Here is a 122,144-nt window from a genome sequence, read left to right as displayed (position 1 = left end):
CAATTAAATATGCAAATATTTTGTTGAAAAATTTTATTCTTTTAGTCTATGATTTGAAATAATTCATAGTTACTATAGGATAAGTATGGAGAATAATAACAAAAAAATTTAAAACACATTGTTACGAAATTTCCGGGTTCGTTTGGATAGTGGGAGTTATATGGTGTGGAGAACGCTCAATCAGCAGTAGAAAAAGGAACAACGGCGTTTATTTAGACGAAGACACACAGGACAGCACAAAAACGACATATACAGCATAGAAGACGATTATCTTCAGCCGAGTCGTGCAGCATACAACAAGACTCTTCTGCAGACAGTAGCGCACAGCTTAGTTCAGCACTAGCTTGACTCCGTCGCTGCTCTGCTAATTCCCTGGAAGATCAGTTCTTCACCGTCCATTCCGACTACTCTTCTGGCAGCTGCGGCTGTCTCCTTTTATAGGTCTCAGGAGGCGAGGCTAGAAGCCTCTCAACCAATCAGGAACGTTCTAGGCGTATTTCGGTTCCTACTGGACGGATCGGGAAAATTCTCGATGTTTCGGGTATAATCTATTTTGGCGCCAAAGTCGCCAAATGGTCGCCAAGTTTGTCGCTGAGCTCTGGAACCTCCGACGCGACACCGGACTCCGTCCAATACAGATGACTGTGAAACATTCTTTTCGATGGTGGAACCAACTATGCTGGGAAGCAGCATTACAGATTCGTAACAATATGAAATAAATATCGGTTTTGAGACCCGAACTAAAGACTCGCACAAATCATAGAACCAGCCCTGCCGATCTAGCCACGAAGCTGCGTAGCCCTACAGAGCATTCGGGAACTAAGATTCATAATATGACTATGAATTCAAGTTTTAAACACGGTGCGAATCTGGTCTAAAAGCAAAATGTTAAGAATAGGAATGAATTCTGCACATATGCATAATCTTGACACTTAAAATTTCAATTTATTATAGAAATATTTAGAAGAAAAATTTTATTTTTAAATTATATCATTTCTAATAGAATTAGTATGCAGAACTAACTAGTAACTATAAAATTAGTATGCAGAACTAACTAGTAACTATAAAATTAGTATGCAGAATAATACTCAAAATAAATAAATTAAAAAGAAGAAAAATATATACAACCGTTTTTCGGTTTCGAGACTCGAACTGAAAACAAACAAAAATCAGTGAAACATTCCGATTATCCATCCACAAAACCACACTTTCCATCTGCTGTGGAAGGTTCTAAGATTTTTAATATGACCATCCAGTTTCAAACACGGCGGAAAGCAATTCTAGGTTATCGTGGCTTTTCCGTTTCTTTCCAGCTAATTAAATGCTGTGTGTGTTTGATTCTGAACATTTAACCTTAATTCCCCGCTTCTAATGAAGAAATTCTAAGTCTTATATAACATAGGATTTCTGGCTAGGCGCCAATTCAATACATGTGGTGACCTTTGACACCTTTTCAAGGGCAACCGAAGATATCACTTTCTCTTGATACTTAGTACGCGTTATTTCATGATGGCGCATTATTTTTACAGAGGAAATAATTAAACCGAAAGTGGAATTGGATCATGAAATAAGAGAATATTTTAGAATGAAGTTATGATGGGCTAAATCAAGATAAAATCTTGGGAATTAATTTGGATCAAATAAAGAGTTTAAAATATCATTATATATATATATATATGCAGTGGGTAAAAAAAGTTTCTGTCCGTAGCTATGACTGTTAATAAAAGTTTTATTTTTGGCACAAAATATTTTGTTATGAAAATGAAAAGTTTAAAATTGGTTTAACACAATGTCATTTATTATTTAGGAATATTATAAAGGAAAAACTATGAAGAAAATTAAATACTTAAATTGAAAGAATAAAAAAATGCCACTAGTAAGGAACAAAAAAGTTTCCGTACGGTATTTATATAGTACATGAAAAACCTTTTTCATGTTGACCAATTTGCATTTAATGATCGGTAGGCCTTCCTTTGGCCTTTATCACTTCTCTCAAATGTTGTGGCAAAACTCCCCCATCAGTTTTTTTTTTTTTTTTTTTTTTTTTTTTTTTTTTTGTTTCTGGAGAAATACGACTCCAAATGTCTTGAATGACCCTTTTGAGTTCAACCTTGTTCTTTGTGTCATATTTTTTTAGTTCACGGCCGATTTCTTCCAATAAATGTCCTATAAGGATCAAATCGGGCGACTGGGGAGGGCTAGGAAGCTGTTTTTTAACATTATAGAGATATTACTCTTGACAAATCTTGGAGGTGTTCTTACGATCGTTGTCCTGTTGAAAGGCAAAGTCCATTTCAAGGGACAGTTTATCTGCATTGGTTAAAATGTTTTATTTCACAATGTCAAGATGTATGTACCTATCCATATTTCCATTTATAAAACATAAATATCCGACACCAGCAACACTTATATACCCCCATACGATATTCCAACATCACCGTTTTCACAGTTCCCATATGCTGCTTTGATTCCCTCCAGATTATAACTCGACCATCTGACCCACGGATATTAAATTTTGATTCATCACTAAAAAGGACCGATTCCCAAAAAGATAGAGGCTTGCTTATATGCTTCTTTGTAAACTCGAGACGCTTTTTCTGTAGTAAAGACTTATAACAGGCTTCTTACGGGCCCCACATCTATATAACCTTTTTTTAAAATGACATTTCTTACAATTTAAGATGCGAATTTAATGTTGTAGTTAACCGTTAAATCAGTTGCAAGTTGAGGTGCACTAATCCGAGGGATTATCTTGCACCTTATACATGATATTTCTTTTATGCAAGCAATTTAACTTCGGAATTCTTCAGGATCAATCTCTATCCTCAAATATTTACACATCACGGTATCTTTCAATAACATACTGCACTGTAAACTTTGGTTTGTAAGTCATTTCACTGATTTTTTTTCATAAATAATCTATTTTTTCGCAACCGAATCATTAACTCTCGAATGAAATTCTGAATTTCCATTTTAAGACGATCAGCGAAACATTGAAATTAAACAACTGTTGTTATGACGTATTCTTCACTCTGACAAACCATCAAACTTCGAATATATACTGTGGATTAGTTAGTTGTCAGGAGGAATTTGCATATTGAGTACGAAAACTTTTTTTGCATGATACTTCGTCATTTATCTTAATAATTGCAAACGGACTTGTTAAGTTTTGTAAAAAAGAGAAATTTATTATGAAATTCCCTTCTAAAGACTCATATTAACAATAAATAAGTAGTTTATAAAGATAAAAAGCAAAGATTAGAAATTATGCTAGTTCATTTTTATTTTAGTCTTCAGTACGAAAACTTTTTTTATCCACTGTGTGCGTGTGTGTGTGTGTGTGAAACCAAATTACTAAAAATACCATGAACCATACCAAATACCATAGCAAAAAGAATAAATATAGAATCAAAAAGGAAGAAATTAAGAATCCGGCCTGAAGACTTTCTCAAGGTTCACCCTCAAGCAGGGATTCAAACAAGGGATTTTTCTGTGAGGGGTCTGACTTTTGTCCAGCAATATTGGGCCCTCGTGACCCGAAAACCCCCTAAAATTGAGGCCTTAGAGATAAACCATTTTCCACAGAAATAAAGCAATAAATGGCAACCTCCAATTTAAGCGAAAATTACAATAATATAATATAAACTAAAAAAGAACATATATAATACAATGCCATCATTTTAATAATATTAATATCTACTTTCTGGAAGAAAATATTATTGACTTCAACAAAAGATTAGACTTAGAAAATATTTATATTTGTAACTGAAAATCTTTGTTTCCTTATGGACTTAATAGTAAGTTAAATGGGGAGGGGCTTTAAATAGTGTAAAAAATTATAAAATTTTCTAGATAAGGAAAATATATAGAGAGGTAAAGGTAGAAGGATCAATTATCATATTATATTTCAGGAATTTCAGAACTATTGTAATCTGGATCATAATAGTGAAAACATACACAAAATTAGGAAATATTTTTTGGGTCTTAATAAAATTAAAATTAAATTAAATGTTTAATGAATAATAGATTTGGAGATCTAAAGTTTAAAAATTCTTTCACTAAATTTATAATTCTTGATCGAATTAAATTTAAGCTTAATATTGGAAAAAACGATTTATTATTTGATAATAAAAATAATTTAAAGAATTCTGTGTAGTAAGATTTTCGGATATTAACTTCGAATACCTAAAATTTGCATAACAGTGAAGTATTTTTTTCCTTTAAAGAATAAATCAATGGTTTCAATAGCGTTGTTATACATCAACTTTAAGGAAACGAATTTGTAATTATAATTACTATAGCAAAAATTTAGATAAAGTAAATAAAACAGATTGTAACTGCAACAAAGGAATCTATAAATATTAAATAGATGCTGATAAAGGCCATATTATAACAGGGAATATAAAAATTATTGATTCCAGCTCTTTAAGAGATTTAATGGAAAGGAGAACCAAATTTAGATTGAGAGAAAAAAATAAACAATAAAAAAAATCTTAATTTCTATTGGACAAGATTTGGATACTTTAATTTCTAAATTATCTAGAAAATGCCATTGGTCTGTGGAAGGTTTCGGAGAATGGAAAGTGAGAATTTTAGAGGAAATGGAGACAAAACTGAATGCAGATATTAGCAGAGCTAAAGAACGAGGGATTTAGTTTAGCAAAAAATGTTAAAAAAATAAAAAAAATTTAAAAGAGAAATTTGGTATTACAGTAATAGATAAATCAGCAAATAATTTCTGTTTAATTTGCAAATATTATTATAGAGAACTATTAATTAATGAATATCTCTAATGCAACTTACATTTTAAAGAATACCAGGAAAAAGGAATTAGATAAAAGAATGCTAGCTTTCGCGAAAAAAACTAAAATTAAGACTTGCTTTTTAAACTATCCTTATTTGTTCCCAACAGTAAAATTTCATAAAAAGACCCATTAAAATTCAGATTCGTGACTTGTAGCACCGGCAGTTATAATGACTATACGGGAAAACATTTCTTTAAATACTTGAAAATTATCCTGAATAAAATGAAAGATGAAGATAACTTTGTAATTAATAGTAACAAAGATGTTTTCGATTTTCTAAAAGATGACAACATTAATACACTTAATACTTATGATTTTGAAAATTTATACACTATTCTGCTCCATGAAAAATGAATAAATGGCTGTACTTTTATATATGACGAATATTTAAATGAAGATATTATTACAAAAAATAACTGGCTAGAATTATGTAAATTTAATATTACCGAAAATTACGTTTTTAATATCATTAATTTTTATAAACAAGTAAAGGGCATTCCAATGGGAACAGCTTTCTCAAGTGCTATAGCCAAAATTTTCCTACATTACTATGAGAAAAAAAAACAATTAAACACAATTTAATAAACGGTTGGAGATATATTGATGACTTGCTTTTGTTGAACTTAAATAATACTAATATTGCTACTAATTGTTATCCAAAAGATTTGGTTCTAACTGAAACAAATAAAAATCAACTTGAAACTACCTTTCTGGATTTAAAAATCGAAATTTCAAAGGGTAAAACATTAGTTGGTATCTACGATAAAAAGAATGAATTCAACTTTAAAATAATAAGCTTAGTAATTACCATTCTAATCTAAACTCTAAAATTTTTAAAAATTTAATTTTCTCACAATTAACAGGATTAAAAGAGTTTGTAATAACAAAATTTCTTATATTGAAGTAACATATACTCTCATTATAAACTTAACTACTAATGAATTTCCCAGAAACTATTGCTATATAGAAGTTTTAATGAGAGAAGGCTTGGCTTCTTTCTAATCTTTTAGCACAATTTAATAATAGGCTTTCTGTTACATGTTAACTAACTCAATAGATGGCGCTGAGACCCTCCAATTATTTACTGCATTGAATGAAGAAGTGTTTTTACGCAGGCGCCACGGAAGCAAGAACAAAACGTGATGTGAACGTTTTTTTTTTTTTTTTTTTTTTTTTTTTTTTTTAGAAGTTTTACTTGCTATTGGTATGTTCTTACCTTTTCGTTTCAATAATTGGTTGTGACTGTTCTTTTATAGTTTATATTATGCTATATTGTAATTTTCGCTTAAATTGGAGGTCGTAATTTATTGTTTTATTTCTGTAAAAAATGGTTTATCTCTAAGGCCTCAATTTCAGAGGATTTTTGGGTCACGAGGGGTCAATATTGTTAGACAAAAGTCAAATCCCTCACAGAAAAAATCCCTCGTTTGAATCCCTGCCTGAGGGTGACCCTTGAGAAAGTCATCAGGCTGGATTCTTAATTTCTTTTTTGATTCTATTTTTATTCTTTTTGCTAATATTCATTTGGTATTTTTACTAATTTGGTTAAGTTCATCTGTGTTCTAGTAGTAGCAGCATTAGCACTCTCTAAATACAATTGTATTTTTTTTAGTTTGATTCAAAAATTGTTTTTTAATTTGTTTTCAGAAATAGATTTTAATTTAATTTAAATTTTATAATGCTTATGTTTTTGATTTTCTTATATATATATATCCATGCTTTTATAAACAACTTCTGAAACGATGGAGAATCGCACCACCTTTCTTTCTCGTGGTCTTTGATTTAACGGAAAAAGCCGCGGGGAAAGCAAAATTCATTATCAAATTTCTGAAGCAAAAGGAGATTTAAGAATCAGCAAATTTCTGATTCTTAAATTAGCTTTTTCTCTTTTGAATGAGTTGAGCGTCTCTTTTCGATGCCTTCCTTCGTGTTGCTTTCAGAATAGTTTTGAACCATCGTCTTCTTTGTGTCCGTCTTCTCTTCAACACAATCGGATTCGAGAAAAAATGGGGATAATACGGCGGAATGGCAAAGTACAACTGAATTGAAGTGAACTGTATATAAAATGGCTTGAATACCCTTGAATTCGGCTGTCTGAGTACGTGGTTAGTGTCTCTTGCGCTGCTTCCGTTTGCTTTAAGTGGCGCTTTATTTGAAAACTGCTCACCATCGATGCTTAAGGCAACAGTAGGTAAGCTTTGTTGCTTTTTGGAGTTCGCATAAATAAAATGCTGAACTATGAGAAGTTATTCTGTTTCTTATCTATTGGAAATTAGAAGAATTGTTCTACTGAACTATCAATTCTCAATAATTTTCATTTTTTTTTTCCGAAAATGTTTTATTACTGTTTACACTTTAAATCGAAATATTCTCAGAAAATAGAATATTTGACACAACTTCTGCAGTTAACGAGCAGACCACTGTTATATAAATGACATTGTGAACTACTGAATGAATAACTGAACCAACTAGAAATGTGACTTCTTTTTATCAGGTTATTGGAAACTGTTTGCTATAAACGACAGTAGTTGTATTATATAGCAAAAATTTTTGTTGAATCGGTCTGGCTTTTCAATTTTTCTAGAAAAGATTTCATTCAAAGGAAAATGCTGCCAAAGATAAAGAAGGGTTCGCGATACAGTTTATAAATATTACTACATAAATTAAATATTTTTATATATAATAGAAACATTTAGGAATTTCTTCGTACTGGAAATGGTACATCTGAAAAAAAGCAAAACTTGTATGAATTCTTAGTTTTATAAAACCGGATCATTTATCGAACGAGGCCCTCTGCCTAAACCTCGAAAGCGTCTCTGATTTGACTGCGCGAATTATTTGTCAACCGATTCATGGGGAGGAAAGTGCAGCTTCTGTGGGTCAAAAGACTGGAGCACCAGGAGGTAGAAGACTGTCTCAGCTCCTTCGCCTGCAGATTTTAGCTGGGCAGAGTGGAATGGCCTTCACGCCTTGGGTGACCCTACCAGGAGCAAGCTCCCGACGTACTTCACCCATTCCATGCTGAGCGCGCATACTTGGAACCATTCTCAGGCGAAATTCCTAAATAAGAATTGGATGGTTCCCCCTACTCATGATTGGTATAGAGCCAATAAGCCGGGACAGTCCTTAATTCTTCCTTGCGATAGAAAAACACACACTTGCCTGTCGCGCCTTGCTAGTGGCCACCTTAAATGTCTTTTCTTTTCTCAGGATGAAAAATTGAACCCTCTTTGCCCGAAATGCTGCCACCATCGGGCCTCTGCTGAACATATTCTAGACTGTTTAGGACTTCATTGGGGAAAAATTTATTCTTCTCCCGTCCTCGTTTATGACTTTCTTCTTGTCAACGGATTTTTGGATTTTGTCTGACTAAGTCAGACCATGGAGATTAGCAACAACAATAAAACCGGAGAAATCTTATGGAAAGCAAATAAAATAAATATAATCAAACTAGTTGTGTAGAACTATTATTGAAACTGTAACAATTCCCTAATTTTTCCAAATGCCCGTCTTCTATTTTAAGAAATTATCTTCATGACTTATATTACCAACTGAATCGAAAATGTGCATAATTCAGTATTCATGCATCAGTTAGTCATTTGATCGAAGTTTCATTAGTTTTAATGTTTGGTTTAATTTTTTAATGAATAATTCTTACTCATTGCGATGTTAAATACCTTTATAATGTCTTAGATATTCGGTAGTTTGACTTCTATTCTAAACTTTACATTGCTGACTCATTTGAACGCCTTTTCCTACGCCGCTCCCTCAATTTAAATGCAAAATGGGACATCCGGAATTTATCTACATTTAGCATTTAATTTCAAATAGACCGTTTTATCTTTTTAAACTAAACTGGTGTATGCTTTCCGCACGATAGCTGTAGTAATGATAATTAGCTCATGTAACAAGGATTTGATATTTATCAACATTCAAATTAATTTACTTGTGACAACCAAGAGTCAACAGATGGTAGGAAATATTTTAGTAGCCAGTTTATCTTAATTTTTTGCATCTCTACTAATAATAAAGGTATGTGTGTTGACATTCTACAGGCCGCATCGTTTAACCTACAGCAGCCTAATTTGGAGGGTGGAATGTGCAGTTCGGAGCTATTTTTTGGAATCTTAATTAGAATATTTATTAAAAATTAAACTGAATTTAGGAATTTCTCTGCGATAACTTTTTAAAATACTGTCCCCTCCCAAAAAAGTATACACTGTTTTAGAATTTATAAAATTTTCTTCTAAAGATACTAATTTAATTGTCAGGACATTTTTCCAAATTGTGGTAGTTTATTTTCGTATATTAAATAAAAAAAATTTTAAACTGCATAGTTGCCCACATTTGAAATCTCTTCATTGTTTCATCCATTGTCGAAAGCTTAAGGAAGATTGCTGTTTAAATCTGAATAGTTAGCAAGAACAAATACAATATAAATGAGCTACAGTACAGCGAAAGCTAAAAATTAGATATTCGTGTAGTTTCATCTTGACTATTGGGATGGTACGTGTGCACAATGAACAAAGGTTTCTTAAGGTTATGAAAATAACACGGCTTTGTATTAATGTGTCTAATGATGAAATATAAAAAATACACACTTCTATTGCACAGTTAGAATGTTTGTTTAATTCACTTTAAGGAACTTCTCTTAAGTTCCTGTAAATAATAAAGTAAAGATTATTAAAAAAAACTGTGAAATAGTTACACTGAATGTTTTCAGTTTTATATAAATCTACTATTTCGTCTTGAAGTCGCTTGTGTAAGATTTTGGTATTTTTAAATTGGATTAATACTTTTCGAAAAATTTTGTTAAAATGGAAACTGCAAAGATTTTAGCTATGAAATTAAGTTTTCGGTCGAATGCTTTACAACTGACATTTCCAAAATTTCAAGTGTTCTTTGGCATTAGATTGTGCAAACCAAGAAGAATGGAATTTTTGGGAAATAGTTCGAATTCTATCTATTGCCCGATTGATTTCGGTCCTTAGTATTCAATTAAAGTGAATTCCATATTTAATATTTCCGCTCAATTTCGGCAAAAACGAATTATTTGCAAGTTTTTTTCGAATCCTTTGTTGATCTGAAAAATTTTCTTTACAAATACTTCCAGTAAATTTGCACCCCAAATTGTTCGATTTTAATATCTAGTGTAATTTATTCCATGGATTGTTATATTTAACTTGCGAGATGAAATTCAAATTTCTGCACGGTGGTACATCATGCAGTTTCTAAATTTAATATTAAAGACGATTATTTTATCGCCCAAATTTTACTTAACTTAACGTATTCACATATTTTAAAACGTATCTTGCTTTGCGCAGCTGTATTTTTTAATAGAATTAAATTAAATGTTAAGATTTTTATTATTGGGATTTTGTTGAATTTATTTCATGTCGTTTTTATTTATATTGGAATCTTTAATGCTTCTATTACTTAAAAGATCATATTTAGAGTGTCTTAAATTAAATCATTTTTAATCGAATTATTAAAATTTCTTTTATGTGTTACTATATTTAAATTTCTTTTGACATGAGCCTTCTATCGGAAGGCCTGCTCTAGACTTGAATCCATCTGACCCGCCTTCGTCGAATCGCATCGAATGAAACAGTTTCTGTCAGATGCGACAATTCTTCCATCATTTAATTTAGAGAGAATGGCAGTATAAAAACTTAAGAGGAAGTCGTACATTGGAATTCATGCCCATTTTATGTTCTATTAACAGTGGGAACCACAGTGTATTTTACTAACAAAAAAAATCCCGATTCAGGTTATAATTTTTGAACGTAAATAGTTTAAGTGATTAAAACATTTTTACTATATATCACCTATAAAATTAGATTTGGAAAAGTCTCGTTGAATTTCGAATTTCTATTTCGAAGTAGCATGGTGTTTTAAGCTTGAATCGTCTTCAAGTCCTATTCCGATGGTCAATGCATTCTGAGTAGCGCTCTTGCGATCATTTGATTTGCGGAAAAAAAGGTCACTTTAAATCTTTGTTGTAAATGAGAAAGCTTTATTTTGGAAATGGCATGCTAAAGCTATCATTTAATACATTGAAATTTGCAACCAGATTCTCGATTTTTATTATAACATTTAAACTTTATTATTTTAGAAGTTAAATTTGTAAGAAATTTTAAAGACCCGAAATAAAATCGGTATTACTGAAAGCTTCATTTTGGAATTCATAAAAAAAAAAGAAAGAAAAAAAAAAAAGAAAAGAAAAAAAAAAGCTTTGTCGTATATTCCGGAATAGTTTAGTAAAATTGTCTGTTTATTTCTTGAATTGAATTTTGGAATGTACTTCATTTGTATTTAAAACTCCGCAATTTTGAAACGTAAATCTTTCTCGATGAATGCCGAAATGGAGAGCTTCCCGTTCAAATGTTAAAATGCACTGCTTTTCAGGTAGACATTTGCAATGCGATTGTAAGGAAATTCAAGAATAAAATTATTATTGTAAATGCAATTCATTAACGGGGGTTTGGTTGGAGTGCAGTCTAATTTCTCTTAACGAGAACAATTCGCTTCCGAATCGTATATAAATGCAAAACATGGTTAAGCGAAAACAACTTCTCTTGTGTATCCATATACAATAGGACAATGTTTCCCATTTCAAAAGAGAACTAATGTAATTTATTTCTAAATTTCGTAAATATTGACCACCATTTCTCTTCCAGCTCATTATTTTGTGAAGATTTAGACTAGGATGTGGAAGGGACACCTGCTACTGTGTGCCACTCTCCTTATGTGGTAAACATATCGTCGCTCGAATATCATTCATTCAATTTTAGATTGAAACTCCACTGCTGGTAACAAATTGATTTGAGACGATCTTGACCGCGTGCTATTTTTTGAATGGCGGAGGACTATTTTTGGATTTCCCGTTCGATCGTATTGGACTAACCAGGTATGTCTATATAATTGTGGCATATTTTCCCGCTTGGAGGTTTTATCGTTTATTCGGAGATTATGAATTTTCCTATTTCTTCACAGTGCTGGATGTTCAAATTTTAATACCTTCCAAGAATTTACGAATCGTTGAAAACATTTTTAAAGATGACGGAAGATAATTTAGAATAGAGTACAATCTAATTTTCTCTCTGAAATCTAAACTTATAAATAAAGCTCAATGTGTGTGTGTGTGTGTGTGTGTGTGTGTTGGCGCTCTACAGGCCAGGTCATTTGACATACATCTACATTGGTACATGTATACCTTAGAGGTCGGGAATGTGCACCTGGGGTCCCTTTTTTTTAATTAGAATTTTAATTATTGATTAAAAACTAACTTTCCCGCCAAAAAAATCCTCCATTTTTCCCCCACCGCCAAATGAATAAGGCTTCAGTTTTTTCTCTCTCAACAGTAATGAGGCTAGTGTCAAAATTTTTCGGTCGATTATTTCAAACGATTCTGTTTATTTTCTTAATATTTTATGCATTTAAAATTAAACATTGTTAATTAATCCATGTTTCAGATTCATTTTGAAGTACTTTTGAATTAAAATAACACAGAATAAAGGAAATTAAAAATGTCTAATCTGCATAGCGTTACCCCAACTGGCGAAGAGAAATTCACGCATGCGCATTGTGTTCTGATTGTTGACATGACAACCATTATCAACGGATGATTTAAATTATTTTTAGGTTAGTTGCATGCTTTTGCAAGTAAATTGTATTTATGTTAGTTATATATTTTTTGTATATGCTTATAGTTTTAACTACATCGTTTTTTAAGTAGTTTTTTTAAACCTGTTTTCGACCGATTATTTTAAACGATTCATTTTATTTTCTTGGTGTTTGATACATTTAAAATTAAACATTGTTAATTAATCGATCTGTTCATGATGAATCTGAGAAAATTTTGTTGACAAATTCTTGAGATATTACATAAATTAAGAAAGATATTATTCAGTGCCCATAAAGTTTAAACGCTCAGTGACTCTGTTATCAGTAATCATATTATTAAAAAAAATGCTTTGTTTCAATAAAAAAATATTATTATATTAATTGCAGATTAATCATTTACACTTTAATTTAAAACATAAATTCTACGAGAGGTAACAGAAAATTAGAGAGATGCATATTACGTTATGACTGAAGGCCTTTATAATATTATGAGTGAATTATATGACTATCAAAATTTGAAGTTTTAAAATATTTTGATGAAGAATCTATTAAAGTTGGATTTGCGTAAAATATTTAATGGTACGACCGGAGTTTAACCCCCTGCTTGGCACAATTTTTAAAAATAGCCAACAATGGTCTTGCGAAATGTTCAAAAGCAAAGGAGCAGATGTTCAATTATAGTGCATAATAAAGATTGCCAGCTTTGGCGCGTTATCGCAACTTGGCGAAGAAGGGGGTTAAACTCCGGTTCAACCTATTTAATTATTAAAATTTAAATGAATATTAAGATTGGCGAACCGGCTGGTCGCCAAAGGCGGCTAGTGATTAATAAATTGCAAAACGAGTAACCTGCAAAAAGTCCAATCCTTTGGAGCCTCTTAAACGAAAACTGAATATTTTTCCGATACAATATCTATTAAAATCGCTAAGGTGAATTTTGAAAAATGGAGCTATAATCCCATCCCATTTCGTGACTATTAGTTCAGAGATCAGTCCATCCTCTTCATTTTTATTCCAATTTCGTGCAGAGCCTTTCGTTCCCGGGAGAGTTTAATTTCGGGTATTTCTAATCGAATACTTCATCGGACTTGTTCACGATTCCTGGAATTTCTTCCGAATGCAGCTTTTTTCTTCTATCGGTCAATATAAAGGAGTAATCGAATTTCGCCGATTACATCCCGTTATCGCTACTCATGAGTGGAAGCTAGCATATGGCACATCTCGAATTGCGTAGTGCAAGTTAAATTCTTAAAGCTGGGAAGCTTCTTGTCAAAGTAAATTTAGTTACTCAAGAGACTAGCCTCAGTGTCATTTTAAAATAAACTGTTAGTCATGAATAATTGTTAGTTTCCTCTGTCTGGAATTCCTAATCTTATTTTTTGCATTATTGGTTGGGGAATTAAGAGTGGGAACGTTTAAGAGAAACGAAGAACGTTAAGAACGTTTTAGAGAAATCAAGGTTAAAACATGTGTGATGAGAACGAAGCTTTTTTCTAAAGGGTAAGAAAACGTAAAAGTGAATTGAAAATTTTTAACTTTGAGTGAGTTTTTGGGTATACCGAATTTTTCAAATTCCTAAAAAGTGAAAAATTGACTTTAAGTGCAGGCAGAATGTAGAAAATTATAGAATTTCTAATTTTACTGGCAGTTTTATAGGATGTTAAATGGATCACTTTGTAAATAAGTGCTCTTAATTCTATGATCCTGGAATCATAGTAGATTGAAATGACCCATCGTTACCTTAAACATTCTCTTGCTGCTTTAAATAATTCTGTTTAGGTTTTCTTTCATCAAAACTAAACATAAAACTTCGCGTTGCTTTTTATTAGTCTTGCTTCCTATTTATTTTGACGTCCTTCGTGTAGGTTTTCAATAATGGAATAAATCCTAAATTGTATTAACGCATTTGGTATTTATGCATTTTGTTTCTACCCTTCACTTGGCTATTTATTTAGTGAAGAGGATTGATTAATCCATAACGTTTATCACGCTCCGACTCCACGTAAGGGTTTCGAAGCAATCGCTCTCCATTTTATATCAAATATATCTTTATTCCACAACTAACATCGCGCACCTTGCCGTTGGGAGCAACCCCCTGCAAGTATTCCTCCGGGCTCTCTGAGAGGTGGAAATAACGAGTCGTGCTGCGCCTCAAGGCCATTTTATGAGGAACGGAGATGAAACGCACGTCACACTTTGGCGCGATTTTAAAACGATCGCCACATTAGTATTATCCACTTTCAATCTTGATATTTTTTTATTCACTCGGGTCGTGAACATAAAACATAAATACTACATAAAATAAACTAACATTTCATTCGAGGAGTATTTAAACTGTTTCTTGCTTACATAAATGTTACATTTCAAAAAAGTTTTAGCTGAAATTTACAAAAATACATTTAGTCTTGTATCCATCTAAGTATCAAAATTTAGAATATTGTGTGATCACAAGTCTGAAACGATTTAGAAATTGCCAGGGAAAAAAATGAGAGAAATGGCGACGTGCCTTGCGTCAGATTTTTGCAACCATCAGGGGTGCATTTTTGAATTTGAAACTCGTATCGTACTTGTATTATTTGATACAAATAGCACTTCAACAAAAATTTGATATATTCGTAACGTGTTTTGAAGTTAAGCGATTGTTCAGAAACATGAATCAAAATTGCAAGATATCAGGTTTGTACAATTTTGCCCCGAACTTTGAGGAAATTTAAATTCTTAAATTGCCAGAAGCAGAATAGAATATAATTTTGTAATATTTGTAAGAAATTTAGAAAATTATTGCTTTTGAGCAAATCTCAAGTCCTGTTTTATTTTACTGTAACTCCACTTTCCTATCGCTATATAAAATGAACATAAAAATCGCTGGGTTCAGTATCTTCTACATTCCGTTTTTGTGTCGATTCTAATGCAGTCAGTTTAGAACTGCAATTTTAGTCACTGCAGGGCAATGATGGTACTGACATACATTTATTCTCAAGTTGAAATGCATCATGTGAACGAAAAAAATGCCTAGAAATGTGCAGTGCGAAAGACGTCGTGTCTGTGCATGATGTACGGAATAACCTTAATACGCTTTGCTGTGGATGTGAAGCCAATCTGAGTAATTGGGCAGTGAAGGGCATGGTGGAAAGGGTCGATCGCCGTGGGTTTATGGCAGTCTTCATGGATAGCTCGTTTCTATTTTCGGGCATTGTGCATAATGGCGAGTATTGGCAGTATGCAGCTTTGACGAGGTAATGTGTGTTCGAGTGGGATAATGGTGGGCTCGGGATGCTGTCAACGGCGTAGGTGAGGTGACAGTCCTGGCTTTGGGGTGGCGCTGTAGGCGTGGTTAATGTATGTGCGAAAGTGGCCATTTTCGGGGTGGTGTTGTAGGCATGGGTAGTGTGTGTGTGCGTGCGGAAGTGGCGGTTTTCCAGGTGGCGTTATAGGTGTGGGTAATGTGTGTGGGTGAGAGAAAGCAGTTTTCGTGGGTAGTGTGTGTGTGCAAATGTGAGGGTGTGGAAATGCAAAATGTAAAAAAACAAATCTATGTGCTGCACAAAGATTTGCAACTTTTTAATCATTCGGAGCGGTTTAATTTCACCTCGCGAACAATATTTAGATAGAAAATAGGACAATGGGCAGCTTAGAAATGTTGAAGTAAAAAATAAAGAATATTCACCTAATTTAGAAGTGAACTGGGTTTAACATTTAAGAAAGGCTTGGTTGGTAATTTAAAAATTATTGTTTGTATTTTCTCTAATTCGATAGTTGTTTTTTTGTAATGGATACATCATTAAATATCTATGAAGATTTCCCACCTGTCTTGAAATAATTTTAAATCAGGAGACTGAAAATAAGTTAAGATAAATCGACTGAATTATTCAAATTTGTTTCGCGATATTATTTCGGATCTCATTTTAGGAATCTTCTGCTCATGTCAGCAAATGCATTTCACAGTTGTAACCAGTATTTAAAGCAAGTTCTGCGTGGTGTAGAAATTTTAATGCGTACTTTCTGACGATCAGAGATTCAAACCAGTATTCCGTTAAATCTGAGATTTGACTGATAAGGCCTTGAGAACCGAAATATTTTGTATTTTGTAGATAGACAGGCCGTCAACCACCAGTAGTACTGCTTTTTCAGTTCCATGTACATGCCTTCTTCTACTCTAGTGATGCTAGATTCTAGGAGGATATTCCCTTAAGATGACAGCGAAGAATATAAATTCAAGGGCACAGTAAGTTCGTAATCTGACGAGACGGCAAGGCACTTGGAAACCATTCGTTCATCTAGAAAATGAGTTTCTGACGACTGAAAAGAGACGCAAAACATAATTATCTGGAAATGCTTATGGGAAGTTGTTGAAAGGGCTGTATATATTTCAATAAGAACTACTGAAAACTGAAATGCCTGTCATACTGCGAGATCTCTCTCTCATATATATAGGCAACGAAAGAACTGAAAAAAATGAGAAACTCAGTCGGACTGTGACGGCCATCTGCATGTCGTCTTTGCTAGGGAAATAATGGATGACCAGGAAACGTTTCAGGTCGCATGTTCCAGAATCTATGATTGGGTCGAAAAAAAAAGCGTTCAGGTAATTCTGTTTGGTCTCTGTATTTCTTACGGTAGACTTATTTTCTGCAAGAACAAACAATAATAAGACCAATAGCTCTCGGTGGGATCTTATTAATGATTAAAATAATTTATTAATAAGAGAATAAAAATTATATAAACTGCTATTAAATCGAAAAATGTTAGTTTTAAAAATTTCATTTGTCATAATAATAAACGCGTTTCTTGAAAAGGTCATCTAGTTCGTTTCTTTTCCAAACATGCAAATGGGATATTCCATGAAATTAGTTGCAAAACTATTTTTCTTGAATTAAATTTTGTATATTTTATTACTATGCATATTGTGGATGCTTTTTATAAAGCACTCTAATGGTTGACGAACAAGCCTTATCGTTATAAGTATAATCAATAATTGTGCTGAACGGAGAATTAATAGATTATATGTGCCATCTGCTGTTTTTTTAAATACGTATAAAGCTTTCGGGGGGTGGGGGGGATTGGAACCGTCTTTTTGGAAGGATGAAATCATTTGGATGAATTGTTTTACAAAAACATTTCAAAGGATGCGAATATTTTCATTTTGAAAGGTAAAATAATTGACGTGAGGTTTAAAAATCTCCTAATTAAAAGGCAGTTAATTCAATTCCATCAATGAAACCCTGAACTCTTCCCAATTTTTGAATTACCGATGTAGATTGGAAGCAAAAGTAATGTATACTATTCATGAATTTCATAGTGTTCTTGATGAATGGTCTTATAATTGAAGTGCTTAATCCTTTCAGATGTCTTGATCGAAGTGATTATGGCGCACTAAAAATTGGATGTTTTCAACAATGAAATTCGAATCCTTCGCAATGAAATGATGGCCAGAGATACAAAGGATTTAATTCATAGTTCGTGAACCTTAAATAACTAGCTGAAAAATGCATTATCATGTTCAAAAATTATGAAAACTTAAACAATCTTCATAGTGGATTGAAAGCGGAAGAAATGTTTCTCTGCTTATTCCACACAAATTACGTAACTTCACATGTATATTCTGTTATGAAACATGGCGATTGCTTATATTTTCAAATGAAAAGAAAGAACAAGTGAGTTTGGATGATTTTTTGGAATAATAGCAAACATTCTGATAATATCAATTTAAACTTTGTTCATACCAATAAGTTTTTTTGACGGATTTCTCCATGCTCACTCAAGTGAGATCATATAAATCAAACAAGGCAAAATCATCTGCAATTTATACTAAGATAACATACTATGCAAAGAATACGCTTGGTGCTATTTATTTCAACAATGGACAACGCTACTTCTTATCTGAGGTTTGAATTCTTTCAGCTTCAGATGCATCTTCATACAGGATATCTGGATGGGCAAAAAAGAATGATACTGAAGGAGGCGATATCGGTAAGTTGTGCGAATTATGATAATCTTTACATCGAAATGAAGATTGAATGTAATCAGTTTTATTATCAAATGGTAATTATTACACTAAAAATGTAGTCTCGTATTGTTAGGTATTCATAAGTCAACTTGCGACCTATTTCGGAATAAAAGCATGCAGTCCACCATCGGTAGCAATACACTTCTTTCTCAGTACCGTACACGTGCTACTAATGCGAGGAGGATATTCCCTTAAAATGGCAACGGAGCATTAAAAATTTAAGGCATGGCAAGTTCCTGAATTATAACTATCATGGTGACAGGCCACTCGGGAACCATTTTATTTGAATCCTTCAGAAAGTAACTCAAAGATGGTAATGATACATAAGCCATAGTTTTCTGGAATCATTTATTGAAATGAGATGCAGCAAATTCAATTGCCTCTCAGCGTAAAAGCTGATTTGACGTACGTGTCATACCGCGAAATCGATTTCTGTTAACATGACAGATAAGCGAAAGATGTTTCCGAGTAATTGTGTGTGTATTTATACATAATATAAATTTTCATTAATCGCAGTAGCTAGTATACACTTGTATCAATGTCACCCAACTCGTGCTCTTTTCAAGTATTTATACGACTGTACAGAAGATATCATTTACAATCTTACGCAAGGAATTGTGAAAGTTTTTCGAGAAAACCTTCGGGTCTTGTTGCACTGCTCACGAACGAGTTCGTTTTGAGAGAGCTTAAATGGTTCTACGAGTGTTTAAGAAGCCTGGCAAAATAACCTCCCGTATTCCGAATTTCTATTACTGTACGGCTGTTTTGAACATTCATTATTTGCTGACCGCTGTAGAGAATAAATAATGCTTTACTCTGGGAAGATATCGGAATAATAAAATAATGCTTGGTTAATTTTAAAATTGTATTTAAATCGTTATATTTTTATTTTCAAAAGACAAACTGTTAGTAAACTTGAATCAACATGTTAAATAGATTTTTTCGCATCTATTAATAGCGAAAATGCAAGAATTTTTTCTCTTCAGGTTTTTGAATTTTGATGTAGATTTAATGAGCAAAGCTGCCATTTATGGCATTGCTGGTCATTTCAACTGTAATCTATGGTGATTCAAATATTTAATCTTTTCAAGTTTCGACAGAAGCGAACACTTAATAGATCGGAACATCTGGAAAGCTCATCAAGCGCATATTGGAATTCGGAAAGTTTTAAATTAAGGACGGAAATCCACCACATGCAGCGAGTTTCTACAATTATAAATATTAGTCCATGCCCAAAATGTATATATTGTCCAAAAAATGATACATGCTTAAAAAGTGTGAATAGGGGAAATGTTTGCATTCTACATTGTTTGAGGACATCGGTACTTGCTTGAAATGCTTTATTCTATTTTAAGAATAAGATCGGATGTTTAGAGAAATCTTTTGACGAAGATCGTTTTTCAAACTTGGCTAAGTTTGGAGGGCACGGAATATCTATCATTCAAAACAAGTGTTTGGCATATCCATATTTCATCTTAAAATTGTTTGGAAATATCCATTAAAATTGTTATACCAATTCAACAACCGAAAAGTATTGGTGAACGTCCGTTTCTTCCAAACGCAATGCTGGTTTTGTATCCCTTTAGAAATATCTTTAAAACAATCGAGATCAGTGAAACATTTCTTACTCGGATAACTTAAAATTTGCTTAAATGTTTAATCTTGCTGGTAATCTGAGCCCAATTTCCACCAAGACAAAGTTTGTTCCGCATTTTTCTATCCAAGATGGATAAAATTTACTTTTAAGGTTTCATTTGAAACTATAATCTCGTATTAAAGCCCAACAAGTTTACGAGCAAAATTTTCATTCACCCAAAAATGTAGAAGGAAAGATGGAGGGAAAAAAGTTATAGCACTTCATTGTGATTATGAAGGGAGTTATCAAATAATTCAATACATAAGCGCATAACTCTAAAGATGAACGGATGGCGCATTTCATTGAAAACCTGACATTCGCCTTTGAAATATCGGTCTTAAATAAACAAAGGCATCTGTTTTGTGATTGATTTCTGCTATGTGATCTCAAGATCTCTGAATTTTCAATAAGGTCAACTCTAAAAAAATAAAATTTGACTTCATATAAGTGTAATATGGATTTGTATGTTTGGCGAACACATATACGGATAGTCACTCTTGCCAAGAAAAGAGCCTCTATAATGTATGGAAGAAAAGGCAAAAAATGGCATCGTCAACAGGCATCTTTTTTTCTTTTCCTTTTATCAAAGATTGTTTGAAATAATTTATTTCCAGTAAATATTACTCAACCCTAAATCGTGTTTGCGCACACAAATCAACGTTCTGTTTCTAAAGGATGTTTTATGCTTTCATTTTAAATAAGATAACTATTGGGATTGTTATTCATCTAAAATCATGCGATTGAAATAGATTTTTTAACTTGCACTTTGCGACCATTTCAGCAGTGAATAGCATTCATTCTTAAATGGAAATTAAAATATTAAATATATGTTCGTTGCATCCATTTGCAGTTGTTTATTAAACCAATTGATTCTTATTAAATTCATTTAAAGTAATAAAGTTAGTCATTGTAGGATTAATAGTAAATTTAAAAATACTAAATCTTGAATCCTAAATATCTCATGACTGGCTTTTTTTAATTTCTGAAATGTGTCCATTCGGATTAAGGATACTTCGATTGGCTGGCCGGGCGAGCCAATCAAAATATCCTTTGATTCTTTGAAACCATTTGATCATAGTGCCTGATCACCACGATGATCAGTACGCTTTTAGAGAAAACATAACGCTCTCAAATGATTAGTATACATTTAAATTCTTAAAAACTTACTTGAATATAAAATTTGTTGAAAAAAGTGAATGGATGTTATGCAATTTTTTTTTAAAATAGGAGAAAGTTAGGGTTTCTGAATGATCAGCTTTTAAGAATTAAATTTTCTAAAAATATTTTCCCTTTTTAAATTATTTTTCAAAAAATGTTTTCACTTATTTTAATTTGCACGAAGCATAGAAAATGCATTAGATTTTTTTCCTACAAATTCTGTCGTCATGGCATTTATGTAACTGCGTTGTCTCGTTAGTTGCATATCAAGAAGGAATGCTTGTATTGAATTTTCTGTTCCAAGGGCATGTTAAGGGAATCCTTTAATTTTAAAATCATTTGAAGCATTCTTAAGCTTATTACTTAATATAGAAATTGAATTGAATGCATGTACTGTATTTTTTTTTAATTCAATAAGTTTATATTCTACTTTTTATGTTGTAATAATACTGTAAATGATCTGTCTGTAAATCAAACTTGCAAATAAAGTTTATGTATTTCAAAAATTCAATTTTGTATTTAATTGCCAAATGTTCTTATTTTGTTTGGAAGCTTGTCAAACAGTCAATTTTATGGAAGCTTGCCATTTCCTATAAACTACTGCTAACAAATTAGCTAACTGCCAACCACATTCGAATCGTTTGAAAAATATGAATGGATTCAAATTAAAAGTGGAAGAAGAGGTAAGTCATTTCTTTCCATCCCTCTGTTAAAATCATTTTATTGGTTTCAACTTAAATATAAATAGCTAGAATTCATTCTCTGATTCAATGATAGAGTACAGATGTAGAAACGGGTCATGCTCTAGAAATATAGCAAACTGGGAATTCTGAGGTTCTTTTTAACAGAAATTTTGATGTCTTTCATTCCGATTCATCTTCATTCGAATTTAAAACTAAAAATGAACTATTTGCGTGTTCCTTCTTAATTTTAAGTGGATAAATGTTTGAGGTTCTTCATTTGGGAAAAATGACTTGATTAGAAACTTTGAACGAGTGGGAAGTGAATGATACAATTTACTTTGAGATTTATTGTAGTATTAACACTGTAATTTGAAATGAACAAATTCTACATTATGATGTTTCTTTTGAAGCTCGTAAATCTTCCCGGGCTAGCTGCCAGGAGGAAGCGCAGAAAGACTAGGTTTTTCTGACAAAGTGTGACAGGCAGTCATTGGATGCGCAATCTTTTTTTTACAGGGATTTTTAATTGTTTTTAATTTTCGTACTGATCTGTCAAAATCTATACTTTTTTAGTTCAAGGCCATGATATATTTTCGAAACGCTGCATGTACCTACTCTTGAAAGTATATCTGTAAAAACACATCAAGAGACAGATAGACATAAGTCTATGAACGTGTTTTTCGAAATGACAGCTATGAAGTTGCAGGAAAACGCATCTTTTCTTAACAAAATGCAAAATAAATGCCATCTTCTGACAAGTAATGCTACTTGAGAATGAGCACTTATCTGTAATCGTGCCAAAATTTGATATTTTGCTGCAAAAAATTTTTAATATTAAAAAGTTGTATGCACGCAATAATTCCTTGTCTTCACAGTACATCCAAAAATTTATACCCAGGCCATATATCTCCTCCTTGCCTCTACTGTACATCACAATTGTTGAATCAAAATTTTCTGGAGGAAGTATTTTGCCCTTGGAATTATGTAATTTTTCATCAAATAATTGACATCTTCGGGTAAATTTTATTAATTTATTAAATATATGCATAATAAAGTTTTATTTGAAAAGTAAATAGTGAATTTTTAAAATCAGACCCAAAAATCTGTAAAACAAGATTGTAGATAGGTGCGTGCTTCTTATTTGAAAAGACAGAAAAGATGGATCTTTCTCTTTAAAATATGACTTTCTGAGATTCTCGTCAATAAAGAATTGTCTACTTATAAAATCGATTTTATTAATTAAATTGTGACAGTAAAATGAAGTTCTCATTTGAGACAGATCTCAACACAACTTTTGATGTTACGAGTGAACATTATGACTTTGAATTGTAGGCGAACATCTTCTGCAACTCTTCGTTGGTGGTGGACTCTGCCTGTTGTTTGAGTTCATCGGATCCTGCGGTCACACCCCAATTGTCCGGCTTCGAAAAGGCAGCACTGTGCGGGCGACCCGTGGACGGTTGCAGATCTTCCCAGTATGACCTACGGGCTCTGCAAAAAGAAAAAAAAAAAAAAAAAAAAGATTCCTTCTGTTAGTAACAAGTGTTATCGAAGATGTAGAGCTTGGTCAGAAAGCAATGTGCAATCTACTTTGTTTCGGTTATGATAAGCATTAAAAAATTTAAATTTCGCGGTAGTTCAGTTGCATTCTCGTACAATCTCCAATAAAATGTTCAACAGAAAATTGTAATAGTATTCAAATGGAATGAGACATTCGCTTGAATCCCAGTGCTAACATGCTTTCTTCTCGATCTGAGTGGGTCTAATGGAATCTTGTGTAAATCTCGAATTTTCAACTTGAGAGGCTACAATAAGGAGTGAAGGCTGTATAGAGTAAAAGTTGGATTGATTTCGAATTGACTGTTACAAATAAGGATGGTTCAAAAGAGGAGAGACCATTGATAGTCGTGGTATGGGAGCACTTGCCACTGGCTTGGGAGCCTCACTTTTTTAAAACAAGATAAATCGCATGTCGGATCCAGACATTTATTTTCATTTGAATTTTTAGTAGTCCTATGAGCTTTCATAATCAATGCTATTGGGACCTTCGAAGTAGGAAAGATGCTAAATATCAAGAAGAAAACATTGGTTCGATCGACGTCCTTATTCTTTTTTTTATTCTGTACTTTCAAAATAAACGTAGGTTTTTGCTCTTTTTAGACTTTTATTTAGCTGTTAGTATTTGAGTTTGGTATGTTCCAGATGAAATTCTTAAAAAGACTAGCAAGATTAACAAGTTCTTTTAATCTTTAATGCATTATATTTTCTGTTTCCATGTATTTCATATAAGGCTTGTTGGAAATTTTATACGTAAAGCAAGAAGCCTTTTTTTAGTTGATACTGCGAAAACTAATTTCACGTTATGCAACCAGACATTGATAAGAAGCTAACATGGCTTTAATACTAAGATTCTGACAATCGGAAGAGACTCACTCGATGACGTAGCTAGTAAGCGGTAAACATTTGAACCAAGAAAAGTAGATTCTAAGAAAGCAATCGGAGTGAAGTCAAGGTTGATCCGGACGGAAATGATACGAGTCGACGCTGTCTGAAATGAAAGTACACTGTCAATAAAAGACGGGTGATGCGGCGTAAGTGAAAAGTTTGCAGCAGTCAACAATGGCCGACATCATCCGAAAAGAAAAATAGGCTGTCAATCAATACAATTGAAAGGATTCTGATAAGGCCTGCACGGAAAGTATAACCATAAGCAGTATTCCGAGCCAGTAGAAAGTGCACTGAAAAATCCAAATGGCCGGACCGCAACGACAGAATAAGCGAGAACTGGGGTTGAGGCACCAGCCATGGTACATCCCCAGCAGGAGAGCACACCCAGTCATAGATGGGGGATAGCTAACGCCATTTCTGTACCCATTAAACGACCAGAACCAACCACTGTTACGGAAGCTTCCATCCTTATTGTCTGAAGTGCCTCCATGGGGGGGGGGGCTGCATGGAAAGTATGCTGTGGATTACTAATGAGTGAAGGTATTCAAAAATAAATGATGTATTTGATATGTTTGTCGTATTAAAGTAAAAACCAATGACATATTGTCAATTTCATCATCAAGAATTTTGAAAGGTTCGCCTTACCTGGCTCTGACCCAAGGTTTGGTATGCATTTTAAGGCCTTCTCCCCAGGGATCATGTTTCTGGGAGGAGAGGGGCTGCTTCCCCCTCTCCTTCGCTAACTCCTCGGAGACGGCCCGGATGTGGTAGGATTCGAAGCCGCAGCACCCTCCGATGTACCGGACGCCGAGCTCGTACGCCTCTCGGGCATATCGCTGCATGTCCCAGCGGGTGCACACTCGAGGCTCCAGTGCTGAAAAGGTAATCACATGCTGTGAGTCATGCCAGATGAGACGTCCCTTTAGTTCCCACGGAGAATGACTACATCGTATGATGCAAGGTATATTTAGTCTCTTTACAATTTCAAAATAGATGAAGCGCTGTCCCTTTAACTGTTTCGTGTATAACACGATAATGGCTAGTTGTGTTGATTTTTCACAATGCAGCATTTTGAGACATATGCCTTGCATCCTATCGGACAGCTTAGGATGGAAAAGGAAGTTTCACAGAGGGAACCACAAACTTTGCAAATGAGCCGGAACAACAGAAGAGACAATAGTTATAGTAAATGATGGCGAATGAATATAACGATGGAAATGCGAGTTTCGATTTCAGGGAGTTTTAAACGTTTAGATTCTGAGAGGTAGAATTTTTTGAAGGTTACAGCACTTTCTTTTTACGTATTTTAACAAATAGTTTAGGATAAAATCGAGAGAACACACTCGTTGCTTTCAGTGACGTAACAAGAGTGAATGGCATTGAGACGTAATGTGGGCCGTCGTCATCAGTGGTTTAACTGTAGTGAATGGAAACTACATTTCCGTCCCCTTATGATATTTCTATTAAAATGAAGACATAAACACATTGCCTTGTAAAAATGACGCCGCCTACGATTAATCCTTGGGATATCTGTCTCCTTTATTGCCGCTCACTACGTTGCTAATTGACTTATCATGCATTCTTCGAAAAGAGAGATAACTTAGGATAACATACCCGTTGTTTTCAATAGCGTAACGAGAGCAAGTACATCCGAGACATAGCGTGACTTTTCGCTGCCAATCTTCATCAATGGTTCGGCTGGATTAAACTCGAACTACATTTCCACCCTCTTATATTTCTATTAAGATAATGTCGTAAACCCATTCTTTAGTACTCGTAGCATTCTTGGGATATCTATGCCTCCTTTGCCCTAATCACTACGAAATTAATTTGGCTTATCACACAGGACACATTGTTTTGTATCCATGGCGACTTCGAAGAATAATCTATGCCTCCTTAGCTCTGATCATTTCGCCATTAATTTGGTTTGTTGCACAGGAGACATTTGTTTTGTACCCATCACGCTTCCTTAGTGTAATTCTTTGGGATACCTGTGCCTGTTTTGCCTCCGATCACTATGCAACTGATTGACTTGTCGTTCGGCACATAATACTAAAAAAGTTCTTACCAAATGGAAACTCGGGCAAATCGATGAATCCTTGCTTCCCGTTGTCCGGGCAGTGAAATCCCAGGGGTTGAGTCATGAGGTAAGGCTTGAGTCCAGCGGTTTCCAGCGACTTTTTCATGGCGGCGATGGCTTTCAGCATTCCGAAGGGATCGAAATGACAGTTAAGCCCCACCACGTGAGCACCTGGAAAAAAAATGCCCAGTCAAGAATTTTACACAAACCTATTTAACTTTATTTGTTTTGTGTTTGAGATCACAATGCGTCACTGTAATATTTTCAGAACTTGATAATCAGCTAGCTAATCGACTTATTTCAATTTCGATTCCGTAAAAGTGGCGCTGCCTATCAATGAATTTCAGGGAGGAAGAAGACAGAAATATATCAAAATATTTATTTCATTTCAAGTGAGACTCAATGGCAGACAATAATTAAAGCAAAAGAAATTTTACTTTTTATTACACTAATGAAATGATTACTATTAACGTCATCTCACCCCACCCCCCGATTCCTATAAGCTGAAAGGTCATCTTGCCTCGGATGGGCCTGTGATGGAAAAAGATGCAACAAAAATGCTGAAAATGGAAATGTTTTAAGTTTTCATTAACTCCATTAATAGATTCCTTTCAGTCGCTCTTTCTTCAGCAATAAACGTGGCCCAATATCTTGATTGCAAAATGGCTCTAATGTTTAAAATTTCAGTTTGAAATGGGACATCTAGTTCTTTTAATGTACGACTGCTTATAAAATTAATGTGTAAACGCGTCTGGTGCACCTTAAACACGCCGGGGCTAAACATCCACCCGATGTTGTCGTATGGAAGTTTAGAGATTGGGGGTGCCAGTTCAAGTGTTGTTTTAAAAATGGGACGCTAATATAACTAAAGATCAAAATCAACTTTTTGCTTTGATAGGAATCTTCTAAGAATGAAATGAAGGCAAAGAAATTTGATACTCAAAACATTATTAAATAGGTATAAGATAACACAGTGTAATTCAAAACAATTGAATCGATTCTAGTGCTTATAACAATCTAAGCAATAATAGGAAGTCTAAGCTCGAGCACAATGAAGAAGGAAGCCTCACATTTTGCTTGAGAGTATAATAATTGTCCTATATCACTTCCCTCGGTTACACTGACAATATCCATTTCACTATTGGAAGCAATAGAAGAGTAAGTTTGGCAAATCCCCTTGAAACGAACATGCAGGGAGATTTGGTTTCACATTTAAATTTATCTTCCTCAAGACCGCACGCAGCTACCTGTGAGGCGTTTGTCAATAACATTTGGCGATTGTTTATTTCTTGGAAAAAATTATTTTTGATGTATTGGCAGTTTAGTTCGGCTTCTTTTCTGACAATTATTACATATTTTTAATTCATTTGCCTTTTGGGATATACGCTCATTACTTTATCTGTGATTTCCAAATAATATTTCCTTGAGTTTTTGGGAGTATTTTTTGAACGAATTGGGGGTTTTTTAAAGAAAGATGGAAATAAAAGGTGCGAACATGACATGTGACGGAGATATTTCGTGGTGATTGATTTCCCTCTTTGTTTGTTTAGAGAGGTCAAAACTCCGGTTGCATGGTAGCAGAATGCTGTTAAATTCTCTTTCGAAACATCAGCTTGTTTTTTTATATATATATTATGCATTCGAATTTTCTTCTCCAATGCAAAATGTAGAAGCATTTCGGAAATGCTGAAATGGCTCGACTTTGGTTGGCATGGTTTGGATTCTATCAAGAAATCCATTTTTCTATTGCATCGTATTAAACAATGTTGGATTTTGATTCTAATTACAATGAGTGTCTTTTATTATCTTCTATGCAATGATATTTTCACTTTTTCCGTACACGAAGTGCAAAAATCGTATTTTGACGAATCTCTACGTTATAAACCGCTCTGAATTCGATAAGCACATTTTTGGCATCATGTTTGTCTGTCTGTGACAAAGGTAACTCAAAAATGCTTTCAGCTAGACACATCAAATTTAATATAGGGTCTTTACAACAAATTTGTAAATTTTTTTAAAACTTTGAATAAAATTCATTCAGTACCAGTTTGTCTGATCGGCTATACGAATATAAGCTACATTATATTTACAAAACGTAAGCAGTTAGATAGGTAAAACTCGATTCAGATTTATCATCTATAATGTAGATATTGTTACGAATCTGTAATGATCCTTCCGAGCATAGTTGGTTCTACCATCGGAAAGAATGCGTCGGAGGGTCCCGAAGCTTGGCGACCATTTGGCGATGGCGACGAATTTGGCGACTTTGGCGTCAAAATAGATTATACCCGAAACATCAAGAATTTTCCCGAACCGTCCGGTAGGAACGGAGATACGCCTCGAACGTTCCTGATTGGTTGATAGGCGTCTAGCCCCGCCTCCTGAGATCTATAAAAGGAAGCGGCCGCAGCTGCTAGTGCAGAGTAGTTGGAATCGACAGAAAGAACTGGCCTTTCAGAGGTTAGCGGAGCAGCGACGGAGTCAAGTGAGTGCTGAATTAAGTTGTGCGTTACGGTCTGCATTAGTCTGTTGTGTGCTGTTGTCTGCACGTCTCGGCTGAAGATAATTGTATGCTGTATATAGTTGTCGTCTTTGTGTTGTCCTGTGTATCTTCGTGTAAATAAACGTCGTTGTTTCGTTTTCTACTGCCGCCTGCTGATTGAGTGTTCCCCACACCATATAACTCCCACTATCCAAGCGAACCCCGGAAATTCCGTAACAATATCTATCAATTTTTAAGCCAAATCCAACAAAGGGTTGACCAACTATCAGTCTGTATTGCGATCATTAAACGCGATAAAAAAAATTCAATGACTTTAATATATCAAATTTGATATGGGTTATTGCGAATACAAATTTTAGTTTCAGTCGTTTGGGAAAAACCCCGTCTAAAACACAATTTCAATTTTAGATACTTTACCTTGTGCTAGGAATTAATCGACCAAAAGCTCACCAAGGATTACACTATATATTCGTTAATAATTCTAAATTCACGCTAAAGGTTAATATTTCGCCAATATCATGCAAGCTGTTTTCTTGGATAATGCTGTGATGCGTTATGTGAAAATTTTTGGGGACTCCCTATGGCTTCAGTTAGTGTCGATTTCACACCCTTCTGTTTCCTTAGCGGGATCCAACCAACTTCGTTGGCACATTGGCATTTGTATTTGCAACTTCTGCATCGTGGCAAAGAGCGTAGTAAGAGGAAAGACGAATTACGCTAGCCTGATGTCGAAACAGAGAGTGGAGTCATAGAGGAAAAGTAACGCTGGTAATGTCGAGAGAAAACACAAGAATGCTTTGGCGTGGAACATACAAGGGGTGTTCAAATGAAAAGGTACGTAACGACACTGTGGGTATAAATGAAGACGTAAGTATACACCATAGGCCTGAACACAACGATCTCATTGAATAACGAGCTGAAGGATTCCTTGTTTCCAGAATTCATGTGACCGTAACGAAATCCAGTCCTTCACGGCGTCCTTGAGTTCGCCATCCGAGTTGAAGCGCTTCCCTTTCAGATGTTTTTTCAGGGAACCAAACTCATGAAAATTGCAGGGTGACATGTTTGGACTGTAGGGCGGATGGTCGAGCTGCTCCCACTTGAACCTGGCCAGTTCCGCGTGTGTGACCCTGGAGACTGTGAACGCGCGTTATCATGGATCAGAACCACACCCTTCGTGAGTAGCCCCAATCGTTTGTTCTTGATGCATCTGCGTAGTGTCTCATAGTACACATCGGAGTTAATGGTTCTGAAAAAAACATATGAAAGGAAAGATCTTCAACTCGGACGCCGAATTCAAAGACGCTGGAAAAGACTGGGTCTCGTCACGGCCACAGAATTTCTGGGAACAATGAATGCTTCGGCTCGTTAATCAATTTGATCATTGTGCTCAGGCCTATGGTGTATACTTTGTGTAAAGTCTCCATTTATACCCACAGTGTCGTTACGTACCTTTTCGTTTGAACACTCCTTGTATGTTTGGCACAAAGCGGACTCCAACTTTATTATTTTTTTGACAGACACATATCAGCTTTCTTCCCTCCTTTCGTCATTTGCAAGGTGGGGGGGGCATTAATAATCGACACACTCGTTTTGAATCAGCATATCTTTTAAAAAGAAATGGAAAAGGAGGTCACTTTTCAGATTATTGAATTCCAATAAAGTTAATTGAAACAGGTTTTAAAAACATAAATCATTATACCATTATTTTAAAAAGCAGATTTTTTTCATTATTTTTTTCATTTTTAATTTATAATTCATTATTTTAAATACTATGGAAATTTTGCAATCATTTTTTCCTTTTTAAATTTACAACTAGATGGCGTTATGTGCATGGAGTAAACTTATTTCAATTAATCGTCTAAATGATGACTAAATTCTTAAGATATTTCAGTACCGTTCTGTCAACGACAAGATATAACTATGCAGCTTTTCAGAGTTATAGCTTATCAAGATGTAACCAAAAATTGGTCACAAAATTTCACCATCACGAACATGAAACATATCAGGTTGAATTAAGGTGTAGGAAAAGTAATAAAAACCTATACGTAAAGAAGAGATTATGTCTTTATTAAAATAATAATTAAAAAAATGATTTAAAAAATCGAACTTTAAGGGGCCTCGCGGAAGAATTCTAGAAATTTAACTTTTAAAGAACTCAATTTTAGCTTCTCAAGCACTTCTCGCAAGATCCAGAAGAATGGATTGGAAGCTGTACCTGCTTTAGCCATTCTGACAGCGCATTCTCCCACGCTGACGTTGTGCAGGTCTCCCTCCGTGCCGATGCACATGGTGGCAGCGATGGGGAGGCTGGTCTCTCGGCACACCTCGATCGCCCACTCCATCTCCTCAATGTGCTCGAAGTACTGTTGAGGAAGAAAACATACCCTTCTTTAAATGCACCGAAAAAACAAAACAAAACAAGGCATATAAAAAATCTTTTTCTTTAAAAAAAAATGCACGCCTGGGGCCATGGCGGCTTGGTGGTAAGGTTTTGGCTTCGGAACCGGAGAGTTTCAGGTTCGAGACCCGATCCCATCGAAGAATCGTCGTGTAAGTGGCGGGTGTGGCGTGGAAGCTTGGAGAGGGGGTGTCTCAAGTGTTGTCCTCGTCATCTCATCTCGGTTCAAAATTACTTGGCCCGTCCTAAAATAGCCTAATATTGTTTTAAAAATGGGACGTTAATATAAGTAAACCAAACTGAAAGACAGAGACGGCGGGAAGGAAGGGGACAATTTTTCTACGGTCGGCAACCGCAAACTCACCCCCCCCTCCCACGTCGGCGATTGACTGAGAGATTCGTCGGCACTTCAGAATGGTTGTGGAAAGCTACACATTCTGGAATATGATAATTTAAAAACCGCCTTAAAGTTAATATGTTGTAAACAGTCGAAATATCCAAGAAATGGTTAAAACGGTTTGACTACATTTGACAAAATAATCGATGCGGACCATTTTTTATTGGCAGACTATGTATTATAACTATGTAATCGGGAAACGTATTTTTTTAAATTTCCTTTTTCATTTTTTTTTCTATTACTATTCGCGGCAAAATTTACACTGCTCAAAACAATTAAAGGATAATGCAAGTCTTGTATTTAAAAAAATGGTATAAGCAATATTTTTTTTTGTATAAAATGGAAGAAGAGAATCACAAATGCAAATTTTTCTTATTTTCAAACTTTGCAGTATGCAAATTTTGAATTTGATGTGAAAGACGACGCTTTAGCGATAGCGAATTTGATTTGGCTTTCACCTTAATGTACGACAAATCGGAAAAGAATGATCGACATTCAGTAAGCATGCTATTTCGGTGAGTGCGATGCTTCAACGAAGTCATTTAACGAATTCAGAAGCCTGGAGAGTTATTGGCCGGTTAGAGGGGGGCCAAACATAAGCCAAAGTAGCAAACGCCATTGGAGTTTCACAAAGTGTGATTTCCATGATCTGGAACCGGTTTTTGGAGACTGGACATGCAGACCGAAGCTCAAGGCAAGAGCGTAGACGTGCAACAATGCCCAATGCAGACCGTTATTTAACGCTAACGGCTCGGAGATACCGGAATATGAATGCCACTCTTCTTCAACAACACCTTCGCTCTGCTACTGATACCACAGTTTCGACACTAACTGTCCGAAACCTCCTTCACGCTGTAGATCTGTATGCTCGCCGACCAATGGTGTGTGTCACATGAACAGGAAGGCACCGTCGCGCCAGCAGGGAGTGGGCAAAGGAATGGCTGGAACTGGGAACGGAGCATGTGAAGAGGAGGAGAAATGAATGGCGCACTTATTCTTTTCTCTGTTCATCCTGATAATAAGTGTATTTTCATCTGTGGCACTAGAAACAATCCCGCGTTAATACACGAAAATGTAAGATTTGGCAGAGGGGGAGTAATGAGGAATGATATCCATGGATGGGAGCACCGATCTTCTATCACTTGAAATGGAGCTCTGACCGGTCGCCGATGTAGGCATGAGATCCTGAGACCTATTGTAGTCCCTTACACTGCAGCAGTTGGACATGACTTCATGTTAATTTACGACAATGGAGGGCCACATGGTGCTAACTTGGTAAATGGTTTCCTTTCAGAGGAAGGAATCATACGAATGGATTGGCCAGCGTGTTCTCCGGACATGAACCCAATCGAGCATGTTTGGGACATTCTAGGCAGACGAATTGCTGGACGCCTACTACCCCTACAGACTATCCAAGAACTGGAAAGAGCTCTTCTGTAGGAGTGTAACCCAACCCTTCATTAATAGCCTCATTGACTCGACGCCTCAGAGGTGTTCAATGCTACTGGCCGTCCGAGAAAACCACAATCCCTACTAAAAACGATTTTCTTTTAAGGAAACGCCTTTTTTTAATTAGTTTTTCTCATGTGCACAAATTGTGTGTGTGTTTTCTTTTTTATTCAAATGTTCTATAAAACGCATTTTTTCTGCCAAAAAAATGTCATTTTTGTCTCACATTGCCTACTACGTCTGTCGATAATGTATCAATCATTCAAACAATTCTCCAGGTGCAAGATCAACCCACAACCTTAATATCTTTTAAATGTTTTGAGCAGTGAATATAATTTCATGTGCTCCTAAATTTTTAATAGACTTTAGACAAAGATGTCTTAATAAAATGATTAAAATAGTTATTCATAGTATATTCACATGCAATACATTAAGCCCTTGATATACAATTTAGATTTAATTTCCTAATTAGATGGCACATCTTATTTGGATCAGATATTATTTTAATCCCTCAAATAATATTAAAAAAATGGAGGCGTTTTCAATTGATTTTTGCATTTTAAACTACTTTCACTTAATTGCAGATTAAAAATTTCGTCATTCGATGCGCGATTCAGACTCAGCGTTGTTCAGAAAAAGTGCAGCTGAAGGGATGAAACTCATTTTTTAGAATGCAAACTTGCGAGAGCTTCGAGGGAACCCGGACCTAAAATTGAAGATAGAGGAGTTCTTATTCTAGATCTAATTGTTTTTTAACAAAATATATAGATTTTTTTTAACATTTTAAATATATATTAAAAAATAAATACATGGGGAAAATGAATGTTTAAGTAGTCCATTTTTCACATCTTACATAAAATAGTATGTTTGTACACATATTGATAAAATATTTTCTCATGAAATAGCAACATCATTGCATCTTTTTCGTATTCTATATTTTCCGAAATGTAGTAAATTTTTGTTATGCCCGCTCACTTATTCGTCTCAGTTTCGAAATACATCTGAATTCCTACTCTTTTTTACAATTCTTATAAAAATCATTTTAGGTAGGAGACTACGCTAAAAAAATCGATTTTTGGCGAAAACATCTAATATTTTTTTTATTTATCATGTTGGATTTCTAAAATAATTCTTTTATAAAATTTTCTGAATAGAATTTTGACATTCATTTTATATAACTTCCATGATGAGAGCATGCGTTTGCTTAGTTAACATTCTGGCACAATCTGTATTTCTATCTGTACACTGCAATCTAGAATGAAATGTAAATATTTTTTTCCAAAATGAATGCAAGTAAATTTCAAGAGCCAAATAAGAAAATAGACTCAAATGTTGATAACCCTTTAATGGTAAAAAAAAAAAAAAAAAAAAAAAAAAAACTGAACATTTTTTTCCCCAAATATTATTTCCCCAAAATTAAGTTTTAATAATGCAAGAAAGGGTCAGTATCTGAATAAAAAAAGAGCTAAATAATATTTAATTTCTTTTAATTAAATTTAAAAAAACTAATTATTATGAATTATTTTGAATCAAATGAGTGAAATCGTGCTTGTTCCCCCGTCTTGCCATCCCCTACCCCTGTCGGCAAACCTCTGCCGCCATCTCTGAACTCAGAATACCGGAAGGCACGAGTTTTGGTTTTCCGGAAATTTTGCCTTACGTGATGGAAGGAAAAAGAAAGGGTGCCGATACTCTTTTCATTTTCGAGAAATAGGCAACAATGAGTGTCATGGCTCACTCACTGTCCTTCGAAAATGGCAACAAAGAGATGCACTTGACATCATGCGAATGTGCCAAGGAACAGACACGTCGAGAAAACACCACTCACCTCACAGATGAGGAAGTCCACTTTGTTGTTCACGAAGACTTGTACCTGCTTCCGGAACTCATCCTGCACGCTTTTCTTGCCCTTGCCGCTCAGGTAGGAAGGTGTCTGGGAGATGCCGCCTGCCACCAGGGCGTCCCCTTCGTTCGCCACTTCCCGAGCGATCCGGCAGGCCGCCTCATTGATGTCGCTACCCTGAAAGAGAGCAGCATCAAATTTTATTTCAACTCTCCATTTTTATTTTCATCGTCTTAAGACATTATAACTGTTGCACATGTTATTGAACGACTGAAAAGCTGTAAAAACTTATAACTTTATGAAAAAAAAGTCGGCAGTCTTGAGTCACGTTACTATGCATTCCCAGCTCGGTTGTAGTGTTTCCTGAAAACCATTGCTACAGGATGCTACTATGAAGCGATCTTTCCTATTCTTTTTCGTATCAATCAGAAAAAAATGAATCCCAAGCTTCATACCGCCTCTAGATCTGCAAATCATTTCTTAAATTACGTTTAGGATAGAGCATCTCTCTTCGTTTTGAGTGACACCGAGAAATGCAAGAAGTCTAGACTCACCGTGTACTTGATTCCCGCTTCGTTGCCCCTGTTGATGAGCTTGTCGTCACTGGCGTAGAAAGTGAAAGCTTGCATCACATCGGATCCGGCACGCAGAAACTCACGGTGCAGGTTCCGCACTAAAAAACACATAAAAAAAAAGATCAAATAGTTATTTAGTTCTTTGTCAGGAATAGAAATTTTGAAAATTACGGTTTAGATTTTTTTTTAAGAATGAAATTGTGAAAACTGGAATTTTTTTTCTTTTTCTCCTTCTAAATGTTGATACTATAATGATTTTGTGTTAGCAAACTGTTAAACTGCTTGTTGTAAAAATCATTCAAAAGATTACAAAGAGTTAATAAATTTTGGATATAGTTACTTTTTGGAAAAGAGAATTCTCCAAGAAAAGTTTTTCTCAACTTTAAGATCGTTTTTTTTTTAAAATTTAAAATGAAATGGCTATTCGAGAATATGTTTATTTCATTTATTTGTATTGAAAATAGTTTTTATAAACAAGATTGCATATAGAAGAAAAATAAAATCAGTGTGACGAAATTAAATATGATAGCAGAAGGCAGGAAAGAGAAAATGTAGCTTTATAATGGTAGTGTCTGTAGAAACGGCATTTTGATTCTGTGAGAAACACGGAGAGGTCAAAGGTACAGTGAAGCTGGAGTTTGAGTGATTAGAAAATTATTATCACGGCGTTGTTCAATAAGAAACTATGATTTTAATTGAAACCCAGAAAAATTTACACTCGCATACATATATGAAGTATAATTTTAGCAGATATATGGCCGAAAAGATACATTCTTTTGAAATAAATGTCACTTTATTTTCCAAGGACAAGCATAATTTGTGCACAGGGACCAAAGATGAAACGCGCTTTTTCCCTTTAATGATTTTGCTAAGAAATTCGGATAGGGCATTGACTTAGGAAAAGGTAGGTATCTTTAAAATTATATTGAAAGCAGTGGGGAATTTTATCCCTTCACAAGCAGCCAGAGAACAAAAGCGTCGGCAATTTTTCAATGCGTGTGTTAGAAATAATTAAACAAAAACAAAAGGAAAAAAAAAAGGTACGATTTGGATCAGAAATTAAGAGAAAATTCTAGAATATGAGCTGATTTAGAATTAAAAAACCAAAAAATTAATTAGGATTTAACTTAAATTAAGAAATAACATTGCATATATATATGTGTGTGTGTGAAATAATTTTTAAAGTAACATGAAAAATAGTTTCAAGCTGTATTTTAACACATTAAACAGTGTGGAATTACATATTTTATTTCATACACCCTTGAATACTCCCATATTCCCATTCATACTCCCAGATTTTCCTTTCTAATGATTTTGCTTATTTGCTCATTCTTATTTCAGTATACTTTTTTTTTCTGTGTGTTTAACTATTCCATTCAATTTTTAGAGCCTTTCGGTTCGCATGTAACAGAATTAATATTATTTACCTTGTAACATAAACATTATACCTGATATTGTCAATTCATACGATCTTCGATTGCCTTTCGCTATGTGCAATCCACACCTTACACTCTGTAACTACAATGTAAAAAGTCTTGCCGGGCTCTATGGGCTGCGTTGACCAGGTGGTAACGTGGGATGATGCACATTAAACGAGTCGGAGCTAAATCACCTCCCGCCATGTGTGGTGCGGAAGTTTGGAGAGGGAGTTGGCAGCTCAAGTAAACGCCATTTAAAATGAGGAGATCCATTCCAAAACGGCCCTAGTATTTCTTTGAAAATGGGACGTTAATATAACTAACCAAATCTAACATGTCGGCTATGTCATTCAAAGTGTTTCAATAAATAACCGACAGGCTTCGATCTAGGAAATGGACAGGACCGGATTCAGGCGTTTGCAGTGAAATAGGGAAATGGTGCTAGAATTTCATCAAGGGTGCTCCAATTCCCCTAGAAGACATAGTTACCGTTCTTTTTATGCACTTCCATCGACTTCTTTTTTGTCCTGACTTTAGGGAAGCATTGTGGCCAAAGTCGCTCATTTGTAATAACTTTTGATCTAAGCGAAGAAATGGCTCCCAACTTTTTCACTATGCTACGAAACATAAAATTTCTCACATAATGATAGTGAGCGCGAAATGTTAGGCCTAAATGACCCATACTCTCATGCCAACTACGTATTTTGGTTGTGTACAAATAGAATCTTGTTTAAAGAGCGTAACTCGTTCCTAAATCTTATGCGCAATGCGATACACTCGCAAAACGAAGCATTTTTTTCCCCCCACCAGACAATACAATTCATTCCAAAAAAAAAAAAAAAATTGCCCAGACAAATTTGTAATCATCGTTTATATTGTTAGTAATGCATGCTTTTTACTTTCGTACACGCGGTATAGAGTAAGTATAATAATCGTCAAAAAATCTGAACTCATGATTTTGAGAAATCTTTCCAAGTTTTTTTAGACTTTCCTGAGCTCGAAAAACACATTTGTGGAAAATGTCCATCTGTCTATCTGGGACAAAGATAAAGAAAACTTTGAGCTAAATGGTTGAAATTTGGTATACGGTCTTTACACCAAATTTGCAGATTTTTATCAAATTTTGAGGCGAATATGTTCAGAGGAAGTCCATCTGTTCGAATGTAAGTTAACACAATGATTACAAAACGCAGAGAGATAAAATTCAGTACACAAATGAAACTTTTGTAGCGCAGACACACGTCAAATGTTGAGCCAAATCCAACTGCGGGTTGACTTGTATGTCGCTCTGTACTTTCAGAAATATATAAATGCGATAATTCAAGAACCCAGTGACTTAAATATACCAAATTTGGTACGGGATTTTGGGGACTACAACCGCCATTTTGTTGCATTTTTTTTACACTCGCTTGATAGAAGTGTGTCTAAAAGACAAATACGATTTTCAGATACTTGTAACCACGTGTCGGGGATTCATCGCCAAATAAGGATGACGCGATAGGCTCAGTAAAAGTGCTAAATTCAGGCCAAAAGTTAAAATTTCGCAACTATTGTACGCCAATGCCATATAAAACGTTCTCTGCCGTGACAAATCTATTCGAGAGGGCGCGAGAAAAGTTTTGGGGAGACCATTCCAGCTGGTTTACTTTCTCGTATGCGTAGTGTGGAGAAGAATGCCATATAAAGTAGGATTGGCAAAAAAAAAAAAAAAAAAAGTCGAATTCGACATTTTGACTCATTTAGACGTAAAAAATGTCCTTCTGTCTGTAACAAAGATAACTGAAAAAGACTTTGAACTAAACATATGAAATTCGGTATACAACTTTTATACCAAATTTGTAGATATCTGTCAAATTTTAAACAAAATCCACTCAGAGGAGGTTTGTCTGTCCGGCTTTTCGAATATAATGTAACGTGATGAAGTGAACTGAATAGATAAAATTTGATTGATTTGAGAATCAACATCTATAGTATAAACACCTATCAAATGTTGAGCTAAATCCAACAAGGGGTTGACCATCTGTTGATGCGTACTTTCAGAAATATGTATACAGAATAACTCAGAAAGGGAATGACTTGAATATATAAAATTGGTATGTGAAAGTGTGCCATTTTTTTATAACCGAAAAAAAAAAAGGCATATTTTTATCCGAATTTATGTTTTCAACCTATTCGGACATCTTAAGCGAAGCTCACTGTCATTCCAAACAAGTGCGTACCTTCTAAACACACGCGCTCATTCTCTGATGGGATGCAAACAAGGATGTATGCAGGGATGCTTCTCAGCGCTGTTAGGTCCACCGTAAGAAAGACAGTTTGATGGACAGCTCTGTTGGATGCTGAATGGATGTCGGATGAGTGACCTCCTGGCTTGACGACAAAATGGAAGATTCTAGAAAGAATCTCCAGGAATTTCGACAATAGGATCCATGCAGCCGAATGGTGCAACGGAGGCGAATGATGCCGCATTTTCTGTGACCAGCTTCGAAAGCTATCAAAAGCTGGCAGACCAAGCCGGAATCAGTCGTATCAGTTCGCGATCAAAATGTCAGTCCAGCAAAACCCAAGCGTTGAATCTAGCTCTCACGCGGTTAGCGAACGGAGGATTGAGAGTGCGCCAAGTCTTGGAATCAGGCATTGAAGCAGCATGGCGAGTGTAGTGGTGCCGCTAAAGCGAGGAGAAGCAGAAGTTTAGAGGGATCATCGTGAGGTCTCTCTTCCTGCTCATTTCTGTCGAATCGCTTTGTTTACTGTCGATTCATGACTCGTGCGCTGCTGTTCATTCTTCCTTGTGCACATCTCAGCTGTCTGCATATTCGCATTCATAAATGTCTGTTTTTTACTATCGACTATTTCATCAGCCACTACTGCGAACCCGTTGAGAGTCGTTTGATTTTGCGGAGAAATTTCCGATATAATTGGGTGTCGGAAGTGGGACAGAGGAATTTTTTCGGACAGTTTTCTATTGCAATACACTACCAAGAAGAAAGGGACGCATCATAACGTTTAAGTGTATAGCGCGTAAAACACACAAGAAAACATCTGGATTTTATTTTTATTTACACACTCACCTGCTTCCGGATGTTCGACGGCAGCTTCGGGCGTCCAAGGACCCGCCTTCACATACCCTCTCTTCTCGAGGGAGAAGACGAACCCGCCGTCACCCACGACGATCCCTTCCTTCAATCGAGTCAGCAGACCGCGCTTGCTCTGAAACAAACAAAGGAAGCACTAGTAAGTATTCCACGAAACGAAACTGAACGAGTTGATATCGATCTTTTTTTTTTTATCTGACGAGATTAATGAGTACATGGTTCGATTAGGATGATGGAGATGAATGCCGGTAAAAGGACTATTCGTTACTAAAAAAAAAAAAAAAAATCCCTTATAACATACAGTACCCAGCGGGAGTAGTGTTCTCATACCTTTCTTACATACTCTCTAATAAAGTTGTTCTTCCAGAGATCACCGTGCGTGGCATGGGTGCTCAATGGTTACGGAGTATAAACCTTTGATGTGAATTTAGCAGTTTTTTAAATCTATCGTGTGATACTTGGAGAGTTATTTTTAGCGATTAGCATGATGCTATTCTAAAATAAAATTTGGGTTTTAGATGCGTTTTTCTAAAACGGCTGAAACCAAAATAGGATACAGAACCACAATGGCACTCATAAAAACTCTAAACATTTTTCTTTTTTTATATTTAAATCATTGCATTTTTGTTATCGCGTTGACATGTTTCTAAAAGAGCAAACCGATGGTCTTTCAAACATTGGTTGGATTTGACTCACAATCTCAAAATACAGATGTTCAATTCATGTACCGAATTTTATGCATCTAGCTTTCTTCGTTTTATAGTTATCGTGTTCATTTATATTCGAGCAGTTGGACATGCAGGTTTCCTCTGAATAGATTTCGTCCAAAATGTAATAGAAATCTACAGATTAGGTATTAAGACCGTATGCCAAATTTTATCCGTCCAGCCCAAAGCGTTTTTTGAATTGTCTTTGTCACAGACAGACATTTCCTAAAAATATGTTTTTCGGAATGCAGGAGGCCTGAAATGAGAAGATTCGTTAAAATCTCGAGTTCGGTGATTTGTATGCGATGGAGGAAAAATGCAAACAAGGAAAATTATAATCAGCAATTATAGCCAAAATTCGACAAAAATTTGCACGATTATAAAACTCGTCACTCTAAATAATTGATTGGATTTTTTTAAGTTTTGAAACGATGTAAAATTTATTTTTATGCAATAATATTTTTGGGGAGACACCGCGGTAAATATCAAAATTGTGCTTAAAGTTTAATTAAATTAAAAAAAAAAACGTTCCGAAGCTTACATCTCTACACCCCAAACTATATATTTAGGGGCGATGGATCAAACGGTCTGGTCTGTAGAGCGACAAAACACACATGTATATTCATCATCATCATTATTATTAGTATAGATTATCTGCCTTTATCCAACACCTGGCTCTCTGGTTGTGCGCCAGTCTACTGGCTACGATTTCAGTTTAATCGTGGTATTGTTAAGCATCAAATTATATATTATAATTTTACACTATAACTTATTTCAATAGCGTTACACCTGTTTTGTGTTCGTGCGCATGAATGGCGTCACTTCACTTTCCTCCTCCCGTAAATTCACGCAGAGAATATTTCTTTCGCGGCTTTCATTAACAGAAGAAAGATGTTTCAATATTTGATGAAACAATAAAAATGATGTGAATTTCATCACAACGATAAAATCTACTATTGACAATTATGAAAAAAAAAATAGTTTTTAAAAAATTATTGAAATTTAGGAAAAAATTGCATCGTTTACTGAGTATAATTTAAAAAAAATTAAATTTTAAAATGATATAATAATATGTTTTGTGAAATTATATTTCCGGGCAATGCGACAAGAAAATCTTTCTTAATTTTTAATTAATCAAGGCTCTGATAAAGATTTGTTAAGAAACTTTCTTAAGTGCCTCTTCCAGCCTTCAAAGTATATCAGTGCTAATTTCGTAGCTGTGAGTCAAACAGTTTTTCCGTTAGAGCGCCTACGCACACGCGCATATTCTCCCTTTTCACTGTAAGTAGAGATGACTCTAAACGTTATGGATTTTTTCTATCCAATTTATTGGCCTTTATTATTATTAATCGAATGGAAACAAAATTTTACTAAATAAATCTATCAATGGATGATTAAATTACGAAAATATTTAAGTTGTACTTTATCACCCGAAATACACAATTTTGCAATTTTTTGAAACTCCAACCAATAAGATGGCGATGGAAAATTCGATTATGAAATTTCACATTCATATATAAATAAACATGAAATAAAAGTGAAAAAAAGTTTTATGCAGTGCGTACTATGTAACATTTTGAGGAACCACCGAATCTCGTATATCTATAAAATGCTAACGTACAGAAATCGCTCTTATAACTCATTGTCAAACGGTGACAGTCAGATAGGCCGCAACGATCTGGTCTCGGCTTAGGAACCGGAGGCTTTCAGGTTCGAAACCCCACTAAAGAACTGTCGTTAGGTTGGTCTGGTTCACGTTAAATTCGCCGGGCCAAACGTCTTCCCATTGGTATGGCATGGAAGTTTAGCGAGGGGGTGCCAGCTCAGGTGTCGTCACACCGCTGTTCAAAATGACGAAGTGCGTGCCAAAATAGCCTTAGTGTTTCTTTAAAACAGGAAGTTAAAATAACTAACTGAACTGAACCTAGTAACAGTCAAATGTACGCAAACCATCATGCGAATTTCACATTGACATTAAATTATAATGCTTCGATTAGCTAATGAAGGGAGAAATATTATTAGAAATGTTTCGGAGATGATCTGTTCTAAATGCTATTAAAATATTAGCGCTTTGGATACCAAAAAGCGCATCCAGTCAGAGGAAAGAAGGTATGATAGAAATCGGCTTCAATCAGAATGTTGCATTGAGCTCAAAAATAAACTTGACAATCATCAGATGAATCATTTTTATGACTTGCCTACGGTAATGAATGTCCATATCTCTAAAACAATCGTCTCACAAAAGTAGTCTTTGTTTTATCTTAAAGAAAAAAACAAACGCATTTTCAATGATATCCCTTTAATTTCCCTACAAATGTTCCTCTTAATTTTAATATCTGCAGTCTGTCGCAATGAGCCGTGATCGGCTAATCCAACTTCATCCATCGATAGCTTGTTTTTACCGAGCACTAACTTTATAGATTTTTACTTCATAATATAATCTACAAGTAGTATATAACAGGTTAAGATGATATTTAAAAATATATATATGTTCTATATTAACCATTTAACAGCCTAAAATGTCAATAATCTAGGCGAATAAATAGTCCTCGAAGGCGGCTATTTTTATACATGTTCCTTGATCAGCATTTTTTTTTTGTATAGACCCTTGACTTCAAGGCAACTTATAAATTAGTTTTTCCGAACACAAGCGACAAATGGACATGCCTTCCGTTTCCTTTATTTCGGTCTTTATCTCTCGCCCGACAGCTGTGAAGAATTTATTCGACATCTAATCTCGAAATTTCGCAATCTTTTTATTTCGAAAGCGATAACGCACTCTTCCATCCCTGGAACAAAACCGGAATTTCGTTTTTCCAGAAGACGAACGCTGAATATTGAATCCTACAGATCCATATCAAACAAGACGATGCTCACATGTTTTTAAGAGGTAAGATTATTAAACATCTTTATTGCAGAATTCTATAATAGAATGTGAAAAGGCTATGTAGCGAGTTCGGTTTAATCGGAGCGATGAAAATTCGATTAAATATTTAAAACGACTAAATTCAAATTTTTCTATCCGAAAAATTGGAATTAAGAAAATATATGATTAAAAGAAATGACAGCTGCAAGAGAAAGCGATGTTTCAAATGACAAGTGACAGTAAAGATTTATTTTAATATTTAACAATTTTAAAAAATATTTGATATTTTCGAAAAACAGCATCGTTAGTATAAAATCATTTCAAGGAAGAATACATATATATATATACACACACAGAGAGAGAGAATAAAACTATTTATGGCGCCGAGTGATGTCTGCGTAATTCCAAAATCCCAAATGGGGATCGTGGCAGATGATGTGTTAATGAATGTACGGTACGTAATTAAATAATGATAATTATAATTTAAAATTCATAAATTTTATAGTTATAACTTTAATAAATAACTAAATTGTATAAAAAACAAAATATAATTTTACAAATGCTATTTAAAAAAAAACTTTAAAATAAAAGCATTTTACTTTGACACATTCGAAGATTTTAAAGAAAAATCTCAATCTTTCTAAATTTATTCTTCAGTGACCTTTTGGATTGCCTCCTCTCAAGTATGTGGTGTGCTGCGAGAAATTTGGTCCCCCCTTCACTGAAAACAGGATTTTATTGTTGTTTAGCGAAGGCAAGGGAAAATAAGTGGGGTCAAGGACATTCCCTGTCATCAGCCCTCAAAAGTCAAATGGAATGAAAGCTGGGGTGGGGGGCCTCTTCGTACATGGAAGGAGAAAACCGATCGTTTCAGCAAAGCAAATGAGACCGAAAGAAAAACAGAATCGACGAACAGCAACCTGTAAAAGAGGGTCCTCGATTGTTTCCGTTACGTCTCTCCGTCTATAATCACAGTTCATTTAAATTTTATTGATCATACAGGCTCGGATATGAACAGCAGGCTTCGTCTCCTGTTTTTTTATTTATTTATTATTATTGATTTTTTATTGAAACTCCGCATCGGCAGTGTTTAAGTGACAACTGTTAATGAAAACTGAAATAAAATCAACATTTAATTACGGGACACTTACCGAAGGTTTTAATGCCTCGCGCATACATTTTTTTTTTGTATCTGAAATTAATTTTATACAAAACATATTATAAATAATCAAATATAACATCTGCCAGTATTGTAAATTTTTAAAAAAACTGCAAAAAAAAAAAAAAGTCTCACGAATAAATGTACATATTACATATGTTCCAAAATATTAATGAGTGCGTTTCATTTTAATATGTTCAAAAATCCAGAAAATATCGCGAAAAGAAAGAAAGAAAAAATCCCCGAGCTTCATCATTCGATGCTCACTGCCTACTGCAATCCTGTCGTGGTGGTATTCTTAATATCTGTAGCCTGACTGCATCTCTAAAATCGGGCCGCACATAAGTGTAGATCAGAAACTGTTTTTAAATAATGGAGTCAATAACCAATCTTATTTACTGCAAACCCACAGAACATAATGAGACAGAGAAAAAATAATGACGAATGATAGTTGTCTGCATTAACAATAAATAGAAGTTATAAAAATAGATTGCAACGCAGAAAATGCTATACTAGATGCTGAGTCATTTCAATTCTTCCGCCGACTGCAAATAACTCTGAAATCAATCTTTTTCATCTTTTAATAGGAGTCAAATTTCTCCTCGGAATTTTCTTTTCTGTTCCTGCAGGAAGAATGAATAACATGTTTATTTCTTCTTCATCAAGAAATGACTCTCAGAAATAAATAAATATGTTGAAATTTAGACAGAGAAAACACCGCTAACTTATTTTTGATAGCATGATGACACCGATTTGCAGAGGGTGAGCGGAGTTTTTGAACTGGAAGTTCTTACCTCCGGACATTATACCGTTAAAAACAGAAATATCAAACAGGTGTAGTTACACGATAAATGGGTCTTCGCATTAATGTTCTGGTATATTAATTGAAACTGATAGCGATGAGCGAATAATCGTTATCGGTTAAATCGAAACAGCGCGAGAAGTGGCCGAAAATTTTGTTTTAAGGGAAAGAATAATATACAGAATCTGTCGAAGTTTATCCATCCGGAAGCAATATCAAGTAATAATGTGAATTGTGCAAGCTTTCTCTTAGAGGGCCGTTTTCTTTCTCAAACGAGGAATTCAGAATGCAAAACGGAGGCGCCCTTAGAGATAATTTGCTCTCGTTCGAGACAGAACCGAGCCGAAAACAGTCCATTGGCCGGGCTAAGAGAGGAAGAGTTAAAATGAATAGTTTTTTTATGAAATTAACTTTTTCTGAAAACAAATATGGATGCTGATGGCAATTAAACTCTGGCATCTCTTTTAATGAAACACTACGGTTGACAAAATATTTGCTTCCCCCCCCACAGTAACGCTCTGTTAAGTCTGCGAGCCTATTGCTTAAACCACTAATTAATTTTTTAAATGAATATATATATATATATTAATTTTTTAAATGAATATATATATATATATTAATTTTTTAAATGAATATATATATATATATATATATATATAACGATTCTAACATTTTCTAATTTTTTCTTCTATTTTCCAATATTTTTTCAAATGATATCAAATTAAATATTAATATTGAAAAAAAAATTCTTTCTTTTTTAATATCCCTACTAATTTATTTTTAAATTTAGGTCATAATTTTTTATGGTTAATTTTATTTATTTCTATTTGATTATTTTTTTTCAATCATACAGATAAAAGATTAAGAATAAATTAAGCTAATGAAAAATTATTTCTACAAAGAAGGAATACATTTTCTTTTCTTAAAATAATTTTTCGAATTCGTTTATAAATACATATAAAAAAAATTCTACGATTATAAATTTTCCATTCATAACTATTCGGAAATAAATTTTTTTTCAATCAATGTTTAATAATAATTTTAAAAAAAAGAAAGAAAGAATATTTTGTAATCGTTATTTTTGTGAAAACTGCAAATGATGCATATTCAAAAGGATTTATAATGAGAGCTGTAAAAGGTCTCAAACGAATCGAATTGGCAGAAAATTAGTTAGCAATTCGTGAATTTATTATCTTATATGATGAACAATTAAAATCCATATAAATAAAAGCGATGTTTAAGAAAATTAGTATTCTAAAAAACTCAAATTACGAAATATTTTTTTTTCAAATTTTTCTAGCTTATAACTAGGTATAAATTTAACATGTTTGATAAAGAAATTATAATTAGATATAAACTTAATAAATAAATAAACCTTAAATCACAATTAATTAAATATCCGTTTCGTTATTCAATAAAATGTATTTCATTTTTCATTCGTTTTGTATATTTTTCAAAGACGTTGTTTCCTGCTTAGAAAACGTCATTTAACCTTTAGTTAACTTTTGAGTCAAAAATGTATAAATATTTTGAATTGCTCTATGTATTTCGTTTCGACTCGCAATATTGAATCAGATTCTGTGTCAAAGATTATTTACAGCTTTTTAGAAATAAATAGTTTTCAATGGTTTTTCGTTTTAAGAAAACGAAAATCGTTTTGTAGTTTATTTTTTCGAAAAACTGTGAGATTTAAAAATCTTTTGCGATCAATCACACTCCCATTTGAATAAAACAATAGTGCTGCAGAAAGTAAGACTATTTCAAAGTTATATTTTATATAACAGTATTCTTTCCTTACAAGTTTATAGGCACGAAAGTAATTTTATGAAGAGCAATGCCGGTATTTTAGCAAATTCAAAAACTAGAATAAAATATTTGATGTATTTCTTCATTCAATTTATAAGTTTAATGCATAGAGAAAAAAAAATATTTCTAAGTTTTAAGTGGGGAATACAGAAAACACACTCACTTGAGTAGTCATTTTTGTAGAGTTCTTTTCCGCTGGAATAACAACCTGTGGAATGCTTTCTGTAGCTTCTCGCCCCTCTTATTTACGATCAGTCGGAGGGGCATTTTATACTGTTTTGGTTTCGTCTTCCGAGAGGTCACGTGGGGCTGTGCTGTCTTTTAAGTGAGAGGGAAGGGAGGATAAGGCGCTCTATTTCTCACAAACACCATCCGGAATTTCAATAACGGTTTTTTACTCTCTCTCTCTCTTTTTAAGTACTTTTCATCATAGAAACAAGAAAGATTAAAAGAAACTATCTAAACGAGCATTGCATGTAATTTATACATTTTTAAAAAAACCAGACACCCCTGGTGCAGAAATCAACTGTCCCATGGGAGAACTTTCATCGCCCCCTCCCTTCTCCTGGGACGTGTCACGTGAGCGGTTCAAGGTCTCCGCTGTTTGTTTGTCAACTTGGAAGGGGAGGCGGAGTCTTCCGTTTATCCGTCGGAATTCAGTCTGAAAGAAAGAAAAGTGGCTTTTCCCCCTTTGGCCTGAAGCTGTTCAGATAACTCAGAAAGATTTTGCAATCGGGTAAGTTTTCATCTATTTTTTCCCCTCCGCCAACTGGCAACAGCGAAATATTGAAACATATCATTTATTCGCCAAAGCCTTATTTCTCTAACAACATAAAGCAGTGAATTTAATTTCTTCAGAAGTTTGCTTATTATGGAGCGGCATTCTGAAGACTTTTTTTTATAGTGCAACTCGTTATCGAAACAACTTCGTGGGGAGGACGAGATCACTTGAAGGAGCAAAATCCTTCTGAATTTAGATTCGGAATGGACTTTGATTGCTTGTGTTAAGCTGTGATGTTTTATTATAGCACATAAATATACGAAATGCAAACAAAGTTGTTTGTGCACTGATTTAAATATTATAAAATACGGTTTTTTTCCCCCTGAGAAATGAATTCTTTTTTGTCAATTATCCGGATCAGGTATGATTCCAATGAATGAAAGTATTCTTTTATACTGTCTGCTTTCAACAATGTGACTTGGGATGGAAACAACGCCATACGCTTTATTAATAAGATACCAACGTATTATAACAGAGGTTGCTATTATATTATAAATAGCCGCATTTGCTGAAAGCTACATGGGTTAAATGTAAGTGGGATCCATTCTGCAGGTCTGTCAGCCTGTCTGAATGTACGTAAGCAGGATAATTACAAAAAGATGAAAGGGGGATGGACAAAATAAAATACATGCATTTAACAAGGTTTAAACATGGTCTTCATTCTTTTCTTATTTCCTGACTCCATTCCACTTTTTTTTATTTAATTATTTATACACGCGCTCTATAAAACTACTTAAGCTTTTTCTCACTCTCCGAGTGAAGGGATAAAAATCCTTAATGTTTACAACATTCTTTTAAAGATGCTAAATTGCCTACCCCTTGCCTAAATCGACACATGCCAAAGGAAAAACTCATTGTAAAATAATTGAGGGTCTCTTCTGATCTCGTATCGCAATGTAGACTGACGTATCTCATCGGTTCTCCCTTGAGCATAATATGCCTCCCGTGATGAAAGAAACAGAGTTTAAAATTTCAGAAGTTTCTTTTGTTCGGCGACGCAGCAGCTAAAATATGTTTACACACACACACATATATATACAAGTCTTATGGAGTTCCGAATTATGAATACTTGGTCATATTTCTCGAGTTTGGATTCTGATGACAACACCTTCTCTTCGTTGATATTTTGTATGCAAGGAATCAAATTAAAACTAAATGCAAATGTATAGAGTTGAAAGAAGGCTTTCGGGGAAAAAATCAACTTTTATAATCATATTTCATAACTTCTTTTGTTAATTCATCTTTAAGATTCCTATACGAGAAAAAAAATATTGACATTTACTGTTATGTAAAACATAATAACCCATTAAACGCCGTATACGTGCGTTTGCGTTCTCCTCAGGGATGAACGTGTCGGCCGCGGTGGCCTGGTGGTAAGGTCTCGGTTTCGGAACCGGGGAGTTTCAGGTTCGAGACCCGATTCCACTGAAGAACCGTTATGTAAGCGGGTCTGGTACACGTTAAATCCGGCGGGGTCAAACGTCTTCCCGCTGGTGTGGTGTGGAGGTTTGGAGAGGGGCTTCCAGCTCAGATGTCGTCCTCTTCATCTGATAGCGGTTCAAATTTATGTCCCAAAATAGCACTAGTGTTGCTTTAAAACAGGACGTTAATAAAAAAATTAAACTGAGGGCCGAATGCCGCAACCTTTGCGTCGGCTTTTTTGAACGACATTATTTCTATAAGATAGCTTTCTTTACCATGTTTTTATTTTTAAAAATGATGCTCCTACATTATTATTTCTCTCCGAGGTCAGTTTGGGGCTGGGCAAATATAAACAGAAACACAAAGGCAAACACGTGCTCATTTGGAGGTGGCGGTTTTTATTTATACTCTCTTTTGGAACATGTTATTCTGGCAAATGTTTTATTTCTGTCAGTTTCATTGATGCAGTCATGGCTGCAAGATCGTTTTTCTACTGGAGGGGGGCAGATATGTAAGTTTATGAATGATGGATTTATGGATTTTCCAGATAAAAGTAAAAAATATTACATTATTTATGATAAAATGGATGATTAAAAACTTAGAAAATGCATGCTTGGTTCGTGGTGAGATCAAAAACGAGACGCCGCCTCTGAGTATAAATATTGTGTAATGTCGGTCTCAACACCATCTGCGTTTTGAGAATTTTCACGCGGTTTTCATTTATTGATTATTACAATTTTTATGAAGCTTCGTAAAATATAAAATGTAAATATTTATTTTTACCTTGTGTTTTTATATTTTGCATGAACAATCTGGTTTTAATTTAAGTGCTATCGATCATAATAACGATTAATAGAGAAAAAAAAATATTTTTTTATTTTTAAGTATCTTTAATCATTTTTTAAATCATGATAGAAAATATGATATCTATTGTCACATATTTAAAAATTGCTTCGTTTCTCAGCACAGGAATGAACATTTTTACATTACAGGAATGAACATTATGAACATTTTTACAAATTATAATGCGCGTTAGTGTTCCAGCCTGTAGGAACGGTCGCCATTTGATTGATCCTGCCTAGTATGAGCATTCCTTTCGGTGCACATCGAATGATCCCGAAAGAGATAATTCTATAAAACTACGAACTCAAAGCAAAAAATTCGGCGTGCGTTCTTAACCTTAAAATCGCGTCAATGCATTTGCTTATCGTGGTATTATTTTTCATAAGATTTCTTAATACAAAACTGTTTTGCTTTTTCATCTAGCCAGACAAAATCAAAAGATTATCCGTAACCTTGGAAGATAATGCGAGATTGTTTCGGCAACACCGTGTATCGCTGGAGTGGCGATTGAGAGAATATTCGATTTCGAAAGCAGGAACAGCAGTTCGAACTATTTTCGATGTTCATACAGTGAAACCTTGCTTAATAGGCGTTCCCGAAGCTGACTCGTAAAGAGATGCCATTTTCCCCATGAGAATTCATGTAAGAGAAGACAACGAGTTCCCTTCCGGAAATAAAAAATACTCGAACAATCGATAACTGAAAAAAAAAAAAAAACGATTTGCACCTATAAAAGTTGGTATACATTTTTGAGGCCCGAGTCGTTCAAATTTTTAATTGGTTGAAACGCGCGCCCGATTTTCTTCATTGTGCATCGCATCATTGTGCCTGCTGCATGCGGAATCCGGAGGGAAGGAGTATTCATGTTTGAGGACCGTCTTGCTTCTCTGCGGGAACAGATGCCGGCAAAGCAGAGAAATATAAATCGAGAATTTGAAAGAAAAATTTAAATTATCTTATGCATGAGAAAGTCGAACAGAGAATATGAAATCTGAGTCTTAATTTAATATTTATTACAGTTCAGACTCAATCTCAAAAGTAAATTCTATAAAAATGATTTTCATGATTCTTTATTAAAAAATTTGGCTTTTTGCCAAATCAACGAAGAAGTAAAATTTCACCCACAGATCAGTTTATTGCCGTGGATCCGCAAAGCTATCCAAGGCAATAATGAATTAGAAATGAATAAAAAAAAAATGTATGATCTTCCTTCTCTTAAATTTAAAAAGTGCCACGAAATTAGAATATTGTGCGCAAGAAGGCTCTTTCAGTTCTTAAAATTTTCGGGAAAAATTATTACTTAAAAAAAAATGTTAAAAAGATTCAGTTAGATTACGACGAAGATGCAAAGTTGTTCCGCTCAAATGTTTATTCTCTTCAACGGTGTACATATTTAATAAATAATAATCATCAATAATATTACTATAAACAAATACCTATAGAAAATAATCTAAAACAACACAAAACATTTCATTTTTTTTAAAGCCACATTCATTTTTGAAATTTAGGTTTACGAGGTGCATTGAATCCCTTTTTCTACAAATCACATGGCTTTAAGTGCGATTGATTCAAAAGCCTATATTTTTCCTTTTATAAGTATAGACAGGCATGTTCCAATTCAGCAAGTCACTTAATAGGTTGATTAAATCTTAAAAATGTAAGGCTCTCATGAGAGGCTAAGTGACACACAGGTGCAAGGTACTATTGGTAGAAGAGCCGCGGGACTTCTAAAGTAGCAGGAGTTGAAAGTCTGTCAAAATGTGAAGCCACTACTGAGGAAAATCTAATCCAAAAGTGTCATTCGTGTTTCAGATGCGTTTTTTACAGTGATGGATGCAAAATTTTGCACAGAACTCCCATCGCAGTCACAAAATCGCTCACCACGTTTAATACACTTTGATGTATTCAAGTCGTTGCGTTTTTTCAGCTGTCACGTTTACGTGCCTCTGAAAGTGCGGGCTACAGACGGTCAGTCCCATCTGGGTACTGCTCAGCATTGGATGTCTACTTTATCGATGTGAACCGAATTTCATTCTTCCAGCTCTCTTCGTGTTCATTCGAATCGCCAAACAGACGTCCTCTGAAAAGATTTCGTTCAAAATTGAATAGAAATCTGCAAATAGAGTGTAAAAACGATATATCAGGTTCCATCCGCCTCGTTCAAAGCGTTTTTGTCACCGACCCATAGACGGACAGTCATTTTCCAAACTGTGTTTCTCGAACTCCGGAGGTCTCAATCCTGGAGATTCGTCAGCATCTCGAGTTTGACAATTGTTGCGCCTCGTGTACGAGAAGGTAAAAAAGAATGAAACAAATTGTAAACCAGAAATAATATTTCCACATTTCATTTTTTTAGAGCCGTTGATTTCTGGGGCAGTGCTGCTGTCAAACAGGACAACAGATTTTTTGTTGGTGGTAAAAACCATTTTTTTTATCATTTAAGTTAAAATTTCGAAAAATAATAGTTTTGTAATAAAAGCGAATCACTTAAAAACATTAGCATTTTTTTATCTCTATTGATAAGGCTTCCGCAACTCGCCCCGAGTACTTTACATCAACTGCATCCAATAAAATGTGAGCACAGCGATAACGATCTATGGGTGATAAAACTATGCACTGAATTTCATTGATCTAAGGCATGTTTTGAAATAAACGTGCTCACTTGTACTAGTAGAGACAAGAATCAATCCTTTAACAGATTTGATTGAATATCTGGGAGGCTAAAGCAATCGGCATGTCTCACTCGAGCACTTTTCCGGATAGCGAGTGTGTTTCGTGCTCAGTAATATATAAACGGAAATGGAATGTTCCTTCCAAGCACTTTTCTTTAATCAAAAGAAACTAAAATCCGCACACATACACACACATATTCGAATATATTCTGTTATTTCCCGATCCAATTCCCACGTTATATTTAATTATTTATTACAAAAAAAAAAAAAACGCTCTAAAAAACGGATTGACTATTCATTTCCTTCAGCACCGAGGAGATGGATAAAAATCCGTCATGCTTACGACATTCTTTTAATGATACCTAAATTCCCCTCTCTTAAATCATCTACTCATGGCTAAGAAATTCACCAAACACTCCATTTAGTCTGAGGAAAGATGTAAAAAAAAAAAAAAAAAAAAAAAACGTCAAACAGGCTGAACCGTAACTATGCGTCATCATTGTTTATGGAAATGGATTCCGAATCTCATAAAAATGGATCTTCCATTCGTTTAAATTAGTTTTCAATTACATTTCTATACAATTTGTTCTTCATTTTTCATATATAAAAAAGAATTTAACACACAATAGTAATAATGTAATAGGATGAAAATGAAATTCATCCATCAAAAGAATCAACCGCATGCTTTTACCAATGTTAAAATTAATATTTAAAGGAATAGCGCTTTTGTGGATATTAGCTACGAAATCGAATTTTCCCTTCCATTTTTATTTCATAGTATCTATAATAAATGACAAGTAGGTCGCCAAAAGCGGCTAGTTTGACAGAAATCTTCAATTTTGATTGCGATTACGTACTAAATTTATTTATTTGAATGAATGTATTCTTGAATGGCTGCTTTCGCGTACACTCGAATACACAGACGAGTGGACACATTGACGGTTGGAGCCAAATCTAATGAACATCTAAAAGTTAAGGATAAAATTCGGGATTAAATTTCATCCACCTAGCTTTTTCCGTTTTTTTTTTTTTTTTTAAGATAATGTTTTTTTTAGCAAATAAACAGATTGTGCGGATTAAAGGGGATCCTTTGAATGGATTTAGATCGAATTTGCACATTCAATACAAATACCCTGTCCAAGCTTCATCCATCTGGCGCAATGCGCTTTCAATTTAGCCTGTTGTTCATAGAGAGATGTCATTTGCCCCTCCCCCCTCCAATCTCTCTTCAGGGAGATGTGAAAAATGCAGATTCATCGGAATCGGAAGTGTTAATTTTCAGGGATGCCATTCTTAATCCGAATAAAGTATTAATGAGGCATTTATTTATCTTCTATGATTCATTCTATCTTTAATATCATCCTGCTTTTAACTGTCTTGCTTCTTTATCACAATTTGGTCTCTTTTGGCGCAAGTTTCAGGTGTCATCCTCGTCATCTGACCGCGGTTCAAAAGGACGAGGTCAGTCCCAAAATAGCCCTTGCTGTGGCTTTAAAACGGGAATATAACTAAACTAAATCTGGCTCAAGTTTCTTCAAACGATATTGGTACGAAAGTGAGAGTGCGCGCTGAATAAACATCAAACAGTGACGTCATTCAGGCTCAAACATTAACAAAGTTTGCAAATGAGCCGAATCGGACTGACGAAAACAAACGGTGACTTCTACGGCACTCGTCAGCAGGCAATTGTCACAGAAAAATAAAAATAAGTTCTCGCTTCATTCTGAAATTGAGTCGCACTTATTTAAAGACTACCTGTGAATATAGCTACATTATATTTATGTCCGATTCGTATTACATTTCATTTCCATTCTCTCGTTAAACTTAAAGCAAACCATAAAAGAAAATATTTATTTATGTCTGGGAAATAAATAAGATAATCGCAACTGCTTTTTCTTTTTTATGTACTCATCCCATTTTTCGCACAAAGATAAAGATAATGAAATAACTTTTGAATAGGTATGCTTTATTCGTAAATGTGCAACCTATAAAAGGTTATCTCATTGTTTGTCGACATATTTAGTTTTTCATTCATATAATAATAGAAATGTCGCTATGAATATCTAAAGTGCTGAACGGACTTCCAATTATTTTCGCAGATACTGTGAAGACGTTTTTAGATAAGCTCCGCAAATTAGTAAATATTTTATTTTTTATTTATTGAAAACTACTTCCTTATATAAAAAAGATCATTTTATCTTTAGTGATGCCATTCCTGTTAAATAATAATAGAATAAATATTTTAAACCGTTTTATTTATGGGTGGATGAATTGCCACTCCTAGTATTGAATTAAATTTTATATTAATTTTTAAAAATTATTGGTTACAAGAAAAATATTACATTTGCCAAATTGTAAAAATTATTTGACAATCTGTCATTTTGCTAGTTTAAAACTACGGAATTCAGTATGAATATAAATATAGCGAGGCATCCCTTTCAAGGTATTGATGCAAATCAAATAAGAGACGTATGGTCGAGATATTTATAAAAAAAAATTTATGGCAGATGTTTTGTTACTCATACGAACTCATTGAAAAATAATAATTGTTAATACTTATAAGATAATACTAACACATTAATATATATTGTTGAAAGCAATAATCGGATATTTATCATAAAATGGATATATCTTGAGGGTTAATCGTCCATTTCTTCTTTATCTGATTCACGTGATTGAAAGGCTTTTGAATCGTCTTCTCGCCAGCTGACTGTCCACTGGGAATCGAAGCAAGGTAGTTGAATATTTTTCCAGAAGTGTTTTAACAAACAAAATAAGCTCGAAGTTTTTTCAGTATAGTTCATTTTATCTTTAATGGAATACAGAGTATTAAATAGGGGTGGTAAGGGCTCGGTTTCGGAACTGGAGACCCGACTCCACCGAACAAGCGGGCCTAGGGCACTCTGAATCATTCAGGGACAAACATCTCAATAGTGTGATTACACATTTGTGGAAAGATAGGCACATGCTTTAGATAATTTTCCAAAAATGTTTAGGGCCGCGGTGGCCTGCTGGTAAGGTCTTGGCTTGGAGCCGGAGGTTTCATGTTCGATATCCGATTTTACCGAAGAACCGTCGTGCATGCTAAATCCGTTGGAGCTAAACGTCCTTCCGCTGGCGTGGTGTGGAATCTTAGAGAGGGGAAGGTATTAATAGTTAATTAAATCACTCTAATAAAAAGGATTTCGGGTCAAAGCAAGTTTTAATTACGAAGGAACAGCCGCAATGTTGTTGTTTTTTTTCCCTCCTTCATTTACAGATCACCTGGAATTAAATAACACAAAAGTAGCTATTCAAATGATCTTGTTTTTTAACAATCTAGAAAATTTGGAATTCGACTTTCGTGTTTGTACGGATGTTTATTTAATTGCACATGTTCTTGATTTTAAAGAATAAATTTTTGAATCTATTTTGTATTCAGTTCTTGGTGCGCTAAAAAATTCATATAGTGTACACTTGAGTGTTTTCCATACTAAAACATTATTTTAATATTTTCAATTTTTTTAATAACCATGTACTATTATTAATTACTCTATTAATATTATTAATTTTTGATTCTCAGACAGTGATGTATCCTGATAACGAGTTTGAGGGTAAAATATTGGAAAATACTAAAGTATCTTTATTAATAAATTATAAATGAGTATATATAAAACGTTAGCACACATGATACAGAAATTACATATTGTCAAATGGCAATAAATCACTTCATGAATATTTCGACAGCCATTTCATTGTTACAGCTGCACTTAAGTTCAAAGCTTCGTTAATTATGAAGCTGAAAAGTATTATTTGAAATGCTTTGGATAAAAATCTCCTAAAACTCCAATCATTTCGAGGAAAGAAGATTTAAAAGAAATATAGAAATAAGCATTAAACAAACTTTAATTGAACACGAAAATAGGATTTTCTTAGACAGGTAATCAGTATGACTTACTTATTGAAATCAAAAATCGTAACTTTCAAAACTATTATCTAAAAAAAATGGTTTGGTGACATCTTCAGGTAAAATGAAATAATCTTTTTATTGATATCAGTTTCATTTCTGTACTTTTTGTTGATTTATCATCGATTCTTAAAAATAATATACAATTTGTAATAATTTATAATGTTATGAAATTCAAATTCATCATCAAAACAATGAATTGCATGCTTTTGCCAATATTTAATTCAAAATAATGCCTTCTTTTGACATTCATTCCCAAATAGGATTTTCACTTTTGTTTTTATTTTGTAGCATATACATTTCTCAATTCGCGTGCATACAGCTGGTTTTGATTTATTCAGTGAAATTCAAGTTGTTCGGTTTTATCAAATAACAAGGTGAGATTTAAAAAAGTATAATTCCGCATCGATGTGTAACGTCCAAAAAGTTAATAATCTAGACAAATAAGCTAGTTAAAAAGACGGGTAGTTAAAAGTATACCAGAATACCATTTTCTAAATTAAAAAAGTCTACTTTATAGTACTGTAATAAAAGTGTGTTTTAAAAAATATGTGTTCATTAAATTCATTAATAATTCTAGCCACCACGGTTGTCTATTCTAATCGTGATCTAAAGACAAATTCAGGAGCGATATCTACTGAGTTCATATTCGCTTTGGAATTTCTCTCATGGGCCGAATTTTAAGGATAGGTAAAATATATACAAAGAAGCGTTATTTTATGCAGCAGTTTTGGGTTGGGAGTGAAAAGTTTTGGCGGAAAAAACAAAAATGCCGAGAAAATAAAAAAGGGAGCTCTTTACTTACAATAAATACACACCAACATCTGTACAGATCTGGTAGCGTTTGCGAACTTATTCCTCATCCGAATCAGTTGCATTTTTCCGCCCTACCTGGTTTCACTGATTCCGCCGACACTTTTCATTACCAACCTTATGGAGCAGTACAAAAAAAAAAATGCTTCTTTATACATATGTCATCTGTTCTTCAAGTTTGGTTTTTAAATGCAGGGGCATCCTGTATATTTTTTAGCCATGGCTATATATTTCTAGTTAGGTGAATGCTTTCAAAAGGGAAAAGAATTATATTTTGCGTTATATCAATCAATACATGTAAAGACGAAAAAATGAAATTTTTATATCATCACTGAGTTTTAACAATAATGCTATATAATTTTTTTCTTGACACTCTATTATTTTAATAAAAAAAAAAATTCCAATCTTTAATGATTAAGATTGTAAGAATTATGAAATTTTATGAACCCATAAAAAAACTCATATAATAAAAGATTCGTGATGATCGTTTCTTAAAAGAAATACCGTTTCCGATAATGATTAGAAACGAGTCGAGAGACTCATTTTTCCTTGGGTTGACGGACGTGGAATGCGTACTAATGAAGGACGATGTTCAAAACTGTTTATGGGAGGGTTTGAAAAAACAATAGTCAATGGTATTCCGTTCGCTTAGATCTTTGGGGCAGAGAAACGAAGAACAATGCACTATGGGATATTTTCCTCCCTTTCAGGAAAGGTTGGGTCGAATGATAAGTAAGTTGAATGCTTTGTTTCTGAGTCAATCCTTATGACAATTTTAAAACATAATAATCAGATGAAAAATCTTTACCCACTTTATGGAGCACCCTCGTTACAAACATATTTAATTACTTTTCAGGTGTTTGTGATATTATTTTCTGATCGTGATGTTTATTCTACGGGCAGCAAAATTTAGAAGATTCTTTTCACTTGAAAAGTCACAAGTACTGGGATCCAGGCACGCCAAAAAAATATGGTAAATTCTTTTATATATTTTTATCTTGTCTCATCAACATTTTTTGCACGCTTTTATTTAACTACATTTGTTTCATGGTTCTAAATATAGGAATTTCGTTCCCTCACTTGTCCCCAGTAGCAAACCATGATCCACTCAATGACAAGGATTGGAATCTACCTTGTTCTACTCTGATTGAAGTCCCTATGTTTGTGAAAAAGAATCACTTTGCGGCATTTGCTACGCACGTCATCGAGAATCGATCATTAGCGATAGATCTCTCCACTTGAACCTTCAGCAGAACTGTTATTGCTGCGGATATTTTATGAATTCCAAGTCTTTGAAAAGCAAGTTGAACAGAGCTCTGGTGACTGCAATAAAGCACTATGAGTGTTTTAAATGAGCGAAGAAGCTCTATCTGCCGTGCTCAGAACCGACTTATTAAATAGGCAAAATAGGTAATTGCTTAAAAACCCTTCAACTTCGGGGGACCAACTGAGGATTTTGTGATATTTTCAGAATAATTTAATTTCGTGCTTTTATTTCATTTACAGGAGTCGTGCACTTAAAACATCTTTCAACATTTGAATGACGTATCTTTACTCTATTGAAAACTTTTAGATCCCGTGTACATATTTTTGTCAAGAGTTTCATTTATATTTACAAATGAAAAAATAAAATTTTCAAACATAAACATAAACGTGGATGCTTGATTTTTAAATCCGAGATTTGAGGTATTTTCATATTTGTCTTAAGTTTGTTAGCGATTTATTTCATCTACAGATGAAATATTTATTTGATTACCGGAAATCCTAAAGAAATGGATTTATTAAATGGCTCTTAAAAAGGTAATTTTGGTAGTTGTTAAATTCTCTTGTTTATTTATGTTATTAATTAGCTGAAGTGTGCGGCTGAAATGATCCAGTTACTCCTTAAAACCATTAGAATTGTCTAGGGCTGTAATAGTAAAGCTGAAATTTTTCTTTTAGAATAGAATTTCGCCTCTTTCGATTTCTTTTTGCAATACATTATTTTTATATTATAGATTGCGAATGAATGTCGCAGAGAGTTCGTTCCTGACTTGCAAATATCCTCGATATATTCAGCCGTGTGTTCGAGGGAAAATTTGATCATTTCAAAATAAGAGCATTTTTTTTATGTTGCAGCGTCAAAAATTTAGCTCAAATATTTATTCCTTTTTTCGTTACCTCTATCCACCAAATATTCTTACCAACAGCTAATATGACTTTTGCGCATGAGTCCCAATGCGCAGGACAAAAAATAATGTTAATATATCGATCGAAAAATTTTACCGATTATTTCTTTTTATATAATCAATACTTAAGAGTCATTTCAAAAATTCTCTTAGTCAATGATTACATTAGAAGTCGATTTTTTCCCCGAAAATACGGGAACTTTTTTGTTTCATACTCTTAATCACTGAACATTTTTCTTTATAAAACCTTTTGAATTTGTTTGTAAGTCCTCTTTTTTGGGAAGTGACACTGAATTTTATACTTGCATTTGTATACATTTTACTGCTATTTTGCATTTTCAATAGCTATTTTCTCACATTCTTCTTTGGTTCAATTTTCTTAGGAAAAGCCTCAGACATTTAAATTTATTTCATTTTTTTTATTCCGATTTGATGCGGTACTTTTACACTGTGTTCTGTAGTTCCTGAACTGGAGAATGAACAATCTATTCATTTAGAAATATTCTAAAGCTATTGTAATGCTTCGAAATGCGGGAAAATTGGTAATTTTGTACTATATGTCAGTCGAAACTCAAACTCGTTTTAGCCAAAAAAAAAGAAAAAAAAAAGAGACATTTTTCAATTTAATATATTCAATTTTCCATTTAATAGGCATATTTTAGTCTCATGCATGTTCTTTAATGCAAAAATTTAAAAATATATGCTATTTTTGTGAGTTTTTCAGAAAAATTCATCTCGAATGTAATCACAAACCTTCATTTAAAGAAAGTAAAAATATTTTCCGCATTTGCTTTTTTAGAAAAATTTACTCTTAAACTTTATAGTAGCTTAATTAGGTTGTATCCCTTTTTATGGCATTTTTAAGCGTCTATAACTATCTTATTTAAGCGTTTTTGTTCAGGTTAATAGAATTTCATTTCGACATGAAAATCCAATGTCTCAACATCTCCTCACTCCTTTTCTGGCATCCTGGAGGCTTGTTTTCCTAGTCGAGCAAACAATTTAAAGCAATAAAGTTATTGTTATGCATCCTCTTACGTCAGAGCCCAATTCGATTGGACCAGACTTGAAGATTGTGCATTTATACGTTTCCTTTGAACTAACTCTCCAACGGAAACACTAAGATGCAAAAGTAACATTATTTCTTGAACAAATTCACATAGTCGGAAAGAACTTCGCTAAAAGGGAAAAAAGCGCCGAACTGAACGTGACATTTGTTCTTATGTTTAAAGTGTTGGAGAGGAAGGGGGGGCATCGCGATATTTTTAAATAAAAGCACCGTATCAGTTATCAGAGAACTGACAGTGAACATCATGTCCTTGCTCTAACTTACGAGCACAGTTTTCACTCTTTCAAGTTCAACCACGTGAATTGTGATAGAGACTTCGAGAAAGAAATCATTAATCTTCCGGTTCATAGTAAACACGCGCGTCGTTATGGGAACGCGCCGCTGTGTCAGGGCTTCTTTCGGAGATTTTTGCATTCGCGAATCGTTAGCAGCACACAAACAATGTTAATTAGTTACAGAGAAAAAATGATTAATACATTGAAAACGAAAGTCACGTATCGTTTCCGATTGTTTTACTAAATAATTTTAAGCATTATCTTTAATAATATTATATTGGTGTGCCTCACCGTTTGATCTAGAGAAGAGGGTGGCAAAATTCGCTTTCGTGAAGAGCTATTTTTAGAAACATATGTATCAAAAAACATTTCTCTACAAAATCCAATTTTTACATGCTTGCTTTGTGTGAAGTTTCAGTTGAATACGATGGCCTAGTGAAAATTCGCCACTTTGTCCATTTTTCATAAAATGTAATGCATATTGTCTTCAAAGCGAGAAAAAAAAAAGTCGGATATTTTCTGAATTGCACAAACTCAAAAATGCGTCGTTCGCGCTCTCGGCTCAAAAGGTCTATTTTCTATACTCTCTGCGATTTAAAAACATCAAATATGGGATTTTGAACACAGTGTCTCCTTTCAACAAACTTCCATTAAACGAAATTTTCCGTGTAATCCTCCCGAATTTTGATAATGAACGTCACTTGTATTGCTCTTTAATCTCAAAAGAGAAATTTTCAAAAGGGTTCGATGTTTTCTATGTGAAGAAGTTTTCCAACTAAGTGGTATTTTTATTTATTTATTTTGTAATTTTTTACAGCGTTGCACGATTTCTCATTTATTGAAGTTCCAACAGAATAATAAAAAAAATCGGTTGCCATAAAAATAAAAGAATTGCAACTCGTTTTCTCAAAACTTTCTCGCATACTTTTTAATAAAGTTGTTCTCTGCCACAAAAAAATATAGACCTTCAGGAATTCGGAGAACGGCGTGCAATAGTTACGATTTATTATTAATCTTTGGCATGAATGTAGCATTTTTACTGAATGTGTCGCGAGATCCTTGGCGAGTTTTTTCGCGATAAATCTTTGCATGTCGTTAATGGCATCCGAAAATCAAATGTGTGTTCCAGACGCGGTTTCCAAACTGTAGTTTTAACAGAATAATACAAAATCATATGCGAAATTTTGTATATTTAAATCATTGCGTTTTTGAGCTTATATGTTTCTGACCGACAGACAGTCAACCCCTTTTTGGATTTGTCTCAAAATTTGTTAGCTGTCTACACTACAGATGTATCGAATTTTGTTCATCTAGCTTTCTTTATTTTGTAGTGATCGAACACCCGCTTCTGAACGGATTTTGCTCAAAATTTGATAGAAATCTACAAGTTTGGTGTAACGACCCCACATCGAATTTCAACTGTCTAACTCAAAACTTTTTTCAGTTATCTTTGTCACAAACAGATAGATGATTTTTTCGAACACTGAGAGTTCTAAAATGCGGAGATTCATTAAAATCTCGACTTCCAGTTTTTTTCTCAATTACAAAATTCGAACTATATCTGGACTTCCTATACAAGAAAAAGAAAGTATATATATATATATATATATATATATATATATATATATAATATAAACTGAAAAAAGACGAGCTCTGTTCAAAAAGGATGTTGACTTTTTTTTCATTTTCGTCACATTGATAAAAACAACGTGCACCCTGAATATCCTGCCTTACAAAGTGCTATGAAATATGACACAAAACTGAGTGCTGAAGCTGATAATAAAGAGAGCATTATCATAAAAAGAAATGCTAAGAGCATTTGCTTTAGTACGAAGGGGGAAATGTTACTGATGATAAACTTCAATAAGTTCTAGACATTTTTATGGAAACCGGTAGTCATTATAATATATATTTTTACAAAACAGGGCAAAAGTTTTAATACTTTTAAGGTATGTGTTGAAATCTATAAAATAGATAGGCTTTAATGTTCGTCATTTTTTTTTTTTCATTTCTGTATCTTAATTTGCAAATTTCTATTAAATAAATGTTTTCTTTATGACGAAGTTGTTATATGAAACGATAAGACCTCATTAAAAATTCGTCCATATTGAAAAATTCATATTTTACAATCAGGAGTTGTTCGGTTTTATATCACGGCGCATATGACTCCGATATATCTTTTTAGCTCAATGTTTGTGGTACGTCGAACTTTAAGGAAGGCGTACAAGTTAGGATTTAGATTTCACTGCAGCCCGTAGTTTCAGATAAAACACTCTTTCTTATTGTCTGCGTAGTTAATAAAGATCAAATGTTCAAAATTTTGAACTAACTCGCATTTTAAAATACGTTTTCTGAAGAAGAGATGCTGTTTAAGCCGGGAATTTATTGAGACATGCTCTCACTCTTTAAAGTAGAAATTCGGAGCCCAGAACGAGAAATGCAAATGAGAGTAAGAATAGAACCCTTGCCCTTAAAAAAATCTAAAGAAAATGAAATATCGATAAGAATGGACATTTTTAAAGAACGGATTCCATTCTCTAGTTAGCTTATGAAGAAACGCAAAAGAACAAATAATTATAATGAATAGGAACCCGAACAGAATACAAAACTTGCTTAACAACCACCTCTCGTAATGAATGATTCGAATCATTAGCGGAACAAAATGTAAAAAAAGGGACTCTCTTAGCGGGGGATGTTTCGCAGAATCGAAGGCGGGGAGACACTGTGATGTCACATGCTGGGTCGGCTTTTTTGAAGAATGCCCTTATGTCTACATGGGGAATTTTGGTGGCTATGCTATTTTCGTGTTTTTTGGTGGGTTGTGTTTCGTGGTTGTTTTGGCTTCGTGAAATTTTGGTGTTAAATGCTACTCCGAGAAATTGCTGTGGAGTCGAAATTGCGTTTTCGGCCAAAATGATGGGATTTAGAGATGAATAGTAAAGACATCGATGAGTTGATGGAATGACGCAGCCAGAACTACCAAATAGCTGCATTCTCTGTCATAGCAAAAAGATGCAGAAGAGATTTCTTTAGCAGAGAGAGTAAAATAGACGTATCAGGGCAACTGAAATAAGGGACATGCTAAAAGCTAGAGCAATTATTACAAGATGCGTCGAGGAGCATCCCCCTGATAAGGCAGCAACCACGCACACTACAAATTCATTTAACGATAATGCTGCGTCTCATTTGCGTTAAATTTTGCAGCGTAGTCAAAAATAAATGACTTTAAACAATTTTCTTGAAAAAAAAAGTATGCGTTATAAATGATAAATGATATGATTAAAAATTATAAATTTGAGTACTTTTTTCGGACGGGTCTGATTGACATGGATTTTTATGGAATAAGTTGTTTCAGTTTCGTATTCGGGAAAGAGAGAAACGAGATTATTAAAAATCTCTTACTGTAGGAACATTTTCAGGAATGTTACGAGGTGGAATTCACTCTCCCGGTATTGCGTCAATTCGATCTCATTTCGCATAAAAACAGAATTTATCGTTTTGCAAATAGGAGCGGTTATGCAAACGGAATGTTATCTCTTCAAGTGGGCATTGAGGAAGAATTTCGAGATAATGTCAAAAAAGCAATGACCTACAGAAATTCGATCATTTCTTTTATAATTCCTCCTGTTTTTCGGAAAGATAATATTAGTCTCGACTGATGAACTCGAACGCGTGGTCTCTTATCGCGTGTCGATGCGCGTGAGAATTATTTAGCGAAACGCTGCGGCTTTGTTGAAAAGTTACGGATTTTTTTTTTAAAAAAATCTTTTCATGCTTTCTTTTTTTTCTTTTTTCTTTCTTAGGATTATCGCATTTCTTACGTCAAAGCTTGAATTTCAGATTCATTGCGATTAAAAATGTTAAAAACAGGAATGAAAATAATTTGGAATCTTTTAGACTTGTTTCCGAAATATAAGATTTTTAGAATAAAAATCAAAAACTAATAATATAATTTTTTAATTTTGTTTATTTATTTAAAAATAATTATAAGAATAATGTTAATTTAAAGAATTTGTATTCCATGAATATCACTGTATATCCTCCATAAAATTTACGATTTGAAATCAAAACGGACGGATTGAAAGTAGACTTTTTAAGAATAAATAAAATCATTGTTGACTCTAAGAATCAATCCATTCCCAAAATGAATGAACAAAATTTCAAATCGTAATAAAATTTTATTGACACTGATATAATTTTTTTAATTTAATAAATTAAATTAAATTTCTACTTATCATAATGACTGAATTCTAAGAATAAAACACACACACACACACACAAAAAGAAGGACAGAATCTCTAAGAATGAATTTATATTTTTTATTGATTTTTTAAAAATATATCTTTTGAATAAAGTTGTAAAAAATACAAAAATTGAAAACAGGATTCTTAGAATATATGTTACATTGAATTCCAAAAAATAAAATAGAAGAAGTAATCGAAATATCATCGGCTCCAGAAAATATAGAGGAACATTTCCAGATAGTGTCGGGCAACCTGAAGGGGAAGGTCAACTATGTTTGTGCCCCCTCTCATTTGATAAGAGGGAAGAAAGAGGGCTGGAAAGAATGAAGAGATGAGATCTTCACAATGAAGTGCCACCTGCATGCGTTAACCAGCTCCCTAAATCTTTCTCGATCCCTCTCTCATAAAGGCGTTATTCCAGAGAACGACTCACACGGCACTGGCGTACAATAGGTACGAAATACAGAGCTTCGCTGGGAATTTAGCATTCTTACTACATGATTCTTGGTGACTATTCCCTGGCACGCGGTTAAGAGTAGCTGAAAATCGAATTTATGTTTTAGACGCATTTTTACCCAACCGACTGGAGAAAAAAAATGACAACACTTGTAGTCATAAAATTAAATATAAAATATTTAAATCGTTGTGTTTTTGAGTCATTGCGTTTACATGATTCTGAATGTACAGAGAGACAGAATTTCAACTCCTTGCTGGACTTGCCTTTAAACTGGGTGGGTGTCTGCACTATAGATATTGAACCGAATTTTATCCATCTAGCCTTCTTTCTTTTGTACTTATCGTGGATGGACAGACTTCCTCCGAACGGATTTTGCTCAAAATTTCATGGAAATCTACAAGTTTGGCTCTATAGACAGCATACTAAATTTTATTACCGAATTTTATCCATGTGACTTTCCTTGCTTTGCACTTGTGGTGTAAACTTACAATCGAACAGTCTGAAAGACAGATTTCCTGTTTGCTCAAAATTGGGTAGAAATCTCGTATTTCATCTAAAGACCGTATACCAAATGTCATCAGTCTAGCTCAAGACGTTTTTGACTTATCTGTATCAGAAATAGACATAATGCTAAAAATGTGCTTCTCAAACGCATGGAGGTTTGAATCTTGGAGATTCATCAAAATTTCGAGTTTGAATTTTTTGACGGTTACAGTATTTTCTCAATATTTCGTATAAGAGGAATTAAAAATGCTAAATGAAGTGGTTGAAAATCACGCTTCAACTTTTAACTTCCGAGCAATTGCAGTTATTGAAAATCTTTCACTGTAGGAGTTGTTCGTTATGATAAGGTGGCAGTCGCCTATGTTAAGTTATATCTCTATCTTCATTTTTTACTGTTGTAAGGAAAATGACGAACTAGTACTCTAAAAAATGATGAGTTATCTGCGAACTCGGACAAAATATTTTCTATAATATATCCTTCGCCAGTTCAATTGAATCAAAAGCACTATCCTATTCTCAAGATAACGTTGGTAAAGCATTTTATGGATATATATATATATATATATATTGATTAGAAAAATAATTCTTATGAGGAATTCATCAAAACAGTGTTCTAAAAAAGAAATTATGTGGAAAAAAAAATTCTGTGTTTTCGGAAGGAAAAAATAACACGTGTTTCGCTATGATGAACTCAAGATTTCCCCCCCCCCTTCAATTTTTTTTTTTCGTGCGAGATACAATTGGAGAATCAATGAAAGATGCTGCAATGAGACGGATTTTAAAAATGCTTTTGCCCTTTGGAAAATCTAGAACGATTTTGGTATTTGCGTTATCGCAACTGTCTCAGTTTTTGCGTCATCAGTGCGTGAATATGAGAGTTCACTGTAATTGAGAAATACTCAGGGAATCGAATGACTGAGATTAAAAAACAACAACTTGGAAAATAATAATGATAAAAAATATTTTTTTTTTTTATATTTTCGTTCGTCGATGTGAAAATAAAAAATCTTTTCTTTTAATAAAAAGAAATCGTCGTGATGACAGAATTGCTCTCTGCTAACTTTCCTCTTCTTTACAATATTTTAGATATAAAAGAAATCATCTTGAGATTTTGAGCAATCAGAAAACAATCCGTTTCGCATGTTTCTTCAATCCCAGGAATACGTTTTTGAAAATATCTTCTTCCGTAATCTTGGAAGCCTGACTGAGTAGTTCTCTTGAGTGTGCACTTCTATTCAACCTGAACAATTGTGAAACCTTAATGGCAAAACCTCTAAGAAATACTTTAGCAATTCAGTTTGGGTCAAACAAATCTATGAGGTGGGCACACAACGAGCTGGAAAGATAGACTTTGGTACGGTGAACATAAATCAAAATTCTGGATTTCTATTCAATTTTTGAAGAAATCCATCAGCAGAAAGTCCGTCCACGTGCGTACACTTAGCTAAACTTAAAAATGCAACAACCTAAAGGAATGAAATTTAGCTTTATATTTCATATTCAAAATCGGAAATGCGTAGGAGTCTTTGACTAAATCCGTGAACAAGTTGGCCGTATGTCGGTCTGTTCGCATGCATGTGAACTTGGGTCCGGAACCAGGGGGCACCAATTCGATACCCAGTTCTACCGAAGAATCGCCGTAGAGGGTCTGGTGCACATTAAATTCATCGAGGCCAAAACATCCCCCTGTTTGTGTGCTGTGGAAGTTTGGAGAGGATGGTATAAGCTCAGATGCATATAACTAAACTGAACTATCGAGAACTGAAGCTGTCAATTATTTAATTAACATAATATGCTGACTGTAAAACGGTAACAAGCTTTGAACCCACTGAACAGAGGAAATGAATCCAAAATGCTTGCGATCTTTACTTCATTGCACTACCAGATGCTTGTATTTTGTCACCCTAAGCACATTATGATGCCCTCTTGTAATAAGATGGTCCATTTGGTATAACATATCAGCACAGTTTTACAAGGTTAATGGTTTATTTTAGATTATCAGCCTTTTCATTTCTCCTCCAGCCCAACCGGCCGAGTAAACCAACACTAGTGGCTGTTTCAAACGAGGGATTTAGAATGTAAAGGATGTTCCTTGCTTTACATCCTGCACACACCGTTTCAAATAGAAATCGGCCCACCCAATACAGAATTTGCACGGCGGTTTTGTAGGAAACGATCAATCGTTTTATTTATTAATTTTGAGAATACATGTTTGATTTAATTTATCTGTTATGACTCCATAATGTCTGGCATCCACATTTATACACACTATTAATAAAGCATATGTTCGGTTTTATTATTATTTTATTAATTAAGTAAATGAAACGTACAGGAACTTGATTCACTTTACTCGATGAGGAGTGAAAATTATCCTAACATTTTGCCATTCATAGAATTTGTATTTTTTATCTACTCATTTATTTGGCTTTTGGGAAAGTACATTTTTTTAATCAGCCTACCTGTGATTCTTCTCGTCCAGCGCGTGCCTTCTTATAAAAAATATAAAAAGAAAAGCTGTTGTTTGAAATACTATGTCCCAATGCTTTTTGATGGAGTGATACATTTCCTTTGACAAGAAAAATATTCCGAAGATAAAAGTAATTTTATTTTGAAAGCGCCTTTATTTGGCAAGTCTGGACCCCGCTAGAAATGATGACTCATTATTCACCCATCAAGTTATGGCCATGGGGATTCATACCTTCACTGTTACTTAGCAAAATATTGAATGTGTGTCGTTTCCTCCACACAGTCCACATCGAAATCCGCGTGTGTGCGTGTTTTAGTTTCTTTCTTGAGAATCATATAAACCGTTGTTTAAACTGAGATATTTGACTAATCAGTGTCTACTTTGACGAAATCTGATGAATTTCTAAAGATCCCAACCTGTGTTCTAGAAATGACTGGTTATATCAAGTGTATGCATTTCAAATGAAATGACAGAAGAACTCTACATAATGGATCTCCAATACTCCAGATAATTTTGAGGGAGGAGGGGGGAGAGAGAGAAATCCACAAACAAAACATCTTCCAGAATAGAAACGACGAAAAAGCTGACTTTGATTGAGCTACATATATCTAGTCCTTATCGAGATTTGATATATGATCGAATGACTCAAATTTTTTTATCTGTCTTAAAATTTAAATCTTATCCTCATTTTTGCCAGTTGAGTTTTGGGCCTAAAGCTGCCTGAATGCATTATACAGCAAAATATAGATGCTCCAAAATTTGGGAGAAAGAGATGCCACGATCTTTGAGGGTTTGTCGCGATATGTTCGGAGGATTCCCAGACAGGGTAATGAATATTTGGTGATATATCATCTAAGCGTGACAGAATGCCTGTTATGGAAGTCCGTAGAGTAGCTCGATCATCCGGATTGGGATCAAATGACTGCACTTCTGCTATGTTTCCAGAAAGACAGCACCGGATGAAGGAATTTATTATTGACTTGTGAATGCTAAATGCATTATCAATTCTTTTTTATTATTATTTTCGAATCGAGTTTAAACTTTGAAAACGAATGCTGTTTTCCTTCCAGCTCATCTGCTCCCGAAAGGGCCGAGACCCTCATTATCGGTGGCGGGGCCGTAGGGACGAGCATCGCCTACCACCTGGCTCGCCTTGGAATGAGAGATGTCCTTTTGCTCGAGAAGTCTGAACTGACAGCCGGATCCACTTGGCATGCAGTAAGCATAAATATTTTCTTCGCGTCACGTGCAGGTGGCGTGTGTATGAGTAACGAGAAACTGCAGTACCATTGCATATTTCAATGTACAAACTAAATTGCAATTTGATTTTGCAGATTGTATTTCATTTCATCAGTAATGTAACAGAATTATTTTTCTATTTGTTGGAGAAATAATATCCCTCACTTCGTTTCGTGGAGGAAATATATATATTTTCAAGGTTTGTCATTTCACTCAGTTCTGATTTTGATCTACTACGCATGCGCAGTAACAAGGCAAAAGTTACTTTTGCGACACTTCCTAAAAAGAAGAAGAGATGAATACAATAGATTTCCAGATATATTATTGTAGAAGTGAGATTTTCTGCGGTCCTGAAATTAGAAACAATGATAATGAATAAATGAATGATAAATAAGAAAATAATTTAAAAAGTCGTTCAATAAAAAAATATGTTTGATGAGTTGAATAATTATTTTCATGCATTCACTTTACTTCGTAGTATTTTATTTTTCAGCTGTATTTGCGCAAACAAAATCAGCCTGCAGCCGATTGAACCAATGAGTCCCACACTTAAGGGATGCCCTCCCCCCCCCCTCCAGAAACGCTAAGTTTTTGACACTCAGATCAGTTCAATGGCATTGCAAAAAGTGGATGAAGGAAGACAAATGGCCCAAGGCATTTTCAGAGGGTGCAAAATGGAGTTAAAGAGTTTTAACTCAATTTTTTAATATTATTTTATATTTCTCAATTTTTTCTTAAATATACTTTATAGCATATATAATATACGAAAAAAAAAATATTGAGATCCTTAGTAAATTCCACCTAGAGTGTTTGATGAATCTTCACATTTTAGATTTTTCTCAGTTAGGAAAGAAAAAAAAAATGTATAATTTTTGTGGAATGAAGTCGGTGCGACACAATACATCAAGCACAACCGATAATATATTGATATGTTGTCATAGCATCGAATCTGCAGGTATCGATGAATTTTTGTTAGGAAATCTGTTACTGTGTGCATGCTAAATCAAAAATGTAAATAGTTTAGTACAGAGAAAGATTCAGTTTAGCATAAGATTCTGATTAATAATGTCTATTTTGTAGGCAGCCTGTTGCCTGTGGGTTCAAAACTAAAATGGATGGATTCAATTTACCATGGAAATTAAAACAATAAAGTTTGTTTTATAGGAAATCTCTTGCCTGTAGGCGTAACAGATAAAAAAAATAGTAAGGTGGTTGGTTTTGTGTGCTTTACTGGCGCAAGAACCGTATTTGGCTATACTGCGCCAATTAAATGGTAAAAGTATAAAAGATATTAAAAACACACATTTGTTAAATTAGCTCAGATGTGTAGAGATAAAATTGTATAAGTATGATGTAAAAAATGTAAATAATAGTTAGAAAGACTCCCTTTAGAACATGATTTGTACTATTTTGTAGATTTGTTCAATTTAATACTTGGTTTCATAATGAATGATTTGTATCATATTTTGAATCAAAGAATCGATTGTCTGTCAGTCTGCATGTTCACATGTAAGTGCAAACTATTATTGAAAAATTTAACATCAATAGGTAAAATTTGTAGTGGTTTTTTTATGTCTAAAATTCTGAATAAAATTTTGATTTCTATTTGATGAAAATAACTTTTTACACAGTTATTTTCACTATACTACGAAATATTACTTCACCTAGAGCAAATATACCAGAAAGTAGAACGTTCCTATTGGTTTCTTTCCCACTGCCCATTTTTAGATTCGTTAGGTCAAATTAAATTGTTTGCAGAATATAACTTTTCCTCCTCAAGCTGACCGTGCGTGTGAATTCTTATGAACAGGAAGGAAGGAAAATTTTTATGACATGGTTAAAAGTTTTAATTTCGAATTCAAATTGAATATTAAACTTCTTTTGACAGTGAATGAGTCAGAGGCCATTTTCTTTTTCAGGCCGGATTGGCAGCCCTGTATCATCCGGGCATCAACATGAAGAAACTGCATTACTACAGCATCAATCTGTTCTCTCAACTAGAAACGGAAACAGGACAGGTACGGATTCCCATGTTTACTTACATGTATTTATTTACCTTCAACACGCGTAGATGCCTTTGGTGACTAGCTGATGCGTCGTATAGCGTGGTTATATTTAATATAAGTAAAATCCTTTAAGCATAATCTCATACCCCCGATTCCGTCAAAGCGTCAGACATTAAAGCGCCGTTATTTCAATTGTTTGACATATGCTGTGTTCATTCTGTGCATGAATAGAATATCCACACCTTTAAAAGCGTCAATCGCGTACATCTATCATCTAACTTTCGCGATATTTTAACTTAATTGTGTGTGTTTCGCCACGAAAAATACACAGATAGTAACCCACTGGCTGCGAAATTCTTTAATATCCTTATTTAGATGCAATGTTTGCAAATAAGTTCAAATATTTTTCAAAGAAAATGAACTGATACTATATGTTACACGATAATAATATAATATAATAAAAATCTGTAAGCGCGGGATGCAACAGAAAATGGACTCATTGCAAAACGTGAAAATGGCGGGGTTTTCAGCTGGAGAGTTAAAGATCCTTCTTCTTTAACTTTCAACAATGTAAGAAAATCATGCGATTAAATATTTGGTGAAACATTAAACAGGGTTTGAATATCATGCAGCAATATATTCTGTTTTTGCAAATTCAGGAGCAAATCTGGAAACTGTTAATATTCAGGAACAATTTGCACATCTATTAAATGGGTATCATTAAAAAGTCAATTTTTAGCAATTGAACGGTGTAAAATTTATTTTATGCAATAAAAAGATCAGAAGAAAGTAAATTCGGCTTCATTTTTAATGAATTAAAAGATAAATAACTCATTACATTTTAAAATAAATCCCTCTGAATGGCACTCTCCAAGATATATATGTAGCAAATGTGTCTGCCGTAGATCAAATGGCCTGGCCTCTCGAGTGCTAAAGCATAATTATTTTTATTGTTAGTAGAAATAGAGATGTGCCTTTTCTAATCGTAGCCTCATAAATGATTTCGAAACCACTTGAAATAGGTATATATTTCCCTAATGATGTAAAGAATAATGTACATAAAATGTATCTATGAAACATTGAATATACTAATGAAAAAAATTGCAAAATCTAAAACTTTATATTTTCCTCCGATTATAGTATTCATGTTTAGTAAAATATACTTGTCATGCTGCAATTCAAGTAAAAAACGTTCCAGTTTCCTGCGATTAAAATTGACCGAGTTATGAAGTTTGGATTATCTATATATTAGAAGATTTTTGACCATTTCAATGCCCGTCTAGAACAACGTCAGTCAGTCAATGTATAGCGTTCCCTGGAAACTACCATTTATGAGTCTTTAAATACAGAAATGAAGAGCTTCATCATTCGGCAGGCTTTGGTTGCAAAACAGAGGAACTCTTTATTTTATTTATTTAATTTTTTTTTTGCTTAAAATTTTAATGCATATTGTTTACTAAATGTGATAAATAATACCGAGAAATTTGACAAGAAATTTTATTTCCGGAGTTTTTTCTAAGATATGTTTATTGATGGAAAATAACAAAAATATATAATTTCTTTTATCATTGGAAGCCTTTTTCAAACTGAAATTGACTGTCTGCTTCTAACGAATTTCACATTAGCTCTTGGCCCGCTGTACAGAGTGTACACCTCTTGTACCCTCCAACAATAAAGGAAAATTAGCGCATGCTCGTGCGTGTATGTGTGAAGACAGACCGTTTGATCTAAGGCTAACAAATTTGGCATTGGAGGGTTAGAACGTGCACCTCGTAGTGTCTTTCCTTGATATAATCCGAGAGTATTTTGGCACATAATTAAACACTATTTTAAAATTTTAAAAAAAAATCTGTATTTTTACAATTACAATTCATTTATTTTACATAATTTTACATAATTTGCAACAATGCTTTCAATTGTTATAATGAAATATAAACAGTCTTAATGAAATATAAACAGTCTTTATGGTTTCATCAAATATTTAATTACGAAATTTTCTTACATCACTGAAAACTAACGAAGAAGGATTCAGTTTATTGTTTGGGCAGTTTATTATGCAGAATGAAAAATTGAATTTGCGATATCATGAACATTTAATTTAGTTTAGTTATATTAACGTCCCGTTTTAAAGCAACATTTGACTTATTTTGTGACGGACATAGTAATTTTAAGTTTCGATTGGACGACACTTTAACTGATACCCCCCTCTCCAAACTTCCACACCTTGCCAGTGGGAGGACGTTTGGCCCCGACGGATTTAACGTGCACCAGACACACTTCTTCTGTGGATCGGGTTCTTCCATGGAATCGGGTCTCGAACCTGAAATCCTCCAATTCGGACGCCGTGACTTTACTACCAGGTAATCGCGGTCCTAATATCGTGAAACTGAACGTTCGTTAAGGTTATTGAGTAATCAAGTAGCTACGTTTTCAGTGGGTTTGTGGTGTGGTGGGATATAACTCTTTTAGAATGGTCCACGTACTCAAATAAAGAACAGTTTAATAAAATATCGCTGTCTGATTTCTATCACAATTCGATACTTTACCCAAGCACCGTCCCTCCCACTCTTCTTAGAGGGCATAGAATGATTGCTTTTCAAATTTATCAGCTGAATTTAAATTATTCAAAGATGCTGAAATTCGCGATTAAAAAATGTATCTAAATTCCCCAAACATTCTGTGAATTTCTTCATTGCATTACTAAGGTAGCACATTCCGGAACAACTGGTGTTATCTGCTTAAATGATTTTTTTAAATGCCAAATAATTTATAAATATTTTATTGACGAAGCTAAGAGCATCGATTCATGCATGAGATGTTAAAATGAAATGCAACCAATATTTCTAGAGAACGACGGCTTTATATCAAAATGAAAGTTTGCTAACTATACCTGAATTTCAAATTCAACTAATAAGAATACTTAGTATATACCAAATGAAAATGTAATCTTGAAATTATACTTTGATACGAAGCAATTTTTTTATCTCTGATGTGAAATCATACGTTTCATAACAGAGATTTCTAATATGGTGAGGTGTGACCAAAGCTCTCTACTGTTTTCAGTCTATCTACACTACTTGTTTGTTTGGCGGGGGGGATTTTCTCGAATGTCAAGAAAAGAATATTAGCTGATTCTTTGATAATAGCTTATTTTTGATACTCCAAACTTGCTGTAGCTAGATAAAGTGCCTCACGTGAAAATTTATATATGTTTCTCCAGTCTTAACAATCAAAAAACTGCAGTCATGAAATCAAACATACTTTTTTCTGTAATTCATTTTTTTTTTTTTTTTTTTTTTTTTTTTTTTAGTATTGAGTGCATTTTTCTAACTAAACATTTTGCCCAATCACCTTTGTTTTTTAAGTTATTTTTGTAACTTCGACAGGGACTCTGAAACCTGTCTCAATAAATTTAACATAATCACTTTACTGTAGATACTCGTTACATCCCTGGCTATACGATATGGCATTTTGAATTCAAACGGGTAAATAGACTTTAGGGATCATTGTCGAAATCATCTCATAATCAGTTAGGGAAAAAAAGAATGAAATGGAATTTAAAAAATAATGTTGATATAATTTCTATGCTGAAACTTTTCATCGTCCACCTTAGGATTCCATTTCAATAGACTGATAAGATAATAGGGCAGTGTTGCAAATAAAGATAAAAGTTTTTAAAAAAAAATTATAAAAAGATCGATAAAATAATTTTGCTCGTGGCTCTTCAAAAAAAAAAAAAAAAAAAAAAAAAAGATATTAAAAGTTAAAGGGGAAAAAAGAGAGCATTAGAACTTCTAATCCGAAATATAGCAGAGTGATAATATTTTTGGTTTGAATCGTCTACCTTTATTTTAATTTTAAAATTTGCTTTTAATTATATGGCGGAAATAAGTGCATACGAGAATCTTTACTTAATTAAATCACAACCTGTATAAATATAAATGTAGTAATAAGTAAAATACGCTTAAAAATGTCTTTAGAAATGTAAAATGAGATTTAAAAAGTACTGTACAGAAATAAAATGACGATCCCTCTTGTATTTTAAAATAGTGAAGAAAGGAATTTTGTGCTATAATACGATTCGATGAGGTAAAATGTTCCGATGATCCGACGAGGGAAATGTAATGGAGATAAAATGTTTACATTTCGCTGATAAGAATCTAATTAAAAATTAGAAAACGCGTCTGTCAGGGAACATCTTTTGAGTTCTTTGGAACACCTATTGTCAAACAAGTCACCATGTGCCACTGATAATAAGTCTTAAGGTCTGCTGTAAACAGTCTTCTGAACGATTTTTGCATCGGCAAGACTACATTTCCCGAATAATGACAATCCAGCTTATAAACATTGTTATATTTTAAAAAAGACATTTATTATGCTTGTTTGAATTCATTTTCTGTCATTTTAAAAGGTGATCTAAAAATTGTGCTCTCCGATTAAAATCAACCGATGTCAAATGGTATAATTTTTTTATGTTAATTAATCGGAAAAGGACACGAAAAAGTGACTTAAATCAGATGAAATGAGCAATAGGGTCATTGAAAGAATGATGCATTATGCAAAAAGAAGAACGATGAACGCCATTTATTAGAAACACGTATTAGGTGTAAATCTAATTCCTGGCCCTTTCTTATTTACGCGACTGATGAATCGAGCAAATGAAACTGAAGAAAACATGAAATATAAATTATTCATTATCTAGTAAAAAGAATATTAAGCAATTACCTTTTAACAGCGACAGCTTAACGAACGCTTTATTTACTGCACATCTTTCGAATCTGGTTCCTCAAACCGCTCGGCAATAATGACATATTGAGTGATCTGAAGAGGTACTGAGTACAGAAAATCAATTGAGTGGAATTTGGGGTTTAAGACATTTTTGCACTTTAACCGGCGAAATGTAAATTTAGCGAACCACAGTAGGATTTCACATTAGCCATTTCGTATTAGCCATGTTAATTTAATGTTGTGCCTGAGAATGATCAGTTTTCATAATCATGAATGAAATATTTCGTTTTAAGGCCATATTTGAGGTATTTCGGAAATACTCTATTTATCCTTCAGGTTTTGAATCTCACCGACTTGTCAGGGCAGAAAAATGGATCATGGAGTCCGGTAGTATGCACTCGTATGTGACATTTATGGAAAAAGGGATGCTGAATTAAGTATTATGATTCCTGATAATTAAATTAATTGATAAAACGTTGTTTGAATTCAGCATTATGATTCCTGTTAACAACTTTTATAGAAAGAGAAATTCAGTTTAGTTATGTTAACCTTTTCGTATACAATGACGAGTCTGATTCTCGCGTCGAATTACTGCATTTTTAATTTTAAACCTGTAACTCAATGAAAGTATTAAATAAATTAAAATGCGAAAATCACTTAATAATGCTATAGTAACTCAAATGCATTTATATTATTATAGGAATTAAAATAACAGTAAATGTACCAAACAGGATGTGGCATCTAATGAGGAAGTTAAATAAATTCGTAGATCAAAGGGTTAATGTTAAATTTTGAAAAAAAAAAAAAAAAAAAAAAACGTGAGGGCTATTTTGAGACGGGTTTCACATTTTTGAGTCGCTGTGAGGTGAAGTGGCTGAGCTCGCATTCCTCTTTTCAGGTCTCTGAGGCACACAAAGATGTTCTACACTAGATGCTGAATTAACTATCAGCCCATACATACGACAGATCTTTGATGGGTTTGGGTCTCGAATCTGAAATCACCAGGTGACAGCTCTGTCTGTAGAAAGAAAAGATATTGAAGTTCACTGTGATTAATTCGGCACTCTTTTACTTGCAGTCTTTGAGTTTTCACAGACCGGGGAGCATCCGGATGGCGACGACAGAAGAACGGATGCTAGAATTCAAGTACCAGATGCAAAGGCAGGGCTGGCAACAGGCACCTCAAAAAATCATCGGTCCCGAAAAGATTTCGGAACTGTTCCCTTTGCTGAACATGGATGGGGTAAGCATACTTATTAGTGGAAACTCATCTAAAAATATAAATTACAGTGGAACCTCGCTGAACGAGATCAATTCGTTCCCGAATCTCAGATGTAATGCGATTCGCTATTTTCCCCATAGGAATTCATGTAAAATGGAATAATGTTGGAAAAAAATTCAAACAAATTTATAATAATGTAATTTATTATTTATAATGCACACTTTTTTTTACAAAAAACATTGTCTTTGGCTACGCTTCAAAATTTGACAAAAATGACTTTCTTCAAAGAATTTTTAGCGTACATGTCTACTACAAAACAATGTTTAGCAACGTATAATGGCATAATTTCCCATTTTTTCATCATCTCCCTTGTTTTATTGGAAAGTTGTTTTTCTGTAGCATCTGTCATCATTGCTTCTTCTCTTGACCGAATCACAGTCGCAGTTTTTTATTGTGACACAAAATATTGCTACGTTAGTTCTGGATGCCTTCTTCCACCAGCATATAGATGTCTTTGCCATCCATCTCTAGCCTCATAAACTTGGCTAGAAACAAAATCCCGCCGTTTGAGGCTTACAAGTATTTGCTGAAATCCCATTCGACAACGTTATCTGGCAGAAACTTCTTCCATGCTCTTCAAACAAGCGCTCAACACAGACTGATGCAGGTCATTCTAGTATCTTACCTTAATGTGTCTTCTCCTCACTCGCACTGTCGATAGGCGGGTCTTTTTTTACATTTTGTTTCGCTGGTTATGCAAGCAGTTTGTTAACCGAGTTTTCACTGTAATAAAGATTATAAATATTTTATTTACAAGTGAAAACCATTTTTACTTATTATTACTTTTTGGTACGGAAGACCACAAAGAGGAGATGGCTAAAAAATAGATTTAGACAAGCCACGCTTCCAATAAGTGCTATGAAGTTTTTATCACATTATAGTGGAGTATCACAAATCATTATTTTTCTTCAGATTATAGGTGGTTTGTATAATCCTTACGATGGACACATCGATCCCTACTCGTTGACCATGGCGTACGCAAGTGGTGCCAGGAAGTACGGTGCCACTATCCGCCTGGGGAGCCCAGTGGAAGGTTTAAAGCTCCGGAATGATGGGGCTTGGGATGTGGTGACGTCCCAAGGCACAATCGTAGCCAAGAGAGTCGTCAACGCTTCAGGTGCGTCCGTTTTCGCATTTGACATTTTCTTATTTATCCGTATAGAGAAAATACTGTAACGGTGAAAAAAATTCGAACTTGAAATTCTGGCGAATCGCCAAATTTTAGATCAACAAAAAATTTTGGCAGAAAAATTTGGGATGTGTTTGCGAACGCGATTACGCAAAACACGCTTTGGGTTAAAGAAAAAAAAAAAAAAAATGGTGTGTGGACTCGGGAGGAAATATGCGGATTTGTATAAAATTTTGAATGAAAGCTGTTCAGTGAAGAAGTCTGTTTGACTGTTCGATTACAAGTGAAGCCACTTACTCCAAAATAAAAAGAGCTAGGTAGATGAAATTTGGTACACATGTTTAGCATCTAAAATATAGATTCTTATCAGATTGAGAGCCCAACTTGTCAAAAGGTTAACTATGCGGGCCTATTCTTTCACAGGCATGCAAACACAATAACTAATAGATGGAATAATTTAAATCAATGAAATTCCTTATCATAGGTTGATTCTCTGTCTACACTTGTTATCCTCTTGTAGTTCCGTGCCAAATTTTGGTTTTATTCGGTTGTAAAAAAGCGTTCAAATTGCATATTCACCTGACAAATTGAGTGGAAACGCCAGATTCACACTAAAGATCTGTATTTCGTAATTATTGCCCGCTAGAGCGTTTTATCTAGAGTGCGTGTCCTTTTAAGTAAATAAATAAGCTTTTCAATTTTGATCATTTCTCAATTGTACATATTCAGGTTTTTGGGCTGAGGAGGTCGGGCGATTGTCGAATACAGAACTTCCTCTGGTACCTGTAGAGCATCAATACATGATCTCGAAGCCTCTGAAGGAAGTCCAGGGACTGAAGGTAAGCTTTTAGAAAAAATGTACGTAAATGTAACATTCTAGAACATTAAAGTTGTGTAACTGTTCGGCGCTTCTTTGAAGTGATGTCACCTTCACACTCATTTATCGTTTGGTTTCTGACTTTTCATTCATTAAAAGCTTCAGATAAAGCTACTAATTTATCGTTTGGCTTCTGGTTTTCAAATGAAACGATAAATTATAGCTAAATGATCAATTCATTATCTGACGCCACAAAGAATCGCGAAAATATCATGCGGTCATTTTGAACTTTTTTATGTTCTCTTGTAATACGCAATTAATTATGTTCATTACCTAACGATTTTTTGTGTGCATTACAACAGCTCTTTTACGACTTCAGCCGCACTCCTACGAACTGCAGGTGTTTCTCAAAGAATTTGTAAATATTAGAATACAGTATTAAAATAGAGCTGCATTCACTGGGTTTTACCACACATGCAGTAGCTTCCAGAATATTTCAGTGACAGCGACAGTTTCTCAAAGAATTTGTAAATGCGCTGTAAATATTAGAATACAGTATTAAAATAGAGATGCATTCACTGGGTTTTACCACACATGCAGTAGCTTCCAGAATATTTCAGTGACAGCGACAGTTTCTCAAATAATTTGTAAATGCGCTGTAAATATTAGAATACAGTATTAAAATAGAGCTGCATTCACTGCGTTTTACCACACATGCAGTAGCTTCCAGAATATTCCAGTGACAGCGACAGTTTCTCAAAGAATTTGTAAATGCGCTGTAAATATTAGAATACAGTATTAAAATAGAGCTGCATTCACTGGGTTTTACCACACATGCAGTAGCTTCCAGAATATTTCAGTGACAGCGACAGTTTCTCAAAGAATTTGTAAATGCGCTGTAAATATTAGAATACAGTATTAAAATAGAGCTGCATTCACTGGGTTTTACCACACATGCAGTAGCTTCCAGAATATTTCAGTGACAGCGACAGTTTCTTAAAGAATTTGTAAATGCGCTGTAAATATTAGAATACAGTATTAAAATAGAGCTGCATTCACTGGGTTTTACCACACATGCAGTAGCTTCCAGAATATTCCAGTGACAGCGACAGTTTCTCAAAGAATTTGTAAATGCGCTGTAAATATTAGAATACAGTATTAAAATAGAGCTGCATTCACTGGGTTTTACCACACATGCAGTAGCTTCCAGAATATTCCAGTGACAGCGACAGTTTCTCAAAGAATTTGTAAATGCGCTGTAAATATTAGAATACAGTATTAAAATAGAGCTGCATTCACTGGGTTTTACCACACATGCAGTAGCTTCCAGAATATTCCAGTGACAGCGACAGTTTCTCAAAGAATTTGTAAATGCGCTGTAAATATTAGAATACAGTATTAAAATAGAGCTGCATTCACTGGGTTTTACCTCACATGCAGTAGCTTCCAGAATATTCCAGTGACAGCGAACCCTTGTGATCGAATTACATGCTACTACTTATTTGCTACTTCCAACTGTCGCAGCACAGCAAAAATTTCGACAATAACCATGCGCAGTCCAATATTAATTTTAATAAATATCTACTATGATAGATTGATCTTGATGGGAATAATATTTTAATAGAACCTTCCCAAGGTTTCAGGAGAGACCCGACTTGGGGAATCAATATGCTGCGAGTTCGCTGCTTCGACAGAGCAGATGAAATTCACGGTCACTTTAAGCCACGCAGATGGTGTGGTGACCTTTACGTAGATCCCTTTAGTGGATCACGCCTCTTTCGCTTTGATTCCTTCGGTACATGCTTTGCAAGAGTATATCACCCGTACTCTTCTTCATGCAACTCATCGCATTCTTTGACCCTCTGGTGTCCATTCGAACTGGCATGGGGTTGTGAAAATGGAGGGAGGTGAGATGCCCAAATACTGATTAGAATTTCAATCTACAGGACGATAAAATGGATTGGTAAGAAACGGACTGCGTTAAGGGGTCAAATGTGTGTGGCATCTGGTGATAAAATTCTGATGAATCCTGTCTGGTGGGTCAAACAGTAAACTCTTCTTAGCATTCTAAGAGCGATTTTATAGGCTTTTAAAATATATGAGATTTGCCTCACTCTTTACGTACCGAATTTTATTTCTCATTATTTTGGAATATATCATTTTTAATGATAAAATTTAAAGCTATTAATCTTTAAAATACGTCGATAAAAATATTATGCGAATTTTAAGATGTTCCCAGTTGAAAATATTGCCCACTTCTAACTTCTCTCCATGCCCCTGCGACTATAATCTTAACGATTATTTAAACAGTTGGGTGGACATGGAGAGTGAGAGTTGCAGATGGCTAAGCTAATGATGTGGAAGTAATGGTGATTAAGCTGATGATGTGGAGCTGATGTTGGCTGAGTTGTAGTTGGCTGGGTTAAAGAGTTTTAGGCTGCAGTGGGTTGCATTGGAGTAGGCGAGCTGAATTCGGTTAGACTGGTGAGGAGCTGACTTGGCTGGGTTAGAGCAGGAGTGGTTGGTTTTAGGTTGGGTTGGAGCAGGGATGTCATGGGCTATGCAGGACTGAATGGAGTTGTCTGAGCTTGAGGATGCGCTGTGTTGGTGGTTGGAGTTTCCGGGCCTGGGTGGGAGTCTTGTCGTGCAGGTGGTGAGATGGGGTTTCCGATGTTATAGGAGTGGTGGTCAGTATCTGAACAGCTGTGGCTCTTCATGCAGGAATGGAACCATTTTTCTGATCTTGGCCCTACTGAGAGAGTTATCTGCTACCCTGGAGAGCCAGGCCTGTTGAAGGTTAGCTGATGGTTTCGTTAGGTGATAAGATGTAGTTAAAATGCATTCTGTTGTGTAGTGGAGTGGTGACCCCACTTCGCCGCAGGTGCAGTAAGGTTCGTCTGCTAAATTGAACCTTTTTAAGTAGGTGGGAAATGGGCCATGGCCTGTGAAGAAGAGAATTTCTTCCCTTCTCCAGGGCGTAAGTTGTTGAGTGGCTTTTGGAAGAAGCTGGTAGATGAGTCTTCCAGTTTCGCCATTGTCCCATTCCGTTTGCCACTTTTCCAACATGGTTCGCCTTAGACTGGACTTTATGAATGAAATTGGGTATGGTTCGGGCTGGATAGGGCTGTCTGAATCAGCAGCTTGTTTGACAAGTCTATCAGCTTTCTCATTAACTGCATATCCGGCGTGGGCTTTAATCCAGGATATCTTTATGTTTGCATTTGTAGAGAGTATTGCAAAGATTTTCCTGGCACATTTGTTATTGGATTTTGGATTTTTTTGCTGCTAAGATGTTGGCCCTATTGTCCACGTAGATGGTAGATGTTGCTGATGTGGACTTCAGGAATTTTGCGGCCTTGTATAGGGCCAGGATCTCAGCTTGAAATACTGTATTGTGGTGGGCCAGTTTTGTTGCCCAAGTTGTTGTAGTTACTCCATTGTTGAAGACACAGTACGCTGCTCCTACTCCCTTGTCCGTCTTCGATCCATCTGTGTAAATTCCATTCGGGTCCGATCTCAAGCCTCCGTCGTCAAGTGAAATCTGGTGATCTTCTAGGTGTACCGAGGGATGAGAAGTCCAGCCTGAAGTCTTACAGTCTATTTCTAGTTGGCTAATTTGAAGGTCACAGTTGTTGGTCGGGTTTTTGAGCCTATATAACGAGATGCCCTTTGCCTCTCTTTGTAGTTGGAGGTGGAGAGGGGGGATTCCCAAAATTATTTGTAGGGCTGCTGTTGAGGTAGTTCTATAGGCTCCCGATATGGCTAGTAGAAACGGTCGTTGGATGGCTACAAGTTTCCGTTTCATCCTCTCGGTGGGATCTTGGCACCAGATGGCTGCGCCGTGTGCAAGTACTCTTTCTATTACAGTTGAGTAGAGGGTTTTTCTTTGTGCCTGCTTAATTCCCCAGGATTTCCCTGCTATTTTTAGGAGATTTTGGTGAAGGATAGCTGCTCTTGTTGCTTGATATCGAAGGTGTGCGTTCCAATTGAGTTTGTCGTCTATTTGAATTCCTAGGTATTTTATTGATTTTTTTCTTTTGATCGCTGTGCCTTTCCATTTTATTGATGGGCCTCTTACTATTTTACTGAGGAAGATATAATTGGTTTTATTAATGGCTATTTCCAACTTGTTTTTATTTGCCCATTTGGAGAATTTTTCTATTGCTGCTTGCGTTTGGTTCTCAATTTCTTTCCTGGTTGGGGCGTGAGTTATTATAGCAAAGTCGTCCGCAAAAGCCTGGATGGTGGTGTTGCGGGGCCAATCCTGCTGAAGGATTTCATTTGCTACCAGGTTCCAGAGAGCAGGGCCACTGCAGGATCCCTGTGGGCAGCCTTGTTTGTGTTCTCTTTCTGCTGGTCCTTCTGCTGTGTTGAGGACGACTTTTCTATTTTTAAGTATGTCTTTGAAAATTTCTATCAAGTTGGCAGGGCTATTGCTATTATTTAGGTAATCTTCGATTGCAGCATGTTGAATGTTGTCGAACGCACCCTTGATATCAATTGAGAGCAGGAGGACGTGGTTCTTGTTTTGTTTTGCCAGTTTGATTTCCCTCATTAAGTTGTCAATGGCCATGTCCACTGATTTCCCTTCACGGAATCCATATTGTCTATTGCATATATGGTTGTTCTTTTCTAGGTGGTAGGTGAGTCTTTGGGTTAGGAGCTTCTCCAAGACTTTGCCTATTGTTGGGAGGAGTGATATTGGACGGTAAGAGGTTGCTTCATTAATAGGTTTTCCTGGCTTACGGAATAAGATGATGTTTCCTATTTTTAGTGAATATGGGAATTTCTTTAATGTTAGGCATTTATTGAAGAAATCCGTGAAGAGCTGTGGAAATTTTTGGTTGATTTGCTGGATGACTATGTTGTCAAGCCCACTTCCAACTAAGTCGAGCACGACGGTGAAATCGAGTGATGATAATTTATTCATTTTTATGGTTTTAGATTTTGAATTTATTTTAATATGAATCGCCCCAGGCGACCAGCTGTTTATCGGGAATCATTTCAGATCAATTGTTTAGATATAAGTTCATGTCCATAATCCATCCAAGCATTAATATTTTTAAATTGTTTTACATATGTTCTATGTATTGTGTACATGAAAATCTGTCTAATGGAAATGGGTTACATGACATCACGGCACTTTTAAAAATGTAAATCTGTGTTTCATCTGTCTTTTAAATGAATCTTCCAACAATGAAAGAAAATCACGTGATTAAATATTTTATGAAACAGTGAAATTGAAAGCAACATTGCAATCGATTAAAGAACATGCAAAATATTTTTATAAAAAAAAAAAAAAATTCCAAAAGGCAGGAAAAATGTGCAGCATCATTAAGCTTTTATCATTGAAAAGACAATTTTTTAAATTTTGGGACATTGTAAAATTTATTTTTGTGCAATAATATTTTCGGAATAATTTTTGTGCAATAACATATCGCGAAAAAAAAAGTCAAAATTCAGCTTCATTCTTAATAAATTAAAATACTAATAAAAATTTCAGAAAATCGCTCCGAGGTGCACCTTCAAGATATATTTCTGACAAATTTGGTAGCTGTAAGTCAAAAGGTTTGGTGTATAAAGTGCACGTACAGACGTACAAAGACAAGCACACACTTTATTATTAGAAAGTTGAGATAAGTTATTAATTCAATTGGAAATTTATAAGCTTTAGTAAATCAAAATTATTTTCGCACAGAAAAATTCAGAAATTTAAACTTTATAAATTGGTATTTTTGGAAAATCTTTGTCTAACTCTTATTTTGTATTTGTTATGCTGTATTCTGTGTTTCTCCTCATTGCGCACATCTTTTTTAATTGTTATTTGAAAGCCATTTCTGATTGATGATCTGTATTTTTATTGCCTTCATTCGTCAAAGGGTGAATGTAGCTTCTCTATAAAACAGCAATGTTTACTGTATGTTTCTATATTCAAATATTCTAACAGTTTTCCACAAAAATGCGGGCTTCGGCTTTTTTTTTGGGGGGGGGGGATCGAAATTTATCGTCCCAGGAACCAATGCAAATTAAAATTACATTTTTTGTTAATATGTTGGGAGAGGGAATGTGCACGCGAAAGGAATAAGTGCACAAAAACAAAAACTGGGCGCGTTGCGCAGATTTCAACAAACTTGACGAAAGCCTTTCAAAGTCCGAGTGATGAACAGTAGGTTTGGTCACGGTTTGGGATCCAGTTTCAACACTGGAAGAAATGACTGAAGTTGCTGTCTTCCTTCCTCGCCTTTCATTTTATTCAATCAGGAAATATCTGTCAGGAAGGACTGCAGCTGTTCGCAATTTTGATTGTAAGAAAAAAATATTTCCAACTCTTTCTGGAGATACCCATTTTATTTACGCGGTCTTTTAAACATTCTTTTGCTTTTGTCAATTATTTCGATTTCTCTTTTATTCGGTTTTCTTCCTTTAGATCAGCATGGCAACTAATGGTTGATGATTTGAAATTCTAGTGAAGGAATTCTTTGCAAAGCTTCAGATGAAGATAAAAAAAATTTAAATAATTGCATTTAAGTTTATTAACTTAAAATAAGTAATTAACTGAGCCATACAAAATGAAATTTGGTTGAGTATGCACACTTTGAAAAATGTGCAACCTTTGCATTTTTATTGAATTCAGATGAAGCTATTAGAAATAATAATATGAGTATCGGCAATTTATTTTTCCCTCTATGGGAACAGAGTTTGGATGGAACTTCTTTAAATGTTGTAACAACAAATGAAGAAAAGCAATTATAAAGAAGCTTCAAAAGTTTTTGAATATAACAAAATCTCCTGAACAAATTTTACGTCTATTCGAATGGACTCCTGCAGAGTTAAAAAGGGAACAAAGAGTATCGTTGAAACAAATATTAGAAGAAAAAAAAGAAAAAAAGAACCGCTCCTTTATTTGTCGAATATTGATGGGGGATTCATAACCACAATGCCAGCAAAAAACGTTCTTTTGTTGTTGGCTTGAGATTTTAATGAGATATATTTTGATTAATAAAAAATGACCTAAATGAATGATTTTGTCGTTATAAAATAGCTGATTGAGATATGTTCCGAATTAAATTTGAAATATGCTTTGGCAGTAAATATTATCTCCCATCATTTGCTATTATGTTGCGATGTTGAACGCCTTGCACCTAAATAAGACTCTTGGTTCTTTCGTATTACGCGTTCCTTCGTAGTAGTGACAAATCTGTGTGTTTTCTTAGAATATGTTCAATTTATATAGAAAAGTTAATCCAGGAAATAGGGCACAAATGACATTAAAGAAATGATCATCAAAAATGTCACTGAAGATGGAAAGAGAAGAAAAGATAAATGAATCGGGAAGTGGTTCCTTGTTGACGATTCGGGTGACATTTGGTAGCCTGAATTATTCACTATGGGAAAATATGGCAAAAGCTATAATGAGTTGTTTTCATGCACTTTAAGTCGAAGTCACATTCGACATAATGTCAGACCTAATAGATAAAATAAGTAGGAGAATCAATACTAAACCATATTCTTCCATTCAAATTGTGGAATACAAAATGACGAGAAAGGAACAACCTGCTGTTGAATATTTTAGAGGGCAAAAACAGGATATTGATACTTTTGATAATAGCTTTTTAAAAATTTAAAAAAACATTGAGAAAATGCTACTACGAGGAGCAAAGAAAATGAAGCAATGAATAAAAAAATCCCACCAAAAAGAGAACGTTTTTAAAAAAAATTAAGAAATGGACGAAAACGTCAGATAAAAAGCATTAAAGAAAGCTTGAATTTTTCTCTAAAAGTAAAACATTAAAAATAATGTATGGATAAGTAAAGTCTATCGTGATCTTATGTGTTACTAGGAATGTGCACTGTTTTAAATGTGGCTACAGATATTTAGGTACTGTTTCTAAGACATTTCTTTCTCTTATTTTAAAATGTAAAAAAAAAAGTCGCTTTTTATTTTAAGTATAAATTACGTATGAAAAAAAATCCATGCAACCTCTCTATCGTATATATATATATATATATATATATATATATCACCGTGAAAGGAGTTACATTATTTGGTTGGATTACCTCTGGTTTATCTTTTCAAAAGAAATGTTTCGCGTCTACTTCTTATCTTATTATGTATGTAGCACATACAAGTTTAAAGTGTGGACAACAGCATAGGTAAACAGAGACAATAAAGTAGAATTTTTTCAAAAATAATGCAGCTAGCGATATGGAATTCTTACTAATTGTTTCTTTTTATGTAACCTTTACTTCAATATAATTCTAAAAAAATCAGAAAAAATTTTAGAAAAATTAAATTTTTTCCAAACTTTTGCTTTTTAAAATTTATTCTTGATGAATATAATGACATCAAGAACATTAATTGATGCATTAACAACGTTATAAGCAACGTTATTATAGCTATAACAACGGGTCTTTTTATACTTTTTTACAACAATAGGTCTTTTTATTACTGTAAGACATCGGTATGCTCTGGCGATCCTTCTGAGAGCCGACTAGAAAATCAGTCGTGAAACAAAGAACAGCGATGGCCTCGAGAGGAAAAAGGCCGCGAGGTGTGGAAAAAAATGTTTATTAGTAGTATTGTGTTGCGCCCCACTTACTAAATATGTTAAAAAAAAAAAAAAAAAAAAAAAAGATCTTGGGACTGAAATCGTCATTATTTGTTCTTTCATTTTTCAAAGATAAAAGTAAAAGAACTTTCTTCCAAATGCCTGAACTTTCCTGCTAAGGTTAATAGCTTTTTAATCAAATGCGAAAAATGGTGTTTCCACAACCACCCCTTCTCCCACCCTCACTTAGTAATATATATGGATATAAACTTAGTGGCCTGTTTTGTATAAGTAATTCAACAACTTAAATCAATAAAAATGCTATTATGTGTTTGTTTTTTGTGTCAAAGTGCAGTTTGAATCTTCCCACATATGAGCTGAAAGCTTCAAAATCATAATTCTGGCTTTGAACGAACAATTTAACGCATTTGAGTTAACAAATCTCTGAAAAAGTGCTGAGCAGTATGTTCATAACATTTTTTATGGCACAGAAAGTAGAGACGAAAGCCGCACGGGATTTTCTTGAATTATAACCATGAACACAAGATTCATCCTCTATTTGGATCATTTTCAAAAAAGTTTTCCTTTTTTTCCAACACATTTAAAAAGCTTGGCTGCAATTGAAAATTGATATTCTTTTTGGTCTGCACAGAGCAATTTAGCATATCTCGCAGACATACATCACAATTTAAATCTTCAGTTGGAGGAGCTGAACCCGACCGTAGCTAATGTTGTAGTCTTCGGGGAATTCACCAATAGTGACTCGACGGTTTCAGTGTACAATTGAACGTACATCCTAGATATTTTGGCATTCGTCATATTTTGAATATCAGCCTTTCGATCATTAGTCATGGTCGTTTTTGAATATTAACCTGCCATGCTGGAAACATTTTAAAAACTCATAAACATATGTGAGGCTCAGTTCTGAATTCCGTTTTTAATTTTTGGAGTGAGAGCCCTGCGCTTGTGATTTCACGCATTACTTAAACTTTGCTCATTGGCGAAAACAGAAGCCGTTTAAAAAAATACCGAGTATTGTGTCGACTGCATGTTAAGCGTTTAAAATGTCTTAAAAAATTAGATATCCCGCCACCGCATGCGAGTTCCATTTTACCATCCGCATCTTCAATTCTGGAGTATTAAACCAATTGAAATTTACAGATAAAGTTTTGGAGTTCATGAAGAAAACGCATGAGTGATTCGATGGTAAGTGCGAAGTTTCGATAAAGGATATGAAAATGAAATTTCGATGATGAATTGGGTGGCGGTCTCTGATTGATGCCTTCAGCAGTTGAGAAGGATTAAGAAGTGAAAATCAAAACTGTCGGAGCATCTTCTTGGAATTCCCTGCTCACTTCTTCATCATCGAAACCGGTATCTTCGTTCAACGTGGGACCATTAAGTCAACCATTTAACTCTCCGACCCGCCACGAAGGCACACGGATTTAACACATAAAACTGGATGACCGGACCGCCGCAACAGCAACATTGGCGGGAACTGTGGTTGAGTCCTAAGGGCCGTCACCGGCCACGGTACAACCCTCCCCGAAGAAAGTACGTCCCGTCATCGATGGGAGGAGTCAGATCCCCCACCTATTAGTGTACCCTCCAGGGTGGCGAGATCCAACTACCATGCCGGAAGCATCTCATCCTCATTTCGAGGTGCCCCCCCGAGGGCGTTTCGACGTGGGATACAAAAACTCGCGCCCCACTATAATAAATGCCTCAAAAATGGTGGAAGATATGTTGAAAAATAGCCTAAGCATTGTACTTCATTTTGCAATGAAAAAGTTCTTTTAATAATGATTCCTTTTTCTTTTCTTTTTTCAAATGCTTAACGGAACTTAGTTTCTTGACACCCACCATCGTATATCTTGTTCCACTTTTTGAAAAACTATTTGATCAGAATAAGGTTGTTGGGTTCATGACCACACAGAAAACATTTAGTTTAGGGCGAGCTCCGCTATTCCTTTAATAATCCAGCCATGAATTCTGTGACATCCATAGAATTATATTTAATAGCAAGAGTGTGTTTGATTTTTGACTCTTGGCTACAGTTGCAATCACATGATGTCTGCAGAATATTGCTAGTTTCTATCCATTTAACGTTTGGACGGTGAATCCTGAGGCATTCTATAAACATTTATCGAATAAAAAGTAAATAATAAAAGAAAAAAGAAAAAGGAGATAAATGAAAGGCATTTGTTTATACTCTTTCTAGCATTTTATGAGTTTCTTTATGTGAATGCATTCGTTTTATTTCAGGTCGAACCACCTGTTTTAAGACATTTGGAAGGATCGTTTTATTTGCGAACGGAACGAGGTGGACTCTTGATGGGACCCTACGAACGTCCAGACAAAATGAAAGTCAAAAAGGACTGGTCTATCAAAGGCGTCCCAAAAGGTTCCTATATTTTCTGAGATATTAAAAAATTGTTTTTGCAGTTCCCCATCTACGTGTGCATTTCGTTAACATGTCAACATTCAAAGCTTATCTTAAATACGCAGATTAAAATAAAAAGTTTTTAAAAACCTTCATTACTGCAATATAAGCAGAGCATTCTGTCATTATTTTCAAAAAGTTCCGGAACAAATGTAAATATTTATTCTGGAAATAATATAAGTATCCTACATTTGGTAAATTAAATATTTACAAAATCTAAATAAAATATGCCGATTTCAATAAAACGAGTTAAATTCAGAAAAGGATTCATTCACACTCAAGTGCACGGCATAGCTCGTGATTAGAGGCATTCAAGACCTCCCATCAAAAGAAAGATTAAATCGTGGAATCCTATTATAAAAAGTGCCATTTCACAGGTACTTCTTGAAGTTAAATTATTTGTCAAAATTATTCTTTTTCACAACTAATTTATTTCTCTGATATCGCACCACTTTTCTGCGACTTTTTCTTCGGCTAAAGGGGGGGGGGGCGTGCGTTGGCCTTGTGGTAGGGCCTAGTAGTTAGGTAACGGAGGGTTTCAGGTTCGAGACCCGATTCTACCGAAGAATCGTCGTGTAAGCGGGTCTGGTGTACTTTAAATACGTCGGGGACAAACATTCTCCCCCTGGTGTGGTGTGGAAGTTTCGAGAGGGGTTGCCAACTCAAGTGTTGTCCTCGTTATCTGACTGCGGTTCAAAAGTACGAGGTCCGTTCCAAAATAGCCTTAATGTTGCTTTAAAACGGGATGTTTATATAACTAAACTAAACTAAACTTAGGCAAAAAAATTTACTTAAGAAGCCAATGATTCTCAAATTCTGAAAATGTGGTTGGAGATGTGGTGAAAGAAGGATTGTAATCCGCATTTATATCTTCGTATGAGTGATGCCAAAAATATAAAAGATCTGTATCTGTATCCATGCTTTCATCATCAATTGAATACCGGAACTTTTTGAACGTGGTAGCATTTTTCTTTTGAATAGATGTCGAAACAAAATGATAGACGCACGAAGCGCGGATAGAAACAAATGTGAAAATGATGTTTCAATAGTAAATTTTGATTTTTAATAGACGCTTTGGAATTTTCTTCCTGCTCATTTTGATTTCATTTCTTGTCATAGCGTTTTCAGTGTTGAATCTTTTAGTCCCTTTTTTTCTCCAGTCAGTCACATGGTGGCCCTATTTGGATGGAATAGAATATTTTAATTAAAAGGAATCGATTCATTGATCATTCATTTGTGAAAACTTAAAACTGGGAGGTGTCATCGACAAAACGTACATTGTACGAAATGTCAGAACTTCAGAAGATACAGAAGTGAACGGAAAATGGATTACAAAATCCTAACTTTGGAAATATGAAACTAAATAAAAGAGTGCAAGAGCCTTCTTTTCATTTTTACATAAATGATTCTATTCATTGACATAAATGATTCTATTTCCATCAAAATCTTGAAACTCAAATTTTAAATTTTAAACTTCTTTATTGAAGTCCATCATTCTTTCATCTGTATACATTTGCATTCGCACATTTCTTGTTGACACATTTTGTAGTTTTTTTTAAGGCCATATTATCACATAAACCAAACAGGCGACTGTCCTTGCAATATTAGGAAATTTCGATACATGTTTTGGAATTTTCTAAAATGACTCATCTGCGAGGGCGCTAAAATGGATTCGTCATTGAAATGTCGACAATCTTCTGCAAATTTGAAGGGGTGTTGGTTAAAAAAAAATTGCTTATAAACAAGCGGGAGTGGCCTTCCCGAAACGGATGCGTTCTCCCGTCATGCGGGGCACACGCGACCTTTGGCCTTCATTTAGCATTTCTAGTAATTCCATCGTATTGCCCATGGAAGTGATTGAGCGGTTAATAGAACATGTTTTGGAGTTATAACGTTCACATGTTTCTAAAATGAAAGATCGACAGACCTTCAACTTGCCTTAACATTTGATAGCTCTCTATACTACAGATATTCAATCCGTGCACCGAATTTCCTCCATCTAGCTTTCTTTCCTTTGTGCTTGTATGAGAGCAGATGGACAGAACGGATTTTGCTCAAAATTTCATGGAAATCTACAAATTTGGTTCTATAGACAGCATACTAAATTTTTTAAATCTAGATCAAAGCATTTTACAGTTCTCTTCGGAACAGGCAGAGAAACATAATACCCAAAATGTGTTTTTTAAACTCAGGGAAGTCTAATATGCAGATATTCATCAAGATCTCGAGTTCAGATTTTTTAACGATTTTATAATACAATTCTCGATTCACCTTGACGATTACAATTTTCTCTATACGAAGTATAGAGAAAAAAAAATGCCCATTTATATAACTAAATGATATTTTGTGCTTATTATTACTATTATTTTACAATTTTATTTAAAATTACTTTTAAATCTGGTATTGGATTTTATTACATGCGAAATATTGAAATAATTTTTTTCGAAAATGACTTGGGATGAAATGTTTCTTTTTTCAGTTTATCAGAATTTGATGTATAAAATTGTTTACTCAAAAAATTTAAATCATTAAAAAATATCTGACGTAGGAAATTATATAGAGAAAATAGGAATCCTCCAGATTTATACTGCCAAAGTGCAAAGCGTAGTATATTAAAATTCCATTCCGTCAAAATTCACTAGTCGATAGGCCGTCATATCGCTAAACAGATTCTGAGTCACTGCGTCAAAAAGCAAGAAGATTAACCAGTTAAACAATGCAACGATGAAATCGTAATGAAAGATGAATGGCTTAAAATGTAAGCAAATTTTCAGAGACATCAAAAATTTTTGATCACATTATTCATTCTATTATTGAATTCATAAAAAGTTCTTTATCACATTATTCATTGTACTATCGAATTTATAGATTCTTTATCACATTATCCATTTTACTAGCGAATTCATAGATTCCATATCACATTATTCATTTTACTGGCGAATTCATAATAGATTCTTTATCACATTATCCATTTCGCTAACGAATTCATTGATTCTTTATCAGATTATTCATTTTATAGTGAATCCATAGATTCTAATATTATAGTTACTACAGAATGGATGATCGGGTTATATTGCTTTCCAATTCAAAGTGCAAAATAATGTATAAATATTCAAAGAGGCTTCAAAAAATTTTTTCTGGTACTTTCAGAAATTTTCTTCACGTAGATTTGTTCAATCCTTCTTGCTAATTTTTAAAGAAATACCAAAATTTTAAATTTCGGTGGCATTTTGGTTCAGGACATTTAGAACAACTACAAGGAAACCTGATGCGACAGACCATAATAATAATAAATCTTTGACTTTTTATTATATTAATAATAATCTAGTGACTCTTTTTATTCATGCAGGATTCGGAAAGGAGCTCTTCCAGCCCGATCTGGATCGTCTGACCGATCATCTGGAGATTGCGATGAATCTCATCCCGATACTCAGGAACGCGGACGTACAGACGGTGGTCAACGGACCCATCATGTACACACCTGACCTTCTACCGTTGCTTGGACCCTATCATGACTTGCCCAACATGTGGATGGCTGTGGGCTTTGGGTAGAGAATCCTTTTGATGATTTTTTTATAGCTATATAGGGCAAAGAAAGAATTTTGGATAGAATTTTTCTGAAACTTTTTTATTAATAGTGTCCCTTGGAAGAAATTTTGGGTTAAATGTTTCTAAATTTGTTTTATTAATACTTGATGGAAGAGGGTATTTCTGAAGCTCTTGTTAGAGGAGTAGCTGTGACTAGATTGTTTTATACTCAGTCATTAATATTTGTCAGGGATTAAAATTTGACTACAGTGGATATGAAGATCTTTTAGGAATATTGGCGAAGGAAAGGGTTCTTCAGCATTTTGATGTAAAAGCGAAAGGAGTTTCCATATTTTAAATGCATCTTTTTAAAATGAATACGCGCCTTTTGCTATTTCTCTGGAAAATCTATAATTTCTTAGCTTAAGACCTTTAATGATGAAAAAAGTTTTAAAAAATAATTGAAGAGAATTTATAATGAGAGTGAGAAATTTCGTGAAAATATTTTGCTTACTTTGGCTTGTTGACAGACACTGATCTACTGAGGCCTTGTCTCATCTAAAGTTAGAGTAGCCAGCCCACTCTAAAATAATCTTCGTGCTACTCCAAATCTGAATGTTACTAAAACTAAACTAAATTAAACTTTCTAAAATTTAGAAGATCCTCTTTGTCCAATTGACTCGTCTGAAGTCCAGAAGTTTTCTCTTTGAAGATAATTCTGAACGAAGCTGACTTGAATATTATTACTAGTGGCCTCTAACACTACAAACATGTGAAATTTTAAAAAGAGCCGTGTAAAATAGAGTAGGACGTTCAGAAGGTCCTATTTCTTTGGCTGGCCAATGGATTTGCTATGGAACACATCTAAGTGTGGAACTCTATAAAAGGCGAGACTCAAGCTTCAGATATGTCGTACATGCATAAGGTGCATCAGTAATGAATTTGTATATTTTTTAAGATAAAATAATAAGAAAAATGCCTTTATTGTCATAATAGAATTAAATTTTATTTTATTTCAATCAATTAATTTGCTGCTAAAAAATATGAAATTTTAAAATGGCGTATCATTCATAAATACCTTCAGGCATATTTAATCAAATATTCTGGGCACAAAACAATTTGTCCGATGTGCGAGTCTTATTCTTACCGAAATACTAAGTTTTAATTTCATAAAATAAATCTAGGCAATGGCTATCGCCAGGAATTGTCTTGAATGGATGAATGGATTTATTTCAAGGCAGCCATTAAAATGGCCTGAAATCGCAATATATAGAACTTCATAACCCGCTAAATTTTGATCGCTGAAAGGTAGAACTGCTGCTTTTTAAATGTTAGAGTATCAAGAACAGCAGATTACATTCAAACAAAGCAAACGAAATAGTGCTTCAATAAAAAGTTTTCTTTCTTATATGATGTTTAGTTGTATGTATTCCGATTCTTTTTCTCCCGGAAAATTTAAAAAGAAGCAAGCTTCCTTTTTCTTTATCGTCACAGACTGGTTGTTAGCGGCATAATTATATGGGGTTGCATGAAACGATTTGAGGAGATACATTGGATGAGTGCAGCACGTAACTTAGCTATGATTAATTTTGCTCTTCTTTTTTTTTTTTTTTTTTCCCCAGCCGACTTAGTTTCTATGTAAAAAAGGCTCTTTAAATTGAGCACGTGATTCATGCTTCCTTTTGTCATCCCTCTATAGATTTCAGTTCAGTTGTGTTCATTATTTCGTTTCCTCTTTCACACCGATCGCGTGACTTTTCAAAATGACCGCAAGTCATGCACGTTTATGCGCAAAGAAGGAGTAAAATTGCGAGCATTTTTTAAGATTGGTTATTCCTTTACGAGTTATTAGCGTATTGCCATGTACTGAGTGGTAAAGGAGTTATATTTGTGTATCGTCTTTTTTTCGTATCATTTATTTTAATTTAAAATAATTTATTGATATTCATATATCGTTGTAAAGCTCGTGTGTATATATATATTAGTGTATTAAATGTTCGACTGCATCTGTCAGTTTTAGAAACTCATGCAATCAAAACGCAAACTTCTTATCGTACAATTGTTGACAATCCCTTGCCTCTCTTCCCAAACCATTGCCGTCTCTAGTGACTTGGAAATCGGCAACTGCCATTCAATGACCCTGTGTGCTTCATTTAATATTCCTTTTCGCAACACTTTCAGCTACGGCATCATTCACTCCGGAGGAGCCGGCAACTACCTGGCCAGCTGGATCCTGAACGGAGAACCTCCTTTTGATCTCAACGAAGCGGATCCGAATCGTTTCGGCAAGTGGACGACCAGGTAAGCTCGCTTGGATGGGGATCTCGTACGCGAAGTGGTGAGGGACTTTTGTGATCGCTAAAAAATTCGAGTTTTTGACGAAACTCTACCTTTTAGATCACCCTAAATTCGAAAAACACATTTTTGGAAAATTTTGTCTGTGACAAAAATAACTCGGAAGCATTCTGAACTCGACCAATGAAATTTGATAACGATCTTTTCCCCGAATGTGTTCAGAGGAAATCTGTCTGTCCGACTATTGGAATACAAATGAATAGGACAACTACAAAATGAAAAGAGCTGGATGGATTAAATGACGAACACTGATTTAACATTTGCAGTACGGATACGCATGAAATTTTGAACCTCGTGCACCAAGGGATCGATCACTTATCGGTCTGTTGTTTCAGAAAGATAAAAATGTTATAATTCACACGACAGATTCAGTTAAAATGCTAAATTCATGTGAAAGGTCAATATTCCGTCACTTTTGTACACCAGTGCCCTAAAAAGGCGTTCTCTGGGATAGCATCTTCATTAGAGAATATGGGCTGCGGTGACCTGGTGGTAAGGTCTCGGCTTCGGAACCGGATGGTTTCAAGATCGAGAAACGACTCCACCGGAGAACTGTAAGCGGTTTTAGCACACGTTCCACCCATCGGGGTCAAACCTCCTCCCGCTGGTGTGGTGTGGAAGAAGTTTGGAGTGGGGAGTGCCAGGTCAGGTGTCGTCCTCGTCACCTGACAGAGGTTCAAAATGACGAGGTCCGTCCCTAATAATCCTAGTGTTAATTTAAAACGGGACGTTAATATAACTAATCTAAACTGGAAAAAAATCATTAAAAATTATATAAGAAAGTTTTAAGGAGACTACTCCCGCTAATGATAGCGATTGAACTACAAGCAAAACAAATGTAACTAAATTTTGGACTGTGTTGTTAGCGGCATAATTATATGGGGTTGCATGAAACGATTTGAGGAGATACATTGGATGAGTGCAGCACGTAACTTCGCTATGATTCCCTCAGAAGCAGGCTTTACAATTCACTCGTCAGTATCAGGTCTCTTCCCCTTCGTTGACTCAGGTGTTCGGAAGTGAGTCCATCTGATTTTTTGAGCAAAGTTTTAAGCATCGCTCATAGCAGATTTCTATTTGGAGAAACTAAACAGCTGCCTTGACCCGCTAGGCTGAGAAAGAGAGCCGCAAGCAGATCATTTAAAAACCTTTATTTTTTTCATCCGAATGAATAGATCTTTAAAAAGAATACAAATTCTGTGATGGATAAAATATTGGGTAATACTAATACTTTATCTAGTATCATTTGGCAGGATTCATTACTTCCGCTTAGCTATTAGAATATTTATAAAACGAAACCAATGCATCAGTAATATGGAGTCTGAACATGAATTCCGCGTAGCCTGGAATAATAACAGAAGAATAAAATTTATAGGAACCTGCAACAACCATCCTGTTAAAAATGGGCTAAATGGATCAGTTCATTAAAAGAGGGTCCTGCCTGGGGGCGCAAAGTACCTAAATCCCCCTACATATCTAACACCGCACACCGTATCAATCGGAATCGGAACTTTTGCGCTCGGTAAATCATTCCCTACCCCTGTTGCTGTCATAGGTTTACTGGGATTTGGACCTTTGGCAAGAAAACTTGGCGCCGGTGACGGTTTTTAGTTTTCCATAGCTGCATTTCCGGTCGGGCTTATTGGTAATAATGAAATGGCGATAATTTTTGTAAAAATTTTATTTGATCTTTCATTTATGAGATCTTGTACATACATTTATCTTATTATTATTAATAAGAGCCTTGTTCATTGCTCCGAAAAATTAATATATATGAATTTTCCTAGAAAATTAATCTACATATTTTTATCACTCAAAATTTAATAAAATAATTAAATAAAACGCCAAAATGATGCACTGCCTTGAATGGTTCCTGAGAGGAGAGATCTAAGTGCTAAGTGTAAATATATTCATGTCTCAAAACAATTTGTTAAATAAGATTCAAAGGTTAATGTAAAAGGATAAACATGTAAACGGATTACAAAGGGTAATTGAAAGGACCTATGAAAAAATTTAAAATTCTTAATTCATCGGAGCTTTTATTGACTCCAGTAACATAAATTGTAATTGTTTAGTTCATTTAGACCATTTTGTTAGTAGATGCGTGCCCCTGATTAAAATTGACTGATGGGTGCTGATTACAGTGACTATCCAATAGATATACAAACCCTGTTTACCTTAAATTTAATTGTTTGATCTAATTAATAATATAGATATTGTAAAAGTTCATAGAAATCTTTTCCTCCATTTACTTTTTAGAAAATATATTTCAAATTTATTCGCTTCATACAGACACTAGCTGAAATTTACACTTTTATATATTTAATTTACAATAATATTTGATTTATGTTTTTAATTTGAACTTCTTTCAATGTGATGGCAACAGGTAGATAACGGCTAATTTTTTCCCATTGACGTGCTCATGCAGATTAAATTTTATTTTTATTTTGTGCGAAGTACATTGTTGAAAAATATAATTAAAATGTTTCTTTAAAAACACGTTAAAAATCGAAACTTAATTTGTAGATTAAAGCATTGGTATCATTAAAAAGATAATTTTTTTAGCTTTATCTTGATGCAAAAATCAATTTTGTGTTTTAATATTTTCGGAAGTTATAGCGTTGTAATTTTTAGAAAGTGTATCCATTTTTAAATCTTGTTACTCCTTAATGTAACAAATTATTGTATTTTTAAGGATCAATGTTAGTGAAATTAATTAATATTAGATAAGTATATTATCTGTAATGCTCATAAACAATGCTGATTGAGAAAGTTTTCGTATTAGTTGAAATTTAAACACTTTCGTTTTTCAAGTTCCCATTTTTTGTTGAGATTACTAAAAATTAAAAAAGATGCATTGCGCAAAAAGCGGAATAGTATACGGTTTTAAGAACAATAGTAAATGTTACATGTCCAATAGAATTTGAAGTTAAATATGCTCTTGTGAGTAAGCGATCAATGACAAGTTAAGTAAACTTTAGCAACCATAAATCTGAATTATAAAACTAAGTTGGCCATTGCTTTCATAAAAACTTTTTAAAAAATGCTTTTTAATGTGTATTAGCATTTGTGTAACAATATATTTTGCAACTATTTTTCTTCAATTCATGGTTATATAGGAGTAATCATAATTTCTATTTTGAAAAAAGCAACATTACTACCAAGTTATTCAATGAATCTCTCAATTTTTTTTTTTTAATTTTAATTACATACAAATGAACAAAAAATGCTGTTAAGCTTTCAGAAATGCGGAACAGTCTTGACTATGCTGAATGACAGAGAGATAAATGTTTAGTTTGCAGTTAGTTTATTTTTTTCTTTCTTTATTTATTTTTGTTAAATGTAAGTGACCATATTATGCATATTGTGAATGCATATTAAAAAAAGAATTATTTAAAAATTATATTCATTTTTTTAAAATTCACCTTTTTATTATTTTCATATTATTTTTTTATGTATAAGTAAAAATTATAACAATTCCTAGATGAATATTTAGTCTGAAATATTCCAGAACTTTAATACGAAATAACGAAATATACAAAAATTCAATTTAATTTTGTTCGTTTCTTTCTCAATTAAACCTATTTAATATTTTTTGAATAAATAATTTACTTATAAAATTCGAAAAAAAATTAGGGACATTTTATTAAAATTCGCTGTTAGTACTAAAACTATTGAGAGAAAGGATTGAGCCATTCTTTTGTGATGAATCCGAGGTCTTACAATTTCATAGGCACATAGATGTTGGCCGATTCTCCTGGATTGAAAAATTAATAAAAGCAATTATTGATAAAAATAAAATCGTGTCAAACGAAATACTATAAACATTGAATTACTCCTTCTAAATTACAGAATTCGGAAATGTTAATTAACAGAATTATAGAGAGCAAGTAAATGTCTCAAAATCGAAGTGCTTCAATAATTAATCAGTGATGAGTTCTATGTTCTAAGAGCCCTTCTAACATTCACGCAGGCCTCAGTATGATTTTTTGTGCAAGCAGAGAAAATCCAAAATATCCAACTCAAAGAGTATTTTTTCCAAACAAGTTTGGGTGACTCATTAACCCCACCAAACCCCTCTCGTGATGTACAAAGACAGCGACCTCTTCAGAGAGTAAGGGAAAGTTTTATTGATTAATCGTTTTATTGGGGGTGGTTGATGGGTCAGTTGACCGCACAGTTTGGCGTACATTGTAAAATCGCCAAATCTTACATGCAAAGATAAAGTTTATAATGTGGTAGTCTTTCTTGACACTTGAGCGGAAAGGGGGAAATTTATCGAGCGCAAGTGACATAGAAGCATATCAATCACCGTAAAGTGATTCAATAGGCAAATGACTAGGGGCGTCATGGAAGCTTTAGGGAGTCCCGAACCCTTCAGAATTCTTATGCTTTATTTTGAAGTTATTTGAAGTGAAAAATATTTACAAAGACCGCGAAATCTTATACAATTTAAAATCAAGTATTGTTATATTAATTTTGGAAATGATTCTAGCTCGATCGTTTGAGCGGGGGGAAATGACGTGACTCAGTCCATTCAATGTGGGGGTGGTTTCATGCATTGTGGGTATTCTGTCAAGGTTTTCAGTTTAGTTTAGTTATATCAACATCCCGCTTTTAAAGCTACACAGGTGCTAGTTTGGGAAAGACCTCGTCAATTTGAACCGCGGTCAGATGACTAGGACAACACTTGAGCTGGCACTCCGCTCTCCAAACTTCCACATCACACCAGCGGAAGGATGTTTGACTCCGATGGATTGAATGTGCATTAAAACCGCTTACACTACATTTCTTCGGTGGAATCGGGTCTGGAACCTCAAACTCTCCGGTTCCGAGGCCGTATTTGTCAGGGTCAGATGAAGCAATAAAAATGACTTTAAGATAAAAAGTGGTCAAGATAGGCAGTTGAGAAGGAGTTAGTGAAAATAGAATTTAATAGTCGAATGAATATGTGTTTGGGAGTCAGAACCGATTCATTGAATAGGTCGAAGTATTACAGACTAGTTTAATATTGTACTTTCATTTAAAAGGCCGTGTACTTGAACTTATTCAAATTAAAAATCATCGTTTAAATTTATAGAGAATTATTATAACAATTAATTATCTTTTAAAATTTTATATTATGTTGTTTTGTAATTATAAAAACGTTGTTTTTACGTTATTTCATAATTCCTTAGAATTGAAAAAACTTCGATTTTCTAATTAGATAGTTTTTTTGGATTATGTTAAAAAGTTTTTTTTTAACTAATTTACACAAAACCATTTTTTTATTTTGTATTTTTATATGCATCTGTTGAAAATAATTCATGTGCAAATTATTCGGAAATTAATGTTTTTCTATGTCATTTTGTCAAACTTCGTACCTTAACTGATAACTGTGTTCCGCAGTTCATTTTGACCTCGCTGTGGAGTAATATTGTTGTTCAATGAGTAGTGATCAAAGAATACGAATATAAATTTCATAAACTTTTTAAATGCTTCGGGAACCAATACATGCTCCTCTCATTGGTGGACGAGCGAGTGTTACTTTTGCATCGGGGGCGGAGGTCGCTTGTTCAACACTAAATTCCACCAAGGTATCCGTGCTTTCGTGATATTAGGGTTCTTTAAAAGATTTATACAACTGTGTTTTTGTAGGTCTAGTTATTATCCAGACAGCGTGAGCGATTTAAAATGCATTGATAACGGTTTGGTTCTCACACATACCACCTGTTCTATTCCGATTTCTTTCTGAACTCCAGAAAAAAAGTGCTGGACGAAGATTCTGCCAATTACTTATTCGGCATCGTTGAATAAATCGCTCGGATTAAATGTGTTCTGCCCAACTGCTATCAATGTATTTCACGCCTCCAATCTCTTCTCCAAAGTTTTGTCGCTAATGACTTGAAACTTGGATGTACCCACTAATTTTAATCTGACATAAAACATCAAATGTCCTCTTATTGGTGCGATTTGGACGCTTGGCGAGGAAATACCAGTTAAGGTGACATCATCTCCATTCTACATTAACCCTAGCGTTATTTCAAATTGGGATATTATTCTAAGTAAACTAAATTAAGCCAAGCCTTTCCATGCTTTCCAGGGAATACATCTTCGAGAAGGCGGCAGAGACCTATGGTATGAACAATAGCTACACCTATCCAAAAGAAGAGCGGTTTGCAGGGCGCCCTACGGCGCGCGTTTCGGGAGTCTACAAAGCCATGCTGATCCGTGGCGCGGAAATGGGTTTCCATGCAGGTAATTCACTTTTCACCAGTGGCTTGTATAACTTTCATAACTTGAAAATTTGTCTTGCAGTGATTTGGAAGAAAGCCAATCTTGAGAAAAGTCAATACTTTTTAAACTATAGAATCCAGATCTGGATTTCCTGGTGACCAGGATAGAAGTTGAAATCCAGTACCATGCTCACGGAACCACTGTTGAGCATCCCCTGCGCAATAAAAACTTGTAGAGTCATAATTCCGAAAACACTTCAAAAGCGGGATAAAAATGCAGCATTGCTGGGTGAACTTGACTTTAAAGAGTAATCGTGGAAAACTTAAATGGCATTTTGCCTTTCAAAAGCAGCAGGAAGCTGTCAAGGTAAAACTGCAACATTACAGGATAAACTCCATTTTTATCTTGTAGAAAGCCTTGTTGTCACCGCTTGCGTTATGAAGGGATTCGATTGAAAACGACATCATCATTCATTCAGCATTTAGATAAAATTCGGTTTTGCTAAATCGAAAGAAAATAACAAAATTTCTAATTTTTTTTTTTTTTTTTTTTAAATTCACTATTTGTAGGTTGGGAACAACCTGCATGGTTTTCCACGAAATCCGACGAGAAGGGCTACAGGCCCAGTTTTCGCAGGACCAACTGGTTTGACGCTGTCGGCAGAGAATGCGGCCTCGTGATGAACAGAGTTGGGATATTGGATTTGACGCCTTTCGCCAAGATCGACGCCAAAGGTCCGGATGCTGCAACCTTTCTCGACAAAATGTTGGCCAATAAACTCCCAAAGGTTTGTACTGTTAGTTTTAAAGTTGAAAATTCATCATGTTTTCACACATTCGCCAGTTAGCAGTGATTTCACACAAACACAAATAATAAGATGAAAGATTGAGGAGACGAAAAAAATTTTAGTGGCATCGTGTCTTTTTAAACGCTGTCTAACCGCACGTTTCAATTTTCTTTCCCTTGAAAACTATCCTCTTTTAAAGCACCGTAGACGTGAGGATGAGAAGCTTCTAGATTGTTGGTTGCTTCTCGCCGCCCTGGGGGGGTACAGAAATGGTGTGGCGCTACCTACCTCCTACCGATAACGAGATGTGCCTCCTACAAGCAAAGTTGTATTGTGACCGGTGATGCCCCTTATGTTTCAACCTGAGTTTCTGTTTATGCTGTTGAAGTCGTTCAGATTTTTCCTGTGTCTTCGTGTGGGTCGAAATAGTTGTTTATGATTGTGATTCCGCTTGAAAACTTTCAGAAACCGTATTGCTTTGTTCCCATGGCCCGAGAATGCATTGCGTGCGGCGCAATTGTTGTTATCTGGAATTCGACAAGAAGTGCCCTTGGCGCATGATCTGGTATAAACGGCTTCTCGTTCTCCCTTTTTTTCAATTTTTTTATATTTTTTTGGAAATAATTTTCAATAACGATGGATGAAATGCATGATTTGGATAGTGACAGTATGTTTTGCAACAACTTATGTGTTGATAAGTGGCGAGTTCTTGAAAAAGGAAACAAAGAAGCACATTTTGGTACCAATCTCAACCTACTACTCCCATAGGAAACAAGCATTACTGGCCGTCATCATGAAGGAGCTCCAAGTGCAAACTGTATCTGGTTGCGAGCTAATTGCTGTTGTAGTGTATCTCCCACTTTTTATAAATTAATAAAAATTTTCTTTTATAAATTCGTCTATTATAATCATTCAGAATCTAACAGATACTCATGTCTGGCAGATCGGAAGAACGAACATCTCTCATCTCCTCACACCTAATGGAAAAGTTTACGCAGAGCTCACCGTGACGAGGCTGGCAGACGACCATTTCTTCCTGGTAACGGGCTCTGGCTCTGAAATTCACGATCTCAGGTAACATTCGAATTTCTTATTCGTTTTTATTTCATTGCTTCTACTTACTTTGCATGCGAGGGTAAGAATAATAATACGGGAACATTATTTTCATTGAAGGCGATAAAAATTAAGTATATCTATGAATGCTGCAATTAATTTATTTTAATAAATCAAATTTAATATAAAAATTACAATTATCCAATATTCTACAGATGTTTTATGTGTGCCCCTGCGCTTTAACGGCAAATATCTACACGGTTTTCCAATTCTTGTCACACTCGTAATAGAATATTGAGTTGATTTTTCTGAATTTCACGAAGAAGTTTCACGAATTTTTTGTAACTTCATCGATTTTGGTGGATGATCATTTTATTTATTATTATTATTATTACATAAGCACTCCCATGTCCTGAAATTGCTCCACTTATTGTTCGATGTTGTGCCGATGCAGTGGCTATTTACCAAATGTCATGTGAAAATCGCATGAAATCAGTGGCCTGCGGGCAACAGGTGTCGGATATTGGCTTTTCTTCGATCAGAATTTGTGGCTACTATTCTGGCGCACAGAGGCATATGACAGGGGATCTAATCAATCAACATCAATGATTTAGCAGGGGCAAGGAATTATCTTTCATATTGATAGTAACAAATGGCACAAATGTACTGAAGTTTTGACAAGACAAAGACTTGCATTTGTGTTGAATTAATTAATTGTTTAATGGATTAAAAAGATCTACAAATCAAACACTCATTTGAAAATAATTAAAACATCCACTAAACAAGCTTTCAGATTACCACACTAGAAAATGAAGTTTTGCGTCAAGTCTTTCAGAACTTTCTCCGCTTGATTTCAAATAACATTTCGAATTCGATGATCCGGCTGGAATAATGATTAAATAGTCTATGGAAGTAAAAATAAAGACAGAGACAATGGTTAAATTTGAAAAAGCTATGTTTTATTCACAAATGATATTTGAAATATATTTAATTAATATATAAATAGATTGGCAAAATGCACCTACTTAGCAATATCACACAGAAACTCTACTCTGCTGCACCTGATAACTGAAAACTGATATTACTCAGGCGCATGTTAAAAATGGGAATTGCCATTTATTTAACCGCTGATTATGAGACATAAATAAGTTAGTACAATTTGAGATTGTCTCTGTGAAATGAAAGGCACTTTGTCCTTGATATTTTCTCGCGTCTGCCAGCAAAGTAATAATGTTCACAGTAGCACTTAGCACATGACTTTCCAAAATATATTCTCAAAGGAGGGAGGGAGTGTTGAGTATTTAGAAACAACTTTTTGAAGAGAGCAAGCGTTGACATTTTAAAATAATTTTTACATTCGTTTAACATTTAAACAAATTTAATTAGAAAAAAATAGCTTTATCAAAAAGTACATAATGAAATAAAATCTTTGTTAAGTCTATAGTTGTAGTATTTAAAATTAACAGATAAATACCGAAATGGGAATAAAACACAATATTGTTACGATCAACACAATAGATATATTCACCAATTTTTAAAAATATTTACTTTATTATATCAATATCACAATTTGCGAAATTAAAAAAATAATTCGTAATGAACACAAAAGATATATTCATCAAAATGAAAGAAATAATTATTTTATTATATCAATATCGCACTTTATCAAGATGAAATAAATTAATTCGAAATCAACACAATAGATATGTTCACCAAAAAATAAAATAAAAATGATTACTTCATTATATCAATACGATACATCCTTCCTCTTGCTCGTCAGATCACTTGCTTCTGCTTTTGTACCTGGCTTTTCTTACTATCTAGTTACTCCAATGTTAGTATGGTAAAGTTTCCGTTATATTTCCAAATAACACATCTCATTTCGACAGGTGGTTGAAGGATCATGCTCGCTCATGGGGTAGCCGAGTGGACTTCCAGAACTTGACTGACGAGATGGCCTGCCTGAGTATCGCAGGGCCCCGCTCCAGAGAGGTCCTCGCCAAGCTCACTAAGGAGAGTATGGAGGAGTGCGATATGCCTTTCCTCGGAGCCAAGGCCCTGCGAGTCGCCGACCTGCCCACCAGGGCCCTCAGGATATCTTATACTGGTAAAAGAGCCTAAAATATATACATATGTCTGAAACAGAGTACATTATTTAATCGTTTCATTACTAATCCAGCCGTGGAAATTTTATACTAATAGGAGATTTATTATAGATGACGAGATTAGGACCGAAAGCACGATATCACTAAAGTTGCTCTCGCCTTGGATCCTGAATTCCTTGTTTGAAAAAGAAACCGCATTAAATACAACCCACCAGTATCGAACCTGCATGGCTGGATTGATCCGGATTAGTACTAAGAGGGTTAAAATTCAAACTCTGTTGATATGAGCATTCGAAATATCCCATCTTTTAACAGGCGACTTGTTAGTAAGGTCTCGGATTTATATCCGAAGAGTGCCGAATGCAGAACCTGACAGATACACAAGAACCGACACATAAATGGGTTTGGTGCAAGTTCAATTCGTCTTCCGGTTGGAGGGAAGCGTAAGTTTGAAGAAGAAGTATGCCGACTCGGATATCATCCTCGTTTTTTAACGACAGTTCATACTCATTAGGTCCATCCCAAAATAACCCTCTTTTTCCTTTGAGTTAGAGGTAAAGTATAAGGAAATTAAACTTAATTTACTTTTTCACTGTTTACTATATGAGGTATTATAATCGTCGAAAAACGCGATTCTAAGTTATTGATAAATCTTTAAATTTCAGAACTGCCTAAATAAAAAAAAAAAAAAAATTAAAAAAAAAAAACACATTTTCAAAACCATGATTGTTTTTCTGTGTACCTGGCTATGAACATGGTAACTCAAAAACATAATGAATTAAAGGGCTTAAATTTGTTATGCGGTCCTAACACTAAATTTGTATTAAAAATCAATTCATTTTTTTTTTCTAAATATCTATGAAATTTCGGACAAAATTCGTCGAAGGGAAGTAAATATTTCGATCTGTTATTGTATATACATGTGAGCACATAGCGAAAAAAAAAAAAGACATATGAATAAAATTTGGAACAAATTTCTCGTCAGATTTGCAGATCGGTTTCAATGTTATAGAAATTTTTAATAGACATTTAGCCAATGACTTCTTATCATATCTTCAAAAATGAAGCATCTGGAAAAGACAAGGATTTTGGTTCGATCTCTATTGGAAATCGGAACCTGAAGATTCTTCCACAGAATTCCATGTGATACTAGGTCCTGTATGGAGCCTATAAATATCCGACATGCTCAATCTTTTTCTGAAGTTTGATGAGCAGTGGACGCCACATGCAGAACTGATTTGCCGTTACTTAGTAGTGAACTGATGTGTTGAAAATGTGCGCCGTTTTTTGTGCACGTACTTAATGCGTTCTTGCATATTCGTGGCGTAATGAGAGCAGCTCATTGGGCTAAATTCATTGCATACGCACTGGACAAATTCCTTAACAACATTTTCAGAAATGAATGGATTTTTAATCTATAATTAAATTTAATTGGTTTATTAAATTGCAATGTAATACCGGATGCAAGCAGTGCAATCTGCAGAGAGCTAACAGAAATATGCGCACTAAAGCGCGTGGGCACGCATTTCCTTCCATTATTACTTGAAAATTTTTCAAATGTTTTCTCCTCTAAGGTTGACTAGTCATTTGAAAGGGTGACTTGTCATTTCATCGTCACTTTTAATCTATGACTGAGGTATCCATTCTGCTTTGCAGGCGAGCTTGGGTGGGAGCTGTACCATTCGGCAGAGCACACTTTCGCCCTTTACGAAGCACTGTTGACCGCTGGTCAAGAATTCGGCATCGGAGACTTCGGAACTTACGCCCTCAATGCTCTCAGGATAGAAAAAGGATTCCGCATGTGGGGCGCCGAAGTAAGTGGTTATTCAGTTAATCATGAGTGATTATCTTCACACACTTTTATCAATAGAATGATATTAATAAGCTGACATGTCACAGCGTATCTATGACCAGTTGGCGGTTGGCCTCAGACTCCAGAGTGCGTTAACTAAGAGGCAGGAAAATACGGAAAGAGCCATGGGAAAATTATAGAATTGTATCAAATGCGAAAATGTTGAACACGCGAATTTTCCTCAGCACCTCATTATTAATATAAATTCAATTTCGTATTATGGGGAATCCAAATCTGGCAACCTTTGATGAATAGTCATCTCAAAACTCACGAAAATCGATTCATGTGTGATCTTACAATCTGCATGTCACAGATGCCAACATGTAAAAGCCCGGGCTGCATCTACTATAAATGACATGTGAAGTAAATTTCATTCAAAGCATTCTACAGCAAGGATATCAAATTCAAATTCTACAACAATAGGCAAGACCTGAGTTTTTGTAAGTCGTGAGAAAGGACTTTCAAATTTTACTTTAAAACCGAGATTTATGTTTGAAATAATAATAATGATAAAAAGATAATTACAATGTTTTCTTCTTGATATTTGGTATCTATTTTCTGTTGTCATCTTGTCTTTCTCGAAGAAAGTTAGGAATGATTATTTTCCAAACTGACCCAAGGGGAATGCCTGTCATTCTGGATCAGATAGGAAACTTATTTCCCTTCATAAATAAAAATAAATCATTTCTCTCCGATAAACACCACCTCACATAGAAATACTATTTATTTGGTGATATTTCCACGTTTACAATCTGTACAGTGGCAACCTGTCCATAAGAGCTGCACATTGCAGCAATCCTGAAACTATATATATATATATCGAATTTGCTTACTTTTCCACTCTCAGAGTTTTTTGATCAAGAAGATGAAACAAGGCCATAAAGACAAAAAATAAGGCAGGAAATTAATCAAAAGCAAGAGAGAAAACGGAGACGAAAGCAATTAAGGAGCAAATAAGGTTTGTTCTGCAAGCAGCTGCACCCAAAATCGCGCACAATTTAATGATTTATCTAGAGCAACTCTTTCTTCTTTTGAGGGACTCAAAAACTGCAAAAAAAAAAAAAAAAAAAAAAAAGCCAGATCTGATTCAGAGCACGGCCAGCTGGTCTCTCTCTCTCTCTCTTTTTTCACTCTCAGTATGTGCCTCTGTTTTATTTATCTTTATTATTATCATTATTATTATTATTGGCTTAGGCTTCTTTGTGAGTTTTCGTTTCAATTCTTGCTACCTCAACTCGAACACATCTTGTTTATCGAATACTAAGCGCCCTCTGGCGACAACTAAACAAGATGTGATGATTCACCGATGGTTGATAATAAATATTTTATATGGTTTGCTCTTCCTTAGTAAAGTATTTCTTAACTTTTAACTTAATAGACTATTTTAAAACCCTTCCGTTCATTGTGCAGTGAGTCGTGATAACTTTCTGCCGCCATCTCGCCTAAAATGTTAACATAAATGCTTAAACTTCAATCAATACACAAAATAATTGTGAATAACTGAAAGAAAAATTGTGCAGACGTTCAAAGGATAATTCAACAAAAATTTCTCCGATTGAACAAAAAAATAAATTAAAATAAAATAAGCCAACATGAAAAGAAGGATAGTATATTTTTATACATTTGATTATATTACATTAACGAGTAGCAACGTTTAAAACTGGGCAATCCTTCGTCGCTTACGCTTGAAGTTAATAGCAAGCATAACAAATTTCAAAAGTATCACAAAGGTATACTTTAAATAGAAATCTACTCTAACGAAAAATTAAGCCGGAACATCACCAACAAAAGAAAATAAATCCGTGATGAAGTTTCTTTATTTTTGGAAACAATAAAATAGAATAACGGCAGGAAATCGGCATTGTTGGAAAGATCATTTTTTTTTTTTTTAATTTTGACATGACGTAAAATTTTTTTTTATACAATAATATTTAAAGAAGTTATCGCGGAAAAACGCCAACAATTCGCTCAATTTTTAATTAATTAAAATTTAAATGATAGTTTTAAAAAGAACTTACTCTAAGGTGCACATTCTACTCCGCTAATATATATATATATATATATATATATATATATATATATATATAATATGCCAAGTTTGGTAACTAACCGGTAACCAAGTTTGGTAACCGGACTGTAGAGGGCCGTTCTTCACACACAGACGTTCGTCTTTATTATTGTAGAAATTCATGATCTCAAAAAAAAAAAAAAAAAAAATTATACATTTTTTTTTCTTTTTTTCAAAATGAGCTACAAAAAGTTTTCACTTGCCAGCAAATATATTTGTTGTGAGCCGTTGGTAATTTCATATTTTTTTTTTTTAAATCTAAAAGTTGTTTGAAATGACCTCATTTAAGTTATTTCTATTCTTTAATACATTTTTTACAAGCAAGTCACTCTTACAGCCAGTTGACTCGCCAGGAATGCTTGATTTCAATTAAATCTCCTATGCATAACCCGATGCTCCTATTTCCCCCCAGTAGAAATAGAATATATGAGCAAGTTCAATAGCATGCTAGCTGATTAAAATGAAAAGCTGACTCATGAAAGAATATTGAAAATCAACAAGTATCATTTTTTAACATGTATAATTGAACATAAAAAAACGTATTCAACGTCTTGAAGGTTTTACTTACACTCAATAAAATGACGAAATAAAATAAAGAAGTAAAACCATTAAGAAATTGCCAAATATATTTTTAAAAAAACGAATCTTAATGATTTATTTTCCCCCCAGTGAAACAAGAAATTAAATATTTAAAAGCAGTGATAAGAGTTTGAATTTCATGAAAGAGTGGGGAGTATTATTGCAAATATTACGTTATTTTTTGTTTCAAATACTTTTTCAAAAATTCCTGGCAATTGAATTGTTGTTATTAACAAATTAATATCGTCTCGTAAATAAACCGTGTGTTAACTAAAGTCGCTCATCTCAACTCGAGATTTTATTCAAGGAACTAAACCTGTCTTTATCCACAAGACGAAATGACTCAAATCTTCCGGATTTAGAAAGATACAGAAATTATAAGAACATTCTAGAACAAACGATAAATAACAGAAAGTAAATCAATAATAAAACAATTTTTAGGCAACTTGTCTGCAGTCAGACACGAACTTGCGAACTGTCTCTTTCAGTTCATAGCATTCTACCATTGAACCATTTAATCCGCGCGAAGTTAAAACAAGTTTCGTTACAAAATTTTTAATTTTAAAACGCTTAAATATCATTCTTTGTGATGATTATATTATGAACTTATCAACAAATGCCAAAATTGTGCTTGATTTTTAAATGATTAAAATTTTAGGCTCTCGCCATCCCATTGGTAATTGTGGCCCGTTCATCGAGAGTCAGCAAACACAGACATGTCTGCTGCTTTGTTATTAGTAGAATCGTGAGATGATTTTCTGCACTCTCTTTCAGATGAATATGGACTCTAATCCTCTCGAAGCCGGTTTGGATTATTTCATTCGAATGGACAAAGGCGATTTCATCGGGAAAGCCGCTCTCATTCAGATTTTGCGAGAAGGTCTGAATCGGAAGCTGGCCTATTTGAAGGTTCATTCGAAAGATGTGGACCCCGAAGGAAATGAATCTGTATGGTGCTGTGACAAGGTAAGAAACTTTACGAATCTCTTCGCTGTGTTCTGTGGTTAGAAATGTTCAAAATAAAGATATAAAACTACTTGTAGATTTTTTTTTTTTTTTGGAAACGTTTTATTATTTTTTTTCAAATTTGCATTAAAAAAAAACATGTATGAAATTAAATTATATCAGTTAAAGGACAAAGCTTTTTTAAAATTGGAAAAACGATTAATTTTTTGGTCTAGGAAGAGATATATTTTAAGAAAATTATTTTATTTTGGTTTATCACTTCATTTGCTAAAAATTTTACAGATAATTTAAGAAATATATGACCTAGTAAATGAACTAGGTTACATAAGCTGTGTGTCTGCCCATTCTTTTAATATTGGAATTCTACTGATAAAAAATAAATAACTGATAAAATATGATATTGTAATTTTCAATTTTTTCGTAAATTTATATTGTGTAGCATTAAAACAGTTATGGAATATTTCTAAATGAATAGATTACTTATTCTGTAGTTCGGGAATTGCAGAACCTTTTGAGACATTAGTATACAAAATTTGAACAAAAATAAGCATTACATTTTAATTTATGAGGGTTTTTTTTTTTTTTTTTTTTTGTAAGAAAATTCTACCAAATTTATGAAAATAGCTCTTAGAGATGTAAAATAGCACAAAAAATATATAAATGCAAGTGTAAAAAATCAAAGTTACTTACCAAAAATTGGCTTAGAAACGGAATTCAAAAGGTTTTATAAACCTGTTCAAACATATTAAATAAAAAGGTTTTTCACATTTTCTCAAAGAAATCGCCTTTCTAACGCATTCACCTACCTTAAATTATGTGAATTCTTTATTGAGAGAATGCCTACTGCAGTGTCTGGCATTCGCTTTGATTCATTTGATTGGAAATGGGTCCGCATCACACAACAGTTTGGTTTCGACTCATTTTTGCTGCATAGCTAACATGGAGCAGGTGGCTTTGGCACCATTACAAGAGACTCCGGACTATTGGAAATTTAAGAAAGCTGTCTTTTTTCCTTTGCTCTATGAAACACGATTTCGTAGAAATTAATGAAATTAATATATGTGCGGGTTTCCCCCCCCCCTTCGAATACGAAGTATGTAATAATACCATGGTCAGAAAATTCAAATTCTAAATTTTGCTAAGAAGGGATGATATAATGACATCTGTTTACGTCGCGACACCAAAGCAAAAAAGATGAATTTATCTCTTCAGTGATTTTACTAAGATATAAACCATAATCACAGGAAAACAATAATTTAGAATATCTTAATAGGATGCAATACGCTTAAACTGGAAAATGGCAAAGAGGATGGCCATGAGAATGGAAAGCATAAATGACATCAGCATCTGGGTGGCTCAAGGGAGGAATTCGGGAGGTAGGGTGGCTTCTCTAAAAAAGGAGCTGTTGCAGCACACAACAGACTACGATTAAAACCAACTTTTTGATTTTGACAACACGAAGCGAATCGGATTCGGAAAGGCCATTCACTTTCTCCACCAAGCCTGTGGGAAGCACGGTTTGACCTAGGCAGACTATGTGGCTAGCCAGGAAGTGGGGTTTCAGCCTCAGCGAATCGTGATACCGCGCCCGTAATGTCTAATTCATTTCGCTTGCCTTCGCCCGCCTATTTGCGTATTCATTTTAATCCTTTAGTAATTTAACATAGATATCTAATCCCGTCGACTTATAAATCTGCAAACATAATTTTGCAGGTGCGTGGCAAAAACGAAGATATTATGTACAGAGGAGTAGCGAAAAGGCAATGCGCCATCGTGATACAACCACAAAAGAGGCAGAAATTTTTACTTCAGTGATTTTACTAAGAGAATCTGATAGTGATATCTTTGACACGTGTAGACTTAGGAAAAGGAATCTTGGGTATTTTTGAATGGTATGTGGAGGTGAGAGGAATTTTTATCCCTTCGCTCAGAGTGTGAAAAAATGCAAAAGTCATCCGTTTTCCAGAACACGTGTTAAAAATAATTAAATAAAAAGTGAGAATTAGATAAGGAATAAGAGAACATTTTAGAATGAAGTTAACATGGGCTACTTTTAGATAAAAATTTGGAAATTAATTAAGATTTAAATTAGATTTTAAATTATCATTACACACACACACAACACACATATACATAGAAAGAGAGAGATTAACAAAAGTTCATTTTCAGGTGGTCGGCTTCACAACATCTGGTTCTTTCGGATACACCGTGAAGCACGGCGTTGCTTTTGCCTACCTGCCTCCCTTTCTGACAGTACCGTCGACGCAAGTGCAAGTGGAACTTTTGGGTGATCTGGTGGATGCAGAAGTGTTGCCATCGGCTCCCATCGAAATCGAAGCTGCCCGAAGGAGAAAAGTGAAGCAGAAGTGATTTTTCAATCAAAGAATTCACTGGCAGAAGTGTTCTCGATGAACGAGGTGTTTTGTAAAACAGAATGTTAGTTTTTAGAGCCGCAGTGTTGATCTATTTTTACATACTTTTATTCAAATTGTCTCGTTTTCACAGATCGAACTGTTTTTGATTTGCTTATAAGCTTGACATTCATTTATGTGTTACTCTATCGATACACTTCATATTTTTCGGATCATTAGTTAAACTTTTATCTTAATTCTCGTTATGGCTTCTGCTTGGCCATGAGCTTGGTGATAATAGTTCTCAAGATTAAAAGCTCGAGCATTTTTATTCAGAACACTGAATGCTTTTAAAATGTTATACCTATTAAATTTCTTCGTGTATTTTTGTTCAAATTCTATAGTCTTTTGGAGCTGATTTTCCACCCATTCCTTCATGTTTAGGATTGTTGATTATTTGTATATATTCGATGACAGAACGATATTTCAGATTTTGATTATCAAATAATCAATTAACTTCAAGCAATTCTTAAAGTAAATTTATTTATCTTGCACGAGTGAGAACATCTGCCCTTATAATTATAATTTCAGAAAAACTAAAAAAACAGAAAGTAATCAATTAAAATTTAAAAAATAGAAATAATGAATCATGAAATAAAGGCTAAAAAATTGAAAATAACGAGTTCTAAATTATAAGGTAAAAATTAGAGGGTCATAGATTAATAAAATAAAAAAAGATAGGTTAATAAATACTTAAAATGAAAAAAAAAAATTACTACACTATTATAAAAATACGATTCTTTTTTATTATTATTAAAATTATATTTCAAAAGTAAGAAATTCTCTTTAGAACTTTGTTCATTCTTCATGCTCCTCCTTTGCCGCATTTTACATTGCATTTTAATATGTACAGTTTATTTTCAACATTTTAAATTACTTCTATTTGCAAGAGAACCCGAGGAAAGCCTTCAGATTTTATCTACCATTTTATACAATGCGTTCACTCTAATCATGGCTCAAAACTGCCAGTGATAGCAGTTATTTGAGATTTTGTCTGGTTTTTCAATTTTATTAGAAAAAGGATGCAAGTAATCATATTTTATGTTGTTCAAATCAATAAATGCTTTGATTAAAAAGCTGCTATATCTGAATTTTCTTTTTAGTGATGTTTAATAAAATATTCTTAACACACTGACATTTTAGATACAGAATTCTAGTCTTCCTTGATTAAAAACGAATGAGTTGTTAAGTTTAACATTTCACTAAGTCAACTAATTACCATCTCGAGCAAGTGTTGCTCGACGTTTGGCAGTTTTAAAATAGAGACTTGGAAAGCTTGACAACTGAATCAGTTTTAATCGCATAAAAACGGAACGGTTTTGAAAAAATTGTTAGCATAAGAAGAATATTTTAATAAATATAACTAATAAAACATACAGACTCCGTAGTTTCTTCATCAGTTCGCTTACTGTTGAATGCACGATGCTAAGTGTACGGATGACCTCTGCGCATGTGTAGATGTGACATCAACAATAAAAATTTCATTTAAATTTCTAGATATTTTGACATCAAATTTCATTTTAGGAGGTATGTGAATTAAACGAATTTGTAATAACTATACAATGAACATGGAGAAAAAAATTATTAATAAAAAAATAAAATTATTTGTCGGATAACCAGGTTCAAACTTAAGAAAACCAATCTGGTACTAAATGCACAATGCTAATTCTACGTATGATCTCTGCGCATGGGCAAGCCATCGACATTAAAAATTTCAATCAAATTTCTAGATATTTTGATGCCAAATTTCATTTTAGGAGGTATGAAAATTCATCGAACTCGTAATAACTACAAAATAAGTAAGGAGAAGAAAAAAAAGTGAAAAAAAAAAAAAAACTATTGGTCGGCTTCCAGACTCGAACAAAAGACCACCAAAAATCAGCAAAAATTAACTTGTCATTCGATCCACTAGACCATGAATACCTCGAATACCGCAGCAGTCTAAGATTCTTAAAACCATTAACCAAGTTTCAATTCTGATGGAAATCTGGTTGTAAATGCACAATGCTAAGTGGGCGAATGATCTCGATGCACGTGCCAGACATCGACATTAAAAGTTTCAATTCAATTAAGATATTGTCAAGTTTCATTTTAGGATGTATGAAAAGGAAGCAAATTAGTAGTAAGTGAATATTATGGAAAAAAAATTAAAGAAGAAAAAAAAAAATGATTCGTCGTCTTTCAGACTCGAATAGCCACCATAAACGAGCTGAAAGCAACATGTCACTCTATCCACCAAGCCACGCAAACCTGGAACAAAGCCCAGTCTAAGATTCTTAATACTATTAAAAAAGTTTCAAATGTGATGGAAATCTGGTTCCAAATGCACAATGCTAATTCTACGGATGATCTCTGCACGTGTGCAAGACATCGATTTCAATTAAATTTATAAATATTTTGAAGTCAAATTTTATTTTACGAAGCATGAAAATTCAGCGAATTTGTAGTAACCATACAATAAGTATGTAGAAAAATAAAAAATATGAATAAAAGAAATTAAATTATTCCTGGGCTTCCAAACTCGAACTTAAGACCAACAAACAATTGGAGCGTAAAGCAACGTATCACTGTATCCACGCAACCCTCGAACAACAGTCTACGTTTCAACAGTTACGAAATATTGACCTTCGGCGAGAATTGAACATTTTTGTTGAATTCACCGTGCGATACTTGTGTTTTTTTCTGCTATTGATCTCTGGCATGCAGTTAAAAACATCCGAAAATCGAATTCGGGTTTCTTTGGAAGAATGATTACTTCCCAAATGATTAAAATACGCTTGTTATTGCAAAATCTAATACGAAATTGGATCTATTTAAATTGCAGCATCTTTCATTTGTCGTGTTTACATGTTTCTGAAAGTACATACCGACGGACGTCCGAACAGCCTTGACAGACTTCTGAATGGATTTTGCTCAAGATTTGATAGAAATCTACGAGTTCGGTGTAAAGACGGTGTGCTGTCTGTCCACGACAAGAACACTGCTAGACAATCGTCTATATTTACGGCGGGCGTTATAGAAACAGGTTTCGTTAGGGACGATCCATTTTGAATGGGTGGAATCGGACAGAAGTCTGGGGGGTATTCTTTTCCTTGGCATCAATGAAAGCGATAAAAGAAAACCTGTTGCTCATTCGTCTTCTCGCTTTAGTCACAGTTGCACGTATCTTTATATTCGATTAGCTTACTTCTTTTATATTTTATTAATCTTTTCTTTGGTTAATATTGATTTTACAAAGCTTATCTTGAATTAATTAAGTAGAGACAGTGGAATTGGATCAGGAAGTAATAGAATATTTTAGAATGAAGTTACTATGGGCTAAATTAAGATAAAACCTTGGAAATTAATTAAATTGAAATTAAGAGTTTAATATATATATAATATACTTTTATAGCTTTTTCTGGATCAAAAACTTTTATTTAATGTTATAAATTGAAATTTAATAAAATAATTGTCATAAATTAGAATTTAACTTTTTAACATAAATAAGATCACCTTTTAAATTGATCTATATATAGAACTAAGAAATATAGAAATCCATTTCAGATCATATTTATAAAAAATGAATTGGAACTTTTAAAGCAAATTATACTCAGCTGTTTGTATGAGTAAAATTAATTGATTATTGATTTTGATTTTTTTATTTGAAAAGTGTATTGAAAATTTATTAAAAAAAAGTTCTTGCAGGGAAGTTTGAATTTCATTATTTTTTAAAGAAGTATACTTTACAATTCAGTATTTTATTTTCATCGAAATTATTGAATAATTTCTTTAAATCTACAGGTATAATTAATTCAGTTATCTCCTATCACAATCATTGTTAAGATAAAAAAAAAAAAAAAAATGAGAAGTAAAAAACAAAATAAAAAACGTTGTTTTAACCTTTTGCTTTTAGTGTTAAATAATAATTATGAGAAATTGTATTTATAGTTTTTAAAGAAAAAAGAATTACTTTGAAATTAAAAATTGTGATTCTATTATGCTATATGAAAATGTTTAGAGATTAAAACGATTTAATTTCTTTTCTGGAATTGAATGAGTATATGCAATTGTTAAGAAGTAATTCTATTAATTTTGTATTGCGAAATATTATTCAACTATATAATGGTACGAAAAAAATATTATATTATAGGTAGCGCATTATTTTTTTTTCAATAAAATAAAGAAAAATAGTCATTTATTCAGGCTTTTTTTCTCACCTTCCTGTTGATTCAATAGCTTTCCTTCTTAACTATGATTCCAAGAATCTAAAAATTTATGCACGTTAATGTGAGTTAGAAGGATTAAAGTATTTAACGAGATTCCTTTCTACTCAGGTGCGCTGATTGTGATAATAAAACGGTAGCAGATAAGTATTCTCAAACGGCATTGATGGGCTTTGAATAGAAATGTGAAGAACATTGGAAGTGAAGAATTTTCAACCCGAAATGATAAAATGCATGCAGGAATTTGGATCCTTTATTGCTTCGAGCTCATGACTACTGATATACATTGAAAGGAAAAGTTCATTTATCACTCTATTATTTAAATTGACAATTCGTGAGAAAAAATTTTCTTTGAAATAATTGTATTTCTTTTTCAAACCGGGGGAAATTAATAAATGGTAATCTGGAATACAAAAATAAACTTTTACCGCGTTTTTCGTAGAATAATGTAAAGCGATGTTAGGCTTATTTAGTTGGGTTCCTTTAAGTCCGTTACATCTGGCACGTGCATGAATGAACATTTGAATTATCTTCAAATTCAGAATATTTTTACATCTAAACTTCGCGAAATTAATTATGCTGTAAAAAGCTTGTGCAGATTGAAAATAAGTTACAAATCAAAGTTTGATTTTTAAAAATCGGAAAATTGATAGTATGGTAATTGTTAATTTAATGTCTCGGGAAATAGCATATACATCAGAAAAATAAATAAATATAAATTTGGAAAGGTTTCAAGCATATTTAACAATGGACATTTTTCTTTATAACAGAATAAAAGCAACCTTTTATGTTAAATTAGACAGATTACCTCGCGTTTGCTGCGGAGAATTTGATATTAATAACTTATATAAATTTAAAACAATATAAAATAATTATTCAGTTTTTCTATTTGATTTGTATGCATATGACAGGTATATCAGATATTTTCAATATTCCGAGCATGCAAATGATTTTCAGCTTAGTAAATTACTTTTTTAATTTGTTTTCAAGAATTAAATGCAATAATACCAAATATCGCCAATTTCGCTCTAAACGTGCCAACATAACTGGAATGAGTTTCTACCTCTGTGAAATGAACTCTTCCTACAGTAACCTGTTTCTATAATGCCCGCCATAAACATAGACGATTGTCTAGCAGAGTTCTTGTCGTAGACAGACAGTACCAGATTTCCTCCTCAAGCTGAAGGCGTTTTAAAGTTATCTTTGTAACAGACAGACATAAAGACAAAAATGAGTTTTTCAAACTCAGGAAAATCTAAAAAGCGTGGGGATTCGGCAAAATTTCTAATTTGAATTTTTTGATGATTAAAATACTTCATACTTCGTATTCGAGAAAATGAAAAGAATCAACATTAAAATATTTTGTAAACATTTATTAAAATTAGAAAAAAAAAGTATATGGAAATAAAATTATATGACAGGAAAACTTATTTTTTGAATTTTAAGGCAGTGCAAAAATGGCGTTTGCGCAATATTCTCTGTGCTTATGGAGAAAAAAAATTATCATGTGAGAACATGATGTTTTGGTTTTGATCTTTTTTTCTGATGCGAGAGCGTGTTATTTTGGTTTGGGCTTTTCGAAGCCTCAAAATGCACGGGCAGAAAATTGACAATTTACAGCTATTGAGGCATTAATTTTTTTCTTTTTAGAAAATCATAAAGAAGGCGACCTATCTCCAACAAAACGTTTCAACTTGGCGCGAATGTCTTCCATGTACCCGCTTCTCCTATCTACCCAATAAAGTGCAGAGTCGTAGGAAATGATCGCTCGCTCGAAGAAGAAAATGGGAATGAAAGAGAAACAGCCAGTGGAGGTATCGAAAGTTATATATGTGCGTGTGTGTGTGCGTCTAATGATATTTAAAACTCTAATTCAAATCCAAATGAATTCCCAAAATTTTATCACAATTCAGCTCATATTAATTTCATTCCAAAATATTCTCTTATTTCCTGATCCCTTTCCACTTTTTCTATTTAATTTATTCAACATGAGTTCTAAAAGTGCTGAATAGGCTAAAAGCCGACACGTTCCCACACTCCGAGTGAAGGGATAAAATATTGCTTATATAAACAAATTCCACTAAAAGATCCCTGTGTTTCGCTTACTTGTGATTGACACGTGATGGAAATCCCTATTAAAATCTCACAGTATATATTCACAGGGATAAAATTTTCATCAGCTGTTCCTCATTTCGTGTTGTGTCGTTCTATCTTCTGCTTGTGCAAAAAATCATGGCTCCCAGGACGGAAATAAAACAGAGTTAAAAATCGAAAGTCTCTTCACTTCGAAACTGTCTTCTGCTTCAAAAATGACGCTTCCATTTAAATAGTCGACAGGATTTATCTGTGCCAAAATTGTCAAATTAATTAAAAGAATTGAAATTAAATCCGCGTGTCAGGCTTCGACGTTGCATTGTGCCTCCGCAGCTCGCCGTGTTCCTGAAATAGTTCCGTACTAGCTCGGCCACTTGCTTCGGTCTTGGCCCGCCTTCCTCCTCCGGCCACGCCGTTCCACGTCTCTGAAATTCCACGCCAGCTGACGCGATATCCTCTGCATTCCGTTCCTGTTGACGCATCGCCGATGGTACCTTCCGTCACTTGAGACCTCATCTGCCATTCCTGCTCTGCCCTTGAGTTTGTGCCCCTTATCATATCTTCAAGCTCTTTTTTTCCAAAATATCATTTGTGTTTTAATTACCAT

General features: G+C 34.2%; 2 protein-coding genes across 4 annotated transcripts; one reads left to right on the top strand and one right to left on the bottom strand.

Annotated features, from left to right (window-relative positions):
* Positions 1-6,909: 6,909 nt before the first annotated feature.
* LOC129961803 (dimethylglycine dehydrogenase, mitochondrial-like) lies at positions 6,910-116,319 on the top strand. 3 transcript variants are annotated; one of them, XM_056075374.1, is made up of 18 exons: positions 6,910-6,996; positions 11,486-11,715; positions 58,798-58,914; positions 70,196-70,343; positions 72,284-72,382; positions 78,177-78,341; positions 79,293-79,497; positions 80,239-80,348; positions 91,141-91,279; positions 94,668-94,866; positions 97,028-97,147; positions 103,284-103,438; positions 103,987-104,204; positions 105,148-105,278; positions 107,147-107,364; positions 109,019-109,176; positions 112,636-112,827; positions 114,997-116,319. In XM_056075374.1, the coding sequence occupies exons 3-18, from the start codon at positions 58,826-58,828 to the stop codon at positions 115,195-115,197; spliced, it is 2,547 nt and encodes an 848-aa protein (XP_055931349.1). In that variant the 5' UTR covers positions 6,910-6,996; positions 11,486-11,715; positions 58,798-58,825; the 3' UTR covers positions 115,198-116,319. The 3 variants fall into 3 exon arrangements, with proteins under 3 accessions (XP_055931349.1, XP_055931348.1, XP_055931347.1); XM_056075373.1 differs by lacking the exons at positions 6,910-6,996; positions 11,486-11,715 and adding an exon at positions 43,376-43,721; XM_056075372.1 differs by lacking the exons at positions 6,910-6,996; positions 11,486-11,715 and adding an exon at positions 48,086-48,200.
* LOC129961808 (betaine--homocysteine S-methyltransferase 1-like) lies at positions 23,126-47,785 on the bottom strand. The gene is made up of 8 exons (XM_056075384.1): positions 47,628-47,785; positions 40,101-40,239; positions 35,591-35,709; positions 35,022-35,213; positions 31,165-31,312; positions 26,432-26,614; positions 25,009-25,237; positions 23,126-23,406 (listed from the first exon to the last, which is right to left on the bottom strand). The coding sequence occupies exons 1-8, from the start codon at positions 47,637-47,639 to the stop codon at positions 23,229-23,231; spliced, it is 1,200 nt and encodes a 399-aa protein (XP_055931359.1). The 5' UTR covers positions 47,640-47,785; the 3' UTR covers positions 23,126-23,228.
* Positions 116,320-122,144: the final 5,825 nt, after the last annotated feature.

Source organism: Argiope bruennichi, chromosome 2 (assembly GCF_947563725.1).
Source record: "Argiope bruennichi chromosome 2, qqArgBrue1.1, whole genome shotgun sequence".
Classification (NCBI taxonomy): domain Eukaryota; kingdom Metazoa; phylum Arthropoda; class Arachnida; order Araneae; family Araneidae; genus Argiope; species Argiope bruennichi.
Note: the sequence above shows the minus strand (reverse complement) of the source record. Positions and strands in the feature narration are given on the sequence as shown.

Bases quoted from the DNA above. Each gene is read 5' to 3' on its own strand.
- LOC129961808 (XM_056075384.1), bottom strand. The intron at 26,615-31,164 runs GTACAGCTTCCA...TTTTTTTTCCAG, and splicing joins TGTCAGAATGGCTAAAGCAG to GTGCTCACGTGGTGGGGCTT. The intron at 25,238-26,431 runs GTAAGAACTTTT...TTACCTTTTCAG, and splicing joins TTTGCCCGAGTTTCCATTTG to CACTGGAGCCTCGAGTGTGC.
- LOC129961803 (XM_056075374.1), top strand. From the start codon at position 58,826: ATGTTTATTCTACGGGCAGCAAAATTTAGAAGATTCTTTTCACTTGAA. The intron at 80,349-91,140 runs GTAAGCTTTTAG...GTTTTATTTCAG, and splicing joins AGGAAGTCCAGGGACTGAAG to GTCGAACCACCTGTTTTAAG. The intron at 105,279-107,146 runs GTAACATTCGAA...TCATTTCGACAG, and splicing joins TCTGAAATTCACGATCTCAG to GTGGTTGAAGGATCATGCTC.